Genomic DNA, 144,179 nt, shown 5'->3' with positions numbered 1-144,179 from the left:
TTCCAATTATTCCTATTATTAGAGTTCCCCCCTTGGTGATATTGGCCTTGATTCCCATAATTCCCTTGATTATTATGGTTATGGTTACCATAACCACCTTGTTGGTTGTAGTTACCTTGGGGATTTTGGTCCCTTTGGTTCCTATTACCCCATTGGTTTTGGTTATGGTAATCATAATCATTTTCTCTTTGATTATAAGCATTTCCCCCTTGTTCCCTTCGATTAGGTGGTAAATATCTTTGATTGTCATTGCTATGTCTATTATCATAAGACAAAGCATTGACCTGTTCATTTTCATTATCATTACCCTCTTCATAATGGGATTGGGGTTGGGAATCATAATTACAAGAAGAGGTATCATGGTCATATGACCCACAATTTTCACAAAACAAACACCCATGTGGCATGTTATTAGATGTAGAAGGAGAAGAGTTAGAATTCATACCTCTCCCCTTAGATTGGGAGGGATGCTCTTGTTGTGAAGTGGAAGTCTCTAGCTTTGCCTTGATAGATGTCATCTCCTTGCCAAGATTGGCTATTTGAGATGTCAAATTATTGATGGCGTTGAGGTGATCGACGGAGTAGACCGCATTCCCTCCTTTGCTTAAAGACTCCCTCTCTCCTTCTTGCCAATCCATGTGGTGTCTCACCACATCCTCAATTATCTCGATGACTTGTTCCTCCGTTTTGTTCATAATCGGGCCACCCGCTCCCGCATCCAAGCTAGTCTTTCCTTGTGGGCTCAATCCCCCATAGAAAATTTGAAGCACTTAATATGATGGAATGCCATGATGAGGGCACTCCCTTTGATATTCTTTGTATCGTTCCCATGCCTCATATATGGTTTCACTAGCCCTTTGACGGAAGCCTTGGATCAAAGCCCTTGCTTCAGCCGTCTTCTTTTGAGAATAGAATCTCCCTAAGAAGGCCGTGGTGACCTCGTCCCAAGTTCTCAAGGAGTTAGGCCTCACCTCCTTCTCAAGCCATTCAAGAGCCCTTCATATCAAAGAAAAAGGAAATAGCTTTAGTCTCACAAACTCTTGAGTTACCCCATTTACCTTGATTGTGTTGCAATATTTCTCGAACTCGTTCAAGTGTGCAAGAGGGCTCTCATGTTTTGCTCCACTATATTGCCTTCTTTCAATCAAATTTATCATCGCGGGCCGAATCTCGAAGTCATTGGCTTGAGTGACGGGTGGAGCAATGCCGCTTGAAGCTCTATAAGCTCCCGGAGTTCCCAACTCCTTTAAAGGTCTTTGAGGTGGTGGTTCTGCGTCACCCATTTGATCTCGATCCTCCTCGAAATTGGTCTCTCTAGTTGGGGGAGTATTGAACGGCCTAGAACCGGCTCTTTTTCTCCTTCTATAAGTTTGCTCAATCTCGGGATCGTAAGGTACCAAGATCCTGTTATGAGTTCTGCGCATACACTCTCAACAAACGCAATTAGTACCAAGGCTACAAGTGTAGCCAAAAAGAAACAATTCTTTTTGAAATTTCTATGGTTTATGGTGAACTAGACTCAAGTAATCAATTAGCAATCAACAACACCGCTCCCCGGCAACGGCGCCATTTTGATGGGCGTTAGAACGGTCGCTCATTCCACACTCAATCAAACACATTTATTAACAAACACCTTACAAACCAAATGACAAGTAAGAGTTCGGTCCACAAGGAACGGGATATGGTTGCTAAAGATCTTGACACTTAAGCTAATTCGAAGTCAATGGTGAATTGGGTTTCGTCAAGTAGACAAACAAACTATGGTTCTAAATCAATGGATTAAAGACACTAGGGAATGGGATCCACTCAACCAAGACAATTAGGCAAACAGGGAGTAAAATAGACAACATATAGCAAGGACTATATGTAAAATCAACCTCATGCAATAAGAAAACAACTCACACCACTAAACTTAGATTCCTCATTAGTCTAGCAATAGATGATACATAATCAAATTGCAATAAGTAATGACATACTCAATTTACACTTCCATGTCAAATTAGGCATATCATGCTATCAAGCTCCTAAGTCAAGGGTAGCTAATCCTATCATGAAGAACTAACAAGCAATCTCATATAATCAATTTAATTGCAATACAAACATCAATGTTTCTCCCACATTTGCATAACTAACCCAAAAGGTTGAGCTTCACCCAACCCCTAGCAAGAAAACTACTCACAACTCATGTTCATCAACATGCAATCAACAATTAGGGTTCTAACTACTTCAATAATTTGGGAAAAGTGGTTAACAATTGAAATAACTATCATCCAATAACAAATTACCAAGAACTAAGAAGATTTAAATAACATGCAAATACCAAATAAAACCTGAAATTAAGTAGAAAAAGGTTGGAGAAATTACTAATTGAAGCTTCAAATGTTGAATACAAATTGCCAAACTTTGAGAATAATTCTTGAATTTCACTAATACAATGATTCGATTTGATGAAAACTAAGCTAAATGAATTAAGAGGAATGTTCAAACTAAGAGAGGTTTCTGAAAACTAGGCTACTGTTCTTGTTTTCTAAAAGACCTAAAGGGAAAGTATTTATACTCCCCGAAACACATAGGGAAATCCGTCAAAAGAAAACGGATTCCCAGCGAGGAGCGCCCGCTCCTTTAGGCTGCACGCCCGCTCCCCTGTTCCAGCATCTTGAGCAGATTGAGCTTCAAAGGGAGGAGCGCCCGCTCCATGAGAGGTGCACGCCCGCTCCTAACAGCACCTGATTTTGGGCAGAATGTAGCTAAGGCCGAGGAGCGCCCGCTCCTCTGGAGCGCCCTCTCCAAACATCAATCCTCATGTCTTAAACACGATTCATGCACCCAAAGCTTGCCATATCGAGTCCATATACCTGCAAAACATGGACAAACACAAACCAAGAGGGGGAAAACCGAGACAAAACATTTTCATTCAAAATTGGGTTCGAAAGAGGGGAAATGATCGCAAAATCGGGTTTAAAATTACACAAAAAGTGGTCAAACAAACCACTTATCACCACTATGCCCAAAAATCTCAAAATTTCCTCAAGAAGCGTGGATTACAGCCTTCAATTTTGTAATTTTTTGACCTTTTTTCGCCCGAAAATAAAAATTGCCGAGATGTTTACCATGGTCCCTAATACCCTCCAAGAGTCCAATTGGGTCGGTACAACCATCCAATGTGCCCTTAAACGGTAATTTTACCTGTTCACAACTTGAAGTGATTTCGTATAATCAAGCCTACCACAAACGTTTATGACAACATATAATGATCATATGTGGTTTTAAACGGAATTATATGACCCCGAGATGTATCCCTTAGAGTGTCAAAGCTTTTCGCCACCGGGCTCGAAACCTGAAAATTTTCTCAAAAAGCGTGGATTATAGCCTTCGATTTTGTAAGTTTTTGACCTTTTTCGCTTGGAAATAAAAATAGCTGAGATGTTTACCTTGGTCCATGATATCCTCCGGGAGTCAAACTTGGTTAGTGGAACCAACCAATATACCCTTAAACGGTCATTTTACCCGTTCACAACTTTAAGTGATTTCGTAAAATCAAGCCTACCACGGACGTTTATGACAACATGTAATGATCATATGTGGTTTCAAACAGAATAATATGACCCCGAGATGTATCCCTTAGGGTCGCAAAGCTTTTTGCCACCGGGCCTCGAAATCTCAAAATTTCCTCATAAATCGTGGATTATAGCCTTCGATTTTGTAATTTTTTGACCTTTTTTCGCCTGGAAGTAAAAATTTCCGAGATGTTTAACATGGTCCCTATTATCCTCCGGAAGTCAATTTTGGTTGGTAGAACCATCCAATATGCCCTTAAACGGTCATATTAAATCAGATTTTGAATTGACAACTGAAGTTAAATTGTTAACTTAAATCAGATGCTGAAGAAGATGAGGAGAAAGCAAGTGTGATAAGCGTCTCAAGTCTGGGTGATTAAGTAGTGACAATTTACAAAGAATGTAATGTAGGGGAGTGTCTAAAGTGCAAAGGAGGAGAAATGAAGAGAAGTTAAATAGTCAACTTGGATGGAGCTTCCTCATAGGCGTCGAGGCCTTTTTGGGTCATAAATTCATAATTTATAATTTACTCTTTTTAACTTAAGCAATTTCTCCCTTTTATTATTTACTTGCATCACACCACTGCTATGTCACGCATTTTAAAATAAAAAGATTTTAGATCGAAATTAATCGAAATAATTTTACCATCGATAAGAAGAAAATGTTAAGGTGTCGCATAATAATTTTTAAATTTATAGTTTGATTTATTCTTCTACCTTTTGTAATCACTTTATCATATGACATGATAAAAAAGTGTGTTGCAAGTATAAAAAACGGATCAATCACATGTAAAGATCTACTTTCGAAGGTTAGTCATGAACGTTCAACTCTAATATAGCTCGTAGTTTTAATAAATTCGTCGAACGTTTAATTTATACCATAGTGGCATATAATCATATATAGTATACAAGTTCAAATATGTTGAATTTCTATAATAGAAAAAAACAAGAATAATGTATGTAGGATTGTAGGGTGTAGAAATGTGTATATTGTACAATCAAGTTGATATAGACATGTAATCACGGGTTAATAATAATTGATGAGTCGTCTAATCTAAGTAACACCCTGTTTCTTAGTTCTTACATTACCATCTTGTTTTCGTAATTACTTGTCATTCATTAGTACCTTTCCATGGTACTTTCCCTTTTTTCTCTTCCATTTCTTAATCTTTTTTGGCTTTATTCTTCACGTTATTATAAATTTGTTGCCTTTTTTTTTTTTTTTTTGGTTTAAATTATTATTAATTTGCATCCCACTTGTATTATGATAAATGAAATCATAATTATTAAACACAGCTCCTTAACCAGAACAAAACTAGGGGTACATTAATATGAATGTAATCTTCATGATCAAGCCTATAATCTTAGTAAACTTTAGTAGTACTATTTTATTGGCGTTAGATCAAGCTACAAAGCCAATCATTAAATATTGTGTACTTATTATCGTCCTTAAGTATGTTGAATTTAACTTCTTTTCTAGCATATACAAAGTAGTTTCTAAACTGTTTTTTTTTTAAGGATCCATCCGAACCAAAAAGTAGAAGGGAAGGTAAGGTAATCCACCAACTCCAAAGCATATACGTAGATGGTGGGACTCAAACTTGTAACTTAAAAGTTCAAATATGTTATCGATACATTCTATGAAAATTCTCTATCAGTTTATTTAGAAAATATTCTAAGAAAAAAAAAATTGAATAAGAGTGTTTCTTATTTTTGACACGCATGTATACAAACTTTTTTCCTAAAAAACTATACATTATATATAATGAATATGGACAAGAATTTATTTAGAAGAAAAAACCATGAGATCAAATGATATTGATTATGAAGCTTCATATCATTTTTTTTTTTTTTTTTTGGCATGTTTTTTCCTGCTATAAAGTTATTATTGCTTTTGAGTATAAAGAGGATTTCAAATTCAAAAATAACCATTTTATCAAATAATAAACAAAATGAAAAAGAATGACAATGTAAAGAAACTTACTTGAAGCCAACAATAGAAACAAGTAAATTGACTTTTTGGAATTGTGGGCTAGTAAATTCACACAATATAAGCCATAACATTATGACCCACCTACATTTCAAAACATAAATAAAATAAAATAATTTTTTTGCAAAAAAACATCATAAGACAAACATAAAAAGAATATAGGATCAGTTTTGTAGAATCTTTACTTCATAAGAGCCTCATCATTGAGCATTGATTTCACCAAGTACTCACTTTATCGTGATTATGTATGTGCCACGTACTAAACTTGGTTAGATTATTAGATTTTTACAGTTTACATGGTACTTTTTACTTACTATTTTGGTTATAAAAAACCTGACACAATGCACCTTTTAAAAATGGGATTGTCACTAATGTAGAGGATCGAAACTATTATTGGTTTCTAGTTATCTACACTACTTCTAGTTGTCTCTATTTAGTGTCTAGTTGTTTTAAGTTCAAACTATGAGCTTGTTACAACCAAATAAAAAAAAAAATAAAATAAAAAAAAAAATAAAAAAAAAGAGAAAAAAAAAATAAAAAAAAAAAAAAATAAAAAAAAAAAAAAAATACACACACACACAACTAAGAGCTTGTTAATTAGGTAATTGTTGTTGATTGGATAAATAGTTTTGAGAGAAACATTCTACGGAGTAATTAGGTAATTATTGATCAATCTTTTCAAACCTAGAGAGAATTGCAAGATTCTTGAATTTGTCATTACATGTCTTACTAAATTGTTATTGTCATGTTGCCTTAACTTCCTTCTCAGTTAGTTTTTGACGTTTTTATATTTAATCTCGTATTTTGTTACTTCCACAGCACTCTTGTTCAACAAACACAAGTGTGAATATTATTATTACAATTTTGAAATGAAATATTTTTCTTGATGAAAGATGGAAAATCCCTTGAAATTAAAGAAGCCAAACATGTAAAACTAATTATTGAGCCCATAATGTTAATTACCATATATATATTGAAATTAAATAAAACAAAAATATGCCTCAAATTTACAAGCTTACACCAAATTTTAGAGACCCAAAAATTAAAACAAGGCATAATTGGGAAGAAAAGAAAAGAAAAAAAAAAAAATCTTATACACTTGTAGGGAGGGAAAAAAAAGTAAAAAAGGCCAAGAAATATTAACAAAGTCTAGTTGGTCTATTGTATGTAGGGGAGCTAAATGATTTGTTATGCTTCACCATTTTGGACATTTGACTCTTCATTTCCTTACACAAATTTTCCAATTCTAACACTCTCCATTGCATTCTTTGCATGTTCAACTTCATATCTTCACTTCCTTGTGATATACATTCATCATCATCCTCATCTTCATCTTCAACATCTTCGTCGTGATATTGGTGTGTTGTTGCTCCTTCCGATCCATATACAACAATTTGTTTGTTGTTGCTCTTGTTTGTACTAGGGCTCTCACAATAATATTCCAATTGATTTGCTTTTGTAGGGGGTTCATAATTTGCATGTTTTTGAGAAGCAAGTGCTTGAACTGAAACCCTAGGAGGAATCCTCGGGTTCTTTGCTAGGTCCTTGCATGCTTCTAAGGATAGTTTTTCGTAGTTAAGACATCGACATAACCTTGATCGTTCTTCAAATGAGAGGGTTGGATGAGACTGCAATTATAAAAAAAAATGACTTTCTTATCATATCATATTATTCATTTCATTATCAAACTCACATCTAATTGAAATTATGAAACCAATAAAGTAAAAAGTAACGAGCACCATGTTAATGCTAAATTTCGATACCGAACCCACTTGTATGTTGTATATGAAATTATTGAACATATGATGTAATAAAGTAATAAACACAACTAATAATAGATGTATCTAAATCTTGTTCATAATTTGTATTTTTGCTATAATATCCTTGCTATTAATTTTAGTAGCTACTCAAAGCACATTTATTAGCCACAAATTATTTTCGTGATTGTTCTTTTAGGAGTTGAGTAGTGGGTGTGTGGGGTCCACAAGAGGGTAATGCCTAGATTAGATTAGGTATAGTTACCAAATCAGTCAACTATGGCCCACATATTGATTTAATTCTTGTCCCAAGAGTAAAGGCAAGAATCCTCATTGATTGAATAAGCAAAAATGTTATGTGATCATGTTCATTGATTGAGTTCATAAGGCATATGCAATTAGGTACGAGGCATGCCAAGAAAAGTTAAACATACACGAGTGGCGGAGTCCGGATTTTTTAAATTTAAAGACTAGTATTCATCGGTTTTCTTTGCTTATTAAGTTAACATCTATTTTGACTAGCTACCCTATTATATGACGGAGTTTATGATAATTGGAAAAAAAAAAAACCAAAATATTATTTGTAATGCACCCGTTTGTAATGATGATTAATTCAAATGTTATTGATGATAATATATTAAGAAAGTGAAGTATGAAAAGGGTTAAAAGTAGAAGTAATTGGTCAATTATGATTTTAGATGTTGACAATAAAGAAAAACATCTCAATCGATCAACTATGAGCCATGTAATATAGAAAAAGCATGGACCATTTCCTCCATGATTTTTGTAAAGTAATCTATCTTACCTAGGGGTGTCAATCGGTTTTGCGGTTCGGTTTTTGGTTCACTTTATCGGTTTTCGGTTTACAACGGATCGGTTTTTAACGGGTTGGAATTATTATCGGGTCAGTTCGGATCGGTTTTAAATAATTTCGGGTCGGTTCGGTTAGGTTTGTTTTTATTACAGTTTCTTTTCGGGTCGGATTCTAATCAGGTCGGGTTATAATTGGTTCGGGTCATAATCGGTTCGAGTTAAAGTCGGTCGGTTTAAAAACGGTGTTTGTCAGTTTAAAGCGGGTTTTGGGTCAAAACATATCGGGTCCTAATCGGGTCGGGTTGTAATCGGTTCAGGTCATAATTGGCTCGAGTTGAACATAGTCGGTTTGACAACTGGTTTTGCCAGTTTTAAACGGGTTACGTTAACGTATATATCCTAGTATATCCTCAACATTCTATAATTAGTTATTCCAATAGATCATACGGAGTATTAATTAGTTGTTTAGCTTTAATTAAGTCCTTTTTCTGTATAAAGATTTTCAGGATCAAATAATAATAACAAATCTAGAGTTAGCTTTTGATTCAGATTTTTTTAATACAATATAGTGTTCGGCTTTAAGTTACAGGTTGTAAACGATTTGGGTTTATTAGGTTTTTGTCGGGTTTAATCGGTTTCGGTTTACAATGGGTCGGGTTGCTATCGGGTTCGGAAGTACTCGGTTCGGGTTGTTCTCGGTTTCGGGTTGTATCAGTTCGGCTTGATAACGGGTACGGTTCATTAACGGTTCTCAAACATTCGGATCGGTTCAGTTTCAGGTTTTAAAAAATCGGGTCGGGTCAGTTTACAGTTTTTAAATAACAGGTTCATAGTGGTTCGGTTCCTTTACAGAACAGTTCGAAACGGTTCGGATTCACCAGTTCGGGTCGGTTTTTGACAGCTCTAATCTTACCTAAAATTATGATCTTTGGAGTATGAGGCATCACTATACATCTATTAAGATATTTAACTACTCTCACTCTTTCACTTTTTTTTAGTGTGTAACATACTAACATGCTCTGCTAGTAAGCATAATTGTCTTGACTCCATTTGTTCATTATTTTCAAGTGAATGTGACATATTATTATTTAAGAACGAATAGAGAACTAACGGAATTTAAAACCATTGCATCATTTATAGTTGTAAAAACCCTACAACTAAAGCAATCAAGACACTAAAATGCAAATACATGTGATTGGTCTAAATTGCATACAAGTATAAAATGGTGACACTTATAAATTAGACTATATTGTAATTCAATAGGCGTCTCATTTAAATTTTATGATTTATTTTTATTTTAAAAGTTAATTTTACGTTATTTTGAAAAATGGTGGGACACTTGCGTGTCACCCAGAACTCTTACTAGATCCGCTTATGCACATAGTAACCTTGTATGTTGAGTAGGGAAGGACGGTGGGGAAAGAAAAAAGCCATGTAACAAGAGGAAAATGTCATGTTCATAGCTAATAGGCAGGGAATCCTTTGTCTTATTTTCTCACCTTTGTCTCCTTTGTATTAAGTCTTTTTGTAGTCCTTAAAGTTTTAGTCCAAAACTACATCTATCACCCCAACTCATCAAATGGATAACAAACAAACTTTAACACCATCAATAATAAGATGCCCCCAAAATGGAAAGAATCAATTTCAAACCCCATCATTTTTACAAGACAATATTCACCACATGAGACACAATCATAGTCCGTAACAAAATACAAAATATTATTTTTTGCCCTGCCACCGATAAATAAAAAATCCTCTTGAAAAAAAAAAAAAAAAAAAATAGCCACCCATGACAAAGTTAATATAGGGTTAATTCGATCTGCGCCTTATTTTTACTGAACTTATTATTTCTACTTAACTCGTGTTTTTAACTTATCTTTATTTAGTTTAGTACAGTTATGCATGCTTATTTTAATAAGTTGAGGAGAACAAAGCCGAAGTAAAGATGGTGGCTTGCAGCCGAAAAGTAAACATAAATAGTAAAAAGAACATGAATTTGTTACCTCAAGGTAGATATCAATTGCTCTGTAGACTCCATCAAAGCAATCCCTAGCAGAATCTGGTAAACTTTGAGCAACACCTATGAATTTGGAGATTTTCAGGTTCTGATCAGGTGAAATTTCTGCCAAATACTGATCTACCAACCACCCCACTTTCTTTAATCTTGCTATTGAAACACCTTCACAATGTACAAACACTCTAATCAATCTTATTACAAGATTAACATCATAAACACCTCCAACATGATGATTCCCTTCAATACTATGCCCTGATACTAATAGATCATCGAGTTTCGCCAAATCGAGCATGCTGCCAATTAGTCTCTCCAATCCACTTCTGCAGACTCTGCTGAGACCAAATCCTGTTACCAGCCTCATTACCCAAAACAATGCTCTGCAAGAAAATGCAGTCCTTCCCATCAGAATAACCCCATAAACCGCGGTATCTGCAAGCCCACTGTAATCAGCTTTCGAGTATACAGAGCTGTTCTTCTTGCTCTGAAGCGCGGTTTTAAGGTAATGTAGCGCGAATTTGGTAAGCAACAGACTGTTATTGTCACTCCCAAAAGCACCTAAATTCCGAATTACCCTCTCTATTACCATTGGAGATAGTGTAGCCAAATCATCAAACCACCAAGCCTTTGTGTTACTACTAGTAGTATTGCTAATAGTATTATTGGTGCTTGAAGATGACAGTGGTTTGCTCAAATCTGGTGTATTAGTCTTAAATGATGAATTCGAAAGGCGAATTCTACGAGACATTGTGTTATCAGGGGAAGATGAGGATGAAGAATTCGACGAAAAGATAAGGGATATATCAGAGTTTTGAGCAATTTTCGCAAGCAATGTGGTAATGAGTTTATCAATGAGGTTACTTGAATCAGCTAATGTGAAAAAGGGTTCACAAGTTCTTAAGCATTCAAGAACATCAGCCCAAGACCAATGAAACATTTCATCAAGAAATGTTTCGGATTGTTGCAAAAGATTGTAACTTGAGTACTTATCAGTCATGTTCAGAAAAATCGAAGCGCAATAGAGCTGACAGACATTATGAACTGTGATTGGAATTCTACCATTGTTGTAACAGAATCTTGAAATTAGCTCAAACCCATCTGAACCTCCAGGAAAATCTTCAAGGGTAAAGCTTAATTTCTTGATTTGAGCTCTTTTCTTTTCTTGTTTGATCAATTTCCTGAGTTTACCTGAAAAAGCTGAGACAATTTTCTGCAGCAAAAAATAAATGTTACTATTGAAATTAATAGAATATGATTTCTTTATATAAAAGAACAACAATTATGATGTCAAAGTAATAATCCCGAAAAGATGAGGTCGGCTACATGAACCAAAATTTTATCAGGAGAGGCCGTCTTGTGGGTAGTTGATAGAATTGATGATAAGAAATAAATGTGTTTGATAAATTAGACATAGATACATACATACCTGATTGAGAAAGAATGTTTGTTGGCCATTGATATGGATTTGAAGATCACATTGGTCTGCCATAATTTTGATGGTTATTTACATTGAATGAAGCTTCAATTCAAATAGAAAAATGAGAGACAGAAGAAAAGGGTGATATTCTGTTATCTGAGAGTTGGCAGGAGGTGAAGTAGACAGTGTGGTTTGGGTTATAGAAATTAGGATAGCATGTGTGTAGTGTGTTGGCAGATAAACAGGAAAATAGGGCTGTCTTTATTAATACCTTTGCCACAATTTTATATTATATTATATGGTGTATATTTTATATATATTTCGTCATCCATTTTATAATAATTGTGACAGTGTGACATATATTTGTGAATGCATAACTTTGATCATTAATATATGCAATATAGGGATTTCTAGAATGAGAAAAGCCAACAAAAGGTTGTCGTGTCACCAAGATATGTGTACAAAAGATTGACTGACCCTTATACAAGAGCCTTGAAAGCTGAGACGGTTGTTGTTTACGTGCAGGTAAAAATAGGGGGTTATAAAGAGATGCCCTAACAAAACAATTAATCATGAGGTTTTAGCCTAAAGAAATTTGAAAAGAAGGTAACACCACCGGTTCATAATAATTACAATTAAACATTTGTAAAAATTATAAAAACAAAATATATTTGATATTATGAAACTTTGCATTAGTATATTCTTAACAACATTTTACATGCTAAGATTTGTTTTCAATGTATCAATAGAATGATATACTCGTAGTTAACACTAACCCATTCATGAATAGTGAAAAAAGTCAATTGTATTAATATTATATTTGTGGAACAGTAATTAATTTATAGACAATTATCCAGAAACATTATAAGCATTGGTAGAGTTTATAAGTAAATAATTCCTTGCTTTTTCTGAATTGCATCATTTGAAGCTTCATGTTTGTTGACCACAACTAATATAACTAATTTTTAGTTTAAGTTTTGAAAGGTTTTCACGAGTCCAAGAAAAATGTGTAAGATGTACTTCCTCTGTTTTTCTATAATTGCAACTCACACTTTATCACACAATTTAAGAAAAGTGGACCTCGCATGTTATAATACACTTAAAAATTAAAATGGGGTTAAAAAATTGTTGGGAGTATAATCAAGTGGGCCATGTGCTTTAATTAAAAGCAATAGTATAATTTTCACCATTAAAACCTTTCTTTTATGGTTTGTTGCAACTATTATGACATTTTCATTGTAGAGAAGTGTTACAAGTATAAAGAAATAGAGGAAGTATACAAGAATGATATGGCGGAAATTATGTGTGATATAAACACTAGATCTAGACAAATTATCCTTAAAATTGTAACATAATCGGGCCTTTCTTCCAATTTGTTTCCTAGTTGGTGAGAATTAAAAATTTGAGGTTGGCTGGTTTGATTATTATTCGATTTGTCTAGTATCCACCGAGTAAATTGACTTCAAGTTGGTACTATAACTATACTATTATTTTTATATTTTTTATTACTCCCTTAGAAAAAAAATTAAAAACAAAAAAACATTAGAATCGTAAACTATTCTGTTTATTACTCATTTACTCCCTCCCTTCTTAGAAGAAGTTACTATTTTTACTAGGGTTTATGAGAATTACTTCGTATTTCTCTAATACTGTCAGATCTGACGTCTATATGAAATTAGCATCTTTATACTTTTTTTTTTGAGGGAAATTAGCATCATTACATTATATTTTTATCAAGTTGTCACAATTTTATTTGAAAAAACTCTACAAGTACTAGGTACGTGGTTTTGCCAATATAAATCCAAGTACCCCAAAAGATGGTTTTGTAATAATAATAATGGAAAGAAATTTCATAAATCATAAGATTTTTTAAACCTGTGAACCACATATGTGCCAACCTAGTTTAATGATGTCTTGAATGAACTTAACATTTGAAATGTTTTTAAAATTTATATCTTATTAGTTTATGAATATGTGAATTGAGTATATAGTTTATAAAGCTCAAATTTATGAATTATTATGAATTAAATGTTCTTGGTTTTTTTTTTATATATATTTTTTTTATTTTTTTTAAAAAAAGAATTAAATGTTCTTTTAGATTTAAGTATGAACTTCTAGTCCATTCATTACTTAACTAGTGAGCATGAGTTCATAGTCTTTAAACAATATATTTATCCGGGATCACGATGTATATATCATGGTTCTTAGTGGAGACTATCAATCCATCAAAAAACACATCATTATTCTTGAAATAAGTGAATATAAAGTGACAAATTAATATGTTGTTGATATGACTCATGACAAATGTGTAACTAGATTAATAGATAAACTATAATAATTGTTATTGTGTACGTGTCATAGGACACATCTGGCGTTAGATTGGTTCATGAGTTGGGAGTCTTGGGACTAAATAATATCCCCATATATGATACGCGCATGAGCTTGAAATGAAATACAAATTAGCAATGGTTTCAAAAAAAAAATACAAATTAGCAATCTTTATTCTCAACGATCTCAACCTTATAAGCTGAGGAGTAATTCCTCAATTTTAATGTGAAAGTGTGAAACTACTCATGGGCACAATTGGTGGTTCAACACAATTTTTCCTCTTAGATAAAATTCAATACATGCACATTGCATATATTCTATGACAATATTTTGACAAAATACAAATTGTAAACTATTAATCATATTGACAAATAATAGTATGAAATTGATTTGTTTATTTCACGTGAGCCTATGTTTTTCAAGAGAAGGATTAAATAAAGAGAAGAGAAGAAGATGCATTTTATCTAGCTCATAATAGTCACAAATTAAATGACATTTATTATATATTATTCGCAAAAACAAATCTTTTGAAGATAAATAAAATAAAAATGATAGGAATATAATTAAATGAAATTGTCTTTTGTAAGTGACAAAGTTCTGCCAAGTCAAGAAAATGAATAGTGGGTATCCTTTGTCCCATGTGTTAGCACCTTTGGTTCCCTTGTTGGTTTTCTTGTTAATTTGGATTTTACGGGGTACACTACATTTTAATTACATGTGAACCAAGGGACCCAGACAATAACCTCAACTCCATCACAAAATATTGCCATCCATGGAGAAAATGAAGCCTAAGCCATAAGTACACAAATGAACTGTTTTTTTTTTTTTTTTATTTTTTTTTTTTTTTTTTTTTTATTTTTTTTTTTAACCATAGTCAATAGCGGTTTTAAGCTAAACAAAGTTGAAAAGAAAAAATAGACATGCACCCAAGACTGATCTTATGTGGACGGTATATAGAGAATTTGATTTTATAACCCATGTAAAGTAGTAATTAGTTTTTGTTTCATCAATATTATTGAAGTAAATATCAATTTATTTATCTAAATACTATTACTTATTTATTTGAAAATTTGTCAAAAATCACCATTTAAGGGTCTGTTTTGTTCAGCTTAATTTTAATTCAATTCAGCTTCAATCAATTCAATTCATTTAAATAAAGTTCCTAATTTCCTTCTCTTATAAACAATTCATTTCAGCTCTATTCAGTACATTTCAGCTCCAATCAGTTCATTTCAGTTCAGTTGCTTTCAGTAAGTCGAAACATGCCCTAAAATTGAGTTTTTTGTGAGTACTTAAAGAAAGAAGTTTAAAAAAAAAAAAAAACTGTGAGAAGAGACCTACTTAAATTGGAGTTTTTGTGAACACTTACTTTAATACCAGTATTAATTTAAAAAATATATGCTTTGCATTAAATATTTATGTACAACCTTAAAGCCTGCATATAAATCATTCAAATGATGAAGCTAGTAAAACAATAAAACATTAATATATGGAGTGTCTTTCAGACGTTAAGTATTCTCAGCTCATTCTTTCTAGTACCCCGAAGTCATGACTTTTTTGTTCTAAAGGTTAATACATAGATAGGCTCTTACTTAACATCAGCCTCTTATTATTACTGCAAAGTGAAGCATCCAACTTGTTTGGTAGCAGATGCCCTCACTTAGGGGGCTTATAAACTATCCATAGAGAAACTTGAGAGCTCACAATACCCATAAATTGAGTTAACACTAGCCTAACACAATCAACAACAATAGGAATATAATGTTGATCATATGACTTACTCGATGAATAAAGCAAGGCCTGACTCACCTGATAAGAGATTTACCTTAGATTTCAGGGTTCGAATCTTACCAAGTGAGAGATGTCCTTACCTTAACTTAAACCCCTCACTGTGGGTTAAGGTCTAGTCAACTTCCTCCTTCTTACCTGGCCTATGCAATTTGGAGCTTTTATTAATATAACTTAATAACATTTCAGACAAGAACTAACTTAGCAAGATAGTCAGGTATGTAGAGAGTGTACGAGTGCGCAACACGTGACAAAATAATACTCCATTTGAGCCAACTGATGAAAAGTGATTGAGTTTTGAGTACGTGGCGTAGATGTAAAGGATGTAAGGAAGAAATGGAAACAAACTTATTGCTGCGTAGTAAAAGTAAAGAACGAAATTATTATTTTATTATTGTAAATGTAAACTTGCTTAATTAGTTAAAATTAAGGATGAGACCGTAGAATTTAGAATCGAATCACAATTACATTATTATTACCTTTGCTAGTTTCTTTACGCCTTGCATAAACTACAATAAGGGCCTGTTCTCATATGTTGAAATTCAGTTCAGTTCAGTTTCTAATTTCTTAGTCTTATAAAATATTCATTTCAGTTCAATTCAGTTCAGCTGAGTTCAGTCAATGAAAACAGACCCTAAGTATAAATTATAAAGTGTAGTAAAAAGGAAAATAGTTGAATGATTGTATATTCCTAGGGTGGAGACAAAAGTCTAGTAAAAGAATAATTGTAATGTGCAAAAATTGATGAAATAATGATGAGAACAAACATCCATATTTACAAAAATCGATCAGTAATAAATCACCTGTAGCAGGCAATGATAAGATTCAGAAGCTCTGGGATTTCTCCCTGCCCTTTCAATCATTTTGTCACGGAAAGATATGCTACATTTATCTTATTTCCTCCGCCCCAATATTAACACCAATACAAGTATAATTTTTTTAGTTAATCAATACATAAATTAGCTATAAATAATCTATATCACTAGTATTATGGAAAAAAAATTGATGCCGCCGGTTCTAACTTCGGCTGGTTTTAGTGAGAAGGTTCTAACTATCGATTAACTTGATTAGGGCGGTCCTAACGGTAGGGGCCATTCTCTATGCGGTCCTTAACATAATTCTCTTATTTGATGATTGGGAACATATTTATTCATCCAAAGTTAAGTTCTGGTTTTACTGTGATGAAAAGAGGTTGTTTATCTTATTAGATCTCCGAATATTGTGCTTTGTCACAAGAGTATATTTTAAGAGATCTACCTATATAAGTACGAATATTAGCCGCTTCAAGAAGTTATTGGGGCATAGCTTTGATGTGCTTATGAATAGATATGGACACATGGCTTAAAGTGCCAAGTAAAAATGTATTCAAGTATTTAATTTTATGTGTGTGATATCTTCAAGTATTCAATATGTATTGGTTTTGGTTCAAACGTTTTACGATGCCAAATGGATACGAATTCTTGAAATGTGTATTATACTAAGTGGAAATTCAAGTCCTTGTACACTTTCATTTATCTATAAGATTGTTTTTGTGATGATGATGTTATTTTGCAATGAGTCTTATTAATACTCAAAATGAGAGAGGATTGTAGAAGAGTATGTAGATAAATTTCATGTTTGTTTAATTAAGGGCCTATTCTAATACGTTTATTTTCAGTTCAGTTCAGCTGTAATAAGTTCAGTTCAGTTCAGCTCTAATAAGTTCAGTTCAGTTCAGTCTAGTTCAGCTGAGTTCAGTCAATGAGAACAGACCCTTAATTTGTCGGGTTAAGGTGTTACAAATTAAGTAAACAAAGGATTAGAGCAAGCAAGTTACGACCCTCGAAAGGCCGTATTTATCAACTACCATATAATGTCAGTTGGTGTATTTTTGCATGGTTAAGTGCTGAAGCAATGCCTTGATTGGGCATGACTCATTTATGCATATTGGATGTCGGTTACTTTGCATGGTTAGTTAATTGCTCTATATAATACTTTGTAGTATATGATAAAAGTGGGAAAAGTAAAAAGAAGTAGAGTAACTTCTTTGTTTCATTCTATTTGGTTTTGCAATTTTCTTATTTATCATCATCACAATTTACAAAAATTTGTTTACATTGAATCATAATTATACTACACATAATTATGATTGTTTCTTCGTTGTATTTCCTAAGTGAATTTCGTGAAACCCGGTGTGTAGTATAAGGGTCGAAATATTACTTTTGGGAAAGTGATTCCGTTCATGCCTCGAAGGTTTACTGTTGTTCAATTCCAATTTCATCTTTGTGACCCTTGTTCAAGTAAAATCCCCAACAGAGGTGGTGTTGCTGCTTTAATTGATTGTTTTTTTTTTAAGGGTTTTTAGTGATGTTGTGGTGGAATACTGTTGAGTATTCTGGTAGTTTTATATGTTAATGATTTAGCGTGGTAATTTTGTTGGGATTTTGTTCAATTTTGTTTGTAGTTGGTATTTGATTGCGTTTATTATGTTAGTTTGGTCTGATTTTGATGTTAATTGGGATTGAAATCGTGTTCTTAAACTTGTTAATGGTAAGTCGGTGACGAATAAGACGACGCTTAAGGTATACTCTTAGTCCATTTAATAGACCTTAGGAAGTTCTTGGACTTGTTAACGGTAACGAATAAGGCTACAAGGGAGAAAATTTCTATACAAAGTTCATAATTCATATTGCAGAAAATTTCTATTAAACTTAAAGCAACAATGCAACAATATGAATTATATGAATAAAAACCAACAAAGTATTAGCCCATTTGATAAGGTTCTTACCTCAGATAAGGTTCTTACCTCATATCCTAGAAATTTGAAGTTCGAATCCTACTAAGGGAAAAAATTTGGGGGTAAAAATTCCCTTACCATCCCCTCTACTCACAAGTGTTTGGCCACAAATATTGATCGATAACACCATAAGGGACTGAGGGTTAAGGCCCTCCTAAAAACAAAAAAAAAAAAAAATCCCACAAGTCATGATTTTAAATGTTTCAAACGTGTCTAACAATACCAAATCCTGTAAGATTTTCCAAAAATAAAATTCTAGTTTAATACTTTCATTCCATGGAGTATTATGTTGATACACCATGCACAGGGTCTGCATTTTGCGAATTTTAGGCTCCATACTAACAACCTACCAAAAATATATGCGCTAAACTACAAAACCCATTTATAAGAATATGGGGTGCATAGCAAATTATCAATACAGGAAAACAAACCACTGATTCCATCCATACATTCATTGGGACTTTTTCCTTCAAACCACCCCCCCCCCCCAACAAAACCTGACTGACATCATATCACGACGCAAAAACAGATCGAATGATAACGTCAATAGTAATGTTCCAGTGTTACTGAGTCAACTTAGGTTTCCACATAGCAAACATCCATAAGAAGTCCAATAAGCAAGAAAAGTTTCTACCTATAGTGAGCTATGGGATATGGAAACCAGTAGCAAGCTTTGGTTCATGTTAAACCAACCAGAATTATAAAGTGTGATCAATCAGCTAATAATGTTATCGGTATCTATAGCGATCCCTGTCTCTGCTGTAATCTCGGTCCCTGTCATAATCATAGTCTCTATCCCGATAGTCCCTTCCTCTATCCCTCTCTTTGCTTCTGCTTCGGTGCCGATCCCTACTATCACGCTCTCTGCTCCTACTGTCTCTGTCATCATGATCTCTCCCCCTATCTCTGCTCCTCTCACGGTCTCTGTCAGCTACACCTGAAATCAAATTAGATTTTCAATTGCGTCAATTTACATTTAAGCAAACAATATTGAAATCAATGAGAAGAAATTCTGCACAAGTTTAAATGAAAAATTGTATATAAGCTCATGTCAAAGTACTGTACAACGAGCAAAACTTGTCAATCTTGCAGGCCACCACATATGATGCAACAATCACAAATGTATCAAATAATGTAAAATCATGAGAAACTGATACTTGCCAGGGCAGGGTTATGCTTATTGGTATTTAGACTACAATTTGTTAAATGTAGAAAATCATGCATATAGCGAAAAATTCCCACAAAACTAACAATCTGAGTAAGAGAGGTTATTACTTATAGTGGTCATTGAAAAGTTTAAGAAATTACTAAATAGCATATAGGTTCTCTCCTTATCAAAATCCTACTGCATAAGCGTCGGCAATGGGCCATACTAATCTCAATAGTTTTAATACATGTTACGCCTTATAAATTCACCCTTAATTATTTGTAGTGGCTATAATGGGTGTATTTTCATTAATCCCATCTTAATTAAAGCCAAACAACCAATTGGTCATCTTCATTGTAATAAGTAACAGGCTATACTAGTGTATTTTCATCTTGAGAAAGTAGGAAAAACATTAGTGTAAAGTGTAAAATAGTATAATTGCAATCTACTACATTGTATCACAAATTCACAACCAAAACAAAGTGGTCAAACCCAAACCACTGTAGCAACCCAGTGACACTCACACCAGTCGAATATATAAACCTGGTGTATAAACTACAAATAAAATTCACATGTCATAGCAATCAACAGAAAAATTTAGTTTAAAGAAGATGGGAAGATGATTGATACCTCACTTTCAATGTCTTAAACATCCTAAAAGTCTAAAACCAATGTTACTAATTTATATGTTACATTTAATAACATATGACAACATTGCACTCTCTCTAAGCAGCAGAAGATACCACTACTCAGAAAATGTGACATCCAGAAATTAACAAGCAAGCGCTTCACAGAACAATTAATTAAAGATGATAAAAAAAATTTTACCTAGTTCCTCAGTTTCCCATCCTGCACGCCCTGCTCCTGGAAGCACCTTTCCTGTGTCGGCTTCATGAGTTTTTGCACGGAACTTTTTCTTGAGATTACCAAACTCATCATACAGCTCTCCATCATCCTAATAAATGCAACAATAAACTCAGAATAAATAATACCACAGATGCTTAAAAAGCTATGGTAAGCAGATTAGTTTTCTCACTTCTGCAGCTTCACGCCGGCGTCGCTTTGTCTCTTCTAACTCTTCCTCGTCAAGTTCCTTGTAGCCACCAGCACGTCCTCCCCTGGAAATCAGCAATAAGTATATAATTAGTAATTTCACAGAATTCAATAAGCGCGGCCTCTACGCGAAATACTAGAGCATTTTTACAATCCAGCTTTGCTCCTCAAGGCTCAGTAAACAAGTTCATAAAAAGTCAAAATATGCTTAATAAGCCTGTAATTTGCAGCATTGTAAATGAAAAGTGAATCCCAGAACTGAAAAATTAGCATTACTGAACCAATAAAAGATATTTATGTGAAGAAATGTACAGAATCATAAAAGGAATACTTTCTCAGTGGCTGAACACAAAACCAAACTATACTTCGCATACTAATGCAAGAACAACGACGAAATTAACTCCAAGCTGTCCCATTAAACAAAACTACAAAAGAATGATTGAGATAGCTCTACGCAGTTACATTTTGACGAAGAAAGTGTTAACTCCCAGCTGTCCTACTCTCACTTGCATATTAAATCAGATATATTTAGCATATGAACCAAACCACCAAAGTTTGGACTTTGGAGGCACACTCTTGAAAACATATCCTTTTCCCAATTAAGTAAGGATCTTCTAACAGGACTAATGGAAAAAAATTCAAAAGATCACAATTGACAAAACAAAGAGCAATTGACAAATGTTACAAATGTTCATTATTTGGAATTCCATTTGTGAGGTAGCCCCCCCCCCCCCCCCCCCCTCTTTTTATTCCAAGTGAGAAATCCAACTTTCGTTAACTCCTATTTTCCATCCATTTATGCATGTGTCGCAACTAAAAACATTTCACCCACATCTCGCTAGCACCCACATCTCGCTAGCACCCACTTTCTTCTATCTAATTCCCCAGTTCCCCAATTTAATTTTGTTCTTATAATCCTCTTTCTTTGTCTTAACAATTCTTCTTATATGGGTCTCATTTGCACATCATTCGGGCTTTATGGTTATTAACAAGAAAATGGGGAACATATGTTTTAGTTTTCATACAAATCAAAAACTTTAATCTATATATACAAAACAATCTTTTAATTTCATTTTTTTTTTCCACCTTTGTTTTTGGTTAATTACTTTGGTCTTTAGTTGTTCTGGAATAAGGTTGGTTATTGGGCAAAAAACTATGTCTCCCAAGATCAAAGTCTGCATCTTCATCTTTGTAATTAGCTTAATCTTATAATTTTTTTCTAATTAATTGGATTAATAATTGTTGTGGAACAAGGTTGATGATGGGATGGTGGACTGGGAGAAGGATGTGACCAACCATTGGAAACAGATGTTGACCTCCCAAACTGCTTTGCTAAAAAGATATGTTGAAAATGGTAGCTGAATTGAGGAGCTAAAATCAGGGCCCTTCAAAACATAATTGTGCAAATTTCAAATGAAACAGCAAAAAAATATGGAGGGAGAATCAGCATTTGGTTGTAATATGTTTGATAATGATGGGAGGAGTTGGTACTTGGGGATATTTTGGCTTCTGTTGTCAGACTTGTGGCATTAAAGTCCACAAATCAGCATTATATGAATTTGCAAGTCCAAATCATTTGTTTAATGGGAATAAATGCTTTGCTTCCACATATTCCTAACACTATTGCATATTGTTTAAGCAAGAAAGTGACAATCAATCAATCAATCAATCAATCAATCAAAGCCTTAATCCCAAAAGTGGGGTCGGCTAACAAAAGCAAGAAAGTGACAGAGAACCAAAAAAGTGAATAATAACAATTTGGGAGATGGAGAGAGATGGTGATGGGTCAAGCTTTTTAAGCACGTTGGGGTGGTATGTGGGGAGTAATGAAAAGTGGATGGAAAGAGGAGGAAAAAAAAGGGAAAAATCAAGGAGAAAGAAAGATGAATAGATCCTTTCAGCTTAAGGAAAGCGAGAATGCATGCTAGTTGAGGAAAAAATGCATGAAAATAATGCAAAAAGAGTCAATCACCCAAAATTTGTCTTTCTCACTCGATATTAGAGTCAGGGTGCTGAATTTAACACAAAATGCTATGTTAAGGTACCATTTGAAATAACAAATTGAGCAAGGCAGTAGCTTAAAAATTGTAATCTATCTTTTAAAAAGTTTTCCAAGTAGAAAAGGTTTTATTAATTAAGAACTTTCAGCTCTTGGTCTACAAATTTAGAACTCAATCAAGAGCACCTGAACTAAGCACAAAAAAGGCAGACATGATAATATGTAGCTGTGTCCTTAAATGAGCTTGAGTTTATAGCCTACAATTATTCAATGTCATGCAAAGTTTATATACCCAAGTAACACAACTGAATCAAACAAGCAAGATAATTAAGACTCTAGGGAGTACTAAATACGCACAAGTTACCCTATGAATACTGGATATTCTTTAAACATAAGCTGAAATATGAATATGTAACAATAATCAAATTTATTTTTGACCATAAGAAAAAAAAGCTTACAGTAACATACCTTACACCACCCTCACTGATACCAGGTTTGTTAGTGTTGCAAATGTTGCACTTTGTACGCTTTGCCCAATTAATATTAGCACACCTGCAACATCAGGAAATCAGAGAGCTTGAACTGCATGCCACACACCATACCTTCTTTTTTTTTTGGATGGAGGAGGGGGTGTTAAGTAATAACAAAAGGCATTGAAAAGACAACAAGGGAGCATCACCCACATACAATTGTGATGCTCCATAAAGATAAGCATGCCAGGAGCAAACAAGCCATTATTATCAGAACACAACAATCATATCGATACTATCAAGATGGAAATGGTAATAAAGTCTTATTGCAAGCAATCCAGCCTTACATGGGACAAGACCAATCATTTGGACCAAATAGTCCAGCTGTTGGACCAGTTGCAGCTCGTGCATGACCTGCAGCATCAGTAGCTCCACGACCTCTTCCTCTACCACCACCCCCAGCACCACCAGAGGCACCAGCTGGCCGGGCAGTTCCACATCGATTGCAAACACCACGAAAAGCGAAATTCACATTGGTACAACTGTTAATACACTAAACGTAAGAATCTTTGTAATGCAAGAGTACTAGCAAACAATAAGCACGTAAAAGGAGCAAGAAAGAGCTGCTCACCAATCTCACATCACAGACCTTGTATTTGGACACATCCAATCACCATCTTGTTGCCATGCTTTTCCAGAAGCATCACCCCGCCCTCTACCTCTTCCTCCAGCCCCATTCAGGTCCACCACATCTCCGACGGGTTCAATAAAATCACCAGGGACAGCAGCCGGGGCAGCAGCAGGTATACCTGCATCCACTGCATCACCCTTATTCTTGGACTGTGCTATAAATACACCAATTACATTTCCATGAAACTCTTTATTATTGAACCATTCGACAGCAGCTGCTGCAGCATGTGGATCTTCATAGGTGATTGTTGCATCACCCTTTGGTTCGTTTGTCACCTTATCATGGTATAACCATATCTTCGGTTGACCAGTTCTTTTATCTTTCTGCAATGAAAATCACCCCATAAACATATAAATTAGATTAAACTTTCTATGGTTAAACGAGCTAAATGTTGCAAACCTAATCCTGGTATTATGGAGGAAACAACATGCATCATCAGATTCATCACAATATAACAATTCTCCCTACCTTAATCAATCCAATGGTGCCAAAGAATTCAGCCAACATGTTATCATCAGTCCCTTCAGGTAAGTTACAAACATAGATAGACCCATTTGTGGGAACGCCTTTGCCCAAATAATTTGCCATTAAGCTCCAATATTCATTCAAAATGCCACCAAAGCAACCAGCATCAAGCCCTGTTCGTAAAAATAGAACAATCAGGCCACATTTGACTTTAGCAGTCAACACTCACAAACTTCGACCACAATTTTAAGAATGCATTTAAGACATACTGCTCTTGTCCAGAAAAAACATAGTCACTCCTCTTCTAATTTCTAGGATGGTTTATTCTTGCCCTTTCACACAAGTCTTTATTTGAACCAATTCATAATAGCGCATTCAATGGACAATTTCAGCATTGTTTCAGGGGTACTAGAGTACAATATGAAGGCATTTGTGGTAAATAAAATTCAAAGTTTGATGTCATATCCCTGACCATGGTGTGGCAAAGTGGCCAATGTAACAACTATTTCAAAACAGGCTCGAGGGGTCCAAATGTACGGTGCTAAACTTTCGAGCCGAGCCGAGACGAGCCCGAATAGGCTCAGCGTAAACCCAAAGAGCCTCAAAACCCAAGCATGGTTCTGGGATCGATTAGAGTCGAAAAATGCAACTCATCAGCAACCAAACTTGACTCAATTATCAAATTAGTCTTAAAAATCACATAAAAATCGTATCTTTCAATCAACAACGTAAATTACACATAACAAACTATAGCAACAAAATCGCTCATAATAAATTTCATAATTTCAGTAATTATAGCTAATGTTGAAGTAATCCGCCTAAGAAGAACCCTAAATTGACTAAAATAACAATCAAATGAACGAGAGTGAAATTAAACCCTAGATGGTGAAATTTATATTAGATAATTGAAAAAAGAAAAAAATAATAAAAACATTTTACCTCAGAAACTTGTTCAATGGAGGAGAGAAGATTCAAAGTACGCTTCAATGGAGAACTCGGAGTACGCTTCAATGGAGGGGAGAGAGAGAGAGAGAGAGAGAGAGAGGTTGAAGCGTAGAAGTGAAAAGCTCAATGGGGAAAAAATGAAAACAAAGGAGGAGGATTAGTGACACGTATAAAATGTCAACCATCAGATATAAATCGATATCGATGGTCGAAATTCATTCTCATTTAAGTTTTGTACAGTGTGTATACGAGCATTGAGTTGTTAATTGTCTTAATACGAGTAATCTTTACGGAGTATTACAGAGGGCTTAATAAAATGTACCAGAGCAAAGACATTATCGAACTTGCAAAAGAACACAATGTAATTTTTTTCTTTTGCAAATTGAAGGAATGTACAATTATACGAAATCTATTTTGTTCTTGGATATACTTAGAGTTAAGCGTATTACATTTGTACAAAGGATTAAGAATTTAAAAAGGATATTTAAAGTTTGAAAAATAACCTTGTCATATACAAAGTCTATATTAGTTCGTATATGTGCTATATACAAGTTTATCCGTATTATTCAAAAATAAAAAATTTATTGATTTTATATGCATTTTTCAAAGATTGCAAATGATAATGATAGACATCTTTACTTTTCGAAGGACGCAGTTGGAAAAGTATGATAATATAAATGATTATAGAAGCTCAAATGGCGAACAAATGTCAACTAACATCCATCTTATCTACATTTCAAAAACAAAAAACAATATCACAAACAAATGGATGTCACACTCAAGAATGGAAGACTCAAATGATAACTAGATTGCACAATTTGGAGCCCTATGAGGGCTATGAAAGACTTTGAGTCTTTGACAATAAGAAAGATGAGCATCAATGAGCATGATCAACCAGAGCACATACATTGGGCTATCAATAACAGTTGAGTACATACATTGGGCTCTCAATAATAGTTGTGAAGTGATTTCAAGTCAACAACAAACAAATTTAACAAGATTCAATTCACCAAATATATCTCATATTATTAATACACATTGGCCACATATAATTAACTTAGCTTTGCCAAGTCTTGGATGTAATCTTACATGAACTTTTCACACCAAATTTATATTAAGACCATTAGAGAACTAGTGGTAGCTAGGAGAGCAACAAACTACCAAGAAGTAAATTTGTTCATGATCATTTTTCTAGCTTAAGTTTATAATCATAACTTTGGCACGAAAGCAGCATCCTTGTCTTGGGCTTCCTGCTCTTCCATACTATCACATAGCACCTTACCCTTTGTTTCGGGCAAAGAAATGACCAATAGGCCGCAAAGAAGAATGGTCACACCAAAGACTGAATGAGAGAAGAGTTGATTGCTCCTCCCTATGACTACCAACACCGGGACAAACACAGACGCCTGGAGCAGTGCTTGCCTCGACAGTGAGGCTGCTGTGTTCCTGATGCATGTTGGAAACAGCTCCACAACATACATGAACAAGATATTAAACACCATACAAGCACAAAACAGGGCTATCAGTTCCAGTCCAACATGTACACCCTTGTGATGATGACCGAATGTGATGGATATTATACCAGCAGCACCACTGATCGTACAGAATCCTAGCACTGAAGTCCTCCTGTTGCATCTTGGGATCCAGAAGAGGAAAGTTAGCAGGCATGATGAAAGGAAAAGTAGGGCATTGAATGTTGAGCTCAAATAGATGTTGAGACCCAAGCCTCCGACACCCAACAACATACCGAAATACATCATTCCAACACCGAAACTAAGTACCATTGCTACTATCAACCTTCGAATAGCCCATCTTCTCTTGACTAAAATCTTCATTGATGAAAAAGGATTCTTCCCGTTATTGCTAGGAATACCTTGATTGAATTCTAGAATGTTTGGTAACATAGAGCTGATGTGATCATCCAGGGAGCCGATACTTTTCAGTACATTAATGGCTTCCATTGGGCGTCCCATCATGAAGAGCCACCTAGGAGATTCACATAGGAAGAAATGAATTACTATGGAGCACACGAAACCAGGTATGGAAGTGCAGAGATAAAGAGTACTCCATGAGGAATTACGGGTCAGGTAAGCTAAACCCGACAAGGATAACAGCCCCAACGTTAAGGAGAGGAAACCAATCATCACGATTTGGCCTCTCCATCGCTTGCCAACCCTCTCTGACAGAAGAACAAAAGAAGAAATGGTAATGGAGACACGGCCAACACCAGCAATGAAGCGGAGTACAGAATACACCCAGATGTTAGGAGAAAAGGCCGAAGCAAATGAAGCAACTGACATAACCAAACAAGAGAGACAGAGAAGGTTCTTTCGCCCAAGCGATGAATCGCCAAGGGAGGCAAGCACATATCCACCCAACAAGCAACCCATGAAGTAGGAAGTAGCAGGTAAACCCTTAATGAAAGAGCTGTCACATTGGAGATCCCAATCTGATATGATTGTGTTGTGCTTATTCCCAGTCCAAGCCCACTCACTCCTCGAAAGATTACAGATGTTAGAGCTGCTGGTGCAACTACTTCCTATTCGACTATCACCGATGCAATGCCATTTTGGTTGAGCATCTGTAAAGACACTGATAAATGTCTGCTGGTTGTCAAACATTGGAAGAACTGATGCAAGAAAGGCTTGCACCATCTGACTGCAATTCATCCGTCCAAGACTGCCCTCGATCACCTCTTCCACGGATAGTGGTGCCTTCTTGTTAGAGTCACTCCCATCATCTTGTTCGTCTATGTCAGGAAGCTGACTCCCCTTGATCCCCTCTTCTGCAGACAGTGGTGCCGCCTTATTTCTGTCACTCTGGTAGTCCTGTTCTGCCATGTTAACAGACAGTACAGAAAAGTAGAAACGTATTCAACAAAAATAAGTCACACTTCTGTGATGAATACAGGTAAGATTTGTTTTAAAGAAAGAAGTTTCTATTTATTTTTAAGAAAGAGCTTGTAAGATTTGTTTATCTCTATACAAGTACGCGTATATAACTAGGGACATATTTAAATTGCATATGATAAACAGGTACAAATATGCAATTACCTACGTACTTAATATACTAGTTTTTATTTTTTGAGTTCCAGCTACGCTATATATAAAAGAAAGACTTCAAACAGTCATCTAATACGTATATAAATAGTATATAAAATCATAGGGAGTATTAATCATAATTGTCACTGTCTGACATCTCACATAAATCAGGGATTATGAAGAAAATGCATGAATCAGTCAAAAGTCTTAGCAAATCCTTCTTCGTGATTTTCATTTTATAATAATTTAAGCTGTAATTACAAAAACTGTTACGCTACTGGGTCTATATAAATAAACTAAAGTACTTAAATTATTAAAGGTTAGTAGGGCATTAAGACCCACCCACCCACTGCACAATGTTCACATTTTTATGATACTGTATCCTAGTGATAATGATGTATCAATGTCCAATTACAGAGGAGCTCTTGGTTCCCTGAGATTAACAAAACAGTTCAATCGCGTATTTATTTATAGCACATTGTATATGTTGTAGTATTCGATCAGATTCTTGAGGAGGTATATCGTTTTGTTGTTTCACACTTTCACTTGTAACTTAAATTATGGTAATTTCTACAAATGGTACTCCAAATGACAATACAACTGTTATATAGTATGAGCTTGCAGTAGTTAGTACTTGGTATTATTAAGAAAAATTTATCAATTCCCGAGATCAACTTATTTGCCATGGTAGGTGTCTACTCTAACGACTCTATAATATATACTCCATATGACATTTATAATATCAATGCATTGTAACTGAAAACCAAGAAATCGCTAAAATATGTAGATCTAGATCTTCATCTACTCTACGAATATTTTTCATAGATTTACTGATGTGCAGACCACCATTATAAGCATCTGACAGTCTTACACTTGGAAAAGTCAACCAGGACATTAGCCAATTACTCAACAATGAACAAAAGATGTTTTAATAATGACAAAATCATGATCAATTGGACATATTTTACAGTAGTATATTAGAATTGCACAAAATTCACAAATAAAGTTAAGAAAGTGTGCATTCCATAAGCAAAACAAGAAATTCAAAGAAAACAAAAGGAACGTATAAACAATACTCACTAGCTAGCATAAGACTTGAGTATGAAATACAATCAACTACGGAATATATTTTTATCCTTCTCCTGTGTGTATACGCGTGCATGTGTAAAGATATGAGATCAATATGCTACACACGCAGGAACATTCACAAGTTTAACAAAATAAAACTGTCATTGTCCGAGTATGGTGTGGCTTTTTATATGATCAGTCATCTCAGACATGCTTTCCTACGCAATGGCCTTTACACAGTGGGACAAAACAATGATAAGCACGAAACTTACAGTTCTTTTATGAATAAAGGCGCTTTAATTTCTTAAGAAAGTATAAAAAAAAATAGCTCCATTAAGATAGCATTATTGGAGAATGATGAGCAATCAGATAAAATTTACCAAAGTACATTGCAGCATGTCATTCAGAAAAACATCAGTTCATTCAAGTTGCCTTATCATAAATAAAAATCACATAGGAATCCCATTATTGACAGGAAACGACAACAGAAATATAGGTAACCTTACCTCAAAGTTGTCTAGCAAAGATTGATCAATCCCATCACTTTCAAGACACTTGTATTCGTGTTATGTCGTAATCTTCCTCTAGGCAATTGCTTGTAGAGTGCAGCAAGTGTCCTTGGATCAATAATATCTCCAAGATTGCAAATTCCATTTCCAGAAACATAGAAATAAAAATGATAAACCATAAGAGAATAACAATTTATTACAATTGAGAAGAGTTTACCCATTAATAGAAGAATCCAACAACAGAAATCAGAAGTATCAACTGCTTGGCTGCTTATATACAGGTGATTGTGCTAAATAGCAATGTATAGAAAGAAGCCAATGAGAATAAAGAATAAGAAGATTCACCTTGCTCTTATAATTAAAGGTTAAAGTGTTAAACAGAGCATCCAAAAAAATCGACTGCCTCAACCCTTAAGCTCCACAGTGCAATGAAACATATCCAGTACGTAGGAGGAAAATATAAAATAAACTAAATTTCATGTTTCTAACTTCAGCACAAAGTAATAGTTGTACATGAACCACTATACTCGTGTACAAGCTTGATCATTGATCAAATAAAGCTGGTTCATATAATTGAATGAACATGATCAACTAAAGCTGGTTCATATAATAGAATGAACATGATCAAATAAAGTTGGTTCATAAAATTGAATGAACATAAACAAAACTATTAAATTGGGGCTTGTTTGGCATCATTTTTGGTTTTCAGTTTCCTGTTTTTTTGAAAACTAAAAACCAAAAACAGGAAACAAGAAAAAGGTGTTTCCACTTTTTTGTTGTCAGTTTTCAAAATTATCATGATTTTAATAAGTCTAAATAATTTTTGATTCATTATGTGACACATATAATATAGTTTTAAAAAAAAAACCAAAAAACAGAAAACCACAGCGATGCCAAATGAACCCTTGGTTAACCAAGACTTCATAGAAGGAGATTGTGAGAATGTAAAAACATATCCTGATGTAACCTGGACACCATGGTGATGCACTACTTTAGAGGTAGATAATAGATGGGAAGAGCAATAATAGGATTCCAGTATTTAGAGGTTTTTTTCCCTCCATGAGATCCCCAATTGGTGGCAGATCAAAGGAGATCATTCTTGGAGAAGCTGGAAAGTGCTAGTTTTGGAGAAGCTGGAAAGTCTCCCCGTCCTAACTTCTGACAAGGAGGCCATTTGAGGTGTCAAGGTTTGGGTTCAGTTCAAGTAATAAAGCGATCAGCAATGCAGTAATAAAGTAGTAATTCTCTTGCAGCTGCTGCATTTGATTCAAGCTCCCCAACTGTGCATGACATGCTCTACTTTCATGCTTGCTATAATGATTACTTAATGCATAGAACTGGTGCTCCAACAGATAAGAATTCTTCGAGGCTGTTACTGAAAATTTGGAATTACTTACTCAAAATTACAGCAGAAAACTAAAATTTCAACACTCATCAGCAAAAACACTCATCAGAAAACTAAGGGAAAGATGGAAGAGACTCAAGAAATGATAAAGTTATATGGACTACTCCAGCCAGTTTATAAATACAGCCAATCAATAATAGAAAGTTGATACAGATTTATGGAAAGACATGAATACAATGGTCCCAACGTTTTAAGAGGTTCAACAGTACAAAATTTTGTAGTCAGAAATCAAATATTGAAGTTCAGTACAATAATTTGACAAACACCAGTCTGCAACTTTGCTTACTACTACTAGCAGGACCCAAAAGTATTATGAGGATGAATTACTGTAAAAAAACTAAAAAATCAATCTTCAGCATGTGATGAATACAAGGCCAGTCCTCTACAAAGGGATCTATTTGGCATCTTCTCTCCTAGCTTACCAAGTAGTTGGAAACACAGTTCCCTGAGCAAAACGAGTTTGGGCATCCAATTCAGCATTGATTCCAGTCAGTCACAACCAGTAATAGAAAGGGTTTGAAGGGAGGACAAGAACAGCATCCAGTTGGGTAAACTCACCAGTTGTAGAACATACTGCATATTCAAGGTGTGGAGGGAGTAATGAAGTCCATGGAAAAATCCCTATACCATTATCTCTCTCTTCTGATGGCCTAAGATCATAACATCTGCTTAAGCTTAGCTCCGCTAAGGCAGTGACATGCTCCAATCCTCTAGAAAAACATAGTCCTCAAAATGAAAAATTAAGAAAGGGACAAGTACCGCAGCGAAGGCAAACAGCTCTAGGACACCACCCCAACTTCTCCCAAGCTCTCCAAGTCTTTATCTTCTCCACTATCATTCTTTCAAGACATTGGTAGGGCAGGGAATTTAGCCATGTACCATTCTCAATAGTCAATACTAATATTCCTTATTTTGAGAACAAGATTAGCACTAAAAAAATTCAGATTCAAACAAAAATGGTGTAGAAAGATTGTTAACATCATCACAGGATAGCCAAAGATAATTCTAACAAATTGGAGCTAGATTTTAATTACATGCTCAATAATTCAAGCCGGCATCAATGAGTGATGACACAAAACCAAAAATAACTAAAAGTAGCATGAAGTGCATATAATTGCATCTCAAGCAGCAATTCTGAATATTACTATTTCATTACAGTGCTTCTGGCATATGATTTATGGAGACAAAATTACTTCCATTATGCTCTATGAGCAAGCGTAGAGTATGCTAACAGTTCAAAGAGCCTTGACTGCACAAGTTGGGATTCACAAAAGAACATGCTCTTAACACTGCCTCGTGCTTTTCGTTTCAGATGTCTCAGATACACAACCAATACATTTGTAACAACTTTTATTCCACCGGCAACTATGTTTTGCTTTACTCAATATTAAACAAATCATTTAGAATAAGCCAGTTTCATCACCATATATTAAAGATTCTATTCCGGATAAATCTGAAACATAATGTTCACTAACTGAATTAAAATTAGTAAGATATATATAGAAAAAAAATAAAAATAAGAACCCACTAACTGAAGTTCTTCAGTCATACTATCACCAATAAGTCTCAAATAAAAACAAAGACTCAAAACCATTGGATCTGATTATATAACTAATGCAACACTAAAATTCCAAAATAGCATCATGTTTTACCTCTAAGACAGTAAAATTAGTTTGCAACAAGCAACTTGGTTTTTCCTATATCTTCAAATCAATTTAAACATATTAGTAAAACCTACTGCTAACTATTTGTCATCACTAAACTCTCTGTTAAGTGTTAACCTTGGACTTCAGAGTTCAGACTTCTCTATAGTCTGAATCCAACTTTCAGTGTTCCCTTATTTCTCACCTTATCTTATGGGTTGGTCTGCTCCATCTGTTTTTGCCGGCTGACTTGATTGCAATTTGGTTCACCATATCTAGTACCATACTCCAGTGATGGTAGGAAATTGCAATCACTTAACCTATTGCTAACTAATTGTTCATGTAGCCGACCCCACTTATGGGATTAAGGCTTTGATGGATTGATAACCTGTCCCTAAATGCTGTGCTGAGATTGCTGACCATGATTGATTTGACAGATGTTTGAGCATCTTCATCCTTTTCTAATCACTATAGGAATTAGCTTGGGTCGACACCACCAGCAGTTCTATTGAATATTGATCTAGGAAAAAATATTCTTAGCCCCTACTTCTTGATTAAACTTGATGACTAATTAACATTTTAAGGACACATGATGTCTACTAACTTATGTTTAAAGTTCAAGCCCTTGTCAAGGCTAAAAAAAAAAATGTATCAGACAACATACATTGATACATAGGATTAAATTTTTGAGCCTCATATACTCTTCCAGAATATGAAAACAGGGCTAACTAATTACCGGCAATAACATTTCTAACACTTGAAGTAGTGAATTTGGAGTTCTCAACCTATCACGTATATGATTAAGTTAGCTAATCACTAGCAAATTTTTAATACTTCGCGACTGACAAATTAGCTCTTCTCGGCTTGTCAATGACACAACAAAGCAAAACCACTGGCTTAACCTAGTGCAGAGTCGTGAGTAATTACTTATTGAATAATTAGCTTTATAAGAAGGTTTAACATGCACAAACTCAATCAAAAACAAAATTACCATTATAGAATTATAAGAAATACAGGCATCAACTTATGCTTGAAAAATTCTACATATTGCCCTACAAAAAATGGCTTTAACTGATTGCCATCTAAAATTTATTGATATAAATCACTTGCTCCTCATATTGGTGATCTTGGTTGTTTCAATTGATAAAGAAAGAAAAGTCTTACTTTGATATTACTTCTTTGGACATAAGCAATCAATTTTCCTAAAATAGCTAACCATGTCCACATCACAAATAAGGACGTAAAAGAGTATCAAGTTATAAGTTAATGAGCACAGGCTCAACAACAATAGATAATCTAGAATAGAAGAAGCTAAAGATAATTTGACAAAATGCTCAACCTAGACAGGTAGAGGCAGCACCTGATGCAGTCGCATACCAATGCACCATCCTTCTCAAAGGGGACATCATCGAATGAATTTTGGACTTTCAACACAATACCAGCCTACCAGGCAATAGCAGACTCAATCTTTCCCCATGAGACCAAAGCAGGTCCCCGTAGCCTTTTCTTCATCTTCTTAACCACCTTACATGCCTCCTTTTTCTTCGACATTTCAAGCAAACCCTTAACTAAACCCTCCATTGCCTCGAATGGAGGCACCCATTTGCTCTTCAGAATCACCTTACACGTATCCAATGCTGAAAGAAACTCTCCTTCTTGCACCAAATGCCTAAACAAGGTATAATATGTCAACGAAGACGGTGCAACATGCCCGTCATTAATCATCCTCTCCAAACCCATTTTAGCCGAATCCAAAGCTCCTAACCTACAGAACCCATAAATAACCCAATTATAACAAGCTGCATTCGGCTTTACACCTTTAACCTCCATCTCTTTCAACAACTCCATAGCTCGAGCGCACTGCTTATCCTTACACAACCTCACAATCATATGCTTATAAGTAGTCACATTACTCTCTAAACCCCTCCTTAAAACCTCCTTCAACATCTCATCAAACTTCCCCCAATCCTTCCCCTTCAAATACGCCCCCAACATCACATTATACGAATGAATATCGGGCGAAACCCTAAACTCCTCCTCCATCTTCCCCACCAACAATTCCTCCGCCAAACCCACCTTCCCCTCCTCACAATACGCCCTCAATTTCAAATTATACGCTTTAACACTCGGCGAAACCGACATTTTCTCAGCACCACAATCAAAAACCTCATGAAACTCATCAAATTTCGAATTATTCAACAACGCAGTAAGAATTGCACAAAAGGGTTTTTCACTAGCATGAAATTGAGGACCATAATCATAAAACAAACGAAGAGCAGAGTCAGTCATACCAGCTTCAGAGTAAAGCATGATGAATCGAAGCACGAAACCTTCAGTAACCTTCTTCCTCTTGGAAAGGTGATCTTTGACGATGGTTTCGACGAGATCGCAGCGATTGGCGCGGGCAAGCTTGCGGACGGCATAAGGGTAGATGGGGCGGTAGCGAGTGAAGGCGGAGAAGGAGGATTGAGAGAGGAGAATGTCGGCGATTTTGGTGGGGTTTGATTCTGTAACAATGGAGGATTGAGCTGCGCGAAATGAGGAAAAGGGAGGAGAGAGAGTGGTGGTGGAGAAGGAGGAGAGTTGAGAGGGGTGGAAAAGGGGTGAGCTTGGTTTTGGTGTGAGTGCTTTGCGCAGTGAAGAAGCCGCCATTGTTGAGGAGAAATGAAGGTTTTGAGTGGTTTGAAGAGAGTGATAATCGTTCAAAGACTTAAAACTAGAAAAAAGGTTTAGTTGGGCTACCCCTTAAATTGTCAATACAGGCATTCAGGTCGGGTTGGGTCTTATTCGGATCGAGTCTTGTTGTAGGTCGGTCGGTTCATGTCAAGTCTTGGTTTATTGGGTCTTATTTAGATTGAGTTTCGGAGTTATAATACAATTATAAGTGTGAGTTCATTTCAAGTAATCAAACTAGTAAAGTTTGAATTTGATTGTAACGGACATGTTTATCCTTTTAAGTGCAAGTTGGTATTGATTCCGTCAATTGTGATCTGGGTCAATTGCACTTTTGAGTATAAAGTTCAGGTTTGGTTTAAGTTAACTCATATCATATGTAAATTGGGTCACGTACTCTTTTGAGTGCAAGGATAGAAGAAACATTATTATATTTTTTTACAGTAGGTTAGTTCCCGTGCCATGCACGGTACTTTTCAATAATTGATTTTAAAAACATAACAAAATCAAAAAATGATAAAAATATTATTTGTTGATTTAATATTCACATTTTGTTATTTAAGCCCGTAACTTCTATTACATTAGATAATTTGCCTAAGCAATGACTTTTTTTTGACTTGGCAATATCAGTGCCCAATACGGTCAAATTCATTTTTTTAATCGACACGCTAAATCTTTTATTAAGTTTGCCAACCCATGTTTCAACGGTAAATACCTCTAGTTATTAATAAGTAAAAATCAATCAAGTATGCATTGACATGAGTTTGACAAGATTTCTTAGACTTTATATGTTTTTATCAAAACTATAAATCACAAAATTTATTCAAACTAAAATTTGTAAACTGTGTCAAATAGTCTAAACATGTCGACTAAAAAAGAAGAGAATAAGTATACAATATAGTGATCAAAAGTCTAAATATTGCATTTATTAAAACACTAAAGTAAATGTTTCCTTCGTTGTTGCTGCCGGCTGATACTTCATTATTAGGACAATCTGATCATTATATTATTGTTCTATCACATTATTTCACATTAATTCTATCCCTAGTCTCTTGTTCGTCCATGGTATCACAAAGCACCTTGCCTCTTGTCTCAGGCAACAAAATAACCAGCAGCCCACAAAGAAGCATTGTGATACCAAACACCCCATAGCTATAAACCATGTTTAGCCTCCCAAATAAGATCAACACCGGATCGAAAACCGAGCCTAAAAACATTGCCTGCCTTACTAGACATGAGGCTGAATTTCTAATACAAGTGGGAAATAGTTCTATTACATACATCAGCACTATGTTGTATGCCATACATGCACAAAATAAAGACACTAGCTCTAACGCGATAAATAATCCCTCATGACTATGTTTTCCTATTATAGAAAACGCTATGCTCGTTGCACCACTTATGGTACAAAACCCGAGCAAAGAGGTCCGTCTATTGCATCTCTGGATCCAAAAAAGGAAAGTGAGTAGATACGAGGCCAAGGACAATAATGCACTGAATGTCGACGTTAAGTAGATATTAAACCCCAAATTACCAACACCTAAAAACATGCCAAAGTACATAAGACCGACGCCAAATGATAAGACCATAGATGCCAACAATCGTTGTACAACCCATCTTTTCTCGACCAAAATCTTAAGGGTTGCAAAGGGGCTAGTGTTGGTGGGCGTCGTTTTAGTACCGGTGTTGTTGGTAATAGTAATCGAGGTCGAGTAAACTTGGGTTGGTGTTCCTAATTTCCTTAAGACGGTCATGGATTCCTTTTCTCGCCCTTGCATGAATAACCATCTAGGAGACTCATAGACGAAAAAATAACATAATACAGAACATACGATTCCTGGAATCGAAATGCATAGATACAAGGTCCTCCAAGACGAAAACCTTGTTAAGTAGGCAACGCCAGTTAGTGCCAAAATTCCAAATGAAAAGTGGATGAATGCTACCATAACAAATTGTGACCGCCATTTTTTGCCAACTCTTTCCGTCATCAAAACTATTGCACAAACTGCAATTGGGGCACGACCCGCCCCACTTAAGAAACGAAAAGCCGAATACACCCAAATATTGGGAGAAAATGCAGATGCTAGGGCAGCAAGGGACATTACCAATGAAGATAGGCAAAGGAGGTTTTTTCGGCCTAGTGATGAATCACCAAGTGTGGCTAGCACCAACCCGCCTAATAGACATCCAACAAAGTAGCAAGTCGTAGGGAGGCCGGTGATGAAGGGACTAGCACACTCGAGATCCCACTGTGATATGATTGAGGTATGCACGTTGTTGCCAATGTCCCAAGCCCATTGGTTCCTCGAAAGGGTGCATATGCTAGACTTATTACAAGAGGTATTATGCTTACTTGTGCAATGCCATGTTGGTTGAGAATGAGCAAATATACTAATGTACGTTTGTTGACTATCGAAAAATGTTGGTAGTGATGTGAGAATGGCTTGCAAGATCTGAGTCGCGGTTACACGACCTACACTCTTCTCGATCATCTCTTCTATAGAAATTGAAGGCCGGACTTGGTCGGATCTTGTAGCCTCTTCTACATGTGTTGCACCAACTTGCTCCATTCTGGTAAGTAGGAAAAATAAAATTTGATTTGTACTACAATTACTGGATATGAGGCTATCTAAATATCTATATAACCTGCAAAGTTCATCAAGAAAAATTAGAAATGATTATCAGAGAAATTATAAGGAGATTAAATGCAAAATAATAATTTAATCTTCCTACATAAGTACATAATATACATACCTGCTTTTGTAGGGCTATGATATTGGCTATGTTGCAAGCTAAGCTCAGCTCCCTGACAATTAAATTAAAGTGGTAGTAATGAAGTTTGTATACTCCGTATATATATAGCCAAGTAGTGACAAGAAGGGATCAATTTTTAACATAGAAAAATGGTTGATGTAATCGTCACTTTTGATTGTACGTGTAACTTGCATGGAATAATATAACGTGACTAGTGAGGTGTGGCAAACTAAAAGTCTATACAAAGGGTCTGTTCATAATTACTGAACTGAAATGATTGGAGCTGTATAGAACTGAGTAAAGCTGAAATGAATATTTTATGAAAGAAGGAAATTAAGAGCTGAATTGAACTGAACTGATTGAAGCTGAACTGAACTGAACTTAACTGAAATTAAGCTGAAGTGAACAGGCCATTTTATGTCTCGTTTTTTATTTTAAGTTGTGTGTTCACTTGTTCAGCTTTACTCTACTAATATTTGCTCAGCTCATCAACTTATTACAAAGTACTAAACTGTAATTAATAATTAGGACAATTAATAATTATATTGTAATATAATTTATTGTTTTGCTAACCTCGATCATTTTAATATAATTAGCGTGTTGAGTTATTTTCTTTGTTCGATTCAGCTAAAAAGTTCAAAAGAACAGGGTCTATATGTTAAATTGTTAACCAAGAAATTTGGTATTCGTATAAAATAAGTATATTTTTTACCGCATCGCTTGCATAGGATATTTTTTATTTTTTTATTATTAATCAACAAACTAGCCCACTAACACAAAAAAATAAATAAATAAATTAAAAATCAAAGCAAGATCATAGCTAAAGACCTAAAGTATATCAAAATACATTTGAAAAAGATGCTGTTTTAGACCCTTCTTATTTCCAAAGATCTCTCTTCAATGAAATTTCTATTCATTCCTTCTGGCTCGGAATAGAACATGCGCAAGCATATATACATACAACATACCTGTGTATGTGTAGCATATTGATCTCGATCATCTCAAAACACATGCATGCGCTCGCATATATCAAGCAAGATATGAAGGATTAATCAAAGAATACTCTGTTAAAACTAGTAATAATTATATTTATTTTGATATTGCCATCGAAATATTCTTTTTCTTCGATATAACCATTTTTTAGGTAAAATTGGCCTCAATAGCACCAACTATAGGTTGGGTAAAGAGAATAAGTGAATAACACAACCTTAATCGAGTACACTCTACATCACAGACTATTAATAAGTTTGGTGTAGAAAATGTCATAAATGATTTGGATTGTATAAAAAATGATATAATAATAAAAAATTTAGAAGCTATAACATTTTATATAAGAAAATGAAAATATTAGCATAGATTTGTACCCATATATGAGGTTTCAAAAAAAAAAGTACCCATATATGAACTTATATACATTTATCCTTAAATTGTTGACAAACTTTGACCGCGTAATATGAAAATTTAGTTGATTTCATTTTACTTTAGAATAATTAGTATTCCTTAATCAATTTTTTAATAAATTTTTAGTGAGTAGTAGGGGTTTATACAAAGTATGCTACCAAATGATTTTATTCTTATATTATAAATGTTTCTAATTTTAAGATTTATACAAAGTATGCTATCAGATGATTTTTATTTTTTTACTAAAGTAAATTTTATTGTCAAATGATGAAAGTTTGAGAAAATAATGATAATATTATAATAATCTTGGAAATTAATATATTACAATAACATTTTTTTTTAATTCTATGTTAATATTTTTTTAACTAAAAGTTTCCTAGTATGTAAAATATATGTGAAAAAAAAAATATGTATAATCAGATTAAATATGTTGTTAGATTGGAATAACTATTATGGTAGGTTATAAAATGAATGTCATAATATAGCAAATAAAAAAAATAAAAAAAATAAAAGGAATGAATATATGGCGGAAAAATTATTACTAGGAAATGATTTATTTATTGTTGAGTTATTGACTAATATATCTAGGTTGACTCTTTCAGCAGAATGAATATGTTTGTAGATCAAAATTAAATGAAGATCTAGATCGTTACGAGTATAATCTAAAGAGAAGTTTTCAAAAAAAAAAAAAAAAAAAAAAAAGAGTATATTTTAAAGAGAAGGTATTGGGTGCAGCAAGTCGCACCAAACAATTATAAGGATATATACAATTTATCTTTGGTAGAGGATATTACGGTTTGTTAGAAATATCATTATATAGCTAATAATCATCCAGCCAATAAAGAATATTATAGACACAATTATAAATGATATCATATAACTAATAGAGGATATCATCTAGTCGTATATAGTCAATAGAGAATATTATCAAGCCAATTAATAAAAGATATCCTAGACACAATTATAAATGATATCATATACCAATTGGTTATTGGTGTAGCGGTGATTGGAAACTACGTACACTTGGTAAGGAGGACTCGCGTTCGATCCCCCGCAACAACAATTGGGAGGGGACTGGAACCTAACTACCCAGAACTGATTTCGAATCCGGATAGCCCAAAGGGTGAACTGGTTAAAATAACAAAAAAAATTATATTATATAGCTAATAGGCTATATCTAGCAATGATAGAATATATCATCCAGTCAATAATGGATATCATCCAATCAATCGAGTATATCATCCAATCAATAGAGAATATATAAAACCAGCTGACAAAACATGCAATAGTTTGTGTATTCAAAATGACATACTGAGTATGTATATATTTTTGAAAGATACTGAGTATGTATATATAGTTTGTGAATGAAACTGCACTTAGCTTGGTAGGGAGAACCCGTGAAACCTAATCACCAAGAATTGATCCTCAAATCTGGATTAAACCAAAGGGTGAACTGAATATAATATTAAAAAATAAATAAATAAATAAATAATGAATGATTTTTTTTTTGTGAAAAAACATTTATTTAGTGATATTTTCGTAAATAAATCAATTATTTATTTTATTTAATGTGGACCATAAAAATTGATTTATTGTTGATTAATATTTTGTTACTTTATTTACACAAATGTCACTAAATAAATAAATTTTTATTTATCATGATAATAATTATAAACTAGAACTTCTTATTTTTATTTTTTTTCCTTTTTTACGGGGACTAAGTGATGTAGAGCCGTAGAGGAAGGATTGGAAAAATGTTAAAGAGTAATTTGTTTATAACCACTTATCAAACAGATTGGAAGTATTTTAAATTCAGTGGGTCTTATGTGTGGCTAGTCACATTGTGTGACCGCTTGTAAAAGAATAAAGTAAGCTCTGATTGAGTAACCCCTACAACTGACTGATGAGTAACCCCTATAACACTGACTGATGAATAACTCATATAACACTAGTGAAGTAACTACTATTACACTGATCGGGTAACCCCTATGACACTAACAAAGTAATTCTCATGATGATTGATCACGCAATATAATCAACCACGTATAAAACTTATGTTTTAACTTTCTATTAAGTACAATATAATTAATTATCAAATGAAAATCTGGCAAAATAATTTTGTTAAGATTTTTAACAGATTCAATTTCTTCAGAATCCTTGATTTGTGTGAGATTCTAGACAATGACAATAATGATAAATTTTCCCTATGATCTTATATACTTATTATATACTCTTGAAACTTTGAAGTCATTCTTTAATAGTAAAAACTACGGTGTATGTGAAGTCACTCTTTCGTTCATTTACACCTCGTGCATAATAAGGTAGCTGGAACTCAATGTAGTTGCATTTATAACATAGTGGCTTGGCCGCTACGTGCGCAAACTTTGCACCGACATTGTTTAAATATTCTAGGAGTGTTTCTAATAAGGATCTTGCTAACTAGCGTCTGATCAGCCGTTAGATAAGAAATAATTATATTGGTTGAAATAGTATTAAGGCATGTTCATATTTACTGAACTGAACTGAACTGAATTGATTGGAGCTGAACTGAAGTGATTGGAGCTGAACTGAAGTGATTGGAGCTGAATTGAACTGAGCTAAACTGAATTGAGCTGAAATGAATATTTTATGAGAGAGGGAATTTAGGAGCTGAACTGAACTAATTGGAGCTGAATTGAATTGAAATTAAGTAAATGTGAACATGCCCTAAGTTAGGAATGCATGACAAAATCATACGTCATTCGATGTAATTAATGTTAGTTTACTATAATATTTCCACTTTCAATTCTTTTATATAACGCCCCGGGGACGCTCATTAGCTTTTGCATTCTAATAATGATATGTAATTGATTTGCAGACCTGTTGTGAAAAATGAACCAATTAGAATTAAAACTTAAAAGTGATACCCTACAAGTTTAATTTAGGAAAATTTGTTAAAAAATAATCCCAACTTTTATAGGTTGGCTCAAAATTAAATAATCCTAACTTTGAATTAATTTTAAATAATTCGAACTTTGGGGTCATCTGCTCAAAATGGTCCTAAGTGACGGTAACTTGTTAAGGAAGTAATTTTTTATATTTATAGATTTAATAAGTGACACGTGTCACCACCAGATTAGTTGAAATATATTTTTTTTTCTAAATAAAAGAAAACTAAAAAACATAAGGAACCAGCCTCACCCGCCCACGCAACCCCAACAACCACCCACGATAGATTCCGGCAGTCCTCCTACCAACCCGACTAGGTCCACCACCTACCCCCATCCTACACCGCACCCAGATCCCTTACCACGAGCTGCCGAGACGCCCACTCTGCCTTCCCTTAGCTTGATCGCGTCCCAAAACAATCACCGCCAAACCCAATATTAAGATCTTAAAAACCTTCTCTCTCACTGTACAAATCCCCAGCCACTACTAGCTCCCTACCTCGAAAGCCCTGTCTCTAGGATTTAGAGAGTCAGGGAGGGACGGCTGGGGGTTTATACGATGGAGGAGGATTTTTCATTTTTTTTTTTTTTCAGATTTCAAGGTGGGCATGCCTATTAGTGTTTTGTGGTGGTGGATTGGTGTGGTTTGGGGGGAAAGATTGACGAACAGGGGTAAGGGAAAAGGCATCGCCGTCGCCGACAGTGAAGGTGATCGGGATAGGGAGAGGGCTGATTGGTGATGGTGAGGTTGGTGGTAGTGAGGGTGGTTGGTGGCTGGGCCTGGGGTAGGGTTTTTTTTTATTAATTGTTCTTTTTGATTTTTTTATTTTCAACCAATCACGTGATGACACGTGTCACCTTAAATTGTTATAATAGGTTGGGTGACTTGCTGGGATCATTTTGAGCAAATGACCCCCAAAGTTCAGACTATTTAAAAATAATCCAAATCTGGGATTATTTTGAGCAAACGGACAAAAGTTAAGATTTTTTTTTTTTTTTATCAATTTTCCTATAATTTAATACCCTAGTATGCGAAGAATAAAAAAGTTAGTTTTATGCAATGCGGAATAGCTTATTTGTAGTTATTGACCTGAATGAATGATACTTCAAGTCATTACATGTAATTTGTGAGTGTTTTTTAACAATACTAGCTTAAGGCTCGTGCCATGCACAATAAGTCTAATTTTTTTCTTAAAAAAATTAATTATATCCAACAAATAAAATTTGATTAAACATATTCATCAAATATATAGAAACTGTAAAGTCATAATCTATATTAATAGGCGAAAAATTGGGATTTTAAGGCTGTCCACACCCGGAAATTTTATTATATGGGCTTACTGGTTAAATCGGGTTTAGTGACCATATTAGTAAATACTTATTTAAAGTGTCTATCTAATAAACATCAAATAACAAACTAAAATCTCTACTAAAATTATTATTTATTAGCAAAAGTGTACAACACACATACAATATTGTCATTCTCTAAATGGGGTTTGAAGCTATCCAATAATTGAAATATGATCATTTTTATTCTAGGGTTGTGGAAATCTATGATTAATATGAAGGGATAATTATTATTATTGGTTGTTAATGTTTTGGGTTAATTTCCTATTGATTGTTATAACGCTATACAATTAGAATAGCGCTGATTTAATTGTATGAGTTATGCATTATTGATTCGAGAGATGAGAATTGATGTTTAGGCTTACTTTCAATAAGCAGGTTAATCTATAAATGGTTAAATAAAGATTCGAGAGATGCAATTTAATATCGATAGATTAATTATGTGATTATAATACATAGCGAAAACCCTTTATAATCTGGTTAATGTATATATTGATGATTGATTTTTATGTTTTATCCCGGCGTATTAATTATTGGTTTTTATTGTTGCTTATTCCCTTAGTTTGATTATTGTCATAGTAAAATTCTCACAATTCTTAATTGTTTCTTGATAATTTATATTATAATAATTTATTAAGAATAAAACATTGTTTCTCTGTGGATTCGACCATACTTCATTCCCTATCTAAATTAGTTAATGTTTTAGAAATTAATTTTGATTAGGTGATACGACTTTAACCTGTCAAAATTTGGCGTCATTGCCGAAAAAACAAATTTATTTTTATTTCTGATTATTTTTGTAGTCTATATAGATATTTTTTTTGTCTCAAAGAACGCAAGTTCCTTGGGACATTTTCTCATTTTTATTTGTTTAGTATAGGTCTAGAATCAGAGACGACTGCTTATCCACCCGGCAACTATTCGCAGCAGTCCCTGACGGATTTTCCACATCTTGCTCCTACACCAAATCTCGAGGAAGTACAATTTGGGATTAAATCTCAGTTTATTACAATGATTGGAAGAAATCAATTTAGCGGAGTTAGAGATGAAGATTCAAATCTTCATATTTTGGATTTCTGCCAATATTGCAACATTATTAGGTAAACCGAGGTCACTCAGGACCAAATAAAGGAGATTCTTTTTTCCTTTTTCTTTATGTGGTACGGTGAAGCTAAATTATGGTATAATGGATTGAATAGGACTGCCCTTGGTATTACTAACGGGAGTACTCTTGCTATGAATTTCTATAATAAATATTACCCTGCATATAGAACAACTTTAATTTGTGGAGGAGTTCGATCCTAAATTTTTCCCAAGAAGCGGATGAAACTTCATATGATGCTTGGGAAAGATTTAAGGATTTGAAGAGAGAATGCCCCCATCAGCTTGATGTCCACTATGTGTTAATTCAAGTCGCGAGACATTGACACTTATGCAATTGTTTTGTTTTGCCCAAAACCAATTTTCTTTCTTTCTTTTCACATCTTTGAACCTGTGGGGGATTGTTGGAAGTTCTTGATGTTAAACAAAGAAAGTCACATTAATAATTAATTGTGTGTGGCTATTGAGGTTGCTCTTAATAGCCGGTAATTATGCTCCCTTGAATTACCCATTTATTATATTAGATCTTTTAATGGCTAGTTAATGTTGATTAAGCATGGCATTTTTGCCTTTAATGGCTAGCTGATGGTTTTACCCTTCATTGTTTGCTTTCGTTTCACACCTTGCTATGCTTTATAATCTATGCTACAACCTCTTAAAATATATACACACATATATTCATGTTTCCTTGCTTCCATAAGACACACAAAAAACATCAGCTATCTTTTACCCTCTCTAAATTTATCCCTTCGGCTTTCGAGCAAGTATTCTGGTTCCAGTCGGGTTTGTGAGTGCACACAAATTCCGGCACCATGCTTATTCTGGGGGGTGACCACTTGATGACTACTGCACCGGAGTAGTGCGGAATCGTCTTTTAGGTCAGTGGTTATTCACGACGCAATAATTGTCAATTTGGTCAACACAACATTGAGATAAGTATTTTCGTTTAATTTGCTTTTCTACCAACTATGGACTCCTCTTATCCCCTGATTATTATCATCAGTGATATGTCCATTTTATATAGTATTTTACCCCCGTCCCTTAGTCATAATTACTAGTGTTTTTGGCTCTTTAGAGCCACTTTTGTTACTAATATGCATTTTCTAGTGTTTTCGTAGTTTTGGTTGAGTTTTGTAGGGAATTGCACCTTTGGAGCACTCTCCCGGGATTTTATGAAGCTACTACGAGCATTGGAGGAGCATGACCGTCGTTTAAGCCCAAGGCCGGCTAGAGCCATCGAGCCGGTGATTAAGGGCTCGGTATTTGGAATACCGAGGTTTGGACCGAGGAGTCGAGCCCAATCGCAAGTCCAAGACCTCGAGGAGCCACAAGGGCCCGATCGGGCAAGCATAGCACGATCGGGCAAGGCAAGGAAGCACCAAGCCTCGAGTGCTAGGCGCGCCCGATCGTGCGAGGCCTAGCACGATCGGGCAAGGTGCGCAGCAAGAGGGAATGCGAGCAAAGGCGCGCCCGATCGGGCGGCCCTTAGCCCGATCGGGCGCGTGTTTCTAGGAGCTGAAGTTGTCGAGGCATTTAGTTCTAATTAGGATCGTTAATTGTTTTCGTTTTAAGTACGTTTAGGATTGTAATTTATTACATACTTACTCTTTCCCTTTCAGTTTCTCTCTCTACTTAATATTTTCTCTCTCTAGACTTTTCTCTCTACCTTACTCTTGATCTTGACTACTTTGTAATTTCGCCGTCTTGGTATGATTTCTATTTCAATTAATTTAAGTAATTTCTTCCTTTCAATTCCTTATGGCTTACTTTATTACTTTGCATGTTTTAGATTTAATTATGTGTGAGTAGTTTAATTCTAGGGTTTATAGGGATCCATAATTAATATGAAGGGATAATTTGTTATTATTGATTATTGATATTGCATGATAATTTCTTATTGAATTGTTTTAATTCTTTGCAATTAGATTATGAATCGAGCAGATGTAATTTGATTGTGAATGTTTAGCAATATTGAATTGATGAATTGAGCAGATGTTAATTTGATATTAAAGGCTATTTTCAATAGGAACTTAGATCTAGTAAATTGCGAGAGCCTGTTAGATCTATGTTGGTTAATAAATTGCGAGAGCCTGTTAATCATGTTATTTTTGCAATGTTAATTATTGATTGTTATGCTTTATCCCGGAATATTAATTATTGGTAAACTTGTGACCCTAGGCCTTCTTATTATTGATTTTCTCCCTAAACTTAATCTTCGTAGTATAGTTTCATATTAAACACAACAAATTGGTTACCTTAATAATTTAGATTATATTAATTAATTAGGAGTAGAAAGATCAATTTCCCTGTGGATTCGACCCTACTTCCCTATCTACTTTAGTTAGAGGACTTAGGTATTACTTTTGATTAGGGGATACGATTTTACCCTGTCAATCAGTCATACAAAATGCTATTTATATTAATTTTCTAAACTATTGTTTTTGAGAAATTGTTACAAAGTATAAGGGCCTGTTCTCATTGAATGAACTCAGCTGAACTGAACTGAACTGAATTGAGCTGAACTAAACTGAAATGAATATTTTATAAGAGAAGGAAATTAGGACCTGAACTGAACTGAACTGAACTGAACTGAATTAAGCTGAACTGAAGTGAACTGAACTGAACTCAGCTGAACTGAATTTCAACGTAAGAGAACAGGCCCTAAATTCAGTTCTGCAAAGATTAGTTTTATGGTTCTAAATCTAACGATGTGTTTGAGAAATCATTATAGAAAAACACTCGACTTTTTGGTCAAAATGTACCACCCTGTTTGGGGACAAAGGGGAGTACCTCTTAAGTAGGTAAGAGTGAAAATCAAATTCTATAATTATATGCAACTAAGATATGATATGTTTGCATTATTAGATAGAAAAAAATGCATATTTTTAGTGCATTAGTAATCATGCAGTGTGGCTTTTCTATCAACAATAATGTACGTTATTCTGTGTAGGGTTTCTTACTAACTTAATCACTGCTCCAGGACAGTAATGATTTTGTTTTTATTTAACCAAGAACCACTATTGAAAAGTTTTATTGGTTTTGTGTATGAATGATCTCAAAGTGATTTTGTATTGATTAATCTCACAAGTTTTTGTGCGTTGTATAATCCATAATGGAATCTCATTTCCAATGTTACAATGTGTAGAACACTACTGGATATGCGGCAGTATCTTTGGATTAGATTATGACTTTTATAAGTTTAATTCACAAAGAGTAAATATGATTCCGAGCTTGTCGAGAATATATTTTCTTATTTGTTACTTTACTATATATACATAAGTGTCTCTAGTCCTTTTATTATAGATTTTTTTTTTGAAGTACATGTTTAGTTGGAAATTTTTTAGTTAACATACACATGCTTTTTACTTCCACTAGTAAAATCATTGTTATAGGAGTCAATTGCTATTGTTTTTTAATTTTTATTTTGCTTTATTTATAATGTCATGTTTAGGGTTTTCAACTCGATATATTGATTCAGCTCTAAAAAATGCATATACTATTGCTATTATAATCTGTGATGGAAATAATGTAATAAGAACAATGCAATACATACGTAACATGTTATTTATATTATATATGCAGCTTAGTGTAAGTGAAATAATATGAATCCATTTGAGTCTTCTAGTAACAGCATCTATAATCAATCCACTATTGCTAATATTGATGGTTATCGGAAGACATCTATTCATTGTGATAGAAATGCTTTGACATTTTTTTGTGATCATAGGTGAGACTTGAGATTTTCGAATTATTTTTTATACTATATTCAAATCATTACTATTAAGTATATTATTAATGTTTTTTTTCTTTGATTTAGTAGGTTAGATAGAGGATTACAAGTCTATTGATAAATTGTGCGAGAACTAGTATCAGATAGACAAACAATCTACACCAGTAGAGATCAACGCACACGGTTATTTTTGTTCTTCTATCATAGCATCACGTCGTTTTGTTGATGACAATCTTGGATGGATCAAATTAGGCACATTTAGGGCATCTCACCCCACCCCACATTGGAATCTATAAAATTGAATGCCTCATCGAAGATGATAGCGTAAATCTTGCTATTTATGAAACAATCTCAGCTAAATTGGATGTGATATTAATGTCACTTTTGAAATTGTTTTCATCTCTGTATCGTTTTCTAAAACCGTTATATATATATATATATATATATATATATATATATATATATATATATATATATATATATATATATATATATATGAAGTTTTACGTAATTTGTTAATTTACAAATAAGCTTTATGTAATTTGTTTTAAAAGGTTGTATTAAATTCTAATTATCTTTCGTACCGGGATTGCAATTCATGCGCTTGTACCGCGACTACTTGCATCGTGGACACTCCTCCAATTGTTCATGCTCATTTCGATAAAAAATACAATCATTAGGACATGTATGTATCTTCTAATAACATCTCACTTAATGCGGTTAACAAAGAAGTAAAATTAATGTCCGTCCACACATGTTTCGGCTTAATGTTAAAAAGTGTTAGCACAAGTGATAGTTTTGGAGTATTTTTTGCACCTAGGATACAAAGTATTTTTGGAAGACTCCGTTAATAACTTACACGCCACCTTCAATACCTTGCAACATTTCATCCACCTCTTCATCATCTACCTCATCCACCTGGTCATGCTCAACTTCATTCTCACCAGTATCAATAATATATATATTCATCATTCTCATATTCTTCGTCCACATTAATCTCATTGCTTCTATCATGCACATCATTACTGTACTATCCATCATCTTCACCGTGCCAAATCCACACGTGGTATTTAAGTCTAAACCCACGACATATTACATGATCCCTAATGATTTCAACACGTACTGTTGACCACCTTCACATTATTGCAATCAACACAAAGACAATAAATGCAATCGACACCCATTTTGCGTTGATAAGATAAATCCCTCTTGCGAAACTCATGAACTCCATTAAAGAATTCCAATGTATCACGTCTATCATACATCTAACCACCGATACTTCTCCATTTAGTAAATTGTATTTGAACATATATAGCAAAATATTATGAAAAATGTATAGTTGCTACATATTTTATGTAAACCAACTTCAAGTACATACACAAGGTGATTATACCATTCATATAGTGAAAAAATGCATGTTTTCAAAGGGTCCTTATCACTCCAACCTAACCCATCCTTGAATGTCTACTCTCACTAGTGAATATATGTCAACTTTCCAATTTTAAGGAAAATTTGGCAATATTTTCCCCTAGTTCTCCAAGTACACGATGTAGATAATTACTTACCCACATATGTACCCAGAGAACATTGTGAGGAACTAGTAAGCCAATATGTTCCTTAAAATCGAAAAGAAGACATACATTTACCCCCTAAGTGAGAGTAAACATTCAAGAATAGTCCCAACCAGGCGAATTTAATTTGGCAGATCGGGGTTGGGGATGGATGAAAATCATACCTACTAGGGTGACTAGCAAGGCGAGAGTAGATTTATTATTGTACCCACCCCATCCCCGTTTCATACCGCATGAATAATATTAATATTATGTTTACCAAGCTATCTATCTCTCGAGATTTTTTGAATTATCAAATGGTTCGACTTAGCTTTATACAAATGTTGACAAAATTGTTATAAAATACTCACAAATTACATGCATGTGACAATTTGGAGCATCGCTCAGTCTAATAACCACTTTCAGTTCTAAATAAGCTACTTTGCATTTTGTTAACCTTCTTGAGGATATGTAAAGAGCTATTAAAATATCTCATCATCTAATTACCGATTCAGTTTTATATTATGTGCAACATTTACTAATAACGGAAGCTACACTTTATGTACAAAAAATGTTTTCATTCCTTTATTTTTAAGTTGTCTCTCTCGTCACAAGCATGATGCCTATGTGTCTCTATATTTCTCTATTTGTTTAACACTCACAAACAAAATTTGCATAAGAGTATGTGTTAAGGTCTTTGTTGCGCATAATATGAAACGGAGAGCATATGATAGCTTATCACTTATTATATGCTCTCATACACAGAGAAAGAGAAAAGAATTTACAAAAGATCCTTCGCATATTATTCTTAGTGTTGTCATTAGGGTAGTAATTTATATTTGTAGCTTATCACTTTCAATTTTAATTAATTGGTTTTTTTTAGCACAATAACATCTGCGCATAAATAATGTCAACGCCAAATTTGTTATTGTTAGTTCTAGTTCTACACATACCGGCAGGCGCGCACGTAGCGGCCACTTCACTAGTCGGTTATAAATGCAACATTGAGTTTCCAGCTAGTTTGCTACCTTATTATCAGTACGAAGTATAAAAGAATGAATTCTTATATAGTTAGTGTAAAAGAATGATTTCAAACATTTACTTCGTACTATATAACTAGTACTCCGTATATTAGATCATAGGGAGCATTAATCATAATTGTTATTATCTAGAATCTCACACAAATCAAGGATTCTTTAGAAATTGAATATGTTAAAAATCTTAAAAAAATTCTTCTTCCTCATTTTCATTTGATAATTATTTATGTTGTAATAATATGAGTTTGGTATATTTGTTTTTTAACGTTGGACTTTAACCGTACCGCAAATAATGGTTATAGTGAAGAAAAACAATATTATGAAGGCAATATCAAAACAAATCTAGTAAAATACTACGTAGATGATGTAACTTATATCGATACAATTTAAGAATATTATATAATCATAGTTAGACCTCGAAATGCAAAAGCATAAAATATTTAGAAATGGAGAGAACATGGTCATCGATCGAGCTGAAGTTGAGGAGTACGAAACATATAATCAATTATAGAAGGAGTATTCTTTGATCGAAATATTTTACACAGGTATGTATATGCTTGATTGCTTGCACAAGTTCTAATCTAAGTCACGAGGGATGACAAGTAGTTTAATTGTACAATATGAAATGTATCGTCGTTTGGTGGGTCTTATAATCATTGGGAGGCCGCCCTTCGTACAGTGCGTTACTTAAAAAGGATATCTGGGTCAGGGTATCCTCGTGAGCTCTGATTGTGATCTACATATTACAGGTTGGTGTGATTCGGATTGGGCTAGTTGTCCTCTCACGAGGCGATCGATTTCTGGTTGGTTGGTATTTCTTGGTGCTTCTCCTATCTCTTGGAAAACTAAGAAGCAACCGACTATTGCCAAGTCTTCTTCAGAGGCAGAGTATTGTTCAATATTTGATGTCACAGATGAGTTGAAATGGTTGAAGGCTCTATTTCTCAGTTTGGGAGTTTTGCATCCTCGTGCGATGAGTTTGTTTTGTGATTGTCAATCGGCGTTATACATTGTGCAAAATCCGGTGTTCCACGAGCGTACTAAGCATATTGAGGTTGACTGTCATTATGTTAGGGACGTGATTCAGGACGACACTATTAATCCATCTTATGTGAAAACGACGGATCAACTTGCGGATATTTTCACAAAGACATTGAACAAACAACAATTTTTGTATCTACTTGGCAAGTTGGGCATTTGTGATTTGCATGCTCCAACTTGAGGGGGTATTAGGCCATATAATATGTATAGCTAATGGGCCCATATTAGGTTACGAGCCCTAATCTCTCTAGGTTGTATATATACTAGTGCATATATGCTAATACAAACCACACTACTCTAATTCTCTCTAAACTCTCTATTATTGACATATTTTAATTCATCTTACTGTCTTACAATTAAAGAAAAAAAAAAATTTATGATAATATATAATCAATTAACAGTTTTACCCCGTCAAAAAAAAAAAAAAAATAACAATTTTAAGATAACAGCTTTCTCATTATTAGTGTAGAATAATCTTCCCTAATCCGTCGTGACCATATCTATCAGATATTGTAGTCTTGTAGAATAATCTTTTCGTGATGTTAATTTTATAGTTAGATATTCATAACGATGAGGTTATCACATGCCCCTTTCTAGTTAGAACAATTCCTGCTCTTTTTATAGGGGTAAATAAATAAAAATATATTTTTTTAATAAGATAAATAAATAAAAATATTTTAAAAGGAAACAACCTAAGTACCTAACAGTATCTTTAATTTTGGAAATAGAGTTTCATAATTGATTCTTCAAAATTTTTGGTAAGTCTTGTATGTGGTTAGCCACACGATGTGATCATATTGGCTTATAAGAGTAATCTTTATTTATATGTATGAGTAACCTCATTTTTTCATAAGAATAACCCCATCTATAATCTATCTATAACTATATACTAAAGGCAAAACCAAAGATGACACATGTCAACTTTTGGTTAAAAATTTTCCCGCCAAAAGTTTTTTTTTTTTTTTTATTTTCATTTTTATTTTATTTTTTTGCTTTTTGGTTTTTTGTCAAAAAAATCTTCTTAGAGAAGATTTAATATACGTAATACAAAGTATAATAATTTCATTCCTTTTTTACAAAAATAAAATATTTTTTCCTTCCAAAATAATTATTATGTTTCTTCCTTATATATTATACTCAAATATTAATTATTTCATTATTTGATATGTTAAGTATCTTTAATTATATGTAAAATTTTAGTTTCCTATCTTTATCTAATAACTACATACTGTAACATTATGATGCAACCGATGTTTTATTTTATTAAGCATACAATACATTCTTTTAATTAAAGATTAAATTTATATCTATCAGATTTATATAAACATTTATTTCTTCAGATAAAAAAAAAAAACTAAGTATGTAGGTCATTTTACACATATTATCATAACTTTTTAAGTATTTAGAATAGGAATTATATGGGTTAAAAATTATACTTTTTATATAATATTTTTGTATCAATACACCACGAGTTTTATAATACACCACATGCCCAAATTATTACTATGGTAAATCTTATTGTGATATTATCTATATGATAATATGACCTTTTTTTAATTATATTTTCAATTTTTATATGAAAGAAGAAAAAAAATGTTGTATGTATATAGATATGGTAGATGGAAGACTAGCTATATACGAAGTACATATTTATAAAATTATTATTTTCTTGTCAAAAGGAAAAATAGTATGAGCATCACTTTGTTGTGAATTTTAAAACGCTCATAGTCAAAGGAGTACTTTTACAAAACTCATTTTGTTAATAAGCTCTTTATACTTTGTTTGATTTTCCCTGTTTTATTTTAGTAAATATTAGAAATAATAAGAAAATAAATATATCGTAGTTAAATTTTTCATGTGGTTTATAATACTTTCGGACAATTTAATTTTTGAAATTAAATACGAATTATTATGTTACAAGTTCTAACGATATATATAATTATAGTGTTACACCAATAATAGTCTGAAAATTACCGATTTACCGTGAATGGCACGGGAACTAACCTAGTATATATATATAAAGGAGAGTTTTTTCACGAGTTTTTAGAGAGCCACATAGGATTTAGTTTTCTTAGCGCGCCACGTAAAATTATAAATTTAAGTTGTAGCCAATTAAATTCGAGATTATTAATTTATTTTATAATTAAATAATTCAAATGTCACGTAAGTAAAATTGACGAATGTGATTATAAAGTTTAAATTAATTAAATACAAAATATTATCTTTTGAGATTAGAAATTTTATCTAATGTTTTAAACCTAATTTAATAACAATTTTAATCACATAAATATGAAAAGTTTTATAAAAAAATACTAACAAACCGTGCCTCGCACGGGCTTCATCTAGTTTCATAGTATTCGTGACATTGTGTTTTCTTGCCAATTGATTTTGGTTGATTTTGTTTGCTGAGCTAGTATTCATGATTTCTTGTCAAACCCTAAAACCCTAAATTGAACCGCAAAGGTAATCGTTTTGTAATTTGTCAATCAATTGATTGCATAAGTTTGTAATATCTTTTTCGCACATCACGTATTGATGTTCTTTTTAGGGCAATTTAATTCATTCATACTTTGTATTCTGTGTTGATCAATTCAATTGATTGAATTTCTTTCTCTTTTATGAATCTAACCAGGTTATTCCTTCCAAATATGGCTTCCCTGGACAACAAATACACTCCTCGTATGCTATTCAATTATTCGCAATTTTGATTCTCTGGGAAATTTTCATTCTGCTATGCCTTAATTTTAACTTGTAGCATATTGTTTACAGTATCTTATAGTTGCACTTTCAAGATATAATGATATGTATAAATAATCTCAGTATAATTAGGATTCTCCTTTCGAGTCACGAGTCATATGCAATACATTGTGTTAGCATGTTAACATATTATAGATTGATTGGTGTGTGCTCCTTTCGAGTCACTAGTCATATGCAATACATTGTGTTAGCATGTTAACATATTATAGATTGATTGGTGTGTGCTCCTTTCGAGTCACGAGTCATATGCAATACATTGTGTTAGCATGTTAACATATTATAGATTGATTGGTGTGTGCTCCTTTCGAGTCACGAGTCATATGCAATACATTGTGTTAGCATGTTAACATATTATAGATTGATTGGTGTGTGCTCCTTTCGAGTCACGAGTCATATGCAATACATTGTGTTAGCATGTTAACATATTATAGATTGATTGGTGTGTGCTCCTTTCGAGTCACGAGTCATATGCAATACATTGTGTTAGCATGTTGACATATTATAGATTGATTGGTGCAGTGGCGGACCTACCCTTGGTCCAGGTAGGTCACGTGACCTAGCAAAATTAAAAAAAAAAAAAAAAAAAAAAAAATTAAAAAAACAAAAAACACGGACAGTCAGGAAGGGGAAAAGAAACAAAACGCACGGAGACCATATTCAAACACGCACTCTCATCCTCTCAAATCTCAATCTCTCTCTTCACTCTTCGCCGCCGCACCGCCAGTCGCCGGAGTTGCCGCCGCACCGCCTGTCCACCTCGCCGGCTGCTCCATCCGCATACACACACACTCGCGTTCTTCGACTCTTCTTGCTGCCAAGTAACTTTGTTTTTAAGTTTTTAAATTTGTAAATTATACCCAAATTGTTGAATTGTTGGATTGAGTACTTGAATTTGTGATAAATGGAGTTGATTATGTGATTTAATCTAGTTAATTAGTGTGTGTTCTATAATTTTTTGAAATTGTTGATAATTTATCAATTTAGGGAGTTAGGGTTTCTGATTTTTTAGAAATTGAATTGCTGCTTTTTTTTTTTTTTTTTTTTTAGGAATTGAAATTGTTTCCTGTAAATTGATAATTTGATATTATAAATTGTTTCCTGTAAATTGATATTATAGATTGAATTGATTAATTAATGATTTCATATTAGAACTTAGGGTTTCTGTTTTTTTTTTTTTTGAAATTGATTAGTTTGTATAATTGCATATGTGGATTGTAAATTGAAGCATTTGTGGTTTTCTGAATCTAATTGTTAATGTAACTTAATTTTCAGAATGAAAAGGAAAAAAAATGTGTGATATCACAAGTTTCTTTGGTCCGAAAAAGAAAGGGTATTTTCAGGAATGACGCAAGTGAAAGATAAATTGCGTAATAGCATGGGAGATCAAATGTTGAATGATTGCTTGGTTACTTATATAGAGCGAGATATGTTTTTGAATGTTGACATGAATGATATTATAGATCGATATCAAAACATGAAAACTCGTAGAGAGCAATTGTAATTTCCTTTATTTGGTTGTAATATGGATATTTATTACTTTTGGAATGTATTTTTTTTTTTTAAATATTAGCTTTTTTTTAATATTCTTGCATTAATTATTGATTAGTAGTCGGTGGTGACCTAGCACCCAAAAAATCCTGGATCCGCCACTGGATTGGTGTGTACTCCTTTCGAGTCACGAGTCATATGCAATACATTGTGCTCGCATGTTAACATATTATAGATTGATTGGTGTGTGTACTTGGGCATGGCCCCTTGAATTTATACAATTTTGTGAATTGTGTATTACTTCCTGGCTTAGTGATTGTTAACTGAATGAGCTATATACCCTTTTTTTCATAAATGTTTTATAGAAAGATCAACCATTATGTCACTTAGCTTTCAACCATTATGTCGCTTAGCTTAACGAGATTATTTGATTGGTTTCAGCTGCGAAGAAGATGAAGATTGAAGAGAAAATCCCAAATCCCCAAGATGGCAAGTCTCACTCTTTTTTTTTTTTCCAATTTATCATCCTCTGCCTTTATGTTTCTGCCCTTTACCTTGGTTATTCCTGCAACTGATCTTATTTTTCTGCATAATCGGGGTTTTTTTTTTTTAACTGGCAGGAACTAATGAAAATCTTGAGTACCCTAAACCCAAAGATGTAATGTTGTTATTGTTTGTGCTTATCATTTTTGTGGCTTCTATTTGAGTTTTGCAAACAGTCCTTTTATTTGTCTAGAACAAGAACTAAATTAAAAGCATTCTACTTGTAACTTTGCAGTACTTTGTCCTGCTGAAGCTGGAAGTCATCTTACAAAATCGTGAATCCGGTGGAGATGTAATGTCTTTGTTTCATAAAGTGATGAAAGATGCTGGCTGGTAATTACATTTACACAACATTGTCTTCATACTTTTGCTTTTCTGTACCTCTATCCTCCCATATACCTCATCCGTCCACTTGCATCGTTTGTGTATGTGTCACTATTCACACATGACCAAACAAAGATTGTGCCTTATATAGGTAGAAAACTGTAGTCATGTATGATCTTGTTAGATTCGTCTCAATAACGGGTGGCCTGGTTAAGTTATATATGTGTGTTGTGTTTACGTATGTGGCCTGGTTTAAATTTTGTTGCAGCTCTGAATCCCAGATAAGGCCACCTCATACCTCCTATAACTTCTTTGCACGCCTTACTCCAGAGGAAGCTAATAAGCTGGCTGGTCAGTTCATAACTTACCTTGTATTTTATGGCAAGCATAGCATAGTGTTTGTTTGCTTAAGTGTGTGGTTTTGTTACATGATTTCATTTTATTCGCAGGTTTGGATTCTGTGAAAAAAGTGAGGCCGAAGGTTAATTCCCGTTGGTTTCCGGCATAAATAGTAGAAAAGAATGACTTCAAACATTTACTTCATACTATACTAGGGTTGCCGTGCGAAGCAATATAATGTTGCTAGTGAGAGAGGCTGAAAGTGTAACTTTTTTGTTGCTAGTATGTATGCTTTTTATGGACATTAGAATTAATTAGTGAACATAGATGTCGATAAATATGATTGCATTGGTAAATAGAATTGCATACATGGAACAAAAATGTGTAGTTATATAAGGAATTGGGTTTATGGCTTTATTTAGACTATGTGATGGGGTGTTACATTGTTTAAATCTCATATTAGTTTGTTTGTAATGATTTTTACCCACAATAACACAAGTTAATTGCATTATAGACAATAGCGAATAAACAGGTAAGTGATTACCAACAAAAAGAAAATTAAGCTCAAAATAAGGAATGTTCCTAGTCAATATCGCACGACACACATATTCTAAAACATTAAAGCTACTTGATAGAGAACATTTATTTAAATTTTAAATATTTAGACAAAATTGTAAAATCAATTAAAAATAAGGAAATTTAAATAGGGCGATACAGATTTGCTAATTGTAAAAATTGATAAACAAGAAGTGTTGTGCTACACGTTTGACAGCACTTGCGTCCACAGCATCAATTCTGGCAAATAATTCAGCGAAGGGTGCTTACTCCTCTTCATCTGCTCTTCATCAATAAGTTGACCAAAGATTAGTAAAATAAAAAAACAAATAAAATAAAAAGCCAAACAATCTATTTCAATAATAGGAAAATTAAAAGTAAAAAAAAATTAGATAATATATCATACTTAGCATAGCCGCCTCTCCTAGAATCATCCCTTGCTTTTCTTCTCATATCTACAACCTCAAAAATAAACAATAAAGATTAGCAAAAAGTAGTAGTAAAAAAATAAAAAGGAGCAAAAAAAGCAACGAAATATGAAAAGAGAACATGTTCAAGCAAATAAATTAATCTGATAACCCAACATGCTAATCCCCAAACTCAACACATGCATGAGTTTCTAATTAATAAGCAAATCAATTTGAACAACCTGAAACAATCAAAATGATGTGTTAAGACCATGAATCAAACTTGGGATTGTTCATGTTTGCTTTTATCCGTTATCAGGGGTAATACTTGGATGGTATAAAGAATGTTTTCTCCCAAATTGTATTTTCAAGTATAACTTTCAGTTTACTCTCTATACTGGGGCAGTTATACCTAAATGACTCATACAACAAATTAATACACGTAGCCATCTCAAACAAACCAATACAAAGATGCATATGGTGATTAAGAATGTATATAGGGCTTATAAAAAATTTATGAATCAAAATTCAAAGAAACTAAGCTTCATGGAGGTCATGCATGCAAGAGATCAAAGTTATCAAACTAATGAATTGTTTTCGGTTCTCAATTATACTAACTCAAGCCTACAGTTAGTATTCAGTCGCAGTCTTAACGATATCCCATGGGATGTGTAATTCCATCTTACAATTACTATTTTCTTTAAAAAAAAAAAAAAAAAAAAACTTGTATCGAGTTAATTCATATAAATGACAAATTACTGTGTATAGAATTCTTAAGATGATGTAAATTGATTGGGTAAAAGCTATAAAAACAGATCAAAGACTAAACATAATCCCACAATAGAGAAAACATACTTGTTGGAGATTTTGTCAAGTCTGACATATATATAGCCATGAGTAGTCTTGAAAGAGTTTCTAGATTTTCTATTCCACTTGCCAAACAAAAACTAAATCCAAATTAACTCCAGCAACATGTAAACTCTCTCTATAAATCACGAAACTTACTCTCTATAATCCATGAATCTTACAGCTATTTCTTGCGAACCCCAAGATTCCCTTTCCCAAATGACATTGAACAACACTCAAGTGCTCAACCAACCAAAATAAAAGTAAATTTCAACATTCTAATTCTAATCAAATCAAAACTAATACAATCAATTCCTAGATTCATAGGTAACATGTGAATTGTGGGTAGTCAAAAGCAGTTTTCATGTCAAAATTCTCTATCATCAAATCTTAGTCGAGCAAATAATTACATACCAAGTGCCTCTGCAACACTTATACGTGCCTTAGGATTTCTCTCTAACATCAACAAAATTAATTTAGTAGATAACAATAGATGTCTATATCTATAATCCAATACAATTCTAAAGTATCAGCCAACTAAAAAGAGAGTACATATCTTGTATCGATCATGCAATCACTATGAATAGATAGAATCTCTATGACCTCCCACTGTTCACAACATCCCTTGCATCTCACTACAAGAAGCTCCTTGGTGCGGTGGAAGAGTAGAGGCGCTGGTTTCCTTCGGTCAAGTTTAGTATGCTTTCATCATAAACAGCCAAAGTTTTTATGATTTATAGTTTATATAAAAAGCAACAAGAAAGAATAAACCAAAAACCAACACATATAACTAAACTATCACCCAATCACATAAACTGAACAGTTTTAAGATTTTCTAGACTACAATGCAAGAGCTATATCTAAGTTAGTGGGTTTAATTGTATTTTTGAAAGTGAAAATCAACTCTCACAATCCCTAATCATCATATCAGATTTGTTGAGCGAGGTATAAAAGTATATAATATGTGCATATGACATAATTTTCCAAATTATGAGCACACAAATTTTGATATCTTAATAAAATTAAATGTTAAAGAAACCATAGATTGTGAAAGTGATATTTGACCATTAAAAGCATAATATGTCTTAGAGTCTTACCTCAAAAAGTGTGTCATTGAACCATTTGGAGCTCCATTACTTACGAAATGACCATTTTAAAAACACCGAAACTGCAAGTCACACACTATGATTACGACCAATAAATTGGTAAACAACAAAGTACATTATTTGGGCTCGTATTTAACAGTCACCGAAAAAGTTATTAAAGTAAAATAATGCAATTTCCTTTGCTCTTACACCTAATGTGGTAGTGAAACATTGAAACATTAGTAAAAAGGTATTTCTTTACAACTAATACCTTTGTTAACAAATCAATCAACAAATAATTTTGACAATACCTTGATGTCTAACAGATGCAGCTAGCTTAATTGTTTGATCTGACTTTCGGATACTTTTACTTTTTCATCTTTGAGCTAACATGATACGGTGGATTGGATGAATTTCTGCTGAAGGTTTTCTGCTGAAGGTATCGCCTCTGTAAGAACATATTGAAGGGTATTAGTTCCAAACTTTTAGGTTGGGTGAAAAGATATGCAACCTCATTAAATATGAATTGAGCTTCCTCCATCAAAGAACAAGCTTACTAAGTGTGAACATAGAAGTATTAGATTTATTCACCTCCTTCAAGCTCTTGATTTTGTTGCCTCAAATGTTTTTTCTGAAAAATACATGTAGCAAGATAAATAATAAGCTTTCCTCAATTTAATAATGTCAATTCCAACAAAATAGAAGGTGATAGTTCAGAGGAAAAAATTCAATTAAAAAAAAAAATAAAAATAACTTAACTCACACAGATCTAACAATATTCACTACTCCCCTGGTTTTAAAAGCTAAAAGCTCTCTCTCTATCTATTATTATTCTACATCACATAAATTGTTTATTTCTCATGTCCGATCACCAAATTAAACTTTTCACTGCAAGTAAACCAAAGCAGCTTGAACCAAGCAAATGTATAGACTAAATCAAAATTCAAAGTTCCTGTTTTCCGGCACCCCAGTTAAGTTCCTTCAAGTTTGGTGTTTTCCGGTACCCAGGTTGTCCCTGATTGTGCAGCAAAGAGCATAATAGTAGATTTATATTGTTTCTAAAATCAATGAGATTTGTAACATTAATCTGAAACCTGTTTTATATACCAAATTGAATCAAACCATCCCAAAATTATGAACTAAATGAATTGAATCAGAAAATAAAACCATTTTTAAAACAAACTGAATTGAATTGACAAAACCCCTTAAAATCTAAACAATCTGAAATAAATCAGAAACCCCCAATTTTTTATTTATTTTTAAAATAAAATCCCTTTTGGGTTTTATGAGATAATGATCAATTATACAAATGCAAGCATAATTGAACTAACAAATACTATCATATAAGATCATACTACCAGAATAATAAAATTAAGAGAAAAGAAAAAAAAAATTATGAGTTATATCAGATCATTTCACATAGATACCCAGATGAATGACAAAGCTCAACTAAAGTAGAAATTCAAGACCGATGAACATTATAAACAAAATAAGAAGAAAACTCAAAAATTAAAATTTGATAACAAAAAAGAATGCCTGAATTAAGAAGTTGCCATTTAGAAGTTTTGTTTATTAAAATTAAAGCCTAATTTTTCAGAACCTTCCTATTCAACCACAGCAAATTGAAAGGGAGAGAAAATACATTACAAGTTTATGAGTTTCATTTATATTTTAAGTGGTTGCAGTCTTGAGATGGCGGCAGTCTGATGCCGGAAACTTCGCCACCACCATTACCTCCGCCGCCGATCATCGCATTTTTTCTTGTTCGACAAAAAAGAAAGACTGAATTAAAAATATAATATCATAGCGTTGGACTAACAACAAAGCTTATAATTAAACTGTTATGGAAGAACTTGAAAATAATTTAACAAACCCAGAAATCAAAATTTGAAAAATGATTACAAACCAGTAGAATAGCGAGGAAACAACAAGATATCCAGGTTCAGCAAGGTCGGCAAAGCCAGAGCCGCCATAATAGTATGGATCTTCTATCTCCGAGGCCTCATCTTCTCTTAATTTCTTCAAAATTTGGGATTTCCCCCTGAAATTAACCCAAATTATACTCAAACATTGATCCTAAAAAATCACCAAAAATCTACATATATACTCAATAAAAATCCAGAAAAATTGAAAGAGCTCAGCAGCGAGATACTCACCTTCAAACTGACAGGTAACAAAAAACATAAATCTTTGGCCGATCATTTCACCTTCAAACTGAGATAGAGAAAGCGTGCAAGTTTCCGACACCGAAAACCTGCGAATTGCCTTGATCAGTGGTCACAGCTAAATTGGATAGCCATCACTTGAAAAAATTCAACTGCATTTGATGGAGATGAGAAAGCGCAGAAGTTGCTCATTGTTGATGGTTTTAGAGAAAGCGAAGATGGAAGAAGAGCGAGAAAGGGGGCGTATGAAAGAGACACTACAAAGATAGAGGAAAGTAAAATATTGCAGAAGATAATGGTCAAGATTCCTAACTGCTAAGTAAAATATTACAGAAGAAAGTAACAATGCATGCTTACTGCTAAGTGATACAATCGAGGTGTAAGAACTTTGCCACACCCTTGCCATGTCAGCAAGTTCACACATGCAATTGGCACATGTTGCTACTATTCATAATGGAACAAGGTGAAACATTTTAATATAATCATAGTTAGACCTCGAAATGCAAAAGCATCAAATATTTAGAAATGGAGAGAACATGGTTATTGATCGAGCTGAAGTGGAGGAGTACAGTACAAAACATAATCAATTATATAAGGAGTATTTTTTGATCGAAATATTTTACACATCAAATATGTATATGCTTGATTGCTTGCACAAGTTCTACTCCAAGCCAGGAGGAATGGCAAGTAGTTTAATTGTACAATAAGAATTAAACTACGAAGTATGTCACAAACTTTTTCATATTTACTCGTATTATGTCATTATATTAACTTTTTTTTCCTAATATTTTTTTACTAATATTTAGTCATACTAGTCGTTGGAGCACGCGCGATGCGCGTGCTCCCCCGACGGTAAGATAAGTAAAATTCGCGATTGTGGTCAGTGGTTGTGATATTTGTGATTGTGTTCGGGTTTTGTAATAATAAGGATATATGAATTTGTTAGTACTGACAAGCAATAGTGAATTAGTGATAAAGTTTCCATGGGAAATTACCTATGGAAAAACCAGTGTTATAAGTGAAATTATCTAGAATTCGTTACAATTTAAAGATTTTAAAAAGAATTATATTATTGTTTTAGATATTATTTTAGAACGCAATATGGTTTCTATTGAGTACCTAAATAATTGCTGAATAATTTCGTTTTGAAATGATTGTGATTATAAGGAGTAGTTTAAGGAAATGCAATACTAAAGGTTGAAGTTATTTAAAATAGATTAAATGTAAAATATATGAAAGAATTGTGTATTTGTTTGTTATAGTTTTTAAAGTAGAAAATTTTCAATTGGTGGTTCAGTTGAAAATTATAGTAGTTAGAGTTTGTAATTGACGTGGAATGTATTAAATGAATGAGAAATATCATGTGTATGTATTGAAGTTTATTTGCGGGTTATTTATCTATAAATTTATTTTATATACGATATTTAGATAATACAGTTGGAGGGAATATCTTAACACTTATTTTATTTAAGGTTTAAGTCGTTGAAGCATGCACTACGAGCGTACCCCCAATCCCCTCCAACGATAAGAAATACAATCATTTACAGAGTTTCAAGACCATGGGATCAAGATTAGTAGAGGAGTGTCCCAAAGAATGAATCTTTCTCATCACCTTTCAGAGCTGCCTCGACCAGATTCTTTCTTGAATGAATCTTTCTCATCGCCTTTCAGAGCTGCCTCGACCAGATTCTTTCTTTTTCATTCTGCTCGCAAAATAAATTAACACGCTATCTCAAAGTTAAATGTTACATTTTACATTAAAAAATTTAAAATTAAAAAAAAGATCATAACCTTCCATTTTATCTTTCTCAATAGTGTGTCACCTGATGAGAAGGCTGAAAAAGGGTTTGGGGCATTAGATACAACAGAGATAATAACATGAAAAAAAAAGGAGAAACCTTTCATCAGCTGTTAGCCCTGTTAGCCTGTTGCCGACTTCCATGGGCGTGGCACAAGGGGCTAGAGTTTTTGCAGGTAGGCTGATACCACCACCTCTGAGGGACAATGTGGTACCCCTTACTAAGCTAGCTCTGGATATTAGATTTGAATCAAAGAATACAATAATCACAGTGATGTCATCGTGGAAATGTTGACGTACCCCACGGTCTATCTTTTTCAAATCAGAGTATCTCATCACTCTTTTTTTAGCTGCTTCTTGCAATGCAGTTTTTACCAATCTTTTAGCACTTCCCTACATTAACAAGATATAAATGTCTTACATTCCCCACTTTAAGATATAGTAGCAAATACTCCAACAAAATAAGTGCCCACATAACCACATTATGAGCTGTATAAAACTATAAATACAAATATAAAAGCTCCAATAACATAATCATAGTAGCAAACATAACACATTCAGACTTTTAATGAGTGGGGTCAGTTTAAGTATACAATCGTTTAACCTTCATGTTTTCAAAGCAAATCCTTTGATAAAAATGAAAAGGAGCATTCCTTAGAATAGGTTCTCAAAAGATGACACATCAAATTAAATTATCCACCAAATACAAACTACTTGATAAAAAGAAATGATAACCATGTTTCTTTTCTCCTCCTCCTCTTCCCATTCCCCTCCCCTGACCCATGCAACACAACCCAACCAGAGTTCCACAGCCCTCTCAGCCACCATACACCACCTCCATTTCTTGCTAGTGAGCAGCACAGGTTTCCGAATCAAATTGTGCTGGCCTGCTGGGGTTTGGTCGGTAATAAGTCAGAGTTGGGGTAAAGCTGGTAAGATGAAAATTCCTAAAGGAAGTTAGGGGTAATCTAAATTTGGGGTGGTTGTGAAAGTGGTCGCGGAAAGTAAAATAATGCCATTTTTGAAAAAAAAAAAAAAAAAAAAAAGGTGTCTGCGTGTGTGTGTTGGGGGGGGGGGGGGGAATCGAGGGTTGAGATGGGGATTGGTCTAATATCCCTATAATTTAGTAATCATGATGACATGATTACTAAATTATCAGTTTCCTGCATCTATAAGAAGTAAGAAGTGTAGACAGAATATACAAGCAATACAAGAAATCACCATATCAGGTGAGATTGCAATACAAAGTTTCATAAATCAAGCACAAACATCTAGAAACATCCCATCCCACCCTGAAAAAAAGTGCCAGCGTAGATAGGAAAGCACAAATAGTGAATACCATAAAATCTACCAGAACACACCTAATTCATTGTTGCTGGCCGAATTATGCGCTGAATAATGCAAAGTGAACCATTCTTTCCATATACAAAACAACAAACCTGCACAAAAAATATTACTATAATAAGTAGCAAATAATAAGACCATTTGAGTGCTCTATCCAAAGTGAAATTATTTTGCAATCCTCAAAAAAAAAATAACAAAACATAATACCATCTGATCAGCAAGCATAAGAACAGTCTTCAGTGAATACTTCCTACTACAGAAATTGAATAAATCTTCTAAGCTGGGCCCAAGTAGATCTATGACTAATACATTATAGTCTCCTTCAACACCAAACCATCTTACATTAGGAATTCCAGCTGCCAACATCAGACAATATCAAAGTAAGACTAATATCAAAATGTGGGAAAGAATATTACTATATTCAGCTTTAGAATCAATTAAGTGTCGAGAATGGAAGATAAGCTCATTACTTCCTTTTTGCAGAATTTTATACAATTTGGACTTGTAAAGCAGTTGAGGATGCTTTGTTTTCACGTTTTCCTGAAAAGCATTGAATGATGTCAGAAAACCACAAAATTGGAAGGCACAGTAGCAGAGGTTTCATTTATCAGGTAGAAGGCAATCACATCAGTATCATCAAATAATAGCTAAATCAAATGCAACCCCAGAAATGAAATAGCTTAACCTATTTCATGATTTCATCACATAGACCAACAAATAGACTTAAGCAACTGCAACATGTTATTTTCCTCACTCGTCTAAGACAATAAAACAACAAAATTGACCGTGAACTTTGAGACAATATGATTCAATCACAGCACCAGATTGCAAAATAATTTCACGAATCTGCAAGCTAACAAAATCACAGCTCTTTGACGTATGGGTTTAAGTAGTTAATAATCCATATTCAATTACCTAAACTGAATGAAATGTTTGGTAGCTCCAATTTTTCAAAAGTGAATTTATCCTTAAAGCTCCAACAGTTGCTAAATAAGAGCAATTGGGATGGGACTGGAACAACTGTTAACAGTGTATCACCTTCTAATGAAGCTATATAACTACCAAGGCCAAACCAAGCACTGAAAAGGCTAACAACATGATATGTGACACCTCTTTTGTATCAAGCTACTCATTGAATCGTAGGGTTACTGAGGATATGCAGAACAAAGGAAGTATAGCTCAATGGCTGTACATGAATGTAGATAGGCCTAAGGCGGCAAATTGTCAAGTATAGAAAAAATGCAAAGTCCCTAAATACCATTAAAAATAGAAGGTAAGAAAAAAAAAAAAAAGTTCAGAGGTCCTTGCAGCTTTGCTGACATATATAAACACTGAATATCACAGAAAAGATATCTAGAGCATTCAAGGTGCCCTCAATATCTAACAGCTTTAAATTATAGTATTAAAACTTACAGTCTCGGTAACACGTTGCTACCATTTTGAACAAGTTCGTAAAGATCAAAAACTGAAAAGCCATGCCTGCTCTCATCCTTAAAGAACAATTCCAGCTTCCTCAATTCTTTTAAAGCTCCCATAGTCCCATTGCTTCCAAAACACATATTAAAAATTCAGAAAAAATAAAAGCTATTATAAACATCTGCAAAAAATCATAACAGCAAGAAATTACTCACACGGTTCGATATACTTATGAGGAGAAGAAAGTTTAGAGATTCAAAGCTCTGTAAGCATTTCAACAGAGTACTTCAGAGCTTCTCTGAGATTGTCCAAATCCTAAAATTGAATTTACAACCCAAATTAAACAAAATTAGAAAGAATAATTGGAATGCAATAGAAACGCGATGAATTTTTTTTTTTATATTAAAAAAAATTATCTCCATGTACAATTCTCAGAACAGAGGAAAAAAAGTAACACACAAAGAAGTATTAGCAGCGCCCAAAAAAAAAAAAACAAAAAAAATCCCCATTTCAAACATGCAATAGCAGAGATTTAGAGAAAATTACCTTGATAATTTGACAATTAATCCCGAATAAACCAAACAAATGCTAACATAAGATCAAGGACGAATTCAATCATAGCAAGAAAGCAATAAAATCACAGAGAGTTAAGGATTAGAGTGTGCAAACCTTGAGAACAAGGTCAGGAATTTGTTGACGATGAAGGGTAGTGTTCATTCTGTTCAAGTTCCTTGATCCGTTTGAGATAGGCTAGCCGTAATCCATGGAGGAATTGGTGGTGCGTTCTGCATCTATCGCTAGTTGTGTCGGCCTAGAATTCTACATCGCTTCAAATTAAAGAGAGGATACCCAGAAAAATTCAATTACAAACTTAAATAAAAACATCAATTTTTCTAAATACCACAAAAATGACCAGAGGAAGTAATCTAAGGAGAGAGAAAGCAGTCAAACACCACCGCCATAAATGAATGAAGGAGCAAGAAGCCAGAAAATGGGGAAAGTTGTGGTGATGGTAGAATTCTACATCGCTTCAAATTAAAGAGAGGATACATAGAAAAATTCAATTACAAACTTAAATTAAACCACAAAAAACTCAAATTTTCAAATACCCACAAAAATTCACATTACCCCATTTCACAATCAACAAAAGTAACTCAAAATGTTGGGTAATTAACCATCAAATGAACAACAATACTAATGAGAAATTTATTTTTAAGTTACCGAAAAGCAGTGACGGAGGGAAAATCGGTGGTGGTATTTGAGCCGCCGCCCTTGGATTTCACGTTCATCTTGAGTTGCAGAAGTTTCTCTCTCTAGGTTTCTCTCTCTAGGTTTCTCTCTCTAGGTTTCTCTAGGATTCTCTCTCTAGGTTTACCTCAAATCAACCAAATTTGGGGAAAAATACTCAGAACTCAATAATCAAACTAAAACTTCAAATAAATAAGCAAAATTAACATGAAATCCTTTAAAATAAAGAGTAATTAACAGTATATAATGAGCAGATCCAAACCAGATAAATTTTGCTGCCATGAGAACCAAATCGGAGCAAATCAAGAGCTTGAACAAGCGAATCGAGAAAAGCAACGAGATTAATAACAACATCGTTATCTAACGGCAATTGACTCTCCTTCAATTCCTCAAACATTGGGGTCAAAAGCTTCAACCTACGAGCTAAATTACAGTACTGTTTCTTAACAGGAGGACGATAATCTGAAATTGAAGCAATTTCATTGATTCTATCAATTAAATTGTTGAGCAACTGAGCTTCGTTTTCATCCTCCATTGAAGTAGAAAAAGGAAGAAAAAATGGGGAACAAAAATGGCGAAAAAAAATCAGCGCAGACTTTAGAAGAAGTAGAGGAGAGAGAAAATGGAAGAAGAGTTGGAAGAAGCAAGAAGGTCAGGAAGTCGGTGAAAAGCAAGGGCCAAGTAAGTCGGTGGAAATAAGGGGTATAATTGGCAATTCATTAATGTTGGGGACAAGGCTGTAATAACACCAAAAAATACTATTCATAAGGAATAGTAGCAACATTTGCACTTTTATAATGGTTATGGATATATTGAAGGTCAAACAAGTGTATTGACATGTGTGTCAAATTTAACCGTGTCATTTATTTAGAAACAGAGGAAGTACCTCCGTTCTTTTTTTACTTGACGTGTTTCTTTTATCACGCTTACTAATGTAAAATTTTAATGAATAATATCTTTAATTCTCCAAAATTATAAATTATAAAAGTTGTATTATTGTGATAGTATATATTGAGACGAATTTAAAAAGATCTCACACAAATATATTTTTTCTTATCTACATAAAAGTTGGTCAAAGAAGGGGTGGTGAATCATGTAAAAGTCAAAGCAGGTCAAGTAAAAAAGAACAGAGGAAGAATATAATAAGATCCTGCGTAGATTTTAAGTTGTTACACCTCACTCACGTTATTCAATGCGAATTTTGCAGTATAATTAAAAGCGAGAATCATTTTTCTATGTAAAAATAGATCCCTAAGCTAGCTTATTGAAGCGATGTGAGGGTTAAATAATAATTGTCCATTTAAACTCCCTAGCTATGATTTCTTTGATAATCATTATTAATACTTCTTGATGAGCTTTCAATTCGCAGGATATATACATATAACAATATAACATATCCAATTTGTAGTAAAAATCAAATCTAAAGTCTTAATTGTATTTTTTTTCCTAGCACAATGGAGCAAGTTGGTGCAACACATGTAGATGAGGCAACAAGATCCGACCAAGTCCGGCCTTCGATTTCCATAGAAGAGATGATCGAGAAGAGTATAGGTCGTATAACCGCGACTCAGATCTTGCAAGCCATCCTCACATCACTACCAACATTTTTCGATAGTCAACAAACGTACATTAGTATATTTGCTCATGCTCAACCAACATGGCATTGCACAAGTAAGCATAATACCTCTTGTATCTCTAATAAGTCTAGCATATGCACCCTTTCGAGGAACCAATGGGCTTGGGACATTGGCAACAACGTGCATACCTCAATCATATCACAGTGGGATCTCGAGTGTGCTAGTCCCTTCATCACCGGCCTCCCTACGACTTGCTACTTTGTCGGATGTCTAATAGGCGGGTTGGTTCTAGCCACACTCGGTGATTCATCACTAGGCCGAAAAAATCTCCTTTGTCTATCTTCAATGGTAATGTCCCTAGCTGCATTAGCATCTGCATTTTCTCCCAATATTTGGGTGTATTCGGTTTTTCGTTTCTTAAGTGGGGCGGGTCGTGCTCCAATTGCAGTTTGTGCAATGGTTTTGATGACGGAAAGAGTTGGCAAAAGATGGCGGTCACAATTTGTTATGGTATTTTTTATTCACTTTTCATGTGGAATCTTGGCACTAACAGGCGTTGCCTACTTAACAAGGTCCTCGTCCTGGAGGACCTTGTATCTAGGCATTTCGATTCCAGGAATTGTTTGTTCCGTATTATGTTATTTTTTCGTGTTTGAGTCCCCTAGATGGTTGTTCTTGCAAGGGCGAGAAAAGGAATCCATGACCGTCTTAAGGAAATTAGGAACAATAACTCAAGTTGACTCGACCTCGATTACTAAAACAACACCCACCAACACTAGTCCCTTTGCAACCCTTAAGGTCTTGGTCGAGAAAAGATGGGCTCTACAACGAATGTTGGCGTCTATGGTCTTATCATTTGGCATCGGTCTTATGTACTTTGGCATGTTTTTAGGTGTTGGTAATTTGGGGTTTAATATCTACTTAACGTCAACATTTAGTGCACTATTGTCCTTAGCCTCGTATTTACTCACTTTCCTTTTTTGGATCCAAAAGATGCAATAGACGTGCCTCGTTGCTCGGGTTTTGTACCATAAGTGGTGCAACGAGCATAACATTTTCACTAATAGGAAAACATAGTCATAAGGGATTATTTATCGCGTTAGAGCTAGTGTCTTTATTTTGTGCATGTATGGCATACAACATAGTGTTGATGTATGTTATTGAGCTATTTCCCACTTGTATTAGAAATTCAGCCTCATCACTAGTACGGCAGGCAATGTTTTTAGGCTCGGTTTTCGACCCGGTGTTGATATTGTTCGGGAGGCGAAACATGGTTTATAGCTATGGGGTGTTTGGAATCACAATGCTTCTTTGTGGTTTCCTAGTTATTTTCTTGCCCGAGACAAGAGGTAAGGTGCTTTGTGATACCATGGAGGAACAAGAGACTAGGGATAGAATAAATGTGAAATAAGTGTTATATAACAATTATATAATTATCAGATCAACCGACAATGAAGAAGGAAACATTTAATTTTAATCAAAGCAATACTTTGACTTTTAATTTCTACTATTGTATATTTATTTTCTTCTTTATAATTGATATGTTTAAACTCTTTGACTCTATTTACAACTTTTAGTTTATACAATTTTTGAGATTCACCATTTTGATAAAAACGAACATAGTCTATAGAATCTTGTCAAATTCATTTTAATGCATAATTTCATAATATTAATCTATAATGAATTTTACTTATTGATAACTAGAGATATTTATTATTGGAATATATATTGACAAATGTAATAAAATAATTAACGTGTCAACTTAAAAAATGGATGGGGTACTTTGCCTCCTTTTTTTTTCCTTTTTTTTCTTTTTTTTTTCTTTTTTTTTTTTTTTTTTTTTTTTGTTAATAATATAATAGCCCCAAATTATATCTTTGTGGAAAAAAAAATTAGATTGTATTTTTATAGTAAGCCCTAATTCTTTCCCCACTTGCTTGAAATTGGTGTGTCAACTAAAAAATTAGAGGGGTACTTTGAAACACCCCCCCCCCTTTTTTGGCTAATAATAGCCCCAAATTGTATTTTTGTGGAAATGAATTAGATTGTATTTTAAAGATAAGCCCTTATTTTTTCCCCTGTTGCTTGAAATTGGTTCGAGTTGTGTATTGTTTGCTTTTATAACATTCTCAAAGGTGTTCTGAAAAAAATTAATTTTTTCCTTGATGTTTAGAGATCTACAAGGGTGGGTGATGGTGGTTGGGTTGGGGTGACGGCCATGGTAGGGTAGGGGTGTGATGGTGGGGTGGTGGCTGGGTTAGGAATTAGGATTTTAGGATTTTTCTTTTTTTTTTTTTTTAATTCAATAGTTGATTAACACATGTACTGGGTGGGGCCCACTTAATATTTTTTTGGATGGTAAAGTTAAGTGATGGTGAAACTTTTTTTTTTTTTTTTTTTTTTTTTTTGTGTTGTTATAATAAAATAATATAAAAATAAATTTGTGGTGTTATAATCAAAATCATGACAATTTTGTGGTGTTATTTTCAAATTTTTCAATTTGATTATAGTTTAATTACTCGTTGTTTCCTCGACAATTTCCACTATACTACTTTCGAAAGTAACATACAGGTTACAAGTAAGGTTTATAATTGTTTGATCATATTGTATGTAGACATGTGGTGAGGAGTCCTAGTACAAATACTTCATTAACTATTAGCATAGAGAAACATTATTTTTTTTGGTATCCATGTTTTGTTCAGATTGATACTTTGTATACTTTTGTAGGTTAACTATTTATTTATTCACAGGAGAAAAATTGAGCAGCTAAATGAATTATTAATGTGGTCATTTTGTCAAGAACAATGGTGCTTGATCTTATTTTATGTATCATTATTTTGACTTTAATTTGGTAAAAGAAACTACCATGCAATTGCCACAAATGAAAGGAATCTACCGTGGGGTGTTAGTTCCACATATAGGTTGTTGTTGGTCTCATTAGTATAAGGAATCCGGATTATGCTAATTGGCGTGGTCAATTGGACTTGATGAGTTAAGCAAGTCCCAACTTGTAACGGTTTCAGTTTATAAATAATTAATACGTAATGATAACATTACTTGACTACTCCCTCCGTCCCAAAAAGAACGACCCATTTGGGTTGATTACGCGGGTATTATGGAAGTTAAGTAAAAAGAAGTAAAAGTATATTGGTAAGATAAATTTACATGGGGTTTGTAAAAAAATAGAGAGAGAAAGTAATAAAATAACATGAAAAATCAAATTTTTATATGGGGAAACTAATTTTGCACAAATATTGTAGCAAATTGGTGGGTGTTTTAATGTAAATGGGTCATTCTTTTTAGGACAAAGTTTTGGCCAAATGGGTCATTCTTTTTGAGACGGAGGGAGTATATATTATAGATTATACAACTCGTATTGTGTGCGGCTGGCTACACCATATGACCACTAAAATAACAAAGTAATTCTTATAATACAAATTAAACCAAGTAACTCTTATAATACTAACCGAGTAACCCCCTAACGAAGAAACCCTTATGACACTGACGAAACCCATGTAACACTGACCATGTAAACCTTATATAACACTAACGAAGTAATCTGTAACCTCCATGGTGGCTGTCTGGCCAGCCACATATAAGTATTTGTGCAGATTATATATACTTCATCTACGAGTTTTTTTTTTTTTTTTTTTTTTTTTGAGCTAATCTTTTACAGTACATACTAAGGGCCTGTTCTCTTACGTTGAAATTCAATTCAGTTCAGTTCAGCTCAATTCAGTTCAGTTCAGTTCAGCTCCTAATTTCCTTCTCTTATAAAATATTCATTTCAGTTCAGTTCAGTTCAGCTCAGCTGAGTACAGTTCAGTTCAGTTCAGTTCAGCTGAGTTCTGTCAATGAGAACAGACCCTAAGAATATACCAATTCTACATGCGTGTTTGAAATAATTTTTACACTTGATCTTATTAGAAAATCAAAGGGGTACACTACCAATCTACTAGTCGATCTACAACTAGGTTACTAATGTAGGTGAGCCTAAGGAGGAAGAAAGGAGCCATAACCAACCTAGCTTAAAAGTAGAGGTGTCAAAATCACATTCAACTTGACTTAATCAGAACTCAAACTGATCGAAAAATATCCGATTCAGAATTTTCAATTTTGACTCAAGTGGACACAATAATTTAGCATGACTCAAATTTAAAATTTCATCCGATCTGACTTCATCAAACCCGATCCTCATACTCAAATTGACACCTCTACTTAAAAGTCAAGTAGTTCATAATAATAATAATGTGCTAGTTAAGTATTTATATTTAAAAAAAAAAAAAAAGTAATGCTACATTTGTAGTAAAAGCATAAAAAGCATCACATACATTTTTTTTAAAAAAATAAAAAAATTACATACGAAGTATAATTTTGTGTAATCAATGTTTAATCATTTCTAGTCTTTTCTCTTATAGCTTATTATATGCAACTTTTAGAATTGCATATGTCATTTTCCTTAAATTAGAGCCTAAGAGGTTAGAGGTTTAAACATTGCGCTTCTATTTTCGTGATGGGCCAAGGCTTGACCATTGATTGCTTGGACGACATTATAACTTCAGGTGATACGTCATGACATGAAAAAAATCACCATAACACTACATATTGAATAGCTACTACTTATTAATTACTAGCACAAAGTTGAAATAAGACGATAGACAACCATCCCAATTAATCAACTCTCCCACTCATGTCGTAAATTCGTAATGTCACACAAATTATTCGCTAATCAGCGTCAATACTTATTAGGCATTTTTCCATGAGAGTGACAAGAAATTTCATTGTAGAGTTGCTGACAACAAAAGTCAAAAAAGAATCTATCACCAACTTCTTAATATGTATTTTGAATTAATTTATTTAGCTCTATGGTCTTGCAATTAGGTTTTATTAATTTTGTTTGGGTGACAAATTAACCATGGGCTAGTTTGTTGGTTACTGAAAACTTCAATCCATGTGTTCATTTATGTAGCCGTCGATGTGCCATTTAAAAAAAAAAATTAAAAACTTTAAATTAGATATTTAACGTAAACATTAAACTTCTCGTAAATTGGCTTATATACTTCCTCCGTCAATGGTTATTTGCAACAAAGGGGTATTATTTGTGAGATATAAAATATTTCTTTGTTGCAAATAACTATTAACGGAGGAAGTAATAAAGATTTGTATAGATTATAAATAATCATGTTCGATACAAGTTACATGATTAACCACCGTACATATTTTAGGTATTAGTCATTACACCTTACGTCCTTAATAGAATACTAGCTACGTACAAACGTTTGATGCAAGTTACATGATTAACGGGATTGGACATACAATTATTTGCTAACCAAGGAAACATTTTCTATGTTAAAAATAGACCTTCTTCTTGGTACGTAGTTGGTACTACTTGGCTATATAAACAAGCTTCTTGCTACTCTTATTGTCAAGGAGCTAACTTGCAACATTATAGCAGCAGGTACAACTTAAGAAGATTATTGTCCATTTAATTTCTTACATTTTAATTTCTTTGATAATCACTCTTAATTTTTGGATTGTTAATGAATTTAGCAGGATATAGATATTTAACATCTAGTAAAAGCCAGTTCTAAAGACCAAGTTTTCTTAGCAAATGGAGCTACAAGCTGGTGCAACACATGTAGAAGAGGCTACTAGACCCGGCCAAGTACCGCCTTCGATTTCCATTGAAGAGATGATCGAGCACAATGTTGGTCGCATAAACATGACACAAATCTTACAAGCCCTCCTCGCATCACTACCTGCCTTCTTTGACAGTCAACAAACATACATGAGTATATTTGCTCATGCTCAACCAACATGGCATTGCACAAGTAGTACTTATAATAACACCTCTTGTATCTCTAATAAGTCTAACATATGCACCCTTTCGAGGAACGAGTGGGCTTGGGACACTAGCAATGACGTGCATAGCTATACCTCAATCATATCACAGTGGGATCTCGAGTGTGCTAGTCCCTTCATCACCGGCCTTCCTACGACTTGCTACTTTGTCGGATGTCTATTAGGCGGGTTGGTGCTAGCCACACTCGGGGATTCATCGCTAGGCCGAAAAAACCTTCTTTGCCTATCTTTACTAGTATTGTCCCTTGCTTCACTAGCATCTGCGTTTTCTCCTAATATTTGGGTATATTCGGGTTTTCGTTTCTTAAGTGGGGCGGGTCGTGCACCCCTTGCTATATGTGCACTTGTTTTATTGACCGAAAGAGTTGGAAAAAAATGGCGGTCACAAATCGCTATGGTAGGATTCATCCATTTTTCTCTAGGAATATTGGCTCTAACCGGTGTTGCCTACTTAACCCGGGGTTCGTCTTGGAGGAATTTGTACCTATGGACTTCAATACCGGGAATTGTATGCTCGATTTTGTGTTATTTTTTCGTCTATGAGTCCCCTAGATGGTTGTTCATGCAAGGGCGAGAAAAGGATTCTATGACCGTCTTAAGGAAGTTAGGAACACCAACTCAAGTTTACTCGACCTCGATTATTACAACCAATATTAATACACTACAAATCGCGGTACCTGCCAGTACTAGTCCCTTTGAAGCCCTTAAGATTTTGATCAAGAAAAGATGGGCTATACAACGATTGTTGGCGTCTATGTTCTTAGCATTTGGCATCGGTCTTATGTACTTTGGCATGTTTTTAGGTGTTGGTAACTTGGGGTTTAACATCTACTTAACGTCGACATTTAGTGCATTATTGTCCTTAGCCTCGTATTTACTCACTTTCCTTTTTTGGATCCAAAGATGTAATAGACGGACCTCGTTGCTCGGGTTTTGTACCCTAAGTGGTGCAACGAGCATAACATTTTCCGTTATAGGAAAATATAGTCATGAGGGATTATTTATCGTGTTAGAGCTAGTGTCTTTATTTTGTGCATGTATGGCGTACAACCTAGTGTTGATGTACACGGTGGAGATGTTTCCGACTTGTGTTAGAAATTCGGCCTCATCGCTAGTAAGGCAGGCAATGATATTTGGCTCGGTTTTCGACCCGGTGTTGATCCTGATTGGGAGGGAAAATATGGTTTATAGTTATGGGGTGTTTGGAATCACAGTTCTTCTTTGTGGACTCTTAGTTGTTTTGTTGCCTGAGACAAGAGGTAAAGTGCTATGTGATACCATGGAGGAACAAGAGACTAGAGATAATGGTGTATAATTTGTCAATAGTTTTGATTTTACATGAAATAAATTAAATGTGTGGAACAATCATAATATAATTATCATATATTCGATCTTGATGAAGGACAAACTTTTTGTCCGCTGACAATGAAGAAGGAAACATATTCTTCTATTGTTCTTTAATAATTGCAATAATTTGATTTAGCTTTTGATTATCTATAGCATATATAACTTTAACCACAATTTTTTTTTATATAAGTGTACAATTTATTATAAATGATAAAACTCTTACAACCCGTTTGATAGGTGAGACCATAATACTCCCTCCGTTTCTTATTTCTTGCAACAAAGGGGGGGTTCACGGTTCCCAAGTCAAAACTTTTAAGGGCCTTAAGCATACTTTTAATCACATGTGATTAAAATTGAAAAAGGAGGGAAGGGAAAGGGACCACCGTTTTTTGGGGGGTCACATGGGCTGAAATTTTTGGAGGATGTACTTTTCCCTCCCAAAATTTCACCAAAATTTCAAACATACCCAAATTTCATCCAAATATTCCCTCCACTTACTTTTCCCAAGCAAGTGGGGGTATAAAAGTTCCACAAACACACAAATCAGTTTCAGTTTACACAAAACACCATCAATTTGTTGTCTACCTCCTAATGAATACATTTTACCATAAAAATTCCAAAAGTTAGCACTAAACTACTGCAAATCCTACCATAATTACACAGCAACTACAACCTTCTACCCTACTTAGTGCTAAATTAGGGGCAGCATCTTCTACTTTTTCTTCAAGCAAAAGCTGGTTCAGGAAAGAGTTGTCCAAAAAATTGCATCCTCCACTTCATCACCATCACAGACCTAAAAAAAACCAAGGTTAGTATCTGCACATGGATTCTGAAGAATTTTTTTCATTAGAACAATTACTTGGATCAGAAAATCAGCTATACTCAAGTGACTCAGCAGATACAAGTAGTGATTCAGAGGATGAATACGAAGCAGAGTGGGCATATTCACAAATTGTAAACAACCAGCAACAACAAGCAGATGTAGGAGAGAAGAGGAGAGATCTCACCATGGAACAGAAAAGGGAGATTGTAGATGCAATACTCCTAAAGATGCAAGGTGGGGAACTGCCAAGAGGGTTCTTAGCACAACTTGCAAGGAAATTTGACATTCATAGATCAACAATGTCAAGGTTGAATGCTGACATTAAGAAGCAGATGGCACAGGGGAATGTCATTGATGTCAGGTCTAAGAAACTGGGGAGGACTGGTCCTAAACCAAAAGAGTATTCTGATGAGTGGCTTCAATCTGTGCCTCTTTATAAGAGGACCACAGAGAGAAGCTATGCTGGAGCACTTAATGTCTCCCATTCAACAATTCACAGATTAAGAAAGAAAGGAAGACTCAGGACACACACAAGCACAAACCATCCAGCCTTAACATCAAATCACAAAGTGGCTAGAATGAAATGGGTTTTAAGTCATATTAACCCCATTCCAAGTCAAGGGAACCCAAAATTTGTTGACATGCAAGACACAATTCACATTGATGAAAAATGGTTCTACTTGAACCCAGAAACAAGAAAATTCTACTTGCTGCCAAAAGAAGAAGATCCATACAGATGTCAACAGTCAAAGAGGTTTAAGATTAAGGCTATGTTCATGGCAATGATTGGTAAACCATTGTATGCTAGGGATGGGACTCTATTGCATGATGGGAAGTATGGTATCTTCCCATTTGTCAAACAGCAGATGGCAAAGAAAAAGAGTAAAAACAGAGAAGCTGGTACAATGGAAACAAAGGCTGTGCAGAATGTAAATAAAGATGCAATCAGGGAAATGCTATTGGATCACATCATCCCAGCAATACAAATACAGTGGCCAGAGGGACTCCCTAAAAATGTCAAAATTCAGTGGGACAATGCAAGACCCCATCAAGTCCCTAAAGATGAAGAGTTTTTAGCTGCTTGTCAAGCTAATGGGTTCAACATAGAAATGATCTACCAACCTGCACAGTCCCCTGACTTGAATGTCCTAGACCTAGGTCTTTTCAAAGTCATACAATCCCTCCAATATCAAGCATTCCCTACTACACTGGATGACTTAATCAAGGAGGTGGTCAATGCTTTCAATGCATTTGAAGCTAAGGCAAACAAGTACATATGGCTAACACTTCAATCAGTCATGATCAAGATATTAGAAAAACAAGGGAACAACAACTTCTCTCCACCACACATGAAGAAGAAGAAGCTGGACAGATTAGGTGTTCTACCCAAACACCTACATGTCCCTAAGGAACTCATTAAACAAACTGTCACATTTCTAGACACAATGTTCATCCCAACACCACATGCCACAGAAGAAGAAGCATACATGGAAGTAGATGCTGACTGAAGTACAGACAAGTTAAAGAAGGGACCCTGCCAATGCACAAGGACTGCCACACATAACCTTCATAGTATGTTTGCAATTCTGGTAAGAAAGCTTTTGTTTAAGGTATCCTATTACCAGCTTTTGGTTAAGACACAATGTGTAATGCTTAGGTTATGTGTATTTTGTTGAATTTTTGTGAACACATTAAAGGCAGTCATGTAATATTGGGCCTCAATATTTTGAAATGAAATGTGAACTTTGACTACTTTAGTTTCTGTATTGCATGATCAACTAATTGAGAAAATGTACTCAACACATAAACAACCATCAGTAAGGGTATGCTTTTCTCACAAAGCTGCTCTATGATGTTACCTCTACACCTAGGTCAAAAGACCATAGATGGAGCAACACAATCACAGGCAACACTAAATCAAATGAGTCCCTTCATCATTTGGTTTACACAACATATACATATGGGCACATGCAATATGGGGGGACTCATTACATGTTGGTCTAATATTTGACTGTGAATGAGAACATAAATGGGACTCAACAATGCTTCAGGCAAAACATTCCCCTAGCCACATCCCCTTTACAAACTGTAACAGGAAGTAAGGACACTACTCATCAAATAACTGTACCAAAGCAAAAGGGCATACCATAAGCAAACAAACCAGTATTTTAGCATCTAAATACTCAAATCATCATACATCATCAACATTTGGAACCCAGCAATCATAACCAACAACATTAACCCACAACACAACAAGAAAAGCATAACTTATTCTTCCAAACTAATCACCACAGCATACATCATCAAAATTTGCAACATATCAACAATAGAAGGCCAGATCACAGATAATATTAACCACATCAAATGTATCACAGGGACTCAACCCCTAATAAAATCAAACAGGGACTCAATTTCCCCCAAAAAACATGCATATAAATCCATGAAAAATAACTGGAAATTAAAAGAACAGGGAGAAGAAAGGTTATACGCTGCATAGTTAGTGGCCAGAGAACCACTCAGGGTGAACATCCCGCAGAAAGTCCATGTAGTCCTCATCAGAAAGCTGCTCAGGGTCAACAGGCAGCCCAAATCTGACCCGTTTCATCCCTGAGAGGGATCCCTTGTTCTGCTGCTTCTCAGTAAGGGACTGACCCCCAGCAACAACCTTAGATCCACCAGATCCAGAAGCAAGTGCCTTCCCTTTGTTGCGGGACTCAGTCACAGCAGCTTTCCCCTTTCCTGAACCTTCACCATGCGTCTCCTTTTCCAGATCTATGATCTCAACAGGGGTTTTAGGGTTTTTTCCAGCAAGATCTGTGTTTACCTCAGTTTCATCATCTGAGGGTATGTACTCAGACAGTTTCGCACCACGCTTGACACGCATGAAAATTGGCCTCAACCTTGCCCTACGAAGTGGTTTGATCTTACCACTACCCCTCTCACAAATGTAACGAGTGGTTCCTGGAGGAAGTTCCTCAGTTCGTTTCTCAGGGGGGAGCTTTTCATACCAGAACAGAGATCCGGAATTGGAGGACTCAGAACTCATTTTTTGGGTGGTTGATTTTGCACAGATCTGGAATCGGAGAAGAGAGAAATGAAATCGAGATGAAGGAAACGGAGAAAGGGAGAAAACGAATTAGGGTTCCGAAAAATCAGGAGAGAGAAAGAGAGAGTCATATATAGCGCTGAGAGAGAGGAGAGAGAGAGGGAAGATGGAACAGCCATGGAGTAATTGCAGGTACTTGAAGACTGTAATCAATTTGAGTGGTTGGGAAGATGAACTGAATTGTTCATCAATGTGTGAGGATATAAAGAGAGATAATGTTGGGGGGGTTAATTTTTTTGGTGGGAATCATTAACTTTGGATTAGATTTAATTAGCTTTAGTGTATGTAGTTTAGTAGAAATCAGATCATTAACCATGTTTTAGTAAGGGCATATATGTAATTTCACCTGCCAAAATTTACTAAAAGAGGAAAAAAAAAAATTTGTTGCAACAAATGTGAACCACCCATATTTAGTAAATGTTGCAAGAAATAAGAAACGGAGGGAGTATAAATGATGGTAATGAGAATGAATTTGTACGTAAATTTGCAGGGAAAATCAAGATTCATTCCCATGAATATACTAGATCATTCCAAATTGTCCATTTTTTTTTTTTGAAAGAGTCCATTATATTTCCTTCCAAATACGTGGTAGTGGATGGTAATTATAAAATAAGAAGAAAACACATGCTTGAGGATGAATATACAATATTATGAAGATTACAATGTTAATTTCCTTCTAATTTATACGTACTTACAATTCATTCTCATTACCAACATTTATAATCGCCTACCAAACGAGCCATTATGCAAACTTAGTGGATTATATTGAGCTACTAGGTTAAGTCCCGTGCCATGCACGGTAATTTTTAATATTTAATACTTATCATTAGTTTAACATTATTTAATTATAAAAAAAATTATACCTAATTGCAAAATAGGATGAAAGTTCTCTAATTACAAAAAAAAATAAAAATAAAATAAAATAAAATAAAATTTATCACACTAAAGAAAACGGAGAGCATAATATATGCACGACTAATAAAAATAACTATGAATTACATACAAAGTTATTGATAGAAAACTATATTTATTTCATAATATTGTATAAAAAATTAATATCTTCGTTTGAAAGTGTACAAATGGAATATACTTATCAAATAGGAAGTTAAATATTATGGTATAGTTTGTATTAAAAACTTCTCTAAGAAGCTTTGGCCAATAAAATACGTAGTAAAATAAATAAATAAAAAACTTTTGGAGGGAAAATTTTTAACCAGGAGATGACATGTGTCATTCCTGGTTTCGCCTTTAGTATAAAGTTATAGAAGATTAAAAACTTCTCTAAGAAGCTTTGGCCAAAAAAATAAAATATATAAATAAAAAACTTTTGGAGGGAAAATTTTTAACCAGAAGATGACATGTGTCATTCCTGGTTTCGCCTTTAGTATAAAGTTATAGATTGATAGCTTAGTCAATCGCATAATAAACTAATATTGAGATCATTTGATGAATCATGTGCTTTCGGTCACTGATCGACAAAAAAAATGACATTAATTTTATTTATTAGTTTGTATGATTTGCACACTCACTAACATTATTAGCTAGCTAATTTGTCACATGAATTATTGTTAATTATCGCTCGTAAGAAATGCGTACAATAAATTAATAGTTTATCTGATAAATTAATAGTTTATCTGATATTTTCTAAATTTTAATAAACAATAACAATCAACCATTGTTGTCTTTATTCAACATGATTAACTTGAATTCATATATAAAGATGATGCTTTTACAAGACAATTAGTTGTAAATAAAAAGCCTTACACTTTATGCCTTACATATGCTAAACTTCTCCTTAAGGTACATTTTAAAGGTGTTAAATTTATTTAATTCAATATTGTATATGATATAATCCAATGTTCTTGTTGTATGTATAACCTGTAAATCTGTATTTTGCTGATATTTTCTTTGCAGGACTGTAAATTAAACATACAGCATTAATCGTAAGTTGGTCTGATGGAGCGCGAAAATGCAGCAGCTGATCATGAGGAAGAGGTTACGGCTCCTCTCTTGGCCGTCGTCTCTATAGATGATATAGTAGAGAAAAGTCTAGGACGTTTAAATTGGATACAAATCATGCAAGCGATCCTAGCATCAATACCGCCTTTTTTTGACAGCCAGCAAACGTACATGAGTAACTTTGCTCATGTGCAACCAAATTGGCACTGCACAAGTACTTATAATAATGCCTCTTGTGTCTCTAATAAGTCTAACATATGCAGCCTTTCGAGGGACGAGTGGGGTTGGGATACAGGCAATGTGCACACTTCGATCATATCAGAGTGGGATCTCGAGTGTGCTAGCTCGTTCATCACCGGCCTCCCAACGACTTGTTACTTTGTAGGATGTCTATTAGGTGGGTTGGTGTTAGCTACTCTTGGGGATTCATCGCTTGGGCGAAAGAACCTTCTTTGCATTTCATCTATGGTAATGTCCTTGGCTGCACTTGCCTCTGCATTTTCTCCCAACATTTGGGTGTATTCTGTTTTTCGATTCTTGAGTGGGGCGGGTCGTGCTCCTCTTGCAATCTGTGCATTGGTTTTACTGACCGAAAGAGTTGGGAAAAGATGGCGGTCACAAGTAGCTATGGTTGGTTTCATCCATTTTTCATTAGGAATATTGGCATTGACTGGTATTGCCTACTTAAATCGCGGTTCTTCTTGGAGAACTCTGTATATATGGACTTCAATTCCTGGAATTTTGTGTTCCATTTTGTGTTATTTCTTTCTTTTTGAGTCCCCTAGATGGTTGTTCATGCAAGAACGATCCATCGAATCCATTGCCATCTTACGAAAACTAGGATCTATAGGTCCAATTGGTCACAATTACTTGGCCTCCCTCATGACCAAACTCGACACACAACCAAACGTTACTAGTATTAGTACTAGTACATTTGCAGCCCTTAAGATTTTAGTTAAGAAAAGATGGGCTGTACAACGGTTGTTAGCGTCTATGCTCTTAGCATTTGGCATCGGTCTTATGTACTTTGGCATGTTTTTAGGTGTTGGTAACTTCGGGTTTAACATCTACTTAACCTCGACGTTCAGTGCATTATTGTCCTTGGCCTCGTATCTACTCACTTTCCTGTTTTGGATCCAAAGATGCAACAGACGGACCTCGTTGCTCGGGTTTTGTGCAATTAGCGGAGTAACAAGCATACTTTTCTCTATAGTAGGCCAAAATAAAGGTGATCATGATTTTCATGAAGGTATATATGTTGGACTAGAACTAGTGTCACTATTTTGTGCATGTATGGCGTACAACCTAGTGTTGATGTATATGGTAGAGCTTTTTCCTACTTGTGTAAGAAACTCGGCCTCATCACTAGTAAGGCAAGCGATGATCCTTGGCTCGGTTTTCGACCCCGTGTTGATTCTCCTAGGAAGGCAAAATATGGTTTATAGCTACGGGGTGTTCGGAGTCACAGTGCTTCTTTGTGGGTTCTTAGTTCTTTGTTTGCCTGAGACAAGAGGCAAGGCCCTTTGTGATACAATGGAAGAACAGGAGTTAATGGATAAAAACTGTACCAAGTCTATAATTTGATTTGAATTGATTTTGAGTATTTTACTCGTGTATTTTCCCAATTACTAGTATATAATCCTTGCAACCTACATATACCTTGTTAGTTGAATTGGAAAGTACTTGTTATTGTTCTACTTGTCTATTTTTATTCAGAACATTTGATCAAAAGTTTGACTACAAAGTGATTCATATACCTTCTTTTTTTTTTTTTTTTGGGGTTAAGTAATTTATATACTGTATATGGAAAAAAAAAATATGTAGTAATTCTTTGTGATATTCTTCTAATCACCATCTTTGGCACAAATAATATTTAAGTCATTATAGATCACAATTGTGAGTCTGATCCACCTTAAGTCATTAAAGATCTCAATCGTGGACTTGCTTTGATACTCTCAACTCACATATGAGTTATTTTCCTAAAATGTTCCATAACATGACATGTGACTATGTGAGACATCTTTAATACCAAATCCATATGAGGTTAAAAAATATATGGCAATAGTAGGAGTAATTTATTGATCTTTATAAAATGTTTAACTTTTTCTTCTTTTATAATGTGGAACACTTAATACTCCAAGATGAAGCAACTTGTAATCAAACTTAAACAATTTGAAGATCTCTAGCCTAACATCCATCCTATTTGATACTTGTCTCAAGCCAAATATGATTAAATTTCATAAACCCAATATTCAAAACCAAAAATAAACCCTATTTAAAGTAAACCGATACGGTCTAATCAATTCAATCGATGTTTTTTTCTAACTTCAAATTACATTTTCATACATAAGACGTAATATTGCTAACATTTAGGTATGAATCTAGTCAAGTCATATCGAGTTTAGTTTTTAGTACAATACAAGTGTGTCATGCACTGGTACAACTTTTTTTTCTTTTGGTATTTAGAGAGCCACAAAGGGCGACGGTGAGATTTGATTCGATCCCAGAATCTCTGAAAATCGGGAGGAAGGCTCTAAACACTTGAGCTAACCCTCGCTCTCTGCACTGATTCACATTAAACGAACTGTATAATCGTATTTAATATTTATTAAGTCACTTCGGAATAAGTCGGGTTATTTTCAAATCACAATGGACCATCCAAATACTCTATTGCCAAATATGCCAAGTAATTTGAGGCCCAATATAACAACACATTTCTCACAACAACATGGATCATTTTGATTTCTGCAATTCTGCATTTGGTTCAAAGTTTAGAGAGAGAAAGAGAGCAAATTTGAGAGAGAGAAAACATGGGAGGTGGACATGGAGGTCATGGAACAACCTACAAGGGGATGACTCTTCACGCTCCCAAACGATGGCATTCCGTCACCGGCAAGGGCATGTGCGCCATTATGTGGTAATCTTTCTCTCTCCTCCAATTTTTTCTTGATTCAATTGTATTCTTATCAAAACCCTAATCGATTCGAACAAATTCTTTATTTGTTGTCTCCATTAATGGAGGGTCTAATTCAGTTGTTTAATTACTCATCGATTTCACATTTTTGATTTTTTTTTTTTTATGTGGGTTTTGCATTTTCTGGGAATTTTAGATATTTGGGGATTGATGTGATTTCGATCGTGCTATTGATTAGGGTTTGTAATTGGAAAGTTTGAGGCTTTGATGATTTGAGTTTAATTTTATTAGATGTTTATTGTTGGTTGTCTTGGCACCCAATGTAAGAGTGATCAGGATTATGGAATTTGTAATTGATTTAAGGAGGTACTTTGATACTCGTATGATTCTGGAACTGACCAGTGTAGAACCTCGCTCGAAGATGACTTGTGTGGAATGTCGCTCGAAGAGGACTAGTGTAGAATCTCGCTTGAAGATGAGTTATTGCCCTTGTTGGATTGTACTGGAACTGAGAAACTTATTATTGATATACTTAAGTAGCTATTTTTGTTAAAGTTGGGTGACAGGCTCTCTTAATAATCTTTGCCGGCATTGCCGTATAGACCTGCTGCCTGATTACACTTGAGTATTTTGAGTAGGACCAATATCCTGGATTTTGCTGTCCTTGCCTGAGTGCTTATTGCTGTACCTGTTATAAACCTTGGGTAACACAATCCACAAAGAGCTGAGCAGAAAATTTTGCATCCTAGCTCTTTTTTGAATCAAATTTTTAGTATTATGTGCGCATTTGCTCAAGGATTTTGTAAGTGGAAATAATTTAGGAGGTTGAGATGATTGAGATGGTTAGCTGCATAGTGAAACATAGGTAGAACCTCATTGCTTGTCATGTGAAGCCCAACAAGCTCATTTCCTCCCACCCCCTTTAGCTATTTACTTGCTCCAAGCCTCCAACTTTTGTTTGACAAATATTATAATGTTCAAGTCAGTTGGTAGTTATATCTGTGAGATACAGAAATAGCATGGGCGAATAACCTAAACTCTCCATGGAGTTCAATGCTAGATTTACATGTCAACCTTTCTGCATTATTCTGGTAATTTGCACGAAATTATTGTAATCGGCATAAATATTTTTCTCTAGGAGTCCATGGTGCTGTAAACAGAAATAATTTTGAACAAAATGTGACAAGGAAGATGATCAGCTGTATAGTAAAATGTAGGTAAACCGTAGAACCCAAGTAGAACAAGAAGAGCCTGCATATTTAAAAAGGAAATGCTGGTATTCTCATTGTTTAGACATGCTCTTGACATTTTGAAGTTTTTGATGATATATCAGTTAGCCCTGAGTTCTTGCTGTCCTTTTTCATGAGCTAAAGTCATTATTTATCAAGGACCTTATCTTCTCCTTGTTGATTGAGGAAATAGTTGGAACTTGGAATTGACTGCTTTTAATCTTTTTTGGAGAAAAGGATGTATATTTCAATTTATCTGGCTCTAAATTTATCTTTCAGGTCTGAAGTTTGAATAGTGACTTTTAATCATGTGATTCTTGGGTTCATATAATGGTCGAGTTTTGTTAAACAGAAGGTAGACTGGTTTTTGAAAGTTGATGCATGAAAAAATTTAAGTTAATTGCTGCTTCAACACAATCTAGAAGTTGAGGAGTGAGGACAGTTGAATGAGAGTTGTGAGCTTGTGACATTTAACTTGAGAAACTTTTGTACAATTAATGGTCAACTTACTAATTAACTTCAAGTATTTCTCATGAGCATCTTTGTGTATATGGGTGACACTACCAAGTGTATCATCAGGGTGTGCCTTCTTTCTCTCTCCTCCGTATTCTGCTACTGCAAATTCCTCTTGAGTTAACCGTCACTTTTTAAATATTCTAGGGGGCTCCTGCAAACCTATGATGTCCTAACATAATTGTCCATGGCTGTTCAATATTCGGAAATTATTTTTGGCAGTGTAAAGAGTTATACTTCGTATATATCATTTCTTAGTCTTCTAGTTTTGCACTCTAGAGATGGTGCCAATTGTCAATTTCTTTGTTTGACTTGGCTGCACTCTTTTTGATCAATTCTAAATATATTCTTGGGTGCATATGCTTTTGATATCTGTTTGGATAACGTTTAAATATTTGTTTGAAAGAAATTTTTGATCAATTCGGACACCAATGCACCTAAAATGTCTAACCTTGGTCCATTAGTTGTTTCCCAGACAATTAAAATTTCTATAAAAAGCTAAGATATGTAAATTTTCAGGTTTTGGGTTCTTTACAGAGCTAGGCAAGATGGTCCAGTTGTATTGGTGAGCTCCATTTCAACCGCGTTTTTTATTTTTTTAATTAGTGGGGCTGAATATCCCTCCTTAAGGTGCTTTTAAAGATTTCTGACACTCGCTATAAAGCTGATGTCTTGTGCGCTTGTTTTAGGGTTGGAGACATCCCTGGGACGGACATGATGATCATGGACACGGAGATGGACATTAGACAGATTTCTGGTATTTCATCAAACCTTGTGATTTCATTTGGTGATTTGATATGTTAGATTACGTGATATAAAATTTTAATTTGAAAGAGCAGTAGTTATATTATCAGAAAGCATCAATTGTGATTGAGTATTTATAATTTACATTTATTATTGTAAATAGAATTTTCATCCAACAATTTTTTTTTTCTTTTATTAAACTATTGTATTTCGAACCGGACTTATTAAGTTAAATAATAGTAGAGGATAACAGCATAACACACCTTTTCAATAGCTAGCTCACTCAAACTATACAACTAGTTACTCACTTACTCTCTCCATCCCAAGATTCCCCCATTTTACAGTTTGATTTATGAAGCACGTATCATATGCTCCGACTGATGTATTTTATCCATCACCATATTAAAAAGTTAATTGGGGAAAGGTTGAAATTGCAGGTTTTAGAACCCATCTTCTTCTTTAGCTCAGCCTTATTGCTGGATGCTGTTGTTCTATTTAGTTTTTCCCTATGATCTAGTTTATCATCCCATCCTCCGCATTTATAGCAAATATATGACAAATTGCACTAATAAATGTGGTTTCCTCATTTGGAGCTCCAGAATTCTAGTCTGTGCTGGGGTAAACTCTTGTATTAGCTGATTTAGAAATGAAATCAGTATGCTGCACTGCTGGTTTTTTGGGGTGAATATAGAAATTGGTAAGCTGCCCATGGATCATAAAATGAAGTAATTGAGATACCAAATTTTTTTAGTAGCTCTAAGGATCCACGTATACTAAAGTGAAGGTGTGCCTTTTTTCCATCTGAAGGAAATGAATCTCACCTGCTTCTCATATTTGTTTGATTTCAGGCAGCTAAGTTAAGAGCTTGAGCTGAATGGTGAAAAGATTTGCTGTTCGACCTTATTGTGAATGCAACACCAGACCTCTGAGTAATTTCTGTTCAATAATGTATTCTTGATATTTGCTGTATTATCGTATTACAATCTGGTGTTGCTGTTTTTAATTAAGTTTTGGCAGCATGTTTGGTTTATTTTTTTTATATGTATGGTTTATATGAAGGTGAAACACTGCTTTCAATCAATTGCATGTTTTCCAGGGCTGATTATGTAGCATGTAAATCAGGACCTGGCTTCTGAAGTTTTCAATGTCTTACATCTTTGCAGTGTGTTTAAATTTGACAATTGAAGGGTATGGTGCGTACGCCATTCCTTTTTAATGTGTTCAAATCCTTTTCTGTAGCCATGCGGAATCCAACCACCTAGCTACTGAATACCTCCTTTCAGCCTTGTTATAGTCACCACCACCACCTTCAACATCTCTTTCCGACAACTTGTTGACACCAAAAAAGTAGGCATGTCTCATTTAAGATTTTGCGAGACTTGTACCTGAGTATTTTTAAGAGATTAAAACGAGTAGAGAAACGATAAGAGAGATTTAACAAGAAAACGTTACAAGGCTAAACCTTTTTTTTTACTAGTTGTAGATAATAATACTGTTACAAGCTTACAACAAGGGCTCTTTGAACTTCATACCCCAAACCTGGTATAAGAATTCACTCAAATTTGTGACCGAATTCTTATCACAAGTGCTCACTCTAAGTACACGATTTGCAGCTCTATTCGGTTCTCAGGTGAATTTTTGGTGGGCAATTAGCTTATCCCTATAAAATAGTAACAAAAACAAGGTTATCACTTTTAATAAATGTAGGTTTAATGTTAAGATAAAGGGACAGTAATAACCATTACAAAGAGGAATAGCCTCTCCTCAAGGGTATATACTATATACATGTCAAGATGAGTCTCTTTCAAAGATTTCAAAGAAATACTCGAGGACTATCCAAAAAGTACGCTTGGTTGAATATGGGAGTGACATATACTACGTAGTAAACTAGTGAAAATTGGTTTACCACTTTGTGTACATGTAAAAACAGTGAGTATCTCGAAATGTCAAATAAAAAACTTGAAACTCGTGGAACCGACTCAAATACATGAAGTACAAAATACGTTTCTATTTGATTATTTCCTCTTCGTTTAGTCAAAATAGGGTGGATTTAAACATGTAACCTATCTTAAACACTTTAGCTAAAACCTCATTGGCAAAAAAATTAAAATATAAAAAATGAAAAAATAAATCGAACATACTAGCTACTCCGCCTTGATAATTATGTATGGAGAAAGGCTTTATGGTGCAAGAACATTCTATACAAGTTATGTACCAATATTTAACTATCTAGTGATTGCATAATAAATAAGTAAAATAAAATCACAAGTGTATATGCTAAAAACCTTAAAAACGTGATCTACAAATATACTATCTTCCACCCCACAATTACACTATATAATGGAGGGCCTCTTTACGGTTTCAGATAATTCAATTGAAACAAGTTATCATCTTCTCTTTTTAAATTACAGGCTTAGTTATGTGAATTACATAATTTATTAATTTTGTATAAAATTAATGGAGACATTTTATTTTATTTTATTTTTTTTTTTTTTTTGAAACCACGTATATTAGGATAAGTTTTCATGACAAATTTGCGGATATAAAAAAAAGGAGTGAGAAAATATATCACTACCATTATGGAAGATTGGATATGATAACAAAATCATAGATAATTAACTAATTAAGATTTCGGGTATTTCAAAGATATATAACCAGTTTAAAACTCTTATCTTCTTTACTGATCTTCAGTCTAGTTATCGTTTTCCATTCCCTTTTCTATTATTAAAGGATTTTATGTCCGAAATCAAGTAAATTTCAGTCGAATCAAAGGTCAAGTAATAATAGAGGAATCGAATAAATCTATTCGAGTCAAAGGCCAAATAATAACAAAGGATAATGAATCAAATCCACAGAGTCATAGACTCTTACACATAATATAAATAAGTGGAATGAATTGCAAATTCCAATCAGGTATTTTTTCAAAAATAACATAAAATAGCATGACATAAAAATTCTATTGTTGTAACACAAGCATTACACAATATTCCTAGCCTGATCGGTCCTTTATCCACAATTATTGTGACGTCGTCTTAGCTTGACAAAGAAGGCAACTCCTCATCATTTTCGTATGTCTTTTTCTTATGGCTGATATTATATCTATTAATAGCTAAAATTATTTTTAATAAACTGCAATTAGTTTGTTAAACTTAAATTTTTGTTTTTAAGGTTACAACCCCTATATTAAGATTCATGGTTCGGGAATAGTAAGACTAAACTAGAAGAATTAATCTTCAATTTTATAAATTTATGTATTTATGGTTGTACAAATTACGTTTATATATAACAGCTTTTGTGGGTTTATTGATATTGGTTTTAAATTTGCTAGTTTTGAGATAGATGATTCAATCTTATTCAACTTGTTCCTCTATACGCAGAAGATAATTGTTCTTTTCTAAAACATTATTGAAAATTTATATAGTTCGATAAAGGGATTGTTTTGATGGCATGTCTTTGTTTAAAGGAGTTTTTTTAACCAAAGAAAAACTTGGGCTAAATTATTGTTGTTTGTCCACTACTTTTGAAGACAATAATCATAATTTCAATTTTTATTATGAAAAATTTGTCAAAAAAAACCTTTTAAATGCCACATTTTGCAAGAAAAAACCTTTTAAAAGGATCTTTGTTAAAAAAAACCGCCATGATCACTTTTTTTTTTAATGAAACCTCTTCCATCTTTTCCGACATTGACTCGAATTTTCAGGTGTTACCTCTCATTTTCCCTACTACATTTGCACTCCTTAGTTTTATTTTCCTCTTATTTTTCCTAAAAAGTTAATGCTCCCTATATTCTCTCTCCTTCCTCTATGAATGCTCTACTCTCTCTCATTACTCCATGATTTCTTTGCTATGCTATCACATCAATTTGGGTTACTCTCTCTGTCCTTTGGTGCAAGCCATTAATGTTGCCACAATAAACTAAGGTAATTGTTAATAATTCATCAAATTGAGTAGTGTGAAAATTGGGGCTTTGAACTCACTAAATTCTTCACCATTGTACCTGCATAATTAGCAACAACAACACAACTATTGGAGAACAGAAAATAACGCACAAGAGAAGTATTAGAGAAGAGAGAAGAACGCTGGATTGAGTACTTCAATGGTGAAGTAAGCACTACAATTGTGAAAGAAATAGATTAAGAACCTTAATTTACCTTTCAATTGATTTGATTTGGGGGAGATTTGCCCTAATTTTTCATTGGAGTGATTTGGGGAGGCTTGCCCTGTGTTTAATTACCCAACAATAGGCTGCAAGTAGGTATAATAAGGGGCCAACGCCTGAAAAATCGAGTCAATGTTGAAAAAGAGAAGAGAGGTTCCATCAAACAAAAAAAGTGACCGTGGTGGTTTTTTATAACAAAGATCCTTTTATAAGGGTTTTTTTTTTTTTTTTTCTCCGCAAAATAGACATTTAAAAGGTTTTTTTTGTTGACAAATTTTTCAAAAAAAAAAAAAAAGTGGATTTTTTTTTTTTTTTTTTTTTTTTGGGATAGTGGAAAAATCATTTTGGAGGGAGAAATCACTATTCACACATTCACACCGGATAACAATCTTTGTCATCTCCCAAACACTGTAAGAACAAGCTCAGTCTACGAAGCTCAAAACCACGACTTTCATGGCGGATTTAGCTCTTCAATAATCAATATCATCTTCCATTAATCCACCTTCAATGGAGAAGCTCCCTTCGAAGAAAACCCATCTCACAGTTCAAGAATGGGAGTCTCTCATCGACGACTTTCACCATGGAAATTCTCATCGATGGTCTTCTTCAATCTCCTCACTCTCTCTCCTCGATTTTTCTCTCTCTTCTCTCCTCAAGAAGAATTTCCCTCTTTCCCTCAAACTCCATCTTCTCATCTTCCTCGACGAATTCGCCGATCAAATTTTTGTTTCGGATGACGAAGAACAAGTTCTTTCGAGATTGATTGAAGCTTTGAAAGTTGTAATTCAATCCCCAATTGATGGGGTTTCGATTAATTACTCGCTTAAGGAGCAGATGCTTGTTTCTGTTACTTCGATTGTGATGACAATTTGTTCGATTAGGGTTAGGGTTTTTGCGACTCAAATTGAGGTGTTGGTTGCGATTCTATTGACGATTATTAATCGGCCGAATCATGGGGTTGATCGGCAAACGAGGGCTGTTGCTTGTGAATGTTTGAGGGAATTGGAGAGAGAATTTCCGTGTTTGTTGGCTGAAATTGTGGGGCATTTATGGGGTCTTTGTCAGAATGAACGAACTCATGCTTCTCAGAGCTATCTTCTATTGCTTTTAGAGGTAATTCATGACATTGTTGTTTGTAAATTGAATGTTGCTTCGATTTTTCGTACTGCTGTTCCTTTAGTTCCTTTTAATGTTCCGCAATGGGTGACTGCCTATGATGGGGAGGATAATGTGGAGGGTATGCATTTTGGGGTTGAATTGTCGGGTTCGAATGAGAAGGAGTTGAAACGAGTGATGTCGTTTTTGTTGGAGAATTCTCAGGTTTTGACTTGTTGTGGGATGGTGGAGTTCATGTCAATGGTGATGCCATTGGCAGTTGGGTTGGAGCTTCATTATTCTTTGTTGAAGGTTCAGTTCACTGGGTTGCTTTATAACTATGATCCCTTGCTTTGGCATGTTGTTTTAATGCTTTGTAAACGGTTTTTGGATGCGTTTGATGGGGACGAGGGTGAGATTTGTAAGCGCCTGGTGTTGATCGCCAAGGTGGGACAGCAGCCTTTGGTGTTTCGGTTACTGGTTCTTCATTGGTTGTTAGGTTTTGTCGAGTTGGTTTCCGAAAAAGATGTTGGGAAAAGGAAGTTAGTTGTTGGGATGAGCTCACTTTTTTACCCGAATGTATATGATGCACTTGCGTTGAAGTCATTGAAGCTAGATTTAATTGCATTTTGCTCTGTCATCAATGATTCAGCTGTGAGCCGGGATGAGTTTTCAGGGAAATCTGTGATGAAGTACTTTGAGGACGGTCTTGTCTGTGTATCAGGATTTAAATGGCTGCCACCTTGGAGCACGGAGACAGCAGTCGCTTTCAGGGCCTTGCATAAATTCTTGATTGGTGGATCAACTCATTCCAATGCTGATCCATCTGCCAGCAAAGATATCATGGAGTCTGCAATCTTCTATGGTATACAGGTACATGTTCAATTAATGTCATTTACTCTTCCCTGTTTTGTTAGCTGAATACTGTATCTATCTTTCCATGTTTTGGAAGTATCATCATATTAGAATTAGAGAACTTTTTGATTAAAAAAAAATGGTAGTGCTTGTAATTCAAAATTTTGAGGGGACCTCCGGTCCACGCAGGTGATAAGAATGCATGCAATATGCATGGCATGATTGTCATGGTTAGGTTAGGAATAATTTACTGGTCCACTGCCCAGATGCTTGAGTTTTAGGCGGTCATTTTTGTTATATTGAACTTGTACTCCGTATGCCATCTAATATTCAAATATTCAATTCATACAAAATAGCATGCATCTTTTGTTTGAAGAATGTCAACTTTCAACAAATGAACAATCCACTCTATGACTAATAGAGTAATCATGTCAACATACTGCTAATGATCTCTTATATTATATAAGCCAATTCTTGAGGAGTTTGCTGTCCGCCTATAATACCTAAAACTCCCTTACTTCTAATATAATGAACTGTCGTACATGTTTTTTGAAATGTGAGGCACTCATCATGTGCATAGAGATATAGTACTAATTAAAGTGTGTTTCCAAACCCTTCTTATAGAATGATTTCCATATTGACTATCTTCGAGGGGTCTGTGGTGACATCGTGACAATAATGTGGAAATCTTAAGAAATTGGTGCTATCTTAGTGACATCTTTTGTTTGTTCTCTTTTTTTTAGCTATGTCTTCACATATCATATGGTCCAGTATGCTAGCTTCTCCAATATTTACTTTTTATGCAAGCTTTTATTGGTTTCTATCCTTTCTTGGCGGATTTCTTGAACTTCATTAAGGTTTTATCCAAAGTGAATGGTTGATTATGCCGACTCCTCATATATAAGGCAGACATGTGTAGAAGTTAAATTAATAAGGTTATGGCCTTTTGGGAGGATAAATAAATATGGAAATCATGTTGTATCTAGGGCTTCTAAATATTAGGATTTGGATAGAAAAAAAAAAAGCTAGGCTGTGCTAGTTTGAGGGATCTAGGCGATAACGCTTGGAGCATAATCAGTCTTCTGGTGCTGAATTGTAGAGTCTTTAGATGCTAACTAATGAGAAGATGGAGGTGTAGGAGCTGTTTGTGAACAAAGATTTACACTTTGTTTGGATTGAGAAAATTGGATGGAAAGGAAGAGAAGTGAAAAGAAAGGATCCATCCTCCGTTGTTTGGAAACATTTAGTAGGAGGGGAAGGGAAGGGTAGGGAAAGGAAGCGGAAGGTTTCATTTTCCCTCCCTTTTTAAAAACCAAATCCTTCCAATGTTGGAAAGATTTGGATGGAAAATGTAACCTTACTTTCTCCCTCCTCTTCCTTCTTCTTCCCTCCCTTCCCTTTCCCTTCCACTTTGCTATCAAAACAAACGGTTTGAGTTAGAATGATAGAAGTATTAATAGGTAGCAATTTTAGGAGTTATTTGGATTTTGGAATTCTATGCTGGCCATGTGAAACGTTTGCATAGTGCCATTCTTTACTTATTAAGTGGTGGAGGGAGAGGAATCAGATCTGACCTCTTTATACTTTCATTTGTTGTTCAATAAGCGCCTATGGCGGTTCAACTAAACAGTGCAGACTGTACGTTAATTTTCCTTATAGAATCTTTATTCAACATCCATACGTGGTTTTAGGTGTAAGATGCTCTAGTGTTCTAGTTGCTTGGAAGAGGAAGTTAAAGGACAAGTGGATTGCAGAATTCAGGAAGCTAGTTCAGTTGACTGTAGGGAGGAGGAAATTAGTGATATTTTAGGTGAAATTCCTACTCCTTTTGAGCATTTGAATTTTGGAAGTAATCTATATATTAATGTATTTGTATAGTTGGACTGTTGGAGTCACATGCTTCAGCATAAGCTTTACCATCCCTTTCGTCATGTTGCAAGTGATAATTCATGTTATTTATAAATCAGGTATTTGTGAATTGTCTATAGATTTTTTTTGTTTGGGTGGGTATACAGGCTTGTAAGCTTTAAGTTTATTGGAGGCATGTTACTCTATGTTTCTATTGGGCTTGACAGTTGTCACTTCTTTGGTGTCCCTTTTAACTTTGATCTTTATTGTTTTTTTCAAAAAAAAAAAAAGCATAGGCCCGTGTACAGACACTACTATTTGTCACACACAAGGCAGTCGAAGACCTTTTTTTTTATTGTGTTTGCTTGTTCATATTTGCACGAGTTTTGCTAAAAGTATCTTAATCTGAAACAAACATAATTGCAAGAAACATTTGTAACTTTATTTTTGGAGGTAACTCTTACTACCTTTTTTTCTACATATAAAAAAATAAAATAAAAATAAAATAAAATATAAAATTTACTACCTCTGTTCTCTCTCTCTCTCTCTCTCTCTCTCTCTCTCTCTCTCTCTCTCTCTCTCTCTCCGCCCACACAGGTCACCTTTATGGGGGGTAAATGGGATCTTTCATACTGAATAGGAAAAACGGAGGTAGTACCAGTAGGAAACAGTATGCATTGAACAGAATCTGTGTATGTGGCTTCAGAGCTAGCTACTCTGTTAAGTTTGTGTATAATATTTCACCAACGACACTCTATATATACCAAAATAATACTTTAATAGAAGACATCAAAAAATGATTTAAAGATATTTGGTGACTTGAAAAGGAAGCATCGATTAGTCAGTATCATCTACTCTCCTCTAGTTGAGATTCAGAAATATTATATTATTTTTCCTTCTCCTTTACTTTGAGAAACATAGGTTTTTTCTTCTGTTTTTTACTTTTGTTCATTTCAATATATAGGAAATGAATTGTATCATGATTAAGTATAAATTTGAATTCCTAGACTGCAAAGTTTCTTGGAGATACACAATCAACCAATTAATTGTTATGGCCATTTTGCTAGTAATTACTTGTATTTTCTGTTTGCTTGTCTTTCTTTCTTTCTTTCTTTCTTTCTTTCTTTCTTTATTCTGTTTTTTCAGAACTCCATAATTTGCTACTTGGCATTTTTCTTCTTCTGCAAAGTTGTTTTCATCCAGAAACCTTGAAGGATGGGTCTGGCTTAAGTAATTCACTGCCCATCATAGTTTCATGTTCCTGGCCATTAGCAAGAACAATAACACTCACCAATGATTAGAACAAAATGAAAATTATATCTATAATATTTGGTATTAGTGATACTAATGCTTTATATGATAGCCACTTTTTTTAGTAGCTATCTTATTAGAAATAATGAAACAGCCAATGTATCCGTGTTTAATACTCAAAAGTATTTTTTAAGAGCTGCCTGAGTCAAGGGCAAGCTTCTCTCTAGGCTTATATCTGAAATCCACTAGACAAGTAGGCATTAAGAGATATAAAACACAAGACAAAATTTCTCTGTTACAATGAGGAGTGGGTTCTGTCCATCAAATCCATCATTTATATTTATTGTGTGTTTCATTGTTTTCCCTAATTAATAAATTTAATTTTCTCCCATATCTCTTCGTCCCTATATTGAGATTTACAGCGGGAAAAGAGATTTTTTTTTTTTTTTGGGAGGGGGGCGATAAGAGTAAGGGTTAGTCTCACAAGATCTGCCTTGCTTTTCACAGTGTTGATACAGTTGTTGTCTCCATCCTCTATGGACAAAACATGGATAGTGAACCATTCTACTTTGTAAAGTTTATCTTATGGTTTATAGCCACAATTTACTGCGTTGTTAAGTTTATCTTATGGTTTATAGCCACAATTTCATTTGTGCATTGCAGACAATGTTGGTGAAGTTGCTATCAGACTTCCAAAAGTTGGTTCCTGTGGTTGTTACTTTAATTGATCGATTATTGAGCTGTCAAAAGCACTGCTACCTTGGGGAGAAGCTGCTTCAGATCATTGATGAGCACCTACTTCCTAAGATTGTCATAAACTATCGATTTTCTTCTTATTTCCTGATTTTTGATAGAATTGGGAAAAATGATTCTGTACCTCCACAAAGATTGCTGGAGTTGCTTATGAAGTTCACAATTTTTCTTGTTGAGAAGCATGGTCCAGATACTGAAGTGAAATCCTGGTCCCAAGGAAGCAAGGTCCTTGGCATTTGCCGAACAATGCTTTTGCACCACCATAGTTCCCGTTTGTTTATGGAACTCTCTCGACTTCTTGCATTTACAACCCTTTATTTTCCTGATTTGGAGGTTCGTGACAATGCAAGGTACTGTTATGAATCTTATATTGTCATCCCTGTCCCACTTTACTTCCTGCACTCCATATCAAATAACATATAGATTCTCAGATTTCTGCTTGCATGATCTATGATTCTTCAATTCTGGAGATAGTAATTTATATGCATTTTCATACAAAATTTACAAACTAAGGCATGTGGGATGTAGTCATGTAGCCCTCTCTTTATATTTTAGAGGGGTATTTTTCATAAACAAAGTTTTCTGGGAAAAAAAAAACAAAAAAAACAAAAAAAAAAAAAAATCTTTGGGCTTATATCTGGGCCTTCTATGTGCGATTGTGATTCATTTTTGTTCAGCTGACACGAAATTATGTTTATGTAATGTAGGTTACGGCTTTAGAAACTTCTTCATGCTCTCTTTCACCCCAGGGAATATAAATTTATCTGTTCTGTGATTTGTAGGATTTACCTACGAATGTTGATATGCATACCTGGAAAAAAACTCAAGCATATGCTGAACCTTGGGGATCAATTGGTTGGCATCTCACCATCACCTCATGCAAGTTCTGCATATAATGTTCAATCTCCTCGGTTTTCTGAGGATCTTAAGAAATCCAGAAGTATTTCATCTTACATCCATCTTGAGCGGATGATACCACTGCTTGTGAAGCAATCTTGGTCTTTGTCTTTACCAGCTATTGATTATGACGTTGACAAGAATGGCTATGTGGATGGCATCAAGGATACTGAATCACAGTTGAATGGTAATGATTCCAGTGACTATAAAGCTACCGACTTTTCCCCTGACAATAAAAGATTAGATCAGCCTCAAGAACCTCTACGAGTTATGGATTCCAAAATTTCAGGGACTTTGGATATACTGAGGAAGCATTTTTCATGTATTCCTGACCCCAGGCACATGTCAGGGATCAAGATTAGAATTCCCTGTTCTTTGAGGTTTAGATCTGATAATTTCAACCGCATATGGGGATCAGATTCAACAGGGGAGGTTGCTAATGAATTAGATGCACTGCCTGCAATGTATGGAATAGTTCTCAAGTTCTCATCCTCAGCTCCTTATGGTTCTATACCATCATATCACATCCCATTTCTTCTTGGTGAATCAACTTTTGTGAGTCCCCAGAAGAAAGAGTCATTGGACATAGTCCCTGCTGGAATCCCCTCTAGTGAAAAGTCAGTCTCTAAGTCACCAGTTACCATTGAATTGGAACCACGAGAACCTGTGCCAGGTCTTGTTGATGTTTCCATTAATGCAAATGCAGAACATGGTCAACTGATACATGGCAAGCTTCAGGGGGTCGCAGTTGGAATTGAGGACATGTTTCTCAAGGCTGCTGCCCCATCTGAAATCCTAGAAGATGCAGTTCCTGAATATTACTCACGCCTTTTTAATGCTTTGTGGGAAGTATGTGGTACCTCTTCCAGTGCTGGCCGGGAGACATTTTCACTTAAAGGCGGGAAGGGATTTGCAGCAATCCATGGAACACAATCTGTCAAACTCCTCGAAGTTCCTTCAATCTTTGCAATTCGTGTTGTAGAAAGATATCTAGCCCCCTTTGTTGTTGGTGTGATTGGTGAATCTCTTGTGGAGATTGTGAAGGATGGGGGCTTAATCCAGGATGTTGCATGGATAGATAAGTCATCAGATTCTGCTGATGGAAATAACTCGGTTGCAAAGTCTGATGGTGGTCCACTATATCTCACATACTTGGATAACGAAGATGGTAAGATCAACATTGGTAAGACAAACATGGGTTGCTTTCAAGTGTTGATATTTTTACCTCCCCGCTATCATCTTCTCTTTCGGATGGAAGTTTCAGATTTTTCCACACTGGTACGAATTAGAACAGATCACTGGCCTTGTTTAGCCTACATTGATGAATATTTGGAAGCTCTTTTTTCTTCATAGATGGGTTAGTCTATTCCGCGGCTATATTTTGTAGAGAGGAAATTCATTCTGATTTCTCTTTTGCCTTGTGGAGGTTGATTACAATTTTCTGTTCAGATTCTTTTCCCAGATTGTTTTTTACTTGGGAAAATATTCTTTTTGCATCCGAAATAAAAGATGTACATATTCGAGTCTCTGTCACTCATGTAGTGATTTTGTATATGAAATTTTGAGTCCTTTCTGGCAGTGTACTTCCCCGAGAATATGATTTTACAGTTAATTTCAAAATTTTGGTATCCATCGACTATGACTGTAACCCTCTGCTGCTTTTTATTCTTCTTTTTTTTTTTTTCAAACTTGCAAATTTGATCAAATGGCAAAACTTAATGAAATTAATGTGTCATATAATGAGTCCCTTGTGACAGTTGTAAGTAGGGAGAAATTGGAAATCCTTATTCCAAGAGGTAAAAGATTGACCTCCGGCTCCAGCTAGGTCTGGAGACCGAAAAATTAAATTTCAAGAATCGAAGACTGGACCAGTTAAGTTAGGATCAAACCCGGACCGAACTGAAAAAATCGGTCCAACCCTCAGACCAGACCGATTTGAGTTTTTTATATAAAAATTTCTAAATTTTAAATAATTTATGAAAGACTCGGAAAAAAAAAAAAAATCAAGGAAAAACAATATTTTTAACGTCTTTTTTGTATGTTTAGTATGAAAAAGCTCATACAACTAAAGTTTTCCAACCTTGTTAAGGATAATCTTAATCATTATTAAAAGGTTTTATGTATAATTTTAAGTAAAAAATCGTTTTTACAGGATTTTGGACCAGACCAGCCCGAAGACTGGGAAATTAAATTTCTCGACCTGAAGACCGGACCGGGTAATTTGGTCTGGTCCGGCTTGGGGTTGGTCCAGACCAATTTTTGAACACCCCTAAATGCAACCATTATGAGAATATGTTCACCAAAAAATACTATCTTACCCTACTTGTTTCACTCGACCACCCTCTAGGCCTCTACCCACCCACCTTTTCATCTCCTACAGTCCTTTCGCCTTACTTCACACTTCTTAATCTAGAAGTCTACTTTCCAACCCAATTGGAATCAGGTCAATATCTTATCAAGATCAAAAGATATGGTAAAAAAGTGCAAGGGTGTCATTCTCGTGTCCATGTTTGGGGTGAAACGGGTTGGAGGACCTTAACACTAACCCAACCTACTTAGTAAACGTGTCGTGTCATGTTAACCCTTCGAAAACCTTTGACACTAACCTGCTTGTTTCGTGTTCGGTTCATGGCATGTTATAAGTAAAAATGTATTGTAATTCCCATCCAAAATGTTTATCATAATACATTAGTTAATTTTCTGAAGTATGTTTTTCAGTTTCATGTTACAATTCTCAACATTAACACGACACAACACATAAACCCTTGACACTAACACAATTTTGCCTTGTTCGGTTCGTGTTGTGTCAACTTTTGCCAGCTCTAAATTTTAATTCGTGAAAAATGAAAAAAATAAAAAATAAAAAAAGAGATTATGCAATTATGCAAGTGAGGTTTAGTGGGAGAGAGAAGATGTAAGGCCTTGTTCATTTCACCTCTAAAAAATAATATTCAGTAAAAATTATATCAATTCAGTAAAAAAAAATTCATTTCATTAAAAATTATTTCATTTTAGTAATTTCAATTCAGTAAAAAATCAGTAATTTTATATAAAAAGAAAATGTATAACAGAGAAACAATAAAAAAAAAAAAATAAATAAATAATTCGATTCAGTAAAAATAACTTCAGTTCGAATAAAAATACTACCTCCGCTTCACAATACTCGCAACAAAGTACAACTTTGCGGAGGCCGATGCAAAAGATTGAAGGGGGATTAATTAAGGGGAGGGGTAAAGTATTAGGGGAGTTAAAAGGGAGGGAAATAAAATTGGCCCATATGAAGGAGAGAGAAAGTGAGTGGGAGAATCTTTTTTTAATGGGGAATTGCCCCTCCTTTTTCTGATTTGTTCCAAAAAGGTCCAAATTTTTTGGCTCCTTATTTTTCCCTCCCTCCCCTTTCCACGAAAATTCAAATTAACCCCCAAATTCAAATTTGACATTCATTTCAAACAAAAAGACCTCATTATAAACAGGTCTCCCATCCAACTTACCCCATTTTTTTTACAAACTGTTTTCAGAATGGGATAACTGGGTTGGGGGGGGGAATAATTTCAGTTTCATAATTCAGTTTAAGCAATTAATGTAGCAAAATACAGGCAGCCCTACAAATTACATTTTCCTACTTAATCAAATTAATCCTAATTTCCAAAAGCTGAGTTTCCTACATCATCAGCACCATATTTACAGAAATCAGGCTCCATTGAAGACCGCAAAAAAAAAGCCACAGCCGCCATTTCATCACCTTCACCTAATCTGAAAAAAAAGGACTCATGGATGATTTTTTTGATGATGATTTCTTTGAAATGCATCATCTTTATGAACAAGAACAACAACATACACAGTTTTACAATGAGGGACTCCATGAGTACTTCAACTCAGAAGCATATGATGCAGATGATGATAGTGCACAAGAAGATGAAGGTGAAGATGAAGAAGCACATCAACAAGAAGCACAAGTAATTTAGAGAGCAAGCAGAGAAATGACAGTGGTTGAAAAGAGGCATCTAGTTGATGAAATCATGCTGAACATGGAAGGGGACTCTTTACCAAAGGGATTTCTGTCCAACTTAGCCAAAAAACACAATGTTCACAGATCAACAACAACCAGGTGGTTTCAGGTAATTAAAAGACACTTGCTTGAAGGAAATGTCATTGATGTTAGAACCAAAAAAACAGGTGCTTGTGGGCCAAAACCAAAAGAATACACTGATGATTGGTTAACTTCAGTGCCTCTATATAAGAGGACCACTGAAAGGAGCTATGCAGCTGCCCTACATGTGTCACAATCAACCATTCACAGGTTAAGGAAAAAGGGCAGGCTTAGAACACATACAGCAAACAATCATCCAACACTGTCAGAAAATCACAAAGTTGCAAGAATGAAGTGGGTTCTAAGCTGGGTGAACCCTGCTCCATCATTAGGGGACCCTACATTCATTGACATGCAGTACTCAATACACATAGATGAGAAATGGTTTTTTTTGAATCCTGAAACCAGAACTTTTTACTTGCTGCCTAATGAAGAGAACCCTTATAGAGCACAACAATCAAAGAGATTCAAGCTTAAGGCAATGTTCATGGGCATGGTGGGAAAGCCTTTATATGATGAACACAAGAATATGGTACATGATGGGAAATATGGGTTATTCCCTTTTGTAAAATATGAGATGGCAAAGAAGAAGAGCAAAAACAGGGATAAAGGCACATGGGAAACAAAGGCAATACAGTCTGTGAACAGAGATGCTATAAGGGAAATGCTACTCAATCATGTACTCCCAGCATTGTATGAAAAGTGGCCTGCACAACTACCTAAGAATGTTACTATTCAATGGGACAATGCTAGACCCCATCAAGTGCCAAATGATGCTGAGTTTCAAGATGCATGTCAAGCATATGGGTTTAACATCCAATTTGTTTATCAACCAGCTCAAAGTCCTGATTTAAATGTGTTAGACTTAGGTTTATTTAGGGTGATTCAATCAATTCAATATCAGTCATTCCCTAAGAATCTAGATGAGCTTATTGAAAAGGTGGAAGAGGCATGGAATTCATTTGATCCAACTGTCAACAAGTATACTTGGATAACACTACAAAGTTGCATGCTTAAAATTCTAGAGAAGATGGGGGGAAACAACTTTGTCCCTCCACATATGAAAAAAAGGCATTTGGATAGTCTAGGTATACTACCAGAATTGTTGGAGGTGGACAGGGAGCTTCTACAAAGTGTAGTACAGTACTTGAACACAATTGAAGTTCAAACAAACAACAACCATCAACAAGAAGCTAACATGGAAGTGGATGCAGATTAAGCAACAGGGGACTCCATCTTTTGTGATACAAAGACTGCCACACATAACCACTCATTCCTAAACTAATTCCTCTTTTTGTTTTGTTTAAGTTGTGGTTATGTGTATTTTGTTAAATATCAACTGCATATGTATTGGCAGTCTTTTACTTAGAAAAATGTCATCAAAGTAAACTTTTGTAACTTAAAAAGAGCATTTGTAATGATGAAACAGAAGAACACTTTTGGTAAAATTCCATCAGATAGGAAATTTTTTACATCAAAGCATAGTAGATATTGGGTATCTCCACAGCAACCTCTAAGAGAAGTCACTAGAGCATCCACATCTATCAACTAGCTCTCAGATGAGTCCCTTCATCATATGGAGGTAAAACAATGAAAATGCATTGTATGTGGGGGGACTCATTGCATTATAGGGCCTTTTTTTAAGGGACTCATGTACTCAGTGTAAGGGACAGCAAAATGAACCCACAAACACAGTGCACTAAGAATTAAAACAGAGGCAGTAAAACATAGGCAGGAAAACAGAGGCAGCAGCACCAAAGCTCACAGCACATAAACAAGTGCTCATACTCACTGCAACAAACCAGATACACACAATACCAGCATAATGCATCCCAGAACTCAAAGTCACAACAAAAAAACAAGTAATACATGCAACAAAAATCACAGGAACTCAGTCATTCTAGAGTGACAAGCATAGCACCAACAGGGGACTCAATCTCAACAACATCATGCTTTTAATTTAGAAAACAAAAAATAGGGTTTCAGAATTTACACTGCCCCATTAGTTTGGGGGTTGCTGGAACACAGGATAGTAGATCTGGAGGTAGGCCTCGTACACATCATCTGGGTCTTGACCATCTGGAAGCCCAGATCTGACCCTCTTGACCCCGGAACTAGGCCCAGCCCCAACCCTAGCCATCATGGGATGGGATGGAGGAGGCCTAAGGACCTCCTCAGCAGTGAGCTCCACAGATCTAGACTCTCCTGTATCAGATCTAGCATCAGGAGCTGAAATAGCAGGCGTAGGAAGTGCCGCAACCATGGAACGCTGCTTTTTCGGGGGTGAATCCACCAGATCTATCACCGAAACAGTAGGAGAAGGGGCTTTTGATGCAGACGGCTTGGGTTTCTCCTCCTCGTCATCACTAGAAATGTACTCAACAAGCTTGGCTCCTCGAATCCTACGTCTAGCAATTATAGAGGCACGGCGAACAGGCTTGAGCTTGCCATTTTTGTTGATGAGAAGAGATAAATAAAGATGCAAACACCAGAAAATGAAGAGAGCGAAGGATAAAAACCAGAGAGTGAAGAGAGAGGAGGCAGACGAGTAATGAGTGAGAAGAAGAGAGAGAGAGAGGGAGATACTGAGAGATAGAGAGAGAGAATATGAACGAATACGGTGCATTTGGGGGGGATTTTTCTGGAAAATTGAAGAGCCCCCATTCAATGCCTTCAACCACCTTCATCCTGAATTGAATGCAGATTCAATGAAGGTAGTTGGGTTGGGGGTTAATTTAAAAGAATAGGGTTAAATTTGGTGGGAATTGTTAATTTAATTAAGTAGAGTTAAATTTAACAAAATTAGATTAGAATAACTAATGTTGTGAGTTATAAAATAAGTACGGGTAAAATGGTAAATGTATTAGAAAAAAACTACCACAAAAGGAAAGAAAGTAAGTTGTTGCGAGTAATGTGAACCTTCCTAAAAAGGAATTTGTTGCGAGTAATAAGAAGCGGAGGTAGTAATTTCAATCGAATAAAAATAATTTCATTTGGTAAAACTAATTTTAGTTCGGCAAAAATAAGTTTTAGCGGAGGCCTAATAATTTAGTGACTATTATCTCACTGCCACTCACTAGTCACTACTTCAACAGTATACCAGATAAAAATCGTCTATCCAGTCAACACAACTCAAGCAACCACCCAATTCTCTTTACTCTGCCATTGATTATCAGCAAACTACACTCTTCATAGTTGCAGAATGGAGACTCTTTCGGGAGGAAGCTGCCCAGTTTTTATGAACATCTTCTTATCTGCCAGAAATTCAAATGCAAATTCTAATAAAAATAACAGTATATTGTTTCCCAAATCATCTTCACTCAGAAATCCCACCGTTTTTGTCCTTAAATCCCCATCTCAAGGTTATTTCTATCAATTTCTTACTTTTAAATTTCTTGCTAATTGCAACATTTTCATGAATTTGTGTTTTAGAATGATGGGTTTTTTAAAATTAGCCGTTTTTGGGTAAATTTATGAAATTACAAGGATGATGTGATCTGGGTGTTGTGAATTTTAGTGTAATTTCATCATTTTAAATTGAGATTGTGTAAATGAAGCATTTATTTACTTTTAATGGACTGAAATTTATACTATTTGTTCCCTATCATATTTCTTGCTCTACAATTTGTTTTTGGTTATTGTCCTTGTGTTCAAATTAAATTTTTTGCTTAATCTTGAGTTGTGATTTTATTGGTTTTGTATAACTAAATTTCCATAATTCGCCTTCTTGTCGTAGTTTGTTGTCGTTGTCATTGTCATCTTCAGTGGTGTATGAATTCAGGTGAAAGCAATCGACCTTGGTTTTTATGTAGAATTCTAATGCCTTACCAAAGTAAAACTTGCCCTTAGGTGGATCAAATTGGCAAAAGCAAAGATTTTGCATTGTGTACTTGTAAAGTTGTAAGTTCTACCATGAATCCGAGCTTAATTTTTCGATGTGCTTGTACGAAAGGACTTTGTCATAAAGCCGGTTGAATTGGCAATTGCAAAGACTCAAATTTAATAGAATTGAACATATCTTTCAAATTGTCTTACCTCAGGTTGATAGAACACTGTTCTTTGGTATGCTTAAGTTGGTGATTGATGGTAGAAATCTCACGGAGTGCTTTGATATTGTCCAGAATAAGCATACCTCACCTTGAAAAAATTGATAACATTGACTATAATGTGCTCATGTGACCATGTCTGAAACTGTAAGCTGAATAAGGCTGCTCAATTATGATGTCATGCTTACATCTTCTCTGATCTTCTTCAGCAAGTGAACGTGCTGATGAAGATGTTTTGCGAGAATTTTTCCGGGATAGACAGTTGAAGGGAGATATTATAACAAAATACTCTGATAGATTTTTTCAGAAAGAGGTAATGAGAGTCATTGATGATGAAGCTGCTGATGTAGATTATAGCTCTCAACCAAATGCAGAGGTATCGCACACTTTTTAGCCCCAGATTTATTTTTCTTTCTAGTACCTAGTATTTTAAGTGATACCTGCATGTCTTTAATTTACCATTTCGATATTCGCATGTTTCAATTTTCTTATGTTCTAAGTATTGTCAGGCCTTGACTGATGAGCCTGACGCAGGGTTTCTAAAATTGACAACAACTCAAGAATGGTTGATGGGTGAAACTTCTGCACCAATCAATAGGAAGCCAACCAATAAGGTCTGGTTTAATATGTCTCATGCTTGCTAATGCTTCCTTCTTTCCTCAACCTTTTGTATTTGTACAAACAGACAACTTAATGATTCGGCATCTGATAATAGGAATTACAGGACGATAGGGAAAGAAGAAGGAGGCTCAACTTTCTAAATTATGAAGCTGTAAGACCCTTGATTGTACATGCATGAAAATAGCTACTCATTGCCTGTGTTTTCTTATCTCAGCATCAAGATTATTTTGAAATTATGTTATGTTTGATATCTTTTAGATGATGATGTCCTGTTATATTTGCTTTTACATGAGAAATTGAGAAGTGATGATAATTAAAATACTATCCAATTAAGAATTTCTGTTTGTTAAATTATGTCTGACCTTCATTGAGGACACTCCACACCAAAAATGGATCAATTATCTTTTTTTTTCCCCCTAAAATTTTTAGTTAAATTTCTCATAAATATCCTACCGGAAGCTATCATTGATTAATGAATCAACTTAAACCTCTCTCCTCTATTCTTCTCCTATCTTTTACTTATCAATGGCATATTTGGCAGACACTTCTCACAGTAGTTGATGTAAATGAATCTTTAATGAATACTACAACCATAGTATATTTTTCAATGTTTTAACTCAATTAGAATGTCAAACTCAGTATTACGAAAAAAAAATTATGTCAAACTCTGTAAATTCTATCTGCATCCTTTGTTTTCTTTTATACAGGAATGTGTCAAGCCTTTTACTTTTTACAGTAGAGGACTTTGAAAACATTCAATGTAGGCCAAAATGGTTGAACAAAGAGTTCTTGGTGCATTCCAAATAAAACTCTAAATATCCAATAGAAGAATTGGTAATATTAGTGTTTAACAGGAATAGGGAGCAAATTCATCGTTAAGATTGATACAAGGTTGGAGCATCTTCTTATAAACACTCCCTCCGTCCCTAAAGATTTATAAAGTAGCGTACAATCAATCTATGATCAGAGATTAAAATTTATCCTTATGCTAGTTCCTTCCGGGGAAAAATAATTAATTCTGCAGTAGATTTAAGGTTGGTACAATTGGTTGAGATGGCCTACGAAATTTTTCATATTCATAACTGTAGTCAAATTGTGATTGGTACCATTCCCGACCTTTTTTGTGCTATTTATCATGATGGGAGATTCTTGAATATATATAGGCACAGTTTTAAATGATAAATAAATAAATTTATTTTATTTCCTCATCTAAATTCTCTAATTATTCCCATGGATCAATCTCGAAAATTTTCTAGCTGATTGGTCATTAATGTTGCTGATGTTAGCATGATTTCATTTCCAGATTAAGAGGGAATTGCAGTTCATGACTCTGGGGATAGGAGCCGCCTGTACTGGGTATTGCTTATTTGTATTCTCAATCCAGGTAAGATAAGTAAAAGGAAATTATGTACAGTTGGTATTCTCATTTATTCAGATAGCAAGCTTCTATCTACGAAAAACTTGACTGTAAAGCTAACTGCATTCCTCTGGCTTTTTTTCAAACTGTGTGTCTTGCTTATCCAGTAGTGCAAGTGCAACTATGAAAAACCACCTACTATGTTCTTTAATCCAGTCAATTAATTCCTTCTAAAAATTCTTTAATATGCTCCAGATAATATGTACTATAGGAGCTGAGTTTCAATCACAAGAAAGAATGTAATAGAGTATTTTCTTTAATATAAGTATAATATATATTGAAACAATGAAAACCCTGAAACTATAATCTAATCTTCTGTTATATATTAGTTTTCCCCTTGTTTTAGCAGGTGATAATATTATTGAACCTGGTATAGTGGTATATGATTCTATTTTCTTACTTATGCATTTTCTTTTGTATGTTTCTTAGACAGCGGTGAGTTATGCTTCAGGAGTTGGATTTAGGTTAGTTACCTTCTTTAATAGTTAAATTCTACTCCAGGTACTGGTGAACTTGAAAATTGTGAAGGTTGATTAAATTGAACCCAAGCCTTCTGTAACTGCTCAGCTAATGTTTGTCATTAAACTCTTGCAGTTTCTTGTATCTGCAACTGTTGTACCAGCATGCGGACAACATATCCCAGGATTCAGTTCCACAAATTTTCCGGCAAAAGAAAACAAAGAAGTACACCCTTAAATTTATCTGACCATCCTTATTTTTCGTTTGTCTTACTATGCTAGACGGAAAAAAAAAATGTATGATAATAATGTATAAAAGACTACATCCTAATTATTCAGATGACCCTTATTGTCTATTGTCATACTGACCAGAATTGGAATACGAAGTGATGATTTGAAAGATTCACTAGAAAAATCAGTCAAGGGAAGTGGGATTGCTCTTTCGTCTCCAAGACTTGTAATCCCTGCTGCAATATATGGAATATGGGTCCTGCTTCACAAGAACTTTGCTACTGATCTCTTTGATTTCCAGGTATAAAATATAATTGTTTTAAGGATATCATAGTGTGGCTGGGAGTTTTGGTATCTACGTATTTGGTCATAACTAACCTCTGATTCACTGTTAGATTGTGCCTGCAATGTTGGGATTGTTTGCTTATAAAGCTGCCGCACTCGTTCAAGTTTACAGAGATAATGAAGACTTACAATTCATATTTCCAGATACCGAGGAAAGCTCAGGTGTCTGACGACTCATGTCTTGCTTCGAACATGGAACATTTTACCTTCCCCAGTCCAGAAAGCTATTGTTAATACTGAAACTGAAATTTTGGTGCCGAAGGCTGGAGTAAACTTTTTCTTGGTCAAAAATTCTATGTATGAGCTGGTTTAATCTGTATGTATTGTAGGAAATTAGGAGGCATATGTAGTACAGAGATCCAATCTTTCTGCCTTTGTAGGTACTATAGCAGGTGATAAACTAATAATATATTTGTTGTACCCTTTCCGTTCGAGCTATGCCATGCTCTCTAAAGCAGAAGATCGAAATTATAATCCTGTTTTAATAATTAAAAAAAAAAAAAAAATCTTTTAGTCTGCTGTTTTTTTTATAATTGCACCATCTCCCTTGTTTGGAAGTCTTATATTATTACTCCCTACCATTATTTGTGTTCTTAACTATTTCCACATTACTAGTCCCTCTTATTATCTCTCTCCACACATTAGATTCTAAAACAAATGCCCGCCTACATTAAGCAATAATAATGAATAATTAACATTAGAGAAAGTATGTATTTCTTATAAGATTTATGTACATAAATAGTCATAGATATTGGCAATTGGACTTCATCAAAAATTAGGTTCAAACATAAGTCTTGGAGACCACCATATCCTTTGTAGAAACGAAGAAAACTCGAAATATGATGTCCATTGCTCCATAGAAATATATCTCTCTAGCTAAACTCAATACCAATCTAATGTTCCTCGTAAAAAACTCTCTTAAAGTAGCCTTCCCAAATCCCAGTGAGGCAGTGACTATGTCTTATACTCTTATCCATACCCACGTTGTACTGGAAGGGAGAGCACCTTCCGATCAATAAGGTTAGAGGTTCAAACACCAATAGAGACAATGTGGAAGAGGGGATTCCCTTACCTTTCCCCCACTCTACCAAGTTGTCTAGCCCACTAACCCAGGCCAAACTGACCCGTGAAGGAATTTAGCCCAGTAAAGTTCAAAACTTCTCAATCAATCTTGTCAAAAATAATACTTCGTATAAAATAAGGCCACATAGTACTACTCTCATGTCCAAATGACAGTAGATCATCTGCAATGTGCATAAAAGGCCATACTCTGACAAGCTCCTCGATGCATAACAGTTTGAAAGTGAACCAACCAGACTAACCTAGTGGATAAATTAGGGAGTATACAACATCACCTGAATGGGGTTGGGCTAACAAAAAATACATGCATCAGAACACAGTGAAACAGTACCAAATATAAAATAATGACAAACACGAGCAAATCCACAGACTACTTACGGAGAAAAGTTAACATTAGCCATCGCCCCATCGGAAGTAACCCTTAATTTAGGTTAAACTACAAAATACTATATGAATAATTATGTACAGAAGAAATCCGCAACAGAATGTTGTAATGGGGAAATAAAAGGGATGAAAGCCTAATGCTACAATTTCTAGGCTTCATGTATTTTTCTAATTCATCCAACTATATTCATGTATTGTACTTTTGTCTACAGAACAGAAACTCGCATGAGGTGATTTAGTGATGGTGTCTTGCAAATATCACAGCATCTTCATTCTCTGCGACATGCAGCAAGCTCTCATGGAGCTCAGTTTGGTTCTATAATTTCCACATGCAGCAATCTCAATCAGCAAGCCATCACAACCTTCATTATAACCAAAATTTTCCTATCGCTCAGAAGACGTTTAAACTTCACTTCAAACCTGTGGTTTGAGAGGAAGTAGGCCAAAGAGAAAATTGCCCGATCAGATGGGGTTTTCTTCTCATTCGTAACATATACCTGATTAACAAAATGTCATCCATACACATCATCAGGTCCAATTTTAATACACAAGCATTAAAATTGCATGAATTCTTAATTTTCATTGATCTTCACTCGCGTACTCCCTCCATCCCCAAATAAAAATTACCTTTTCTCACAAAATGCTTGTCCCCAAATAAAGTTCTCATGTCATATATGAGTTGAGTTCACACAAAAAGCCAGACAAACAAACATCAAATTAACCAGCTAATTTTTTTTTCCATTATTTCACTTATATTTAATAAACCACATTTTTTTCTCACCACATAATAATAAAAATTAAAATATACCAACTTATATTATGCACCTTTAATTAACAAAACCTACTCTACAATTTTTCACTCCAAAATACTTGTGTCTAAGAAGAAATGGGAACTTTATTTGAGGACAGAGAGTATACCATTTCGTTGTATTTTAACTCAAGTATCAGTGCTTCAATGTTTCAACCTCACTCAGTCAACTGTTATAAGCAATCCCTGTCTTCCAGCATACAATATATACTTCTACACTAAAAAATTTGTAAAAATGTGTTTAGTTATACAATATAAACTGAGCTCATTACCTCGTAAAAAAGCACTATCTCCAATCCTGCCCACTTCTGGATGCTGAGGAAGGCCTCACAGAATCATTTGAATTCCTACTTTTAGATTCGTTATACTTGTCTCCCTTCTGTTCAGCAGCATCTTTATGCTTGCGCTGTATTTCCTCTGCATGCCTTTTCCAAAGTGCTTCTCTATCTTTTCTTGGCATTTTTGAATACCTAGGGTCTGATTTCAGAAATCTTTTAGCAGTAGACCAAGAGCTAAGAACAGTTCTCCCGTCTTCTGCCTCTTTTGTTGCGGCTTCAGGAGTTATAACCTCCGCTAGAAGAGCCCTAAAGTCGTGTGCACACCTCTGGATATTGAAAGAGGCAACAAACTCCAAGTTAAACAAGCCTGGGTGGCTGAGCAAGGGTGGGCACAGAAGATATGATCAAGCTGAAAGTTAAATCACAAAAACCTTATGTGACACTTAATCTGCTCCACAATAGATCGAAGTTTTCACAAATTAATTGGTGCACAGTGTTTTAGGAGATAAGTTGTTCAATAACTTTGTGTCATTTTAATTGTAAAATATATGTTAGGAGTTTGTGGGGCATATTGCATTGTTACTTCAATGAAAACATGAGTGAAGGGAGAGAGTGGGTCTAAAAGGAGAGGTATGAAATAATTAAAAATTGGTGGTGTGTGGTACCTTTCCTACAAAAAGGAAGTGTTTAAAATAAAAAATAAAAACTAATCTAGGACACATGAAGTATTAAAGAAGAATAATTGCAGCAGAGGTTAAACTCAGATACTCCATCCAGAATAAATTGCAGAATAAAGATCAAGCACGAGCAAGGTTATGCACAATCATACAGAAAGCCAAACTCAAATTAGCACATGTAATAAATGCCTGTTTTAGGTTGGCAGTCACACATCCTCAATCCAAGAAAAAAAAAAATTGTCACCCTGCATAATTCAAGGAAAGGATAATTTAATGGGATAACTATGTAATTTTCACAATTTGCATGGTATGTTTCAAATCTAACTCTGTGCATCATACTTATCCATACAAGCTTTATGATAGATGTGTCCTGGCCCTCTTTCCTCACTCATTCCAATCAAGGAGAACCTAGGGAAATCTAATCAATCTATTAATACACTTCGTATTAGAAATATGTTTACTTCAAACTTCTCTTAGACATCCCAAAATAGCAAAAGGAACTGTTGATTGTATAATAAGAAAGATATTTCACTTTCACTTCCAGCCACCATCTCAACTATTCAGAACAGTCGTCTTTTGGAGTACTGTTTTCACTCTATCACAACCTCCCAAACCCATGAAACTGTTAATTGTATCATGGGAAAGATGATATCACACTTACAGTGTGTTTGGATAGATAAAGGGGAAGGAAAAGAACGGGATGGGAAAGGGTGGGAAGGGAATGGAAGAATGATAAGTTTTCCTTCCAAATCTCTCGTTTGTTATCCAAACGAAATATAGCACATCCCTCCATTTCCTTCAATTCAAACAAGGTGTTTCACTCCCTTCCAAACCATGCCCCCCCCCCCCCCCCCAAAACACCCCTCTCAAGGCCCCAACAAAAAAATTTGCCAAAAACCAATTCCTAAAAACATGTATAATGTAAAATAAAAGAAAATACACGATAAACAGCAAATTATAAATCCCAGAACAAATTCATGAATGCCCCCCCCCCCCCAACACACCCCTCTCAAGGCCCCAACAAAAAATTTGCCAAAAACCAATTCCTAAAAACATGTATAATGTAAAATAAAAGAAAATACACGATAAACAGCAAATTATAAATCCCAAAACAAATTCATGAACAAAAGTTCAGCACCTCTGAAAGCTCAGAGGATTGGATCAGTAATGCTAATTTACAAGACCAAAATGCACAGCAAAGGCCATTGAAATTGAAAAAAACATGATCATAACTCTCCTACTGCATACCTCATATAGCATCTTGACATGTTCTCGAAAGAGCTTCTCCAAGTCAGATTCATTCAAATCAGGATTGGATGCACGCCCTTGTGGATCTTTCGCAAGTTTAGGCTTTGACTCCGTCCAAGATGCCTAGCAAAAAAAGTTGGCAAACATGAACTAGCTATTGACCTAATAAAAGTGCTAGGAATTGAATAGACAACAGTTCTAGAAAACAGATCCACCACAAAAGTTCAATAAAAGAAAGTTTGTATGTCGATATGACAACTCAAATACGACTAAAGAGCCAACATTAGTTCAAGTTGTTCAACACGGAAGAATTTCAGGGTGATAATCTTATAAAACAAGTGCTGGTGTACTCGATTACAATGGATAACTTTAGTCGTAGTTGGTGTGCTGTAACCCTTACAGATTTTAAATGGTGGTTTGTATCTGGAATATGGAAGGAAACAAGGAACATGCATGACAAGAACGGTGAGACACTATAAAAATGACAATTGAGGATGAGCAGTTGAAACTTGAAAGAGTGAGACACTATAAAGGTACTCCTGCACCTGCGGACCGTGGTTGGTGTTCAAACGCCATATCCCCAACAACCCTCCTCTGGGAATTAAGCTAGTAACTCTGCTGGAACTCCTGAGACAAGAACCCCACCAATGCCCCAGTGTGCCTTCCATAAAAAATGATGGTAATCTGGACATCAAGGATTTACCTGAGGGTTTTTTATTGTTTCAACCAGTAATGCTTGATATGATGCAACAGCTTCCTTTCTACGAACCTTCACCCGTACTCTTTCCATCTCTTGCTCCTCTCTTTCCTTTCTCTTTCGAAATTCCCTCTCACGTTCTTTCAATTTCTCCTGCAATAGAGCAGCATATTTAAAGGATGTTCATTTACCACAATAAAGTTGTTTAAAAAAATTATAACACAGAATTTAAAAAATTAAATTTAAAAATAAAAAATAAAAATAAAAAAATAAATAAAATAAAATAAAATAAAAAAAGACAACCTTATCTTACTAGCACTTTAACTTTCTAGGAGTAGGTAAATGAAATTTCCTAGATACACAGTACTCTCCCAATCGTAAGTGTAGTGAATCAATACATATGATAAATTGAATCAGGCGATTCAAATTAATTCTTAAATTTGAAAGGGAATCATTATTCCAAGGTACTTAGACTACTCAAGAGCTTTCCAGTTCACTTTTGTTGTACGTTTATAAAAATTAAGAAGGATAAATAATAAGTAAATAACAATTTGGGGAACCAGATCCGTTGCAACTGTAATCATCAGCATTGAAAAGAGAAGATGGTTCTTCAACCATAACACTACGCATATTAAGTTTGAGTAACCACAGAAGTACAAGTATTTAGGAGACTCTTTCTGAAGATTAAGAGCAAACACATGGTTTTGTTGAACACAAGATGTGAAAATTTTATATGGTAATTTAAGAAGTACATAATATGAACACGCCAAGAGGGTGGAAGGCTTTGACCTAGATTTCTGCTCATTAACACCTTTAAGGGAAATAAAAAGGTGGCGCTAACAGATATCCTAACTTAAGCAACTTCAGTACCTGTTCCTCCCTTTTTGCCTTTTCTGCCCTCTCAGCTTCATCATCAGCAGCCTTTAACTCTGATATGTATTCATTAAAAAAAACCTCTCGATCTTCATGCTTGACAGCTTTGTACCTGCTGTCGTCCCGAAGGCCATCCTTCACCTGTGAAATTACTTCTTATTAATAAAGCTGCAGGCAAGTTTCTATAAAAGCATAAAACAAAACCTATTGAATTGAAGTCATTAATTTTTACGTAAACTTGTACCAATAAAATTTAGAAACTTGACATTTCACAACTAACTTAATAGGCAAGTCTTTTATGCCAATTCTAAATGGTAACCCAAAAAAAAAAAGAAAAGAGGGAGTTCCATGATAGCTTTCATTCAAAGCCTCAAGATATATAGATATTTTTTTCGAGCTTGTGTGGCAGATGAGACTCTCAGTAGGATAAGCACGTACGTATGAGTTATTAGGAGCATTCAGTTTTCAGCTGGAATTTTATAAGTTAAATGTATGAACAACTCAAATCGAAAAGACCTTTTTCCAAGAATCTGTATTTTTTTGGACTGATAAAACAGAAATTATTAAGAACACTAAGCACACCTAATGTTTGAGTTGCACTGTGTGTCTTCAAGTTTACAAAAACACAGATGTAAACACACCAATGCTCAAACAAATACAACAATCAACAGGAAGGGTGGTCCAAATTTTGTAAAAAATATTAAATGATATAAAGATGTTATATGATACAGTTCTCCTTTTATCAACTTCACTGCATCTCCACAATTTCTGACATCAGTACACTCATCAAAGCCACAACATTAAACATTGTTCTCAAATCACAATGTGAAGCACTCACCCTGGACCAACGAGAACTTGCCGTTATGTCCCCTCTTTCTCGAAGCATGGATTTAAAATTAGAAACAGCAACCGCACGTTCAGCTCGGGCTTTTTCTTCAGCAGCCCTCTTTAGTGAAAGAACCCTGCAATTCACAGAATGATGTTCAAACATTAGAGAAAGAATTTGAGATATTCTTGAGAGATGAATGGAATCAGTAAAATCACACAATGTACAAGATGGAAAGTAAGAAAAATAAAAATATTTCTAAACCTTAAACTAGTTTTTGAGATAAGGTGTGATGATCATCAATTTCACAACGTTTACAAAACAGGTATAAGAACACACGTTGGCAGAACTAGATGTCATGTTGATTTATGTCCAACACACTTTTGAGTTTTGACAAAACTTAATACAACTATGGTGCTTTGTGCCAGGTCGATACAATAAGCTAGAATTTCTACCATGTCACTTGGTAAGTGAGCAAAGAGAAGAACTCAAGCATCACTGCTGAAACTCTGAATAATTTGATACTTGAATATTTTTAATTATGGATCAGAGAGAAGGCATAGAAAGTACAACTCAAAGGTTGTAGATTAAAGAAGAACAAAGGGTATTAGCTTAGGACATGAAACTTATGACTCAAAGAGCTGATTTGAAAAACAGATATAAATAGAGGTAATAACAATGAATTTATAAGTAAATTTTAAGGCTCATTACCATCACCATAAATAGTCTACCAAACAAGCTGTAAGAGCCTAAAGCAGATGTGAGTTTAAGGAATTTTCTGCAATATTGAGAAAGTTCAAGAAACCACGAGGAATAACTTATTATCGTTTTTCATTTTATTTGAAAGCATAGTCCAGAGATTATATGTTATGTACTTATGTATAGAGTTGCAGACTTCCAGAAAAAACACTTAGCTGAGTTCAAAATAATAAACCAGCAAAGCAAGTAGGTAATTGGGTATGAGGCAGAGGAAGCAGGTTTAGCAACCATACCGAACTACCCAATCGCCAACACAAAAAAAAATGACCCTATTGCCCCTCCAGCCCAAACTAAACTTGGGAAAAGAAAACTTGGCCAAATATAAAGAAAAGCCCTTCCATTAAGCAACTATGTCTGTTTAATGTATCTAGTCCAAATAAAACATTACAGAAGACAATTCAAAATACATCAAGATAGTGAAGAACGGAAAAAAGTAAAGAAGCACAACAAAGTCATTGTACCTCTCATTAAGCAAAGCCTCTCGATCCTTGCGCTCCAAAGCCTCAAATCGTGGATCATGGCCCCATCTCTTCCTAAATGTATAATAATCAGTAGTATGGTCAATATCCTGAAAAAAGAAAAGAAAAAAAAATAAACTCAAGTAAGAAAACTTCATGTCTTCGTGCAAGAATAAATTTTATATCAAATTCAGAAGTGCACCCTCCTTGCGTATAAACATAATATTCTCTACAGCAAATACAGCAATAGTTAAGCCAAAGCAAAATTAAAATTGTAACCACCTCTTTTGACTCTTCCAACAATTGCTTGAAACCCTCCACTGCAGCCTTTTGAGCAGCTCGTTTTTCTTTACGCTCCTGTTCAGCTCGTGTACGAACAAAGTGCTCAAATAACGATCGACGTTCAGCATAAGTAGGTATTGCCTACAGATGGAAGAAAATATTAACTTTGTTTATGGTAGGACTGATTGAAAACAGGAAGAAATAAATTGGGACTTTGTAGGGAAGTTAAGCATAGCAAAGGCAAAGACACCCAGAAGCAAGCATCTACAGAATTCACAAACCAATATCATTCAGGGTAAGAATCTCTGGTGATACGGACTTTAACAACAAACACATATCATATGTCCCTAATGCAGTAATGAAAACTCGAAAGTTATGGCAGCTAGGAAGCTGACTTCTTTCAAGTTCGGATGGGTCCAAAACTAGTATTGTAGGCTCATGACATTGGGCATAGCATTAAATGAAGCCTAAAGAACTTTTCATGCTGCTCATTGAAACGCTTACAGTTGGCAACTTTTCTTTTATTTACATGTAGAGAAATTTACATTGATCTATTAGGAAAGAAAACTTACGAATTCAAACTGTCTTTAGGAATTCAAAAGGAAAAGAAAGCAGCTAAACAATCAAGGAACTTCAGACAAACTGAAAAACCTATTTTTAGGACAGAGAACTAGCATGCGCACATGTTCCACCCGTACTCAACAAAAACATGTTTATTTTCAGACTACATTTTGATAGTACAATAATCAGAAAGAAACACAAGAATTTCATTTGGTATGAACTTCATAAGCAATGTAGTCAGATATAAACTAAATAGCATTACATTACAGAGCTAAACCATCTATGCAGTTGCAAAATACCTATTTTGAAGGAATGAATACTAATTTTGATTGTAAGTAAAAAAAATAAATAAATAAATAAAATAAAATAAAAACCCATATGCAGCTTATAGACAAGATAGCAGGGTGCAGCAAGATATTACATTCAGCAGGTAAATTTATCTGATTAGACCTGCTTAAAGAAAACCCTTTGCAGAGCCCTGGATCCTCAATACAGAACATTCCAAATCTTGAAGTGAACGAACCTTGAAGCGTGGGTCAAATACAATCTTCGGCAATTCTTTATCCCACTTAGAGAAAGGTGCTACTCCACGTTCTTTTAGCATATCCTGAAATTCCAGATCATGCAAGTCATCACCCTATGTTACTTAAACCAAATTGCAATAAATGAGTGGTTGAATCAATGCAATGTTGCTTGCCAGCTTCGAAAACAAAAGGACTGCTCTTTCTGTCCCAAAATAATAGACAACACTTCAATTAATCAACTACATTCCGAAATTAATAAAAGATTAAAAGTTGAAACTTCTCACATAAATTTAATGTTAACCCTATAACAATTCCAAAGAAAGAATAAATTGCCAAGGGGAATATAAATTTAAATGGAGAAGCAAGTCCTAATATTTAGCATCTAGATTCCTAAATAAGAACCCCCAAATCAGATGTGGCCAATTATTAAGGATAGGGAGTACCTTTAGTTTTGATAATTAAAGGGATAATGTAACGAATCAGGCCAACACACCACATGTCCTTCACACTTGCATCAGGAAGCAGAAAAAAGGGGTAGGCTAACACCACTAAAAGGGGAAGCACTACTGCAGTAGTTGTTAGGTTGGCTTATTAGCTGCAGGGTAGCAATATTAGGTAGAGAGTAGTAGAAGGAAGATATTCAGAAATTTGTTTTGGGGAAACCATAGTGAGTTAAAGCCGTTGTTAGAGAGAGGCCTCAATATCCTAAAGCTATTAAACCCATCAATTTGTAACCTTTTTGCCATTTTCAATTCAAAATTCAAGCTTTAATCTTTATTCACTTGCCTTGTCAGTCTATTACAGATAACTAATAGCCTAAATTGGACTTAAGTGATTTTTCTAATCGAGAATATACAACCTACTTAACTTTGTTCACCTTATTTCTAAATATATCAGGAAAAATAAAGTTCATACAATTTCAGATAAATTAAGTTCAAATAAGGGTTAATAAGGGCTACCCAAGTTCAACCTATAACCAAAACAAGTTCAGATAAGTTTAGGTGAATAGAACAAAGTCGACACACCCTTAGTAAATTAGACAGTGACCATTTTTTTCATTGTTTAATTTTTTTTTAATGGGGATCTAACTAAAGACCCAAAAGGCTATATAATAAATAATCCCATAAGAGGGCGTAAGCTTGATGAATCTCATTATCAAACCCTAATCTAAATTACATCCCATTCCAACTAGACAACATCTACAGAATATCAATACATGCAAACAGCAAGATCACATGCACTCTTTACAGATGCATCATCAAAACTAAAATCAGAATATCCACTCTCCCATAATCAGCCGATCAAGGTCAAACTGCAAAAAGTAGGTGCAGGACCATAAGCAGGAAGCTTATATGGATTCAAATACTTCTCAAAAAAAAAAAAAAAAAAAAAAAAAAAAAAAAAAAAAAAAAATTCATATATACAGCCACTCATTAATACGCAGTAGTATTCTTAAACAGCTCAAACAAAATCCTTCTCCTTTTAAATCTCTAATTCTGAGATTTAATTAGAATGAAAGAAATCTTCAGCTTAGCCGATAGCCCCACCATAAGGATACAGTGGCAATCTTCAACCAGCTTGCAGCTTGCAACTTTGCAAGTACATAAAGACATGCAAGAAAAACCACAACCAATACTCTAGAGCTCCATGTGATAGTTAGACACTTAGACCCTAAGAATACTCTTTCAACCAGGTCGCTCAGTCTACATGCAACACAAATCTCAGTTTGAGTGAAAGAATTCGGTTCTATTCTAGTTTTCCAATCAAGGTTGTGGGATTCAATTTTAGATTTTAAAACAAAATTCATTGAAGAGCAAAACTAATAGAAAGTGAGGGACCAGAAATCCACAAAAAATTCAAGACTATAAAAAGTCTCTCTATACATCTAAAAATGACGCAGTAAGGAAATCCCCATGAATGTGAGCATATAAAGAAGCTTACTTTACTCACTTCTAGAAGATAACCAAAGGAGAGTCTCGACACAGAAAAATCTATCAATCCTCTTCAATCAAAACAGCCTACGATTTGGAATACAAAGCATCCAGCATTTAAGCCACGACATATTGAGCCCTTTTGCCTACCAAAGTTCATATACTGTATTTATTATGAACTTAAAGACTAATCAAATCAATCTGATGGATTCAGAGCACACCAGATAGCCTCCACCAAAGAAACATTATCATGTGATAACGCAAATAGACATTATTTCTTATATCTTTACTAGCAAGGCATAAAATACACATGTAAAACTCAGCCTATAGCCACATGAATTTCAATCAATAAACAATGACATCACACTTGACCAAAATTGTGTAATTAATGAGTCTGTGCTACATCACAAGGATGCTACAACAAAGCACCCAAATACAAATGAACCAAAAACAACAATAGGGAATAGAAAGTAACCTTGAATTGAGCTATGCGCTCCTCCTTGGTTGGTCCACTATCTTCATCCTCTGAGTCTGATGATGAGTCAGATACATTGCCGTCTCCTTCAGCATCTTTTGGCTTGTCCTTGTTTCCTTCACTCTGCGAGCCCTTAGCTGTAGGCTCAACTGTTTTAGACCCATTAACTTCTAACAATGTTGATCCTGACGAAGTAGTTGAGAAAGATGTAACCTGAGCTACTCCTGACTCCTGAAGCTTTTTTTTAATCAAATCAAGGGCAGATGATGATCCTGGAGCACCAGAGGCTCTAAGGGCTATGGCATCACGACCACCTGTGTTGAGAGCAGGAGCACTTAAACTAGTAGGAACAGATCCTTTTTCATTTAATTCGTTGGAATTTGGCACTGAAATCGAATTTTCTTTTACGTTGTCATTTTCCTGCTTTTTTCTCAGCTCGGTGACCTCTAGTGGTACTTGCCAGCTGCTAACCTGATAAAGACATTACATATGGCTGAGAACATCCATAGAGTAATTAAAATGACACAATAAACATATTATAATTCAAGACAACACTTAAAAAACATTTCAACAGTTACTAAAAGCTATAAAAACGGAGTAGCAGACAAATTGGAAAACAGGTAAATGGGCCTGGAGACAGATGAAGAAAATGAACTTCGAGAAATCCAAATGGAAGACCTTATATACATTGATCATACCTGGACAATTTTCTAAACATGCGCCAGTACATTTCAAAAATGACAATCGACAACCATCAGAAAATTGCAAAGTACTTTTTACATGAAAAGCAGATCATCCTTGCAATACATTGCACACATGTCAATTTCAAATTTGAAAAGTCAGTTAACACCAAGCATCTCTTGAGAAAGTCCCTAGACTCCCTACACATTTTATTTTTGTTCAAGGCTAGTGATATGCATTAAGATACTATTATTACTATACATATTTTGTCAATGATTTAAGGTATTCTACAGCACTGCTTGCCCACACATAGGACCAGTAAGGTGGCTAGTAAGGACGCCTTTGCAAGATAAGATCCATCTTGGGATCTAAATCTTATGTGTCATAACAGTCAGTTGAGATTGAATACACCTCATTTAGAAGTCATATTACCTCGGTTTTGGTGTTATAATAGTACTTTTTTCCATCATTGGTAGAGACCAGAGCCCAATCGGTGCCATTCACCTTCTCCCTACACAATACATATTTATAAAATTAATGGGACAATAAAGAAACCTAAGCAAAGAAATTCAAACAGACTTATAAGACCACCACTCTTGAAGTAGTAAAAATAAAAAATACAAACTACAAAAAGCCTAGATAAACAAATCACATACCATGAACAGAGAAGAGAAACAAGGCAGGGGAAGGGCAACAGGAGTATAATATACAAGCTTGAGCTATCAATTCTATTAACGGATTTTTTTTTTCACCTTTATTTGTGTGTGTGTGTGTTGGGGGGTGGGAAGATTTAGTGATAAATAAGGACACCAAGGGAGTGACAGACCAGTAAACAAGGACTGCTATCAAAACATACCAAGCTCAAAATCACATACCAGTGTCTCAACGACAAAACTAGATAAAGACTCCAAACATACAAGATCCACCAAAAAACTTAAAAATTATTACTTGCCATTGCAAACCTTTCCTTCCCTCCCCCCCCCCCCCCCCCCCTCTTCCCTGACAAACACCATATAGCCAAAAAAAACTAGCTCCCAGATCCCAAACAAACATCAACTCAGCTACTCAAATGCCACAATAGAAGCACTCTAAACAAAAAATCAGAAGTTATGGATCAACTCTCTATTGAGTTCAAGAAAATAAACATACTAGCAATGATCAGAATCATTTGTTTTCAGTTCATCTTTGGTAGGGGTCTGCCGCTTTGTAACAGCCCAAAAAACAAAAGGTGCTTTAGGAGGAGCCTTTGACTATCAGGTGGTCTAATAGCGGAAGCCGGACAAGTGACAACCAGCATTACCAGCTCATTCAAATCTGTTGCAGTATTTCCTCACAGAATTACACCACCACCATAAAACCATAATTACCATCGAATATGTTACATGGACTCTTCATTTCACCTTAACTACCCATGTCGGACCCTCGACACTCGGACATGGGTATGACACAATATAGCCGAGTCAGATGCTTGGACACATACCCATGTCAATTGTCAAGTACATATAATTATAGATCATCGACATCTAATTAAGCTGATTACTTGTTTGTGGATATTAATCAACAAAGGAAGTAAATATAATCAAATACAGAAGAAAGAGAAGCCAGTTGACACTCTTATGGCCAACTACGGATCTTATAATTAAATAATGGAGAAATGCACACGAATTGTTGATCACATAGGACACTTTTGTGAAATTGGCAAGATTGTACAAAAAGGTAGTTCCTGGTTATGCAAAATCTCTGGAAAGAACCTTATCACATTGAATAGAACCATAAAGCAATATGCCAAAAATCTAAACAAAGAATTACTTGTACAAGAGCAACAATGATTTCCAAAAAACATAGACACTAAAGCTTTTGTGTCCAATAGAGCACTATAATAGAAAGGAAGTAATATAGCCAAATGAGAATTACTCACCATGCAACAGGAGTTGGCTGTGTAGTTGCTTTTGCAGGCTGCATCCACAATTGATCCATAAAGAAAAGGAAAGAAAATGCCATCAGTAACCATCATACATCAACTGAGAAGTTGACATAAAAAATAATAATAGAATAAAATAATTAAATACCAGCATGAGCCTACTCCAACATACTCGTCATTCTCTATCAGTTAATACCTTACTTTTCCTTGAGTTCTACCCCACTCCAAGACACTTTTAAAAGCTAATGCCAAGCAAATTTGGCTTTCTCACAGTGAAGACAAACACATCCTACTACTCGCACATATGCAATATCTCTATTAGGGGACCTTCTACTTCCATGGTTTTTTTCTGCGTCTCAAGAAATATTGACATAGAACAGGAACTAAGAATAGCCAAAAAATTTGTATGCACCCCCTAATCCCAATCTGGAGAATCTCATGTAACAATGGAGTATACAAGGCACTATTGTCAGTGATGGAAGCCATGAAGAGAAAATTAACTTAGGAGAGAAATATGGAAAAAAGGCTGCTCCACTGCACCTTTGTGGATTTAAATAATATTGGGTTGGCTGCAGGTCCGCTTTGTACAACAGAAAAAAAATGGGTTTAGAAGACAAAGAAGTGGCTTAATACTATTACAGCGATATTAAAAAGTGTGAGAATGCAGAACTCCAATGCCTTCCATGAGTAAAAGTAACTTTTCAAGCTTAAATATGGACTAAGGTTGTTGGGGATCATAGTGATTCCATCAGGGAGACCAGAGATCCAAAGCCATTGCCCATTGGTTTTATAAAATGTTTATTGTGTCAGAAAAAAGAGCATTAATAGCGGGGAGCAGAAAATAAATTAGAGTAACAAACAATGAAGCATGCAAAATTTTTTTCTCATATCCACCATTTACAAGTGAATAACAAGGGACAGTTCTTAACTAACAACAGTACATCAGTGTTCTCGACTGATGGCCATTCCTAAAGAACTCAATGTGAAGGTTCCTACTCTCTTCCACATCTGATTTTTGAAAGAAAAATAACCACAATAAAGCTGTTTCACTGCTCATCCAACAGTGTAATTTGCACTAAACACCCCCCCCCCCCCGAACCAAAAAAACAAAAAAAAACAACGAACGAATTAATACATGAGTGGTGTATTTAGGCCTATTTTACCATACTAGGTAGCAAACTACATTTCTGGACCTAAAATTTACTAACGAATTAAGTAACAACCCAACCTTCTACATTTCGGTTTTTTGATGAGTATTTAAGAAAGTATACTAACATGAGACCAATAAGACAACCTATATCTCCCACAAACAAAAGGAGGGCCATAAACCCGTATTATCCCTTGGGCAGTCATGCTGAAATATAAACTAAAAATAACATTCCAAGAGTTGTGGGCATAATATGTGAACATACAGTAAAACAACAATGACCGATGAGGGCAGGGCATGATTAATCATGACAATATAGCACCATCTGATCATGAAGGAAGAATACTTGGTGCATCTCTAAACAAAACACCTTTGAATCTATGGATTCCTTAAATTGATGGTGTGCATGCAATATTTAACAAATTTTTCCTCATTGGACTTCATGCTTCAATTGCAATCCTTAATCATTTAGTATTGAGTCTTTGACAAGTTTTTGAAAAGAAACAATCACTACATACAAAAGACCGGGACATGGAGATAATGATCACAAAAAGGAAAAGTGTTGCAAAGTAGAGTACAAAAGAGAAGAACATACATTTCCCGGGGTGAGGGGGGTATAAACACATTCTGAATTAATCTTCACATGAAAACAAAAGGTCCAAAATTTAAATATAAAAAAAAAAAAAAAAAAAAAAAAAAAAAAAAAAAAAAAATACCTCTCCTTTGAAACCAGAGGGCTTTTCATACGTTGATTCCCCAGTTATAGCATTATAATAATATAAAGCCCCGGAATCAGTTCTATGTGCACTCCATGCATCTAACTGATGATTTTGATAATAAGTACCATTAGTACTAGCATCATCAACCTGCTTACTGTTATCTGCACAAGTCAAAGAAATCTTCTTATAAAAAAGAAAGCCAAGCCACACAAATTAGTGCACCAATAATCAAAATAATAAAGACAAACCAGTCCCAGGAGGTGGTACTTCGGGTTGCATCACAGAACTATGTACTATCTGAACGCCAGGAGCGGTAACAGAAGATGAGCGCATACCACCAAGATTATTAACAGGTGTGATACCAGGAGGCTGAGCATCCGGCACAGGAACAGAAGGAAGAGACCCACGTGCTGCCAAACCAAAGGGGCCGGGAAAAGCAGGAGGATACGGTAAGAATGGAGGCCTTAGTCCACCCATCTGTGGGGGCTGCAACCAAAGTGGTTGAGGTGAAGCACCAGGAGTAGGCATAGATGCATACGGAGGGTATGCTTGTGGTTGAAACACTGGATTTGATGGAAGCGGGACTACTGGCGTGCCAGGTCTTAACACTGCAGGCGCAAAAGAACCCATCACTGAGGAAGAGACTGAATGACCGGAGGACAATACAGCGGAAGCTGCTTGCCCTGGTATACCAGGTTTCATTGAGCCAGTAGACAATCCAGAGTGTAATTCAAATGATTGGGAACCAGAAATTGATGTTGTCACTTGACTGACATTAGACGTAACAGATACAGTTGTCTCAGAACTAGAAGAAGCTTGTGCAGCTGATGAAGCAGATGAAGATACTGCACTTGCATCTTTTAAAACACTAGTTGGAACAGTCTGTGGTCAATAAAGTAAGAACCTTTTCAGAATCACATCCAAATACAGTTCTTATTACTAAAATTTAAGGAAACTACTAAGGGGGATTGATATTAGATCCAATGTCCAAAAGCACTCTTCGTCAGTGAGACTTGTCAATGATCCCCCACAATAAGTATAAATCGCGTGATTATAATTGCTTCATGTGTTAATTCATTCTCTATAAATATTAACCATTTAACTTAATTTGTTTTCTCAATGGCACATCAAGGGATAAGTTAATCTCGCAAACATAAGATGGATTAATCTGACATCAAAAGCAGTGAGTATGGAAGGAACTATACACAAACACAATTGATGAACCGAACCAAATCAGCCAATACACCAATTATTCTTCCATGCTAACTTTCTATGATTTAATAACTATATACTTCACATATAATCAATTTACAAGTACCTTTACACTACACAAATATGTAAAGTACGCAAGGTTCTTTCATAGTTACGAAGTACTCCGTACAAGGGTAAATTGTACTAAAAAACACACCATTTGTTATTATATTACCTTAAACTCTTAATGACACTTCAAAATCAAGATACCTAAGCTACCATTTTACAGGTACAAAAACCCTAACAAAATAAAATTTTGCACATACTAGTAATAAAACACACACAATTAATTTGACCAAATAGCAAAACAGCTGAAAAAGAGCTAGAAAAACAACATACAATCGCGGTATAAGTAAAGTTAGTAGCAGTTGCTGATGCTCTTTGTGGTGGCATCATTGGTGAAGCGGCATTGCCCGAAACCTCGAACGCCACAGCCGGAGGACGCACCGGTACCGGCTGCGAAGGTTGCAACGCCCCGGGCGGTAGAGAATTGTTGTTGACAACTTCTGAATACCCCATTAATCAACAAAATAATTGAGCTGAAAGTATAAAATTACCAATCAAAAAATTGAAATTTCAGTGGAAACATGATAGTGGCGAAGAACCCTAAAATCTGTAACTTTAATTGAGCATGCCAATGTAAATTAAACCCTAGAAAAGAAAATCGAATAAATTGGGCAATTAAACGATTATACCTGGGGAATGAAGTTCAATTTTCTGGAAAAGTTTGAATTTTGTAACCCTAAATTATTTGCTCTCAATGTTCTTAGTTGATCCTCAATTTGGGGGAAAGAGGAGGATTCTATGTGCTATTTGGTTTGGTTTGTGTTTTACGGGTAATTCCAAGGTCCTACTGTAATTTGTAAATTACCCGTATGTTTGATTTTCACGGAGCTCTACCCATTTATAGTTTACGTAGTTAAGGTTAAATCTTTGGTCGTGTCTTTAATAATAGATACCGTTTAAGTAGTCAACACATGTAAAATGTTATTGTAATGAGTACAATGGATGAGTATTCTACTTGTCTTTCGAGGATTTTCAAATCATTAACATGTAGGCTCAAAGTATGTTACCAATGTCAATCCTCAATAATCGAGTTTTGATACAACGATTGAATATAATATGTTAGTCAATTGGAATATGTGGAGAATTTTATGGAAACCTTAAGTTACATAGTAATTCGTCCTTCTAGTTTACTTGTAAATTGTAATATAATAGAGTAGTTAATTAGGTAAAAATTATAAAATAAAACAATTGATATTGTTAAATATGATGAAACATAAATACTTATATGTGAATAGTGGTAAATTTCAAACTGTTATGAGTACAATTGTACGGCGCCCGTATAAATTTTGGGATATCGACTACATTTATAGTATATCTTGCCATTATTTAACATGTTGTAATTTATATGATGAATGTATTGAAAAGTAACGCATTAGCAATTACGCATATTATACTTAGTAATTTTTATTTTTCTCTCCCTCAAGTTATCTCTTTCTCCAGTCTGTTGACAAACTAATAATGGTGTTTAGCTTTGAAAGGTAGTCTGTTGTGATGACATTGAAATAGTGGAGCATTGTTGATGTTTGCGATGGGTTTGTTGGTTGGTGACTTTGGGTGTGTTGTGAAGTGATGTAGTGTGGGCTAAGAGGTGCAACAATGGAATAATTGTGAGTGTGGCAAGTTGAAGTTGTTGTGTGGTGGTGCGTGGGCGTGTGATTGTTCTTGGCGTTGTGATGATGGGAAGGGGATGCATAGTAATGTGAGAGGTGAGGAGTTGTTGTAAGTTTGGCAACTTTTAGTTTGTTTTTAGTAAAAACCTCAAAAGCTATTTTATTTTTGACAATTTTTCTAACTATTTTTTGTTAATCCGTTAATTATTTTTATTCAACTTATAACATTTTTGTTGGATTGTAATTAATTTTGTTAAATTTAAATTATTATTAATGATTAAAACTTAATCTTACAGATTTGCTGTTGTATTTATTGCTTTATAATTATTGAATATACTGATGTAAACTTATTATTACTTAACTTACTTTTGTTGAATTTGGGTTAATTTCATTGTTTGAAACTTTTTTTTTTAATACTAGATTTTAACTTTACTAAATGTTTATAAGATGAATAAAATGGGACTATATTGATAATAAATGAATACGGAATACATAAAGGTGCAATGAGATTTCTTATTTAGGGATAAGATTATTGAGTGAAGTGAAACTTTTATTTAGAGATAAATAAATTATTTAAATACAATATTTTGACCTTTAATTAAATTAAATTCATTAACATCTCACCTTATTGCAGATCAAACAAGCATCAACATTCGTAAATTTAATACACTAAAGATGTATCTTGCCATTTGTATCAACCCCACACTCATTTATATACTTCATGCTTTTAAAGGGTAAAGAAAAAACATTTATTATTGCAATTCATATACTTGGTAAAGAGATCCACACCACCAATCACACTCGTTTGATTATCAAATCTCCACAGTCTAAACTAGGATGTGTTCTCTTTACTTGAACTTCATCTATTATTTCTTGATTTTCAGGTCATATGTACATCTAATTAGATATGATACTTATTTTTGTAATGAACACAACATGCCCTAAGATTATCAAACCTCACAATAGGTACAAGTCTTACAAAACGAGTTAATCATACCTTTGATTGGTAACCATAGAATTTGCATTCTTCACTAGTTGACTCTTGAGTGGAGGGGGGAAACTCCATTGAAAACATTGACATGCACAAATGTAGACCATAAAGAGAGAAAAAAAAAAGAAGAAAAACACCAACTAGAATAACGCCGACCCACGTGTAAAACCTTCCAAAATTCACACCAAAATACAAAATCAATTTTTTTTAGCAACCAAAATAAAATTAAAAATTACATAAATTAAAAAAATTATTATCCCAACTTTCCCACATTTGAGGCTTCAACCTCTTCTTGTGATTTCCACCCTTTCCCCACCAGTACCTTTTCTCAAACACCCATTTGCTATACTTTCATTGGCATGCCGAATTGCTGTCCAATTGAGGTTTGCTTTGATTTATTTCTTGCATTCAAGCTTAAATTTTGAATCTTTTTTTTCTGGGTTTTGGTGGGTTTTTTTGGTTTTCTGAGATTTATAGTTTTCTGGGGTTTGTTAATTGTTCCCCAATTAGTATTTAATTTGATTAGAATTCATGTTTACTTATGCAATTGATGTTACTTTATGTGCCCATATCAAAATTAGGGCAACCCATTTGCAATTTATTATAAATGGTTTTGCTCTCTGCTTGTGCAAGCTCTGATTTTTCCCAAATTACCCGGGTTCCATTCCCGGTTTGCCCATGTAAAATCGACCCGAGACGGGCGGTTTGTTTGAATGGAAGTTGGGATTGTGGTTTTTATTTGTTAGGGTTTCATAGAAGTAAGAGGAGGAGGTGTTTTGGGGAGAATTTGCATAAGAATGTGAGTAGGAATTGGGTTTTTAGAGCTTGTGCTGTTTCTAGTGATGGTGGGGGTACTAACTTTAATGTAGATATAGCTAATTCTGCTAGGAGAGGTGCTAAAAGTATTGTTCTAAGTCGGTTTTCGGATGAATTCGACAATGATGATGATGCTAATAGGGATTTGTCACAAGAATCTATTCAATTGGGCTCGGGTTTTACCAATTTTGAACAAGACCCGATTGTGGATAAGCTTAGGACACAACTAGGAGTGATCCATCCTATCCCATCGCCTCCGATAAACCGTACTGTTTTCAGCTTGTTTGTGTTCTTCTTCTTTGTTGGGGTTGTTTTTGACAAAGTATGGACACGGTTAAAGAGGAAAAAGTCCGATACTCAGCTTGCTTTGTGGCGGCAAACACCCTTGACTGGTTCGATGTTTTTTGAGAAGGATTTGCAGAGGAAGGAATCAGTAGAATGGGTGAACATGGTGCTAGGAAAGTTGTGGCAGGTTTACAGACCTGGTCTTGAAAATTGGATTATTGGTCTGCTTCAACCTGTTATTGATAATATAGAAAAACCAGATTATGTAGAGCGAGTGGAGGTGAAGCAGTTCTCGTTGGGAGATGAACCCCTGTCTGTTAGAAGTGTGGAACGCAGGACTTCTCGCCGTGTGAATGATTTACAGTAAGTAATCTTAGCTTTAGCAATATTTTTATGTTTTCTGCTTGTTACCTCTATCACTTCTGTTGGTACAGTCTTTAACTCTTATTCTGAAAGAAGTTGGAGGGGACTCAAAAAAGGTTGACACTGATATTATTGAGCTGTTATTCAAATATGACTTTTACCTTTAATACAGTATCGTTTTTCATTATTTAGTCTTTAACCTAGTTTTGCAGTTTCGCTGATGAAAATTCATCATTAAGTTGTTGCCTTTCATGTTCCCAATTTTGAATGTGTGTTTCAGCACTGCATAATGATTACCTGATAACACCTTTTACCCCACTCCACCTCCATCCCCCAACTAAATAAAATAAGTAAATTGAAAAAAAAAAACCTGGATTAGAGTGAAGGAGAAGATTATTGTATAGCTCTTTTTCCTAACTATTACCTTGTCATGCTGGTATGTTAAGAGGAAACAGTTTAATACATACTTCCTTTGTTCTTTTTCAATCGCAACATGTGGAATTTTGCACTTTTCATATATCTCCTTTGACCTACATTTGTGAATTGTGATATACGTTAGGAAAAATATAGACATATTGTCATGTGAGATCTTGTTAGATTCATCTCACTTTTTACTTTTTGAAATATCAACTTTTTATAATTTTAATAAAAGGATGATTAGAGGTGTTGATGATGAAAAAAGTGCACCGGCGAGCATGGAACTCCTAACATTGCATTTTTAAAAAAGATCAAAGTATGTCCGTGTATATACGTGGAAATCATAGATATTTGCTGAGAAAACAAACCGTGTCACTGTACATTGAACTTTCTTACAGTCATTTGTGTCGTTTGGAGATTTGACCATTATAGCTATGTTTTGGCTGGGTATTTGAGTTTTTTTTTTTTTTTGTGTTCTACGAGTTAAGGCTTAGGTATTTAGTGTCAGCCCTCCTCTTATAAAGGGTGGCTGCTTCAGGATATGGGATGGTGACATGACTTCATAAACCAAATATTGTTACTTTTGAATATGTAAATCTAGCCTAATTATTGGTTCGTGTTATGTGTTACATTTTTGGTAGGAAAATATAGGAGAAATAATGGAATTGATATTTTAGGTCTCATAGAAGTTTTATTTTATTTAGGTTGATTAGCAAGTTTTGGGTGCGATGGTTAACATCAAGATTTTTTTTTTTTTTTTTTTTTCTCTTTTGAATTTGTCTGAAGGGTCTTTTCACGTGAATTAATAAGATTGCTCACTCAGCATTTCTGTATATCCTTTGATTCTATATAGGTACCAGATAGGACTTCGTTACACTGGCGGTGCTCGTATGCTCTTAATGCTCTCTTTGAAATTTGGTATTCTTCCCGTTATGGTGCCAGTTGGTGTTCGGGATTTTGATATCGATGGGGAACTTTGGGTGAAACTAAGGTTAATACCCACAGAGCCTTGGGTTGGAGCTGTTTCATGGGCCTTTGTTGACCTTCCAAAAATTACATTTGAATTGTCACCATTTCGCTTGTTAAATTTAATGGGTAAGTCATTTGTGAGATCTGTGATATTTTCCAGCAAGCCTAAGTTTGTCTCTTTTGGATGGATTACTTTATGCACTGCTAGTATAAGTTTTGGCTCAAAATGTTTGATTTTTATATTGTGAGAGGCTACATCCATTACTTATCTGTTTTCTTTAGCTGTCGCCCTCAATCCTCCACTTTTAAAAGTTGACCTTTCACTGCAATTTCTATTAAAAGATGTCAACAAAAAGTATTAAGATTATGTTTGTAGATTTGTGCGTTTTTTTATTTTATTTTTAAAACTACCTTGTCTCGTTTTATTGTTGACATTTTTACCTTTCATTGGTTCTGCTTCTTTGGGAATATTAACTGTATGGTTTGTTCTCACCACTATAATCCTTTCTTCTTAATAAGAGTGCTAAAAGGTGTGTTAACATTTAAATTATATGTTGGGAGTAATTATTTTATTCATTTGCTGTTGACATTAATGATTTTTAACATGATGGACAATGTTTAAGCGATGATAAATTTTGTGCTTATTTTGATACATTATAATACTAACATTCTTGTTTCTCTTGTCTGGACATATGGGGCGATACCAGCAATACCTGTCCTTTCAACGTAAGTTTAAAACCTTAATTTTTATCAATTTTGCTTGTAATTGAAACTTGATTCAATTCGATATGCCACTTCCATGCTCGCTCGCTCTCTCTCTCTCTCTCTCTCTTGTTTATGTTTAATGTTTGCTTGTCGAGCATTATTTCCATTTTTATTGTTCATTTTACACTATTCAAATACACCTCTTTGACTTTCTTATATGATTTATACATTAGGAATAGTATAGTCATGTGGCTTGTCCCAATCGGAATTCTTGAGTTTGGATGACGAGGTGTGTTTAAAGACTTTGTAGTGGATCTTGTTAGATTTGTCTCGATATTTGCTTTCTAAATATCCATTTTTCTTTCTTTGTAGATTAAGATATCAATAAAAAAGATTGTGCGTTGTAAACTTAGAGGGAATATTATTGTTGGACTCCGCTAAAGCACATAGTGTTAGACCTTTTTCTTTGGTTATTCTCTATCTGTTACATAATATTAGTAGAGTAATCTAATGTTGGATTTAGTAAATTTGTATAAGATAGAGAGAAAACTGTATAGAGATATGGGTATTGTCAAATAGTATGTCCTCAGTTCTATTTTATTGCAATGCGGAGGGGATGCACCGGTTTTTAGGAGAGGAGAGAGATAAAATGAATGACCCATGTGATGAGGAGAAAGAGAGCATATCATTGACCAAATAAAGTAAAGGAATACAATTTGATTAAAAGAGAACAAAGGAAGTATGAACTAATTCCAACATTATTTACCAAAAAAAAAAAAAAAAACACAAAAAACTAATTCCAACATTTAAATTACTCTATTAGTATTGTCAACATCTCAATCTTGTAATACTCTTAGAGTAATCACATAGTGATTAATCATGTAATATAATAGAGTAAGCACATATTGCTCTTACGGCATTTTGTTATTTAGTTTTGCATGAGACAACCATAGTTTGCATTTTAAGGTTGTGAGCCCTTACTCTCTTCCCATATAGGGGACTATTCTCCCATTCATTTTTCCTTAAAATTTCCATCCACTTCTCCAAATTGCTAGATGTTTCTAGCACAAATCTATTCTTGTAACCCAAATATAGGCTAGTTATTACAAGTCCTTGCTCTCTTTGTCTGCTGCTAGCCTGCTGTTCTATGTTTTCTTTTTAGTTAAATTAGATATTCCTCTTCTTTTTCTTTTTTTATTTTTTTTTTATTTTTTATAAATTTTTTTTTTTTTTAAATTTATTTATCAAATGTCTATCAAGTAATCAGTTGCTTGTTTTTTCTTGTTATCAAGAATCACATCCTATCTTTTTGACTTAGTAAATACCCTAGCTTGATACATGCTATATTCCAATTATGGCTAGGAAGAATTCCTTTTTTTACCCTTACCTAACTTCACCAGATGGGCCCTCTCATACCGTTAAACACTCATGTCTCTAAACAGTTTCTCTCTATGGTTACTTTCCTTTTTTCTCATTGTATATGTTGTATAAGTTAATTACTGAATAAAGCACTTTTATTATATTGTTATTTTTTATTATTATATTTCTATTGTATCTTCTGTCAAAATTATAAAAGCTATGTGATAAGCTGTTTTTTTTAGTATCTCTCTACCTCAAATTGGCTCTGCACTCTAATTGTTTGTAACTTATGCACTACTTTCTGTCAACAGCTTCTTGATAAAACTGTTAACTGAAGATTTACCAAGACTCTTTGTCCGCCCAAAGAAGATTGTTTTAGATTTTCAAAAGGGGGAAGCTGTTGGGCCTATGCCTACTGATTTGAAATCTGGGGATGCTCAAGAAAAAAATAAAGATTCTGTTGGTGAGCTGTCAGTGACCCTTGTTGATGCTCGTGATCTCTCATATGTGTTATATGGTATGATATTCTTACTAGCGACTTTTTTTTTTCTCATAGTTAATGAATTATGCTGAACTTCAGAACATGTTTCTCATTGATTCATTGGATTGTATATTACTTTGTTCTATTGGTTGTTGTTTGCTTTGCAAAAGAGTTTATCTTTTCTATACAAACATTCAGGTAAGACGGATCCATATGTTATTTTGCGTTTGGGAGACCAAGTAATACGCAGTAAGAAGAATAGTCAAACCACAGTCATTGGACCACCTGGTGAACCAATTTGGAACCAAGACTTCAATATGCTTGTTGCTGATCCTCAAAAACAGAAATTGTATGTTGAAATTGTGGATTCTCTTGGCTTTGCAAATATGACAATTGGTACCGGAGAGGTAGCTCTCTTGTTCTTCTAAAGGTTTCTTTGTATTTGAAATTATTTTTCCTTATTCTTTTGTAAAATGTAAAGAATTGGAAAAAATTTCGCTTTATCATTATAATTTTAAGTTCCTTGGAATAATTTATTAGGTTATTGTCAAAGTGAAAATTTTAGAGAGGCTCAAAAGTTAGAACATTTTAAGTGACTGAAATACAAATGTAATAACTATCTTGTTTGCGAATATGTAAGCTGTATGATAGTATCAATATTCAATACCTCAGTATGCATAATGACTTAATACTGGGTAGTAGCAGATGATTTGGTGACATGATGGTCTATAGTGAATGTGGAACATGCTTTGTGAAACAATTGTTGTCTGCATTGCATCCCTGATTTGACTTATTCATTCAATGTTGGATGTAGTTCATGAATGTATTTGTTGGTTTCTAGTTTTAAATGATTAATTTTATCATACAATACATAGATTAGGACTCAACGACCCATTCCATCTTGTGATTATGTAGTTTTGAATTTTTGATCAATATCATGATCTACTGGATACAACTTGGGGCAATGTGAATGGCCAGCTAGGCATTTTCGTGTATTGAAGTCCTACAATATGCTTCATAAGTCGCTTAAGCTTGTCTTTAGTGGGTTCTGGACAACTGGTGTACATGTGTATCTATGTATTAGGCTATTAGCTCTGAATGAATCAATGAATCATTATACCATTTTACATGCTTTCCCTGAAAGTAGAAGACTCGAAAATGGCTTTGCTTAGATTTCCTCTTCTATGGGAGAATAACTGAGACTTTGAGAGATTACAAGCACCTGGTAGGCTGGTATAAAGATGTAAGCTTGTATTTTTCAATTGAAGCTTGTGATTTGTGAGGTAATAGTCCAAAATTTAAACTTAGAAATAATATTTTTCATAGCTGTTTCAGCACAGACCAGTTGCTAAGGATGGGTTGCCTCGTAGAATTTATTAATACAGAATGTCCTGATGCCATTGGAGGGGCCAACCAAATAGCATCAGGAGTGTTTCTGCCATCTGTTCCAAAGTTAATCCATAGAAACATTGACATAATGTTGAAGTCCTGATTCATTGTAAGTACCACAAGTCTGTCATATTTTGCTTGATATTCTTCCTTCCGTAACCCTTATTGAGTAAACCTATATTTCTGATACCCCACATAACCCTAGACGCCCTTAATTAATGTAGTTTCCTTTAGCAATTTCTGCTATCACATTCCTCTCTGTTATTCATACTATCTCAGAGAAAATGAGGCTGTGAATTTGTTTGAGTGCTTTTCCCTGTGATGTTTCCTAGAACAAAACTTCCTCTTCACTAGTTGGGGTAGGATTATACTTATACTTGGTCTGGTCTCTGCCCTCATTTTGTGTTTTTGTTTTGTTTTCTTTTTCTTTTTTTTTTTTAAAATTCATATACCTCCTCTGTTTTCATTTATTTGCAACATAGCCTTAAGGCGCGCTTTTTAAGGAGGCGATTAAAGTCGGTAAACGGTTAAAATTATCAAAATAATTTTGAATATGGAAATAGGGAAGAGTTAGGTACTACATGTGTAAATCATTTTGATCAATTGGTCCATTTACATTATATAATCTCTTCCTTAAAGTCCGTGTCATGAAGGATTGTTGCAAATAAAAGAAAACAGAGGAAGTATTAATCTCTTGCCTTTTACAAGAGGAGAAAAGTATTTCAATAATCGACACCTTTTGTGGTGGAATTCTTATCCAAATATGATGGTGTCCCTCCTCCTCATGTGCTTGAGTCATTGAGTGTGTATGCATGTGCTTGTGCATGGATTTTTTTTTTTTTTTTTTAACACTGACAATATGGCCCAGAATATAGTGGGTTTATGATTTATTTCTGATGCTGTGGCCGGATCTCAGGTTGATTTAAGTACTCTCCAAGACACAGTTCCAACAGACAAGGTTGTTGTCTTGTCTGGAGGTTGGAATTTCCTTAGAAAGAGAAATTGTGGTGAGTTACTTCTCCGGCTGACATATAAAGCATATGTGGAAGATGAAGAGGATGAGGGGACAAAAGCACAAGTAGCTAGCTCAGTAATTTCAGATGATGATGGCTCTGATGCTGATGAACCTGGTCTTAATTACAAGCAAATGCCCGTGGGAGATAAAGAATCATTTATGGATGTTCTTGCTGCTCTAATTGTCAGCGAGGAATTTCTAGGAATAGTAACATCTGAAACTGGAACCACTAAAGTTGGGGATGATGTTACTAATACAGGCTCTACCTCTCCAAAGTCTCAAGGCATTGCAGCTGAATCCGTTCCTTCTAGGGTGGATGGCGAAACAGAAAGATCTAAAGGTAAGAATATATCTAGTGGATTATAGTTCATTTCTCTGGTATTTTTATCTAATCACTGAGGACTTGGTAATTGCAGGATCTGCGCTGTTTTGGCTGGCTGTGATTACCAGTGTTGCAGTTGTAATTGCTCTGAATGTTGGTGGTTCAAGTATCTTTAATCCTTGATTTTCCCCAAGACGGCAATTGCCAATTTTTGGATTTTCATGAAGGTGAGTAATTAATCCTTGATGAAGATGCTAAGTTCAAGTTCATATTTCCTCTACTATTGCAATGAAAATTGACGTACTACTAAAATATGAATTATGATGAGTTGTTTATGAGAACCTCGACTTATGGATAAGTATAACTCAATGAAATCTCCTGATGATATCACAATGTGTCTTGATCATGATTTGTGAACGTGCTGCTTTTCAATTTTGTATTTCTGCATTATATCAAGTGTGTTAGGTTTCTGAATGGAAAGAACTTATATTGGCAGGCACAAGCGTACTTTAGAGGAGCAGATGGTGATTTGTGTTCTATACTGTCTGCTGAGCCGTTACTTATGCAAATTGATGTAATCCCAGTGAGTTAATAACTCCTTAGTCTCTCGTCATATAATAATTCTTTGTTTGGGGAATTTTGTGGCCTGTCCCCTTAATCGGCGTTCAAATTGTAAATCCTAACTCCATCTCTCTCCTTCCTTTCTTGTAACTTAACTTGGCTGCTACTTGTATTATATAAACCACAGGTAGTTCAAATTGAAGACACTCCTATGATCTTTCATTCGGAGGTGTAGCTTGTCTTGTTTAAATACTTTTCAGAAAGCTACCTCTACAATAAAGTTTTTTCGAAAAGTACTTGGTAATATGCAGTATTATTTGGGATTGGAGTTGCAGAAATGTGTGAAAACACTCATCATCTTCAAGTATAATAATTTTACAAGCATCATTAAGTCTAAATTAGAAATTGGCGAATGGCGATGGATGCATCGGACTAAATGGATGCATATGTTTTAGACTAGAACATCTTATTTTAAGTGTACGAGTTTGAAATTACTTTACAAATTGAATTTGGGTTTTTAAATAAAGAATTTATAAAGAGCATTTCAAGGAAAAGTTAAGAGAGGGATTATAAATTATAAACAAAGTAATTTAATCTCAACATCCTAAGTCATTCATCTTTTTCTGTTAATCCCTTCTAATCTTTTTCTTATACTGCGTGCGCTTATGTTCTAAGGTTTTATATTTTAATGCATCTAAGGTTCTAAGGTTTTATCACTATAATTTTTTTTTTTGAAGATCACAATAATGTATTACGTCTTATAATTTCTATTTATTTATTTATTTAAAAAAAAAAAAAAACTGTTACAGATATGTTGAGCTATAAGAAGTTGGACGAAGTGAGATAGACAGATACTCAGGTAGACACTTGAGAATAATGAGTTGAGATTGCTACGCAATACACTTATACACACTCCTCAACCAATCATTCAATTGATAATTAACTAAATGTGCACGTTGGGAGAGTGTTATGGAATATTCTGATATACTCACTCTAAACTGTCTATTTAAATCATTATTGCTTTCTTCAACAAAAAAAACAATAAATGATTATTGCTTTTCACCCAAAAGAAAAAAAAATGATTAATGCTACATCCTTGAACTATTATACGGAATACTATAATAATACTAACTAATCAATGATTTGATAAGTCCATCGTCCGAGCAGCTGGAATACGGTTGTAAAATAGAGTACACCTCTACTTATTCGGTACTGTAATTAACATAGACAATTAGAGGTGACAATTAGTTTGTTTGAATTTGGTATAACCTTTTTAAGTTTGGGCCAATTTAAATTATGATTTATTATTAATCGATTTATCATATAAAATGGACTAAATTTAATTGAATTAGATTTTTTTGTTTTATTTATTTATTTATTTTTTTTTTTTTTTTTTTGGGTTCCAAGTCAATTTACCATCATTCCCACTTCATCTACAAACTCTGTTTATAGTATTACCTTTTTAAATTTTAATGTCACATTAATTGTGGTGAAAATGATTAAGGCCATGTTTGGTAAATGGCTTTTTGGTGGCCTTTTGGTTAGCTTTTAGCTTTTGGCTTTTTTATGTGGTCAAACAGCCAAAAAATGTGTTTGGTAATTGGCTTTTTAGCCAGTGAAAAGCTGGCTTTTAAGCCAAAATGAAAAAGCCACTTTGAGTAGCTTTTTTTGTTGGCTTTTGGCTTGTTGGCCCACAAATTATTTAATAAACAGCCAACAACCAACAATTAATTTACCAAACACTTTTATAAACAGCCAACTTAAACAGCCAATTTCAAAAGCCATAATAAACAGCCAAACATACCAGCTGGTCAAACAAGCCAAGTGAACCAACCAACAGCCAACCGCCAACAGCCACTTGCCAAACAAGGCCTAATTGTAGTTCAAAATTCATGCAATCATGCTAGATGTAATAAATCACCTTTTTTCAATTTTAATGCATCAATGGCACATTGTTGCCTATACCTGTCCAACCACCTTCAAACACATCATTTTCTCTTCATACTCATCGTTCACGTTGCCAAACTATAAAAATATAAAAAGTCCAACCAAAATTCAATAGACTTTATCATAATAAGACCTTGAGCACACCTAATTGGTAATTACATTAAACTCCCTACTTTATTTAGTCCTTTATGTTGTACTATTTGGGAATCGAGAATACTCAATTCGAAGAGAGAAAAACTTTGATCATAAATATTTATCAGATGTACACATGTGGGATCTTGTTATATTTCTTTTTAATGATTCCAATATACATATGTTTCTGTCTGATCCCGATTTCCCCAAGAATTCGGACCTGAGATCCTGATACTCCTATCGGCAAGCTGAGAACCTACACAATGAGAAGAAGTTAGCTAACCCCGGGGTGGTCCGGGGATAACCACTCCGATGATAAAGTCAGAAGGTGTTTAAGAGAGAAGAAGATAAGTAAGAGAGAGAAAGTAGAGAGAGAGAGTGTAATTAATGCCCCCATTAATGAGGTCTTACCTACTATTTATAATGATCTACCTTGACAGGTGGCTCTCATCCATGCAGAGCCTTCTGTGCCAAGTGTCGAGCTTTTGCTGCCACGTGTTGAATTCCGACAAGCCGACATGTCTTCTTTCTGGAACATATCGGCATCCTCTCATAACTGTTAAGAGCCTGGTCACGTGCCTTCACAAGATATCGGTCACACTCAGATATCATCCCATACAATTAGCCCCCCAAGTGAGGACGCATGATCATACATCATCGTTCTCAGTTAACACAGGCAACAAACTGAACTAAACAAACTTTGGGTCCCACTTCTCATTCTTCAAATTTCACCTTATGTTGGAAATTTCATGCGACAACATTTCTTGTACTCTGTCAAGCACCGTTCGTTAACAAAACTTTATTATTGACCTTGCTGTTGCCGCAGTTCGTTATACTTGCTTGGCTTATACTCACACATTATCAGACGAAGCTTGAGAATATCTTAGAGACTCATATTCACTATATTCTTTCAAGCTCTATATTCTTTTGCTGAGAAGATTTATTCTTATTCATTGTTTTTATTTCTATTTTGTTATTGTAAGAAGACAATCTTTGTACTATAATCCTGTACTATATCCATTTGCATTATTATTGGCTTTTAACCGTTTGCATTATTATTGGCTTTTAATCGTTCTTCCCCCCTAAGTGACCTTGTATGCTGATAGCAGACAAGGTCTACTTGTTATAAAATACCTGGGAGTGAAAAACTCCGTTTTCCCCCCCAAGTGACCTTGTGTGCCGATAGCGGACAAGGTCTACTTGTTATAAAATACCTGGGAGCGAAAAACTCCGTTTTCCCCCCCAAGTGACCTTGTATGCCTATAGCAGACAAGGTCTATTTGTTGTAAAATACCTGGGAGCGAAAAACACCGTTTTCCTCCCCAAGTGACCTTGTATACCGATAGCTTACAAGGTCAACTTGCTTCAATGAGCACGTAATGGTAGTGTAACCGTTTTTTTTTTTTTTTTGAGCGGGAAAATTTTCACACGTGTCATAAATCCTGCCGCTGCTTTTTGAAACTACTTATCGAACGGGAACCGTCGGATCTCTGAACCGCCTTTCACTTCAACTAGCCATTCAGTTTCCCTTTTTAGATCAAAATAACTTCATTTTCTCATTACTTTGCATTTTTTCTAAGTTCTCTCTCAAAAGTTAAAAGTTTTCGATCAAAGTTCCTACTTTTCTTCTCTTCTTTGTTTTCGGTTTGCGCATTTCAGTACTCCAGGCGTGCTCTTTCTTTCTTCGTCGTTTCTTAGCATTTAAAGGCACTAAATCAGCGATTTTCGTCGAAGGTATTGTCGTACCCTAACCCTTGATTTTGCATGCTATTTTTATTTTCTTATATTTAATTAAATGTCTGAAGATAGTGTTGAAGAAAATTTTCCTAACCTTAGTACTGCTAGGCGTCGTTTAATTAGGCAGTCTTTAGGCAAAGAAACCGGTAGTAATCAGGGTAATTCATCTTCTCTTTCTGATAATATAGACTACCCGTTTGAGACGTTATCTTCTGAAGAAGAAAAACGCGCTTTTATGATACATAGGACCATTGCTCATCGTGAAAGTGCCCATCACCCTTTTAACCCCGATATCCCTGCTGATACTGAAATTCTTGACGTTGAGCCTGTTAGTGTCCGTTATCACTTACGCAGCTTTACTGGGAGACGGTATTTTAATCAGTACGGCACTAACGTTGACAATATAGGTATAAACACTATGCCAAGGGTAAAGAGTACCAGTTATCAGCCTCGAGCTGCTGCCCGTGAAGCCGCCAAAGCAGCTAAGGCAGCTGAGGCCGCTAAGGCAGCGGAATCCAGCAAAAGACCTGGGCAAGGTCA

The 144,179-nt window shown here is 34.7% G+C and overlaps 10 protein-coding genes, 2 long non-coding RNA genes, 1 other non-coding gene and 6 pseudogenes across 31 annotated transcripts; 10 read left to right on the top strand and 9 right to left on the bottom strand.

Annotated features, from left to right (window-relative positions):
- The first annotated feature begins 783 nt into the window (after positions 1 to 783).
- Positions 784 to 889, top strand: LOC145621643 (small nucleolar RNA R71). The gene has a single exon (XR_014108465.1). It is a non-coding gene; the product is annotated as a small nucleolar RNA R71 (small nucleolar RNA).
- A 5,607-nt stretch (positions 890 to 6,496) lies between these two features.
- LOC145620218 (BTB/POZ domain-containing protein At3g19850-like) lies at positions 6,497 to 11,794 on the bottom strand. Its single transcript, XM_081674850.1, has 3 exons — positions 11,557 to 11,794; positions 10,120 to 11,340; positions 6,497 to 7,174 (listed from the first exon to the last, which is right to left on the bottom strand). Exons 1-3 carry the CDS (start codon positions 11,617 to 11,619, stop codon positions 6,686 to 6,688), a joined length of 1,773 nt encoding a protein of 590 aa, XP_081530976.1. The 5' UTR covers positions 11,620 to 11,794; the 3' UTR covers positions 6,497 to 6,685.
- Positions 11,795 to 18,967: 7,173 nt separating this feature from the next.
- Positions 18,968 to 25,349, bottom strand: LOC145620590 (transcription initiation factor TFIID subunit 15-like). Its single transcript, XM_081675286.1, has 8 exons — positions 25,204 to 25,349; positions 24,268 to 24,437; positions 23,758 to 24,122; positions 23,456 to 23,650; positions 23,107 to 23,190; positions 20,623 to 20,704; positions 20,415 to 20,541; positions 18,968 to 19,376 (listed from the first exon to the last, which is right to left on the bottom strand). The coding sequence occupies exons 2-8, from the start codon at positions 24,385 to 24,387 to the stop codon at positions 19,168 to 19,170; spliced, it is 1,182 nt and encodes a 393-aa protein (XP_081531412.1). The 5' UTR covers positions 24,388 to 24,437; positions 25,204 to 25,349; the 3' UTR covers positions 18,968 to 19,167.
- An 865-nt stretch (positions 25,350 to 26,214) lies between these two features.
- On the bottom strand, positions 26,215 to 29,906 carry LOC145620572 (organic cation/carnitine transporter 3 pseudogene; annotated as a pseudogene). 2 transcript variants are annotated; one of them, XR_014108257.1, is made up of 2 exons: positions 29,825 to 29,906; positions 26,215 to 28,042 (listed from the first exon to the last, which is right to left on the bottom strand). The product of XR_014108257.1 is annotated as an organic cation/carnitine transporter 3 pseudogene, transcript variant X2 (transcript). The 2 variants fall into 2 exon arrangements; XR_014108256.1 differs by lacking the exon at positions 29,825 to 29,906 and having other exon boundaries at positions 26,215 to 28,479.
- A 4,412-nt stretch (positions 29,907 to 34,318) lies between these two features.
- On the bottom strand, positions 34,319 to 35,527 carry LOC145618965 (small ribosomal subunit protein mL103 (rPPR7)-like). Its single transcript, XM_081673572.1, has one exon. It carries the CDS (start codon positions 35,525 to 35,527, stop codon positions 34,319 to 34,321), a length of 1,209 nt encoding a protein of 402 aa, XP_081529698.1.
- Positions 35,528 to 36,570: 1,043 nt separating this feature from the next.
- On the bottom strand, positions 36,571 to 38,118 carry LOC145618964 (organic cation/carnitine transporter 2 pseudogene; annotated as a pseudogene).
- Positions 38,119 to 45,266: 7,148 nt separating this feature from the next.
- On the bottom strand, positions 45,267 to 45,365 carry LOC145621752 (small nucleolar RNA R71; annotated as a pseudogene).
- A 10,438-nt stretch (positions 45,366 to 55,803) lies between these two features.
- LOC145619226 (uncharacterized) lies at positions 55,804 to 58,313 on the top strand. Its single transcript, XM_081673874.1, has 6 exons — positions 55,804 to 56,011; positions 57,123 to 57,170; positions 57,302 to 57,339; positions 57,460 to 57,557; positions 57,817 to 57,899; positions 57,998 to 58,313. The coding sequence occupies exons 2-6, from the start codon at positions 57,134 to 57,136 to the stop codon at positions 58,054 to 58,056; spliced, it is 315 nt and encodes a 104-aa protein (XP_081530000.1). The 5' UTR covers positions 55,804 to 56,011; positions 57,123 to 57,133; the 3' UTR covers positions 58,057 to 58,313.
- Positions 58,314 to 58,493: 180 nt separating this feature from the next.
- LOC145619227 (uncharacterized) lies at positions 58,494 to 63,246 on the bottom strand. 6 transcript variants are annotated; one of them, XR_014108102.1, is made up of 8 exons: positions 62,937 to 63,244; positions 62,687 to 62,821; positions 62,428 to 62,540; positions 61,372 to 61,411; positions 61,092 to 61,228; positions 60,793 to 60,863; positions 58,849 to 58,897; positions 58,494 to 58,722 (listed from the first exon to the last, which is right to left on the bottom strand). It is a non-coding gene; the product is annotated as an uncharacterized LOC145619227 (long non-coding RNA). The 6 variants fall into 6 exon arrangements; XR_014108103.1 differs by having other exon boundaries at positions 58,849 to 58,904; positions 62,428 to 62,821; positions 62,937 to 63,246; XR_014108104.1 differs by having other exon boundaries at positions 58,494 to 58,727; positions 62,428 to 62,821; positions 62,937 to 63,246.
- Positions 63,247 to 64,335: 1,089 nt separating this feature from the next.
- Positions 64,336 to 69,510, bottom strand: LOC145620293 (uncharacterized). 11 transcript variants are annotated; one of them, XR_014108208.1, is made up of 10 exons: positions 68,725 to 69,504; positions 68,173 to 68,330; positions 67,719 to 67,818; positions 67,501 to 67,632; positions 66,558 to 66,627; positions 66,295 to 66,443; positions 66,105 to 66,182; positions 65,044 to 65,136; positions 64,737 to 64,780; positions 64,336 to 64,648 (listed from the first exon to the last, which is right to left on the bottom strand). It is a non-coding gene; the product is annotated as an uncharacterized LOC145620293 (long non-coding RNA). The 11 variants fall into 11 exon arrangements; XR_014108203.1 differs by having other exon boundaries at positions 64,737 to 65,136; positions 68,725 to 69,510; XR_014108206.1 differs by lacking the exon at positions 64,737 to 64,780 and having other exon boundaries at positions 64,844 to 65,136; positions 68,725 to 69,506.
- Positions 69,511 to 70,026: 516 nt separating this feature from the next.
- Positions 70,027 to 71,783, top strand: LOC145621397 (organic cation/carnitine transporter 2 pseudogene; annotated as a pseudogene).
- Positions 71,784 to 75,939: 4,156 nt separating this feature from the next.
- Positions 75,940 to 77,505, top strand: LOC145618963 (organic cation/carnitine transporter 3 pseudogene; annotated as a pseudogene).
- An 854-nt stretch (positions 77,506 to 78,359) lies between these two features.
- LOC145618962 (uncharacterized) lies at positions 78,360 to 79,868 on the top strand. Its single transcript, XM_081673570.1, has one exon. The coding sequence runs from the start codon at positions 78,360 to 78,362 to the stop codon at positions 79,866 to 79,868; it is 1,509 nt and encodes a 502-aa protein (XP_081529696.1).
- A 3,554-nt stretch (positions 79,869 to 83,422) lies between these two features.
- On the top strand, positions 83,423 to 85,211 carry LOC145618960 (organic cation/carnitine transporter 2 pseudogene; annotated as a pseudogene).
- An 8,124-nt stretch (positions 85,212 to 93,335) lies between these two features.
- Positions 93,336 to 101,318, top strand: LOC145620207 (uncharacterized). The gene is made up of 3 exons (XM_081674838.1): positions 93,336 to 94,955; positions 98,700 to 99,139; positions 99,572 to 101,318. The coding sequence occupies exons 1-3, from the start codon at positions 93,495 to 93,497 to the stop codon at positions 101,037 to 101,039; spliced, it is 3,369 nt and encodes a 1,122-aa protein (XP_081530964.1). The 5' UTR covers positions 93,336 to 93,494; the 3' UTR covers positions 101,040 to 101,318.
- Positions 101,319 to 103,666: 2,348 nt separating this feature from the next.
- Positions 103,667 to 104,995, top strand: LOC145618959 (uncharacterized). Its single transcript, XM_081673569.1, has one exon. The coding sequence runs from the start codon at positions 103,667 to 103,669 to the stop codon at positions 104,993 to 104,995; it is 1,329 nt and encodes a 442-aa protein (XP_081529695.1).
- A 1,874-nt stretch (positions 104,996 to 106,869) lies between these two features.
- Positions 106,870 to 111,427, top strand: LOC145620794 (uncharacterized). Its single transcript, XM_081675507.1, has 9 exons — positions 106,870 to 107,138; positions 108,032 to 108,198; positions 108,332 to 108,436; positions 108,538 to 108,594; positions 109,747 to 109,827; positions 110,290 to 110,324; positions 110,455 to 110,544; positions 110,691 to 110,850; positions 110,945 to 111,427. The coding sequence occupies exons 1-9, from the start codon at positions 106,979 to 106,981 to the stop codon at positions 111,062 to 111,064; spliced, it is 975 nt and encodes a 324-aa protein (XP_081531633.1). The 5' UTR covers positions 106,870 to 106,978; the 3' UTR covers positions 111,065 to 111,427.
- Positions 111,428 to 112,348: 921 nt separating this feature from the next.
- LOC145621121 (pre-mRNA-processing protein 40C-like) lies at positions 112,349 to 129,292 on the bottom strand. 2 transcript variants are annotated; one of them, XM_081675851.1, is made up of 16 exons: positions 129,170 to 129,292; positions 128,814 to 129,013; positions 127,472 to 128,105; positions 127,221 to 127,384; positions 125,355 to 125,392; positions 123,869 to 123,947; positions 122,756 to 123,226; positions 120,349 to 120,432; positions 119,265 to 119,405; positions 118,986 to 119,092; positions 117,778 to 117,901; positions 116,937 to 117,080; positions 116,073 to 116,219; positions 115,370 to 115,492; positions 113,439 to 113,770; positions 112,349 to 112,855 (listed from the first exon to the last, which is right to left on the bottom strand). In XM_081675851.1, the coding sequence occupies exons 2-15, from the start codon at positions 128,991 to 128,993 to the stop codon at positions 113,453 to 113,455; spliced, it is 2,754 nt and encodes a 917-aa protein (XP_081531977.1). In that variant the 5' UTR covers positions 128,994 to 129,013; positions 129,170 to 129,292; the 3' UTR covers positions 112,349 to 112,855; positions 113,439 to 113,452. The 2 variants fall into 2 exon arrangements, with proteins under 2 accessions (XP_081531977.1, XP_081531978.1); XM_081675852.1 differs by having other exon boundaries at positions 128,814 to 128,980; positions 129,170 to 129,290.
- A 2,105-nt stretch (positions 129,293 to 131,397) lies between these two features.
- Positions 131,398 to 140,073, top strand: LOC145620243 (calcium-dependent lipid-binding protein-like). The gene is made up of 8 exons (XM_081674880.1): positions 131,398 to 132,605; positions 133,876 to 134,117; positions 134,699 to 134,717; positions 136,367 to 136,572; positions 136,735 to 136,943; positions 138,842 to 139,280; positions 139,357 to 139,489; positions 139,759 to 140,073. Exons 1-7 carry the CDS (start codon positions 131,749 to 131,751, stop codon positions 139,443 to 139,445), a joined length of 2,061 nt encoding a protein of 686 aa, XP_081531006.1. The 5' UTR covers positions 131,398 to 131,748; the 3' UTR covers positions 139,446 to 139,489; positions 139,759 to 140,073.
- The last annotated feature ends 4,106 nt before the right edge of the window (positions 140,074 to 144,179 follow it).

Source organism: Chenopodium album, chromosome 27 (genome assembly GCF_948465745.1).
Source record: "Chenopodium album chromosome 27, dcCheAlbu1.1, whole genome shotgun sequence".
NCBI lineage: Eukaryota > Viridiplantae > Streptophyta > Magnoliopsida > Caryophyllales > Amaranthaceae > Chenopodium > Chenopodium album.
Note: the sequence above shows the minus strand (reverse complement) of the source record. Positions and strands in the feature narration are given on the sequence as shown.

Bases quoted from the DNA above. Each gene is read 5' to 3' on its own strand.
- LOC145620218 (XM_081674850.1), bottom strand. From the start codon at position 11,619: ATGGCAGACCAATGTGATCTTCAAATCCATATCAATGGCCAACAAACA. The intron at 11,341-11,556 runs GTATGTATGTAT...TTTTTGCTGCAG, and splicing joins AAACATTCTTTCTCAATCAG to AAAATTGTCTCAGCTTTTTC. The intron at 7,175-10,119 runs GTAACAAATTCA...TTATAATTGCAG, and splicing joins CAATTGATATCTACCTTGAG to TCTCATCCAACCCTCTCATT.
- LOC145620590 (XM_081675286.1), bottom strand. From the start codon at position 24,387: ATGGCAAATTATTTGGGCAAAGGCGTTCCCACAAATGGGTCTATCTAT. The intron at 23,191-23,455 runs GTAAGGCTGGAT...CTGATGTTGCAG, and splicing joins AATGATTGGTCTTGTCCCAT to GTGTGCTAATATTAATTGGG. The intron at 19,377-20,414 runs GTAAAATTTTTT...ATTTGATTTCAG, and splicing joins ATGGGAAACTGAGGAACTAG to GTGTAGCTGACAGAGACCGT.
- LOC145618965 (XM_081673572.1), bottom strand. From the start codon at position 35,527: ATGGCGGCTTCTTCACTGCGCAAAGCACTCACACCAAAACCAAGCTCA.
- LOC145619226 (XM_081673874.1), top strand. From the start codon at position 57,134: ATGAAGATTGAAGAGAAAATCCCAAATCCCCAAGATG. The intron at 57,171-57,301 runs GCAAGTCTCACT...TTTAACTGGCAG, and splicing joins AATCCCAAATCCCCAAGATG to GAACTAATGAAAATCTTGAG. The intron at 57,340-57,459 runs GTAATGTTGTTA...GTAACTTTGCAG, and splicing joins AGTACCCTAAACCCAAAGAT to TACTTTGTCCTGCTGAAGCT.
- LOC145618962 (XM_081673570.1), top strand. From the start codon at position 78,360: ATGGATTCTGAAGAATTTTTTTCATTAGAACAATTACTTGGATCAGAA.
- LOC145620207 (XM_081674838.1), top strand. From the start codon at position 93,495: ATGGAGAAGCTCCCTTCGAAGAAAACCCATCTCACAGTTCAAGAATGG. The intron at 94,956-98,699 runs GTACATGTTCAA...TGTGCATTGCAG, and splicing joins CAATCTTCTATGGTATACAG to ACAATGTTGGTGAAGTTGCT. The intron at 99,140-99,571 runs GTACTGTTATGA...TGTGATTTGTAG, and splicing joins GAGGTTCGTGACAATGCAAG to GATTTACCTACGAATGTTGA.
- LOC145618959 (XM_081673569.1), top strand. From the start codon at position 103,667: ATGACAGTGGTTGAAAAGAGGCATCTAGTTGATGAAATCATGCTGAAC.
- LOC145620794 (XM_081675507.1), top strand. From the start codon at position 106,979: ATGGAGACTCTTTCGGGAGGAAGCTGCCCAGTTTTTATGAACATCTTC. The intron at 107,139-108,031 runs GTTATTTCTATC...GATCTTCTTCAG, and splicing joins CCTTAAATCCCCATCTCAAG to CAAGTGAACGTGCTGATGAA. The intron at 110,851-110,944 runs GTATAAAATATA...ATTCACTGTTAG, and splicing joins CTGATCTCTTTGATTTCCAG to ATTGTGCCTGCAATGTTGGG.
- LOC145621121 (XM_081675851.1), bottom strand. From the start codon at position 128,993: ATGGGGTATTCAGAAGTTGTCAACAACAATTCTCTACCGCCCGGGGCG. The intron at 123,948-125,354 runs GTGAGTAATTCT...TGTATTGTGTAG, and splicing joins CAGCCAACTCCTGTTGCATG to GGAGAAGGTGAATGGCACCG. The intron at 123,227-123,868 runs GTAATATGACTT...TGTCTTTATCAG, and splicing joins ATTATAACACCAAAACCGAG to GTTAGCAGCTGGCAAGTACC.
- LOC145620243 (XM_081674880.1), top strand. From the start codon at position 131,749: ATGGTTTTGCTCTCTGCTTGTGCAAGCTCTGATTTTTCCCAAATTACC. The intron at 136,573-136,734 runs GTATGATATTCT...ACAAACATTCAG, and splicing joins TCTCTCATATGTGTTATATG to GTAAGACGGATCCATATGTT. The intron at 136,944-138,841 runs GTAGCTCTCTTG...GCCGGATCTCAG, and splicing joins TGACAATTGGTACCGGAGAG to GTTGATTTAAGTACTCTCCA.